Source organism: Triturus cristatus, chromosome 7 (assembly GCF_964204655.1).
Source record: "Triturus cristatus chromosome 7, aTriCri1.1, whole genome shotgun sequence".
In the NCBI taxonomy this organism is placed as follows: domain Eukaryota; kingdom Metazoa; phylum Chordata; class Amphibia; order Caudata; family Salamandridae; genus Triturus; species Triturus cristatus.
Window position 1 is genome coordinate 1,260,134,131 of NC_140590.1, and position 144,179 is coordinate 1,260,278,309.

At 45.8% G+C, this 144,179-nt stretch overlaps 1 protein-coding gene across 1 annotated transcript; it reads right to left on the reverse strand.

The window, feature by feature from the left end:
• Positions 1–1,051: 1,051 nt before the first annotated feature.
• Positions 1,052–60,288, reverse strand: LOC146811774 (gap junction beta-2 protein-like). The gene is made up of 3 exons (XM_085618760.1): positions 59,960–60,288; positions 8,042–8,124; positions 1,052–4,696 (listed from the first exon to the last, which is right to left on the reverse strand). The coding sequence occupies exon 3, from the start codon at positions 4,686–4,688 to the stop codon at positions 3,957–3,959; it is 732 nt and encodes a 243-aa protein (XP_085474886.1). The 5' UTR covers positions 4,689–4,696; positions 8,042–8,124; positions 59,960–60,288; the 3' UTR covers positions 1,052–3,956.
• Positions 60,289–144,179: the final 83,891 nt, after the last annotated feature.

The following is a 144,179-nucleotide window of genomic DNA, read 5'->3' on the forward strand; positions in this document are numbered from 1 at the left end:
TATTAATTCATAATAAATTACGTTACACAATTAACACTATAAACTCTCAAAAAAATAAATATTAATAACTAAAAAAATAATCATTCATTTTATATCATTAAATGACTTCTCACCCTAGTCTCCTATAAACCCACAACTCACTACGGAACTAATAAACGCAAAATTCTATTAAAATAAAATTAATAACTACTAAAAATGTAAAACTTATATTAAAAAATATAAACAATTCTTATACAAAAATAATGCATCACATACATTTAAAATATATACTAAAATACATAACACAAATTTGACTATATTTTTGCACAAGATATTAATCAATTCTGGGTTTTTATAATCGATATTGCTTACCTTAAATTGATATTTTTTACCACGATTTTCTTGCTGTCGATATTTTTCACTCACAATATTTAGGACTCTATATTTCTGTAAGTCGACATTGAAAACTTAATATTTTGTGTGCACACCCTGAATAAGATACCCCATGGATTTATGTCTCGCAAGAAGCTGAAAAAATCCAACTTAAATAATGTTTATGTTAATTGCCCTATGACGTTGTGGTCCCTTGCCATCCTAGTGTTGAGAAACTTTAAGGCTGGTTTGAACGCATTAGAAAATAGCTTTAACATGTCATATAACATATAATAAAGAATATATTAATTAATTGAGCCTTAAAAAACATACATGATTTTTGACTATATTAAAATTAAGATTAATGGGAGGGGAGTGGGGAGCCAAGTGGCCTTTGTTTGGAAAGGCTTGTGTTTTGCGCATACATACTCACTTAATCACAATCTGACGATGTATCAGACTTGCCCGACTAAAATATAGTACCCTTAGGAGCGCAGCCCAGACAGTACCTCTGAGACATAACTAAAGCCAGTGGTCTTGATGGATGTTGCACAATGCGTTCACTGGGTCTAGGTTGGAGCCATGAGAGCTGTGGGAGAAGTGCGGATAGAGTTTTTGACTCTATGCTAAACTATGTAATAGGTCATAAAATGCTAAGATACAGAAAAGTTTTAAACTTTTTTTAATTGTTTTTCAAATTTGATTGAGTTAGGTTCCGAACGAAGGCAAAAAGGAAGTGTGATCCATAACCTGGCAGCGGCCACTGAGAAGGCTTTGTCACCCATCTTAGCTGTTTTGGTTCTCGGAGTGTTGACCAGATATTGTTGACGGGATCACAAATTTCGGAATGGAGCATTCAATTTAAATTTAAGGGACAAATTTCGGGCCAGGCCAAATATAGGGTGCAATGGACTAGAACTGCAACTTTACAAATAATTTTGTCATTAATTGGTAGCCAGTGTAGCTGGGGGAAAAGTGGCGACATATGGGCTCCCTTGTTTCTTTTGACATCAGCTGTGCTGCAGAATTTTGAACAACTTGTAGTTGTGCCAGAGTTTTCGATGAAGATAAATAGATGGCATTACCAGAATCCAGCTTCGATTGTAACATTGCAGTTATAAATGGAGAATTGAGACTGTCCTCTAGGAAATAAAGCAGACCTTCTAAAAATGTTAGTTCTCAAAAACAAGTTTTGACAATATTTGCCACTTGACTTTTCACTGAAAGATCTGAATCGATGATGATCCCTAAATTTCTTAGAGGGCGCAGAGCTTCATTTGTTACTTCCGGTTTAACCGCCTTCTAGCAAGACTAGAGAGACCACTCCGGACCAGCCTTGACGAGATGACCCTTTTAGACTTCAGTGGTCAAGCTCTGTTTTTCACTAAACACATGAACACAGTTAAAATCTAGTGTCCCAGGAGGTCTACCCAGGCATGTGCTTTGCAGGAAGTCAGTCCAGCATTTAAAAACACTTGAAAGGTGGCACGAGAGAGTCTCCTGGAAGACCCCCTATTAGAAGCCTGTGCACCTTATATAGAAGAGGTTTGGCACCATGCTCTATGGAGCCCTACAAATTGCATTGGTAATCTGCATGCATAACAAAGCATAACATAGCATAACAATCTAGCATATCAAAATATAGCACAATTTAACAAAGGATAACATAACCTACATACTGATATGCACCAGAATGAAGAAAACAAAATAGCGTTATAGGGGACTTTCATCCAACGTCCGCCTACCAAATGACTACATGTAACAAGGGTTGCTTACTTTGACCTTTTCAGATTTGTTACAGCACTTTGCATGCTGCTACGTGCAGCTCGACTTTTTTCCTAGCATACCCCAGCACAGGAAGCATTGCTGGATACAAATCCAGAATGGACTGATAATACACAAACCTTATAATATGGATCCTGTTGCCAGCTATACAGATTCATAGTCTGTAATTCTTACATTACTCTGCATCGTGACTTAGTCGTAGATATAGGAGCAGTAATTACTGGTCATATATTGTTGCTTGAAACCAATGTGGATTGCTTATAACCTACAATGTACAGAATTTGCCCAATTATCTTGCACGAGTAGGCTTGTTGTTTGCATCTTTATTAGCTGGTATTTATTAACATGTTGCAGTGTGAAGTTGAGTCATCTACGAAATAAATATACAATGGCCTGTAATTGTGTTCAATTGCAATGGAATGTCACTTCCTGTGATGTCATCAGGTGCAAAGGGTAAGTGATGCCACTTCACATCCTTGAAGAACTTATGAAATTGACCGTTTCTTTATTTTTTTTAATGTTCCAACATATTACCATATGTTCTGATAAGCATGCGTTTGCGTCTGAGCCCCAGTGACACTCGATGAAAACTGGATGTGTGCCCTCTGTTTTAAGATAGCGCTTAACTGATGCTTCAAGGCACTCCTAATGTCTATGAGATTCACTGGGGATCAAATATTTCCCTCAAGGGGCAGCAGAGATTATAACTCGTGTCCTGTGGTTTACGATCTGGTAACTTCCAACTAGGCCGCATCACCTTCGACATTTCCTATCCAGAAACCACCTGTGATATCTTCTCCCCTTAATCCTACTGCCCATGAAGATCGAACTGCCTCTCAGCAGATTGTAATTGTGATTATAGAGAGCTTACTACCCCCGATGAGGCGTTGAACTGCTTTTTGTTAATTTAAGATAAACAACTCCCTCCGAAAACGTGGATGTATAACTTGTATAGGATTTGTTAATTAAAATAAATGAAGGAAGATCGAGGAGTTACACCCCCAGCCAAAATGAGATAAAGGGACGGAAAATGTACATGCTATATACAGCGCATAATACTGGTCTGTAGTAGAACTCTGGTCTTGTAGAGTGACTGAGAGCGGCCCAGCCACTCGGCCACATCCTCAATGATACCTAGTAAAGCAGGACTCTGTTCAAAGCAGTCCTGCTCCGTTCGTCTCCTCGTGTAATTCCTTTTTTTCCCGTCCATCCATCCCCTCTCTCTTCTCACTCCCTGATCCTTTTCTCTCTGTTTTACTCCCCTCTTCTTTTCTTTCTTCTTCTCTTGAAACCTCCCAGTGCTAGGCAATTAACCCCAGTGTGCTGGGAAAAGTGACAGGGGCACCAGGAAGGGCTTGGGCTGAGCTCCAATTACCTCCAGCCCACCAAGGAAATGCCCGGTGGCATTAAAGGCCTGTCCGGCTCTTACTGGGCATTGCGAGCATCCTCAACTTCTCCCAAGACTCTCCTGATGCCAATGTTTCTCACTTGCACCTTTCAGTGATTCATTCAGATAAAGCCTTTCTAGTCCAAATTCTTTGCACCATTTTGAAGCTTAGGTTGCTGTGTCTGGAGCAGAAAGAACTGAGGAAGTGAGTGTGAGGCACCAGGTCAAACATGGAGGCGATATCACAAAAACACCCTTCCATCACTGTGGTGTTTGACCATTGAAGCTATGTACATTGGCCAGTCAGCGTTGGCAAACATTGCATGTGATCTGTGTGATAGGGTTAAAAGAACAATAGTCCTGGATAGTGTGCTTGTGGCTCTTTGTAGGCAAAGGCGCACTGCCCCACTTTGTGCACAGGTATCCCCATGGCTTAGATAGGGCTCCCATGCTGGTTGCGACCAAATAGCATGTAATGGCAAGTGGTGTACAATGCAAAGATGATGGAGGTGCAGATGATGGCCCCAGAGATGGTACAGAGCATAATAATGGACATATGCTTCTCCACAGCAGCGCGCACCAGGCAGTTGTAGGGACCTGGGCACAGCCCTGTACTGCAGGTGATTGGTGAGCCATCCACCTTGGGCAGGTGCCAGACGACAAGGATATAAAGGAAAGCCATCTCAAGGACCAGGCGCATGGTGATGCAGGTGAGGTAAAGGCCCAGCAACTTCTTTTGCCGATGGAAGTCGATCATCATGTCCTGCTGGGCCAGATCGTGGCCCTTGACACCGGTGAGGCCATTGGTCCCCGAAGTCACACTCAGTGCCCCTTTCTTCAGCTTGGCCTTGATGAGGTTGTAGCGGAGCTGCGAGGCGAAGAGCTCCATCAGAAGCACGGAAATGACAAACAGAATGTATGTGAAGTTCCAAAGCGAGACTATGGGCGTGTCAAAGTGATCATTGAAGCAGGCCTTGCGGCAGAACTCACTGGCGTTGACATCACATTGGAAGTCAATATCACTTTTGCTCCAGGGCATCTCAGCGATGTAGAGGGCGATCAGGCGGACAGCCATGAAGCCGAACCACAGAGTCCGTCCATGGTAGTCGGTGGTTGCCTCGATGGCCCCGCGCAAAATGGGGATGAGGCCTGTGACCATGGCCATCTTGGAGGCTGTGAGGATGAGAAATCAAATTCAAGAGGTCAGAGAGTAAGAAAACAAAGTACATCAGTCACCCTAATGCCTCTCATCCCCGCACCTAACTAACCACCAGAGTAGTCGCCATTAGGAACACCTAACCAGCACCACATTCTCTCACCATCCACCCAACTACTCTGGCTTCCATAAGGTTGATTACGATGGCGGACGAACTGGAGTCCGTCCTCCATCGTGGTGGTGACCGGGACCTTCCGCAATACATGCGGCGGTTCTGCACACCAAATCAGGATGCGACCGCCACCATGGCAGTCGCATCTTGCATTTTAACATTGCGGCGGGTGCTGCTGACAACAGCACCCGCCGTGATGTTAAAAGTGCATGTTGTGCCTTTCAATGCACTACGTGACAGGCACCACACGGTGCCTGCCACTTAGTGCACTGAAATGTAGGGGGGTACCATGGGTACCCCAGTGCACATACACCTCCCTACAACACATTGGGGGCCCGCAAAGGGCCCCGAAAAGAACCTCCACCAGCATTTTCATGACTGTTTCGCCGTCATGGAAAGGCTGGATCAAGCCTGCATCATAATATGGTGGACGTTGCCTGCTAGGCACCGCCACGATTTTATGCATGCAGACCGCTCCGTCAGGCAATAGGTTGATTGCCTGTGGTGGTTCGGTGGCAGATGGTCTTTGCGTCTGCCACTGTCAGAGTATGGATCCGCCCGCCATCATAATCTGGCGGGTGGACAATCCACGTTTGATGGCAGATGGATCGCCACCGCACCGCTGGCGGTGGTGGTCCTTCCGGCATCATAATGACCCCCTGAGTCAGCTCCCACCCAGTCCATCCCCAGCACCCATCCACGTTAGTCATCAAAAATTAAACAAATTGTCACATCCAATCCCCATTTTCCCTTCCTTACCCTAATCTAAACAAACATCTCTTCGCGCTCCGTACTAGCTTGACCTAACCTGGGATCCTCCTGTTGACATGAATTGCCTTCCAACTAGACAGAAGGAGAACTGCACACACTATACTTGTATTGTCATTTATGATCGTATCACATGGAAAAGACAAATAGAGCAGCATCCCTTGTGGCTAGAAAACAACAGTGGCCTCTTCCCCTCTCCTCATCCTTCCCACCCACTAGGATCTCAATCTCATGCCACAGCTGGCCAGTGGGACTCACTCAGCATCGGCGTGTGCTCCCTGGACGGCCGAAGCCTTAGCCTTATTATAGAAAATATTTTCTATGTGTGACCATATATTTGGTTATTTTGAAATAAAATATTTGTACCCTTAAGTGTTGAGCACTTGGCCCTTTGATGGTGGTGGTGTTTTATTCTGGTGATATGTTTATATGCTTGTTTGCATGAGTCATGGTGTTCTAAGTTACTCAAAGGGTACTTTTTTGACTGAGGTCTATTTGGTGCCCTCCTCCTTTGTTGTTGAAGGGGCCCCTCTCATTTATTTGAGATATTTAAAATATGTGCATTGGCTTGCACAGACATGAAACTGGACCGAAGAAAATCTAATGTGCCCTCCATATCCATCCTCTTAAAATATGTCAAACAGCACAGGGTTTTAAGATGTTGCCAAAAGGCTCATAAGCAGCCCAGAATCTATGGATTTTAGATTTGAGGTCATTCTTGGCCCTTGTGCTGACAAGCTATTAGTCAGTTTTTCTCACTTTTACAGTTAAGTTAAACAGATCAATTTTCTTTTTTATACCAATCTCCCAGGCAAGTGTTGTATCTTGCACAGCCATAATAAAAAAAATTGCAAACCCCACATTCCAAGACAACTGTCCATCAATAGTTTTATCAAAACTTTATTGCCGATACCCTCTATTGAATACAGAGTTAGAAGGTGCATCTAGCAGAAATGTCAACAGAAACAACGGCACATGCACAAAGCATGATCGAGAATCCCTTTATCGGTGAAGGCTGATAACGACATGTCCTGACTCCCACACCACAAGGAAACCTTGATGGGTGTGTGATCGCTAGCTGTGATTTCTTGACTGAGGTCCTCAATGAAATTGAGGATCCCTATTTCTGGCTCTGTTTACCAGCATAAGCAAAGTAACATGTACCTTCCCCATGCAGCAAGCTTCCTGGTGCCATCAGGATCTTCTTTAGGACAATACATAAAAGCGGGAAAAAGTGGTGAGTGTTGTCCTCTAGTTTTGGGGGTAAATAAGAAGTGAAATGGCTCAGAAATCCAGAAATAGATCTAGTTTCAGACATGGCATCCTGTTCAGGTTCACTTCCTAGGATGTTTCTTCCATTGCTTAATAGGTTGAATCCACCTTGTTTTAGGTTTTAAATTGGGAGCATGGCATTCCAGCACAATCTTGTGGAGCAATCATCGTGGTCCACCCCCAGGACCAAAACCATATCTACAAAAAATAAAAATGTTTTTGTTCTACTCATGCATGTAAATAAGGTTGTCAGACCTCTGAACTCTCAGCTGTTTGGCTGGAAGTCCATGTTGGACAATCACTGGCAAAGTCAATAGTTCTGGCTTTATTGTGCCAACACATGTATGCACAGGTATTCACAAATGCTGGTCATGTGTGTATTGCATGCACAAAGGCAGTTTATCATACTAAAGCCTGTCCTACGGGCTTTTCCAATGCTGAGGGAAAACTAATTAAAATGGTTTGTTTTTAGTATAGAATGAATATTGATGATAAAGAATTGAATGTGACATTGTGATGAATCAGTGTACTTGTCAGATGTAAACTGTTCTCTCATGCATTCCAATTGAAGCACCCCCTTGAAGACAGATAATATACCACCATATATCCCATAGCATGAGGTGAGAGCAATACTTCTCTATTTGGACTCAACATCCACTCAAAGTATATATCATAGAATTGGTAACTTTCGGGCCTGTAACACAAGTAAATTTACACATGAGTAAATAAACATGTCTAAATGTACTCCTACATCTCGTAGTAAATTTACCACTTTTGGCTATTCCATTTCCAAGTGTAAATTTACTACAAAGTGTAGCCATACATGTCTCCAGCCCCTGAACCAGGGGTTGGAGCCATAGTTAATAGTGTAAACTTAGTACGAGTAACTTTTCACACATAGGGAGAGTTCTCCACCACCAGGGCAGAGATCGCCCTATGGTAAAGGATAGGGAACATTTAAAAAGTATCATAAACTGTTTTTTTAAAGTATTTTTTTTAATGTTAAATATTATTGTAAATGTACCATTTTATAGTACCACTGTACCTGATACCTAAAAACATTTTAATAAAAACTACATGAGATTTGCATCTGTCAGGAAACCCCTAGGCTATACATTAAAATGAATTGTACACATCATAAAAGACCCACCTTTTTTAAATGTCCAGTTCCCACAGCAGTAAAGACCTCACAGGAGTGATGCAGCACTCAATCAATCAGTCACTTTATTCGATCTAAAAAGAACATAGTTCATGAAAGTACAGTACAATATTAGTCATCAATTTCCAAAAGTGTGAGTGCATAGTACAAAGTTAATAACAGGGTTGCAAAAACATCAATCATGGGTCTGCCAAGCGCTCCTATTACCCTAATATAAGTTTTCTGTTAAATTAACATTTGTTCTTTAATTATTTCTTTCAATCAAAAGATTTCATGAATGATATACCTAAGCACCATTGATACAACATTAAAAAGAATAGTCATTATATGGTATATTATCTATCTTATATATAGGATTATATAATTAAAATACTAAGAACATACAAACATAATAAAAAGACATAAAAAGGGAATGTGAATGTGTCAGGCTGCCATCGCCGTAGCAAACATAGATTCCATTACTTTCTTCCAACGGTTGACATCTCCTAATCATTATTGAGAGGCAAACGTAGGACACTAGGCAATATCTTACAAAATGGGCAGGCAACATTTGCAAAAAAATATAATGGTGGGCAAATTGCCTAAATTTATGCCTACGCATGAAGGGAAGAATTCATCTTTTACGATGGGCCACATAAACTTTACAGAAAAAGATAATATGCAGGTTTGTTTGAGGTGTAAACTGGTGTGTGTGACGTGCCACACTAATGTAGATCAAAAATAAGTCAAGCAGTTGTCTCACGATGGTATCTATTGAACATCCATGTAAACGATCCCAAGTTACTCAAACCTACTTTTGCATTCAGGAGAAACAGGAACTCGAAGAGTCTGTTTGTCAGAGCGAAACCGAAGATAAAGGATCTATTTGGTCAGAAATCCATCATTGGCACACATCCAGTCAAATGCAATCACAGATGTGGCTCGTGCCAGGCCTGTGATAATGCCCTAGTGACTAGCCAAATAAACACTGGCAATAAAAATATTGATTTAAGAACCATGACTAATTGTAGGACCACCAACTCAGTATACTGTGTATTATGCCCTTGTGGACATCCCTATGTGGAAGAAACAGGGAGAGAAATCAGATTCTGCATTGGTGAACATACGTCGAAAATTCGCAATCGGAAAGCCACTGCCCCCCTTGTCCAACATTGGCTGGATGATGGCCACACTGAGAAGGAACTCAGGCGAACAATACAGGAAAAAATAGTACCACGGAGTGGCAGGGTGACACTAAGTACCGTAAGAGAAGGGACATTTTCTGGATTTGGCTGCTGGATCCACAATAAAAGGGTCTCAATGAAATGACACCATCGGAAAATGACCTATAGATATCTAGCTGTATCTGCTGTTAGGGTCATGCCAGATTCACAATTTAGTATGTCATCCATGCATGTCTAGGTTCAGGTTGCTTTTTTTCCTGAAGCCCCTGTCTCCTTCTCTCCGTGCCTCCGGTAGATACCTATATACATTACTGGGACATTTTCTTACCTGACGTCTGGCACTTCACTCATATTAGAGCCACCTCTGTCTATAGCCTGAGGGGAACTCCTATACTTTACCTGCCCTTTTTTGATATTTATACCTTCGAGAGTCCTTTATTTGGTCTAATCTTTCCTGCTGTGTGGATGGACACGTTGTCCCCTATTGCACCATCTATAGGATCTTGATATGTCTGAGTGCTCTTTGAGCACTTCCTGAATTATTCCTTTGGCTACTCTCGCCATTCTTCGTAATGTGAGATGAGTTGTGAATAACCGCTTTCTTGGACCTTCCTTACCTCCATTTCTTTCTTAAAATTGGGATTAAGGAATACTTTTTTCAGCTCTACATGCACTCTTTATTATCCGCACATTACAGAGATCTTGGCAAATAAACTAGGATACTCTCCTGGAAAAATCACTTATTATTTTATTTATGTGTTCATAATTCTCTATATCTTGAATTTATCTAGTGTCTTTGTCACGAATGAGGGTTCACTATTTGGATAACAAACCACTGTGAATCCTTTTGAAAACACTGGGTTCTGTATCAATATTTGGGGATTTTTTCTCAGGAGTGGTGTGACCATGGATATCCTTCTTTTGTGACACACCTTTATTTATATTCCTCTAAAATCTACTATGTGGTGCACTGAGCATGCTCCCTTATTTTGTATTCATTTACAATGGATCTCCCTGGCACTGGATCGAGTAATTCTGATTGAACATATATTACTATGTTTTTAGGATTATTCGAGGAAACAATATGTTGTGCCTTCGTCTCCTGTCCCCTAACCCCTCTAATGTAAACTGAAGTAAATTAACGTGCCCTGAGAAAGGTTTTGGTCTAAAATCCGCCCCTACCGAAACACGCTTCGGCACTGGACTATGGTGCAACAGGAATATTCAAACTCTCTGCGTGATCAAGCATGAAGAAATCATCTCATCGGTGTTCAAATAAACGTACATAACATTGCAACTATATTAAGTGTCAATTGTTTAGATAAAGTATATATAATGCTTAAGATTCTGCCCTATGAATTGATTAAAGGAATTTCTTCTGTACAGATCCAGCATCGCTAGAAGTGATAACTTGTTATTATTCCTGTTGTTTATATATCTAAGTTGGTCTACGTTTGACTTTTTGTCTGTCAGTTTACATGAGCAGAGTTGTGGAATGAGTGAGATTTGTGGTTGAGGTGTGAGTGACTGGTTATGAGTGTTCAGAGGTGAGAGAGAGAAAATAAAGGGGAAAAAAGAAGAAATGTAATATGTGTATTGGCATATATATTGTGGTATAATTTATTTATGAAATACTTTTGATACAACACTTAAATGAGTATTTAATAAAGTGAAATAGGACACATAGTGTTGTGTGGTGTATTATTTGAATTCTCGATCCATGCCCAATGTCTAAAACCCTTTATGTTTAAGCGAAATATTTCCGCTCTATAAAATTGAGGGCAGGTGGCAATTCTCCACACTCTTTAGGGTGGTTCTTCTGGTTTCATGACATTCTCGGGCCTCCTGCCTACATCCAGATCGGGAACCCTTTTTTTCATAAGTAACCTTATGCGCGTAGTCAAGGCTTAAACAATCCCTTATAATACTTTGAGTCAAGTTAACAGTTTCCCTTCTCCACAGTGAGTACCATAATAGGATCAGGCTATCGAACCATATCTGATATATATGGCACATCCAGCTCAGTATAACAAAATTTGAGCAGTTTATAGGAAGGGCAACAAGTGTCTTCAAAAAGCTATTCTCAGTGCTTTGAAGGGCATCTACGTCACCATTCCCCACACACCTGGCCCATATGTAGCTACAGAGATAGATTCTGCCATGTAGATCTTTTTGATTACCTCCAATGGCTTAGACTCCAGCTTTTTAATAAAGGAAAATATGGCCATAATACTTTTTTCCAGTAAGAGACTTCTGTTAGCTACCACATTTGACCAAGTGTACATTCTATAAAACAGAACCTCTAAATAGTAGAAGGTTTCTGTCACTTCAACTTTAAGTACCGCTATGTGGAAGAGTGGAAGTTTCTTTGGTCGTTGCCCTGTCACCAAGATGAAAGATTTTGTTTCATTGACTTGAAGTTCTAGTTTTTCATAAATTTCACATACTCCTCTATGAGTTTCTGCAGTGCCACGCAAGTCCGGCCTATTAACACTGCGTCATCTACATAGAGGAGTATAGGGATACAAACCAGGTTCACCATGGGGACATCTGAGGTAGAGTCTAACAAGGCTGCTTCCCCACCATTTGAATAAATTGAGAACAGGAAGGGTGCAAGAACGCATCCCTGCCTGATTCCCCTACTAATGTGAATTTGCGTTGTACATTCCCACTGGTTTCCATACCGAACACAGGCTGAGGATTGGGAGTACAGATGTGGTGTGAATAGTATTATTGCCTCATCTATACCCATCTCCTCCATAACTCTCCAGAGGTAGGAATGGGAGACGCAGTCAAAGGCTGCTGATAAATCCAAGAACGCCACATAGACCTTTCCTTTTTTGACTGCGGTATATTTAGCTATAATCATACTCCGATTTAAGCATTGATCCAATGTCCCTTTCTTAAAGCCGTACTGTGCTGGTATTAGAATATTTTTCTCTGTGGCCCAAACTTCTAATCTATTCAGAAGTAATTGACCCAATTAATTTGGCTGTACCATCCAATAAAGATATGGGTTTATAATGTTTTGGCAATGATTTTTCTCCATTTTGTAAATGGGGACTATAATTGTCTTTTTCCAGGATTCTGGCGGCCTCACCTTCACTATAGCATAGCATAAAAACATTAGTTAATAATGGTCTGAGGGACTGTTTAGTAACATAGAAAGAGGGGAATAATCTGGTATTGCGCTGCGATTCATAAGCGTTCTGGTGGGGGGGAAAAAGTCTGCTGAAGTACATTTTCTGATGGAGTGCTGTGTATAATAGAGGGAAAACGTGGTAAAGGAACTTATATAAACTAGGTAGCGATAAAATTAGAATTGAACTGATGTAATAGCCCACATGTTGTAACGCTGTGTTTTTAAACATTTGCAGTGAAATCCCTGATGAAGGGCAGATAAATTGCCCGAAATGCATTGGATTAAGGATGTTAAAATGTACTTGTCGTGTTGCAGGAAGAAAAGGCCTGTACGGGCAAACTCCAACATTTGAAAAATTGAGAATACATTGAACTGTCACACATGTGTTTGTCACCTCAGAACTACATCGTCTAAAGGATTGGATTTTGGCAATAAAGGAAAAAGTAAATAAAAAAATGAAGTAACCTTTTTTAAGGCATTCAGCTGTGCGTCCGAAAAGGAGCGCCAAAACATGATGCTCCACTCTTGTGTGAATTGTCATGGAAGTGGTTGCAGGGCAAAAACCACTATTACCTCGCTGCACGCAAAAGGATTAAAACTCGATGAAACTCTAACCTTCTGTATTAACTTGGTGTGCATTTCGCCACTCATGTATGTATTTGTTTATATTTGCCTGCCGGCCTTGTTGCACCCAGAGATGGACTTAAGAAAATTCAGAATAACCGCATGTGAGACAGCAATGATATCCGTTTTTTAAGATCAGCATGGTTTTAAAATTAACACTTACGCTTGTAAATTGTGCCTGCAGTTAACATCATGATAATAAGCATTGGTTGACTTTTGTTATGTTGACACAGAAAGTGCCAAGGGTCCTATTTCACGTGGTTTAACATCCGAGGGAGGGCGGGGTAATAGATATGTTAATTATCATTGGCAGCGTGTTTTATCGCATCAGAGAAGTATTTAGGGGGATTCTGGGAAAAGTAGTTTGTAAATAAGGTCAGTCAAATGATTGAGGATTAAGGGGGTGGAAAGTAGGTCCACGTAATATAAAGAACGAGACGTTGTGAAGAGGGGGTTTACCTACTGGCAGAAAGAAAGAAGAGAAAGCGCTGCGAAGATTTGTATATGTAAGTACGAGGAAGTTTTGACTGAGGGACTGTTTAGTAACATAGAAAGAGGGGAATAATCTGGTATTGCGCTGCGATTCATAAGCGTTCTGGTGGGCGGGAAAAAGTTTGCTGAAGTACATTTTCTGATGGAGTGCTGTGTATAATAGAGGGGAAACGTGGTATAGGAACTTATATAAACTAGGCAGCGATAAAATTAGAATGGAACTGATGTAATAGGCCACATGTTGTAACGCTGTTTTTTTTAAACATTTGCAGTGAAATCCCTGATGAAGGGCAGAAAAATTGCCCGAAATGCATTGGATTAAGGATGTTAAAATGTACTCGTCATGTTGCAGGAAGAAAAGGCCTGTACGGGCAAACTGCAACATTTGAAAAATTGAGAATACATTGAACTGTCACACATGTGATTGTCACCTCAGAACTACTTTGTCTAAAGGATTGGATTTTGGCAATCAAGGAAAAAGTAAATGAAAAAATTAAGTAACCTTTTTTAAGGCATTCAGCTGTGCGTCTGAAAAGGAGCGCCAAGACATGACGCTCCACTCTTGTTTGAATTGTCATGGAAGTGGTTGCAGGTCAAAAACCACTATTTCCGGGCTGCATGCAAAAGGATTAAAACTCGATGAAACTCTAACCTTCTGTATTAACTTGGTGTGCATTTCGTCATTCATGTATGTAGGAAGTCCAAGAACGCCACATAGACCTTTCATTTTTTGACTGCGGTATATTTAGCTATAATCATGCTCCGATTTAAGCATTGATCCAATGTCCCTTTCTTAAAGACGTACTGTGCTGGTATTAGAATATTTTCCTCTGTGGCCCACCCTTCTTATCTATTCAGAAGTAATTGACCCATTAATTTGTCTGTACCATCCAATAAAGATATGGGTTTATAATGTTTTGCAATGATTTGTCTCCATTTTGTAAATGGGGACTATAATTGTCTTTTTCAAGGATTCTGGCGGCCCCACCTTCACTATAGCATTAAAAACAGTTAATAATGGTACCCAGAGGTCGGAATTTTCAAAGAAAAAAACCTATAGGGCTCCATCAGGGCCAGGGGCCTTTGCGGTGCTACAGTGCATCAGCTCATATCTGAACTCTGCCATGTTAAATGTTATAATAGGTTTAAGGTCTAACATTACGTCATTCGGGGGGATTCCCTACCCTCGTGTGGGAGCCCAAATATTTTGGAAAAATGTGCCACCCAGGTATCTTTGTCCACATGGATGTCTAGGTTAGGGTCTGTGCTGTCTTTCAAAAATGGGGCATTGATTACGGCCCAAAAGTTGATTGAGTTAATTGTGATCGCTGGCTAATGGAGGTTTTCCCAGGCCTCCTCCTTTAGACTTTTAAGTCTAGCCTTCCAAGCATCTTCATATAAGTGTCTGGAGAGCCTAACGTGGTCCTTATCTCTTGTGTTTGACCTAAGGACTGTGTGTAGGTTAGTTAAAGTCTTAGTACAGGCTGCATCAAACCAGCGAGCTACTGAGGAGCTATGGGAAGACACTGTCTGTGTTAGGTTGCATCTTACATCACTTAAAATAGATTCAAAAGCTATCACTGCTGAGGTCTATATATGGGTCACGGCAAACCATTACCTCCTTCTGTCTGTTGGCCACAATCAAAGGGACAAATTCCTCCTTATTGATCTTGCCTCATTTAAGGACTATTCCATTCTTCCTCAGTATATGGGATTTTGGTTCTCTCTTCAGCAAAGGTTTGTGTCTTCCTTCCCATTTCAATAGGCAGGATATGGCTGCATGATCACTAAATACTGAGACGTATGTTTTGATCTTAGTAAAAAGGGCTTTTTTGGGGTGCAGGTACAACTATAAAATCAATGTGAGAGCCTTGGGAACTGGTATGAGATGTTTTCTCTCAAAGGCCTGTGTGTGTGTCAACTGGGTTAATAATTTCTAAGTTCCTTATTGTAAGGAGTCTGTTAAGGGAATTACCATATGTATCATCATAACTAGGGTACTTGTTCCTGTCTAGAAAAAATGAAAAGAGAATGGTTGGAAATAGAAAAATGTGAGGGGGATCTTCCTTATTAGGAAGTGATGCCCTCACACACCCATGTGGGTGTCATGCTTCATCATCGGGCTTTTTGCTCCTCGCGGGGCTAGCGCTGCAATGCCCCACGGGCCCCACGAGTGGTCTCTATAGAGGAGATTTTTTATAAAAAAGTTGTGATGGTGTGTGCAGGTGTATGGAGCTGACAGGTGACTGTATTTGTGATACTCTGTTGATATAATTTGGGGCGCTCAGTCGCGCCCGGAGGCTGAGATGAGGGTGGTTCATTATCCTGTGCCAATTCCTGTGTACACCCCAGTGCTATATTCCCTCCCCCTTGATTTCTGGCCCTCACATAATGAGTATGGCTAAGACTCCTTCAATATTTGTGAATCTATCAAGGACAGGTTGTAACAGTGATGCAAGGGCCTGCTCCATTCTTAAGCACAGGGCCTCATTACCGGGCAAATTGCCAAGTGTTATTCCGGTCCTTTTTTATGTGTTTGCCCTAGCCTTCATGTTTGTGGCTTTACTGGCTCTCCCTCCCCCTCTTTTATTCTTGACCGTTGGTTCCATAGGGGAGCTGCTTTCCCCTCCACGAGAAATTAAAGGGGTATTACATTGGCTTTTAACGTTGGAGCATTGGTGTAAGGGGTGGTTATCTCACGTAGGCATTGGAGCATTGTTCGCAATGTCTGTTATTTGGGGGCAGCCTCACCTCTCCTGTAGAGAGCTGATGTTCTGTGAGTTTGATCTCTTTGGATAAGATGTCCACTGCCCTGGTAAGGAAGGAGTCCAAGGTGTTGATGATCTCGCCCCTTGGTTCTCTGGCTTTGGCCTTCCGTTTACCCATTGGCTTAGATGAAATGGTCCAGATACTAGGGTCCGGAGAAACGAAGTTAGAGAAGGGGTTCATCCCGGCTTCTTCCGGGCTTTGACGGGCATGGATAGCTCACCCTTGGCCTGGGCTTTGCCTGGGCCTGTCCCAGCACGTGTCCCAATCCACGAGTCAATGATGCGTTTATGTGCACCTATGACATTTTCGCGGTGATGGGAGTAGTGGTTCCCCCAGCAGTGCGGCAGTAGTGCAGTCCAAGCAGGCACAGCTTCTCCCTTTGGTCTCAGACAAAGTGGCTGCAGCTGCCATGGGTCAGCATCGCACTTATGTGCACGTATGTTGTCATAGGGGGTGATGGGGGTTGTGGTTTCCCCCATCAGTGTTGCAGTAGTACAGTCCAAGCAGGCACAGCTTCTTCCCTTTGGTGTCAATACAAAGCGGCCGACGAGGATTGGCGTCGCAATTGTGTGCACGTATGGTGTCGTGGGGGGGTGGAGATTGTGGTTTCCTCCAGCTGTGTGGCGGTAGTGCAGTCCAAGCAGGCACAGCTCCTCCACTCTGTTGTCAGACAAAGCAACAGCAGCACTCTATCATTGACTATGGATCTCAAGGGAGTATTGTGGCACCAACAAATCCATAAGAAAAATCAAAGCAGCGATATGATTGACTGCTCAGGGAATTGTCCTTAGAAAATAAGCCCAGTACCTTTAGAAAAAGGCTCAAATGAAATTCCTTGCACTATGAGCACATTGGTGTTTTAGGGAGGTAGTTTGGTGTAGACACAATCAGAATACATTATGGCCTTAAAGAGAAGTGCAAGGCAGGAGACACTGATAACACCATGCTCCAGCTTTAGTTCAGGTGCCGCATCACAGGATGCTGATATTATTATGATCGCTTTGAAATCTGCAACAGCACAACCTCCCAGTCTGAAAGAGGCAGTGGTGTGAAGGTTTTCCAGACTTCCAACTGGCCCAAAAAAAGGGGACAAGAAGTTAGAGGCACCTTGTGCAAGCATGTGCTCCATCATGGTAAAGCTGGCCGATACTCCATGGGAATGAGTGGAATGTGGAAGCACTTACGGGTAGAAAGGAATCAAGCAGCAAAAGGAGATCAGACTGTGCCAGAGGAAGTGCTGAGTCAACAGTAAGAGGAGGATGAGGACAAAATACAGAATTTTGCTACATATTGCGGCATTGCCTAAAAGTTGTGGCCTCTGGAGGAACAAATACATGTTTTTTTCCCAAGGCCATGGGAGATCATCTAAAGTAAAGAGCACACGCACAAACATTTGTGGAAAAAAACAAATGAAATAAATAAAGCTATGTAGAAAAAAATTAAAACCTTCAACTGTATATGGCTGTACACCATGGGCAGTGGGTTCCCCACCCGAAGAAGGAGTTACATATGCTATATTTAGAATGCGATAAAATCCCGGAAATTCAATTAAAAAAAACACAACAGTTAAAGAGAAATTACAGTTAGGTATGGAAATAAGACTTTAAGTTATTTACATAAAGATAAACAAATTGAACTTCACTCAAAACACCAAAAGACAAAGTGACATTATAGTTAAGTGATAAACTCAAAAAACCCTGAAATTCACCAGTTATAGTATGTTGAGCTGACTATAACTTGCACCTCGTGCACTGCTCATGACCTCACATTTTACATCACTAATGACATGTTAAATGAAATCATTGATTATATGACCGATGACATCTCGAATTACATTATTGACGACTTCACTAATGACATCACTGATGACATCATCCTTAACACATCTCTTCTTGTTTCCCAGTAAATCTTTATATCATTATAAAAAACAAGCATTTACAATGCAATGGTCTCGGCATTGTTAAAGTTAGAGCTATTGGCATTGCTCATGACATTATTTTTGTTTATGTTTTTGTTTTTAAAACATTTAAAGAAACGGCATTGTCTTTTACAATGTCAATAGCTTAATCACTCTCAAATGCAAGACCTATTGCATTTGCAGCCACACACAGAGCCACACACACAAAGCCACCTACACACACAGAGCCACCCACAAAGAGCAACCCACACACAAATAGAGCCACCCACAGAGCCACCTACACACACAGAGTTACCCACACACAGACAGAGCCACCACACATAGAGCCACCTACAAAAAAAGCCACCCACACTGAGCCACACACACAGAGCCACACACACAGAGCCACCCACACACACATAGAGCCTCCCACACACACAGAGCCTCCCACACACACACAGAGCCTCCCACACACACAGAGCCACCCACACACACACAGAGCCACCCACACACACACTTCAATGAAAGACGGCTACGATTTCTAATACAGCATTATTTAAATAATTATTATTGGCTCCGTTACGGAGCTCTCAACACAAACTAAATTGTTGCTGCTAAAGATCAGGAATTTAGTTGCTGACTCACCTGGGCATCCTCCAAAATAAATTGATGCCGGGACCCCGAGGGTCTCATTTAACCCGGACAGGAGCGTAGGGTGGGGGGAAGAGCCCAGGAGAAGGGAGGGGCCGAGAGTATGCAGCAGCGCTGTGGCGAGAGAGGGCGAGGGAACAAATCACCCAAGCGGCAGGCCGCAGATTCTCCCTCAAGATGTCAGGGTAACTCTTACATAGTGCAGCTCATATATGAGCGGTAAGAGCGGCTATGCGGCGCGAGACACATGTGCAGTAGCTTTACTTCACATGAGCGATTATATGGTAAACTCAGTTTGTATTGGCGCATTGTAAGGAGCACGGCATGGTCCTGCTGCGGCAGTCTGCTTTCTACTTCTGGAATTTTGACTGACACGTGTGCAGTATTTTTACGATTGTATATCATTGTTTTGTATTATGATCAAGTACGTTACAAACCGATCTGAGCAAAGAGAGAGCAGTTCCCACTGTTACTGATGATGTGGATGAAATAAATTGGCCTTTGATGATTCTGTTCTTGTGAGGTATGTGCGGCGCTCACAGGTCCACATCTCCTGTATTGTGATAAGCTCCAATGTGCATTGGTTTGTGCCGCAGTGAGTGATAATAGAGCAATGCAATGACGAAGTTCCAGCCACAATGAGAATGCATGTTAGCGAGTGCTGGGTGATCTATGTGCTCAGGTTTCCGAATGCACTCGTTCACATGCTGCGTTTACACCCGAGCAGTTGAAGAGGCATGCTACTGTGTGTTCAGTGGCTCCTGCGGAAACACACCGGACAATAGTGGCTGATGGATACATCGGCCTGTCACTCCACATATGCACGTTACGAGCAGTCACTCTACGCTGATCTGTGTCGCATTCTGCGAGGGGGAGCAGTGGACACTGGCGTGGTTGATTCAGTAAGTCCGAAATGGTAGGATTCTGTTTGAAAGTGCGTAGTTTGGTACATGCCTGCGTTCTGTCGAATCAGTGTCACGTTGTGCACGGGGGATAGGGGGCTGCGCGCAGCTGTGTTACTATTGAGGCTTGCATAAAGAAGATGGGGCCACTGGGAGATACTTTTGGGGGGAGGGGGGGCAGAGACTGTGTGCGTGTGCATTTGTTGCACAGGTTAGGGATGCTGCAGTAAACACGTGTACAATATCGCTCCGTGGTGTTGCGGTTTTGCAGTAATAAAGAAGGACACTTTAGAATAACGTGGCTGTTGTGAACTTGAGACATGGCTGCAGGGTTTGGTTTTTCCACTCTTGTGCCATGCTCGTTTTCATTGTTGTCATGAGAGGGGTGTGCAGATGTGTTATCATCGGCTCCTACTGTCTGATGCATATGTACTGTAGGATTAGCATCCCATGTATGCATTGAACTCTAGGCAGCTTGGGGACAAAAACGCCATCTGTTAATAAAAACAGTTGATTGTTGAACGCTGCATTTCTTGGAAGCCAGTGGCATTAAGAGTAGCCACGAGAGAGACTGTTGAAATGTATAAGGCCTAAGATGCCTGCGCATGCGTGGCTTCTGCTCGACCAAGTCGGCCCTCATTTACGAACACATCTCCAATCTGTAGCTTTTATAGTATGTTTTTCTGTATTTATTTAGTGCTAAATGTTCACAGTCAGAGCATAATACAGCAGGGTCGAAATTTTGGAGTTCCCCGTAGACGAGTAACCTAGATGGCTGACCGAGAAACTTTGTTTGAATTTATTTTTTTTAACCAAGAGAGAAGTTCAGTTCTGGGGAAATCACGACCGCTTTGTACCTCAAATTGTAAGCTGTGTAATTATGTAACGGGGATATGGTAAAAGTTAAAACGGGCCATTGGCAGAATTTCAGAAGGGCAGCGGCTCCGTAGAGCACCCCTCTTTTTCCGAGGTCAAGCAGAAATGCCTCGGAGAAACGCAGCGTCATTTTCAGATTCGGGGGCGTGTTTTTCTTTCTCTCCTCTTCCCATTGGCTGGAATGTTTACATTCCAGAGGAGAGAAAGAAACTAAAAAACACGCCCCTGAATCCGAAAAAGACAGAGCTTAAATAGACAGACGCCCCTCTCCTCCAATGGCTGGCCTCCGTTTAGGAAGCCAGCCAATGGAGAAGAGGGCGGGTTCAAGCCCCACTACTGAAAAACGTTAAATCTCGGCAAGCGAGACTGCGCAAGCGCAGCCTTCGCTAGCTGAGACCTAATAAAGATAGTAGTAAAGGGCTATGTATAGAATGGATTTACTGTGTGTATAGAATGGAAAGGCCCTGGAAGCAACTTCACATCTGTATAGTAAGAGTTATATGTTGCATGGTTAGACTGCAACTAAAGTTACAGGTGCTTTCCTTACTCCAAGCTAAACTAGCACTCTTGATTTGAGATGTAAAGCCACGTTTTAAAGCAGTTTTGTGGATTGAACACAAAGCCATTTTCCAAACATCTGAATATCCAGAACTTCTGTTCAGTAATAATTATTCACCTGTGAATGTTTGGGCACATTCCTATGATAAATACATATCATATACTGAAATAGATCAATTGTAAGTAAACTGGCGATTTATAAGCTTTGAACAATTATAAATTGAATTTTCCTGATGATATTGCATTTTGTTAATTAGTGTATAAAGTTAGGTTGAGCCAATTAGAGATACTGTAACTCAAGAGTGCGGCTGTATCTACACATTTATGGGTGTCAATTTTTCAGTTTTTCTCTGTAATGTTTGCCCTGTGTGTTACCAAACTTTGAAGTGCTGGCCATATGGCCAGGCTGAAAGGGCCTTATCCTTAGCAAATACATACATGCCAACCTCTTCATTCAAAATCGCAAATCATGTGAGGTTTTTAACAGTATAATCCCATTAATGCAATAAAAAACAAATATAATTTTTTAGGGAGTTTACGGTATGAGAAGTGGTTGACCCCATTGTATGGCGTCATTTTGTTTCTTACGTGACTGAATACCAGTAAACACAGAGAGACATTCGCCAAACGTGGTTTAATTCAAAGGCATACCAAGTTTGTGTTATGTTGTCAAATGTTATGTTCATTATTACTTGATTGGTCTTAGACAATAATTACTTACATTCCAAAAAGCTTATGCACTTCGTCACAATAACTGGATGATGTCTTCAGTGGCATCATCAATGATTTCATTTTAGATGTCATCAGTGATGCCATCAGTGATGTCATTTAACTTGTCAGAACTGATGTAACGTGAGGTTATAAGGGTGCATGACAGGGGCACAATTTATAGTTAGTTACTCACTAAATTATGACAGAAACATGTCAGTGGTTTTCCGGTTTTAAAATGTTAGATTTTTTTCAACTTCAACACCCAACTATATTGCTACTTTAACCCTAGTTATTTCCTTGAATGTCAGTTTTTTTAATGTAAGCTAAAGTCTTATTACCATACCTAACTATAACATGATTTAAATTGTGTTTTTTAATGAATTTATGAAGTTTTTTTTCTCAGAAACAAAATTAAGCATACACCCAACCCCCTCAGCCAACCTGCGGCCAACACCCGTCCGATGAGCACAGTCTTCGACCATGTTCAGCAAAGGGTTGGTCGCAGGGCCTGGACTACTGCCAGGTCCTGCACTCAACTACCTGAGCACCTAACCCCTCCAATGTGCACAGCTTTTTCCACAGTGAGGGGTTGGCCGGCAGGACCTTCACCCAACTCCCCATTGGCGTGCAATCCTCTGTTGCGCAGCAATGGTTTTGTTTTGCACCTAACCAATTGAAAGCTGCAAACCCCCACTGCACACAGTCTATGGCCTTCCAAATGGCAGGGTCGGATTGGTAACACGGGCACTCGGGCAATGCCTGAGGGGACGATTTCCAGTTCCAGCTGTGGGCTGATTTTTTGAACAGTCTGGGGGGGCAATTTGGGTGGTTTCTGCGTTGTTTGGATACCGCCAGCGGCCCAGTGGGTGCCCGAGTAGCCTTTCTGGAGGCTGATGGCTGTCCATTACCGCCCTTTAATCAACAGGCAGAGGTGTCACTCCCTTTCTCTCTCTGGGCTGGCCCATTAATGTATGCATAGCGAGCAGGGGGCCTGAACAGAAGTGGCCTCACTTGTTTTCAGGTGTGTCTTACCAGTGTAAACTAATCCGTGCATTTTTCTTTAACCCCCCCCCCCCTTTTTATATAAAATTTCTCCGAAGCAGTGTTTTGCTGAAAGGCAATATGCAAATGTAGGCCACTTTTTTTTTAGCTTACCTGGGCCGATTTCTAATCTCAATCCAACCCTGCCAAATTGTGGTAGTCCTCAGGGTCTGATCTATGACTAGATCCTTGAACTTTTTTCTTAATGTTTTTTTTGGTATTGTGGTACTGGTACTGTGGTACCACAGGCATAGCCTTGCTGGGTACCACGGCACCAGGTGCTGGTACCATGGTACCCTCAACCTAAAATATATTTTATTAATGTTTTTGACTTAAGGGAGGGGGCCTTTGAGTCTCACCGCCCCCCACAGGGTGTGTCCACTCTGCCCTCCTTATGTGACTTGTTAAAAAAACTTTCAGGACTCAGGGGTCAGAGTCTTGTAATGACAGCCACGACATTTTCTTCAGTGGTGGATTGTTAGCATGGTTCATGTCAATGATGTTTCTGTACAACTATTCCTATTCTGTGTAATGAAGTTAGCAGCCTAGTAGTTGGGAGGGCAGAGCGAGTGGGGTTAAGGGGAAGAGGAGGAGTCGACACAGGATGAGGGCAGTTAGAGTAGGGACAGTGCGGAGGTTGGAGGCAGAGAATAAAGCTGCCGTCATAATTATAAGAGGTGTCCGTGATTACTTGCAGCGCGATGCTACAACTGGCGACGAGGGTGGGATAACCAAACCTCACCGCTCAGAACCCCACGAGACACCGAAGCGCCGAAGCGCGACTCACGCCAGAAGCGTGTGCTTTGGGTGAGACTGGCGAGCACCGAAGTCGGGAGCCCACCCCGACCCTGCCTCGCACCCGAGAGCGAAGGAGAAGTGCCCCAGCGTGGAGGACGCCGTCCCTGAAGGCCTGCTGGCGCGCGCCGACGAGTGCCTTGAAGTCCGGGCTTGAGTGCCCGTCGATGTTGGAAGGTCTCACGCCTGATGCGTGAGTCTTGGCACGCTGTCGCGAGAAGAAACGCGGGAATCTGCAGAATAAGGCGGGAGCCCACCCCAACCTCACCTGATAGTAGCCGCCGTTGGGGAGATGCAGGTCCTGATGTGTGCTGCCTCTGAAGCTGCCCGCCGGTGAGTCCAGAGTGAAAGAGGACCGAGTGAGCCATGAGAGCAAGCCTCGTGTGCATGCAGTGACAGCGGCCATCTTGGAGTCAGGCACTTTTCAAGACAGACCCCTTGATTGTTGTAGAGCGGCCATTTTGAAGTCAGGCATACAGTAACAGACACAAGCACTGACAAGAGCAAAGAAACAAGCATTGGCAAGAGCAAATAAACAAGCATTGGCGGAAAAATAAGTAAATAAACAAGCATTGACAAGAGCAAGTAAACAAGCATTGGTGAATGGAAATAAACAAGCATTAACAAAAGCAAAGAATAAAACACTGGCGAGAAGAAGTAAACAAGCATTGTCGAGTGTGAATAAACAAGCAGCAGTGAGAAGACATAAAGAAACAGGCACCAACAAAAGGGTGAACAGGACACAACGACACCATGGTGACCCCCAACGCCTCGCCACAGCGGAAGCCCCTTGTCGCGGGAGGATCACACCTGCGAGCTCTGGAACCTCTGACCGTGACCACGGGAGGGAGTATGGGCCCCAAGTGGCAAGAATGGTTGGAAGACTTCGAAGACTATATCGAGGGATCCAAAGTGACGGAAGACAAAGAAAAGTTAATTGCTCTCCGCAACCTAGCAGGCCAGGAAATAAGCAAAATCATCAAGGATTTTTCGCCTGCAGATACTGGAACATATGACAAGGTGCGTGAGGCACTGAACAAAAAGTTTCTCCATAAAAGAAACGTGGACTATGAGCGCTACGCTTTTCACCAAGCGCGTCAAGGAAAAGAGGAAGCAATGAGCGCATTCATCACCCGGTTACGACGGCTGTCGAGACACTGTGAGTTTGAAACCTTCTCGCCTGATGCTGCCATCAAATCGCAAATCATAGACGGCTGTCACTCAGAAACACTCAGGAGACGGCTACTGAGGAAACCCCACGAATTGGAAGAGATCGAAGAAATGACTCGTATATACGACCAAGCGGAAGAACACGCCGCCACCATCGAAACAGGACACAACTGCCGTCAGGAGCAAGCACACCGTGTTCAAGAACAACCTCGTAGCAGAAGGAAGTATTCGCGGGAGAATAAATGGAGACAGAGACCGTCGTCTCACCAACGACGCCCGGAGTACAGGAGAAGAGAAACAGGGCGAAGGGACCGAAAGCCAGAAAGGACTAACCGAAGTTATCGGTGTGGTTATGACTATCCTCATATAGACACCTGTCCGGCCATGGGTCAGCGATGCAGGAAATGTGGGCGATCCAACCACTTCGAAGCCATGTGCGGGGACTATCACAAAGAAAGGCAAAGTGAAACAACGAGATCGTCCCGCTCTGACACAAGGAAACATCACATACGAGCTGTTCAAGGAGAGCCCAGGCGGTCCCCAGGCTCATCACATTCCAGCCGGGAATCACACAGGTCACGATGGGAACGCAGATCCCCATCTCGGGACTCGAGATCATCGTCCTCCAAAGACTCGACCTACACTGTGGGATACTTGAACATGATTGCGGACCCTGATCAACTGAAAAAGTATCCATGCCTAGACATTAGAGTAGGGAATCACGACACCAAATTTGTAATGGACAGCGGAGCCTCGCTGAATTATATTCCAGTCACGGAACTTGAGAAAATGGTCCCGAAACCCCCACTAACTTTCGCACCGGTCCGCGTCTTCACGTGGATGTCCTAAAAACCACTCCCCTGCCTGGGTAAATTCCACACAACACACACCCATGACAACATCACCATACAGGCGGTCATACATGTCATCAAAGGGCCTGAAGCCGACTGCCTACTTAGCCTCCCCACGGCTGAGCGTCTTCGTCTGGTGGAAATCTTATTCAAAGTCAATGATAATCAGAACTGTGTCAGCAAGTTTCCCAAATTATTTCAAGGCTTAGGCAAGCTGAAAGGTTGTCAAATTCGGCTGCACATTAACGAACGGATCAAACCCGTTGCCCAGCACCCACGACGTGTTCCATTTCATCTTCAAAGTGCCGTCGAGGACGAACTTCAGGAACTCCTATCCGCAGACATCATTGAGCGCACGGATGGCCCGACCCCTTGGGTGTCGCCGGTGGTCATCGTACCTAAAAAAGGGACTCCCAACAAGGTGAGACTGTGCGTTGACATGCGCCTACCCAACACCGCAATTGAAAGGGAGCGACACCCTGGACCGCATCTAAGCGATATGATTGCTGCACTGAATAGTGCAAGGGTCTTCTCGAAGCTAGACCTGAACAAAGGTTATCACCAGCTAGAATTAGATGCCAGATCTCGCTACATCACCACCTTTGCAACTCACCTAGGACTTTTTAGGTACAAGCGGCTGAGCTTTGGTGTCTCGTCGGCCGCGGAAATCTTTCAGGAGGCAATCCGTCAAATCATTCAACACATCCCCAACACCTTGAACTATAGCGACGACATCCTGGTCTATGGGTCTGATGTTCGTGAGCACGACATCGCTCTTGATCGCGTTTGCCATGCCCTGTTGGATGCGAATTTGACGCTGAACAAGGAGAAATGTGAGATTGACCAGGCCACTTTGAAATTCTTTGGCCACATTTTCTTGGACGAGGGCATGAAACCAGACCCGGACAAGATCGCGACCCTGAATAACACCAAGATCCCGCAGGATGTAAATGACTTGAGGTCCTTCTTAGGGATGGCCAGCTACTGTGCACGCTACATCCGTGACTATGCGACCATCAGTCACCCCCTTCGGATTCTCACCAAGCTTGGTCAACCGTTTGACTGGACCCCTGAGTGTGAACGGGCGTTCAAAGACATCAAGCGCGCCATAGAGTCGGCCGACAGCCTCTCATACTTCAACCCTCAACGGAAGACTGAGATCACCGTCGACGCTAGCCCCGTTGGATTGGGGGCCATCTTGGCTCAATATGAGAATGACTCTGATCAGAGGCGGATCGTTGCCTATGCCAGCCGCAGCCTGTCTGACCCTGAGAAGAAGTACTCGCAGCCTGAGAAGGAAAGTCTTGCTGTAGTCTGGGCATGCGAACACTTCCATGTCTTCGTATATGGCAAGCACTTTACCCTGATCACTGATCACCAGGCGTTGGTCACTATCTATGGCAACCCGACATCCAAGATGCCTCCGAGAATCGAGAGATGGGGTCTCAGAATTCAGTACACGTTTACTATTGTTCATAAACCGGGGAAGGCGGAGAACCCGGCTGACTACATGTCCCGCCACCCTCAGCCGTCTTCAGACTCCAAACCATCGATCGCTGAGGAGTATATCCACTTCGTGGCTGACCAAGCATTGCCACCTGCCATTCCCATGGACGTCATTCGGGAGGTCACCGCTCAAGACACTATCTTGCAAATGGTACTCCACCGGATCCAAACTAATAGATGGCGATATAACCCGCAAGAAGAAGACACAGACCCTACAATCCGGAAAGAGATACAAGCATTCCGGCACGTCTGCGATGAACTGTCGGTCCCCACTGATGGATTCATTAATCCTAAGAGGTCAACGACTTGTCATCCCCAGTCAACTACGGCAGGGAGTTATCAATCTGGCCCATGAAGGCCACAGAGGAGTAGTATCTACGAAGCAAGCTCTACGGGAACGCGTCTGGTTCCCCTTTCTGGACCAAATTGTGGAGTCTACACTGAAGGAGTGCCACCTCTGTCAGTTGACCAGCAAAAGCAACCCACCGGCACCACTACAAATGACCACCCTACCCAGTGGAGTGTGGCAAGAAATTGCCATGGACTTTTATGGACCGCTGCAGTCTGGAAAATATGTGGTTGCCATAATTGACGAATATTCACGATTTCCCATCGCACAAATAATATCGTCTACAAGCGCCTCCTGCACTATCAAGGTGCTGGATGAGGTATTTGCAACATGGGGTGTCCCCAAAGAAGTCAAAACGGACAATGGGCCTCCATTCAATGGACACGAATTCAGTGCCTTTGCGAAACACATGGACTTCAAGCACAGAAAAGTTACACCACTCTGGCCACAAGCAAATGGCACCATCGAAAGATTTATGGCTATGATCAAAAAGACATTTCAGCACGCCACTGCTGAGAAGAAAGAACTGCAGGCAGCTCTGAATGAAGTTCTCAGAGCTTACAGGACAACTCCCCACTCAACCACCGGACAATGCCCTGCAACCCTCATGCTAGGGCGGCCAATGAGAAATCGCATCCCGACATGGGAAGGTGCCTTGCAAGCGGTATCGCCAAACCACATTCACCAGGAAATGGCTGTGACTGACAGGCATAACAAGGACAGAATGAAATCGTATGCTGATGCCAAAAGGAGAGCGAGGTCTCCATCCTTGCATGAAGGGGATCATGTCTTCATCAAACAGGAGCAGCAGAGAAAGACTGATTCCCGATTCCGGGACGAGCCACTGTTAGTGACCCAACAGAAGGGCACCATGTTGACAGCGGAATCTGAACACGCAGAATCACCAGGAACATCTCCCACTTCAAGAGGTGTCCGCGAGACATACAGGGACCTGGGATGAGCCCTACTGGCACTCCCGCACTTGAAGAGCCTGACCTTGGTGCCACAGAAGGAAGAGGTCAGCAGAGTGAGCTCAGGCCGAATGTGTCCACCGGGAACATGTCATTGCGGCCACGTCGTGATATCCAGCCACCAAAGAGACTCATTGAAGAGATGGACTGAAGCACTGTTGTTTGTTTATTAAGAAGAGGGGAGATGTAATGAAGTTAGCAGCCTAGTAGTTGGGGGAGCGGAGCGAGTGGGGTTTGAGGGGAAGAGGAGGAGTCGACACAGGATGAGGGCAGTTAGAGTAGGGACAGTGCGGAGTTTGGAGGCAGAGAATAAAGCTACCGTCATAATCATAAGAGGTGTCCGTGATTACTTGCAGCGCGATGCTACATTCTGTACGCCAATAAATTTAAGATGTGTAAGCTAAGCTAATTTTTTTGCAAAAGTGTTGTATTTCTTTATTTTTATAATTAGAAAATAAAAAAAGTATGGTTAAAAAAAACATTTTCTTCAGTGTTGTGGCGGGCAAATCAGATAATGTTCTTTGTACTACTGCCCTCGTACATCTACATGCTGTGTTGTATTGGAGAAGTGTGGCTCAAAGTGGAGAAGTGTGGCTCAATGATTAGAGCGGCAGACCCTGATGCAGAGATCTAGCCCTGGACCAGGGTTCAATTCCCCGCCTCGGCGGGTCTTGGGCTCAAAAATTCCACGGACCTGATAATTCTCGCCTCGGTGCCATTCCAATCATGGAGTCCCACTCTGCAACTCTGGGCAATAGCTTGCTTAATCTCCACAACGTCCCCCACAACGCTAAGGATGCCTGGCCTCCACCTTGGGGGTGCCCAGGAGTGGACGCCTCACAGGGAAAGCCAGGATGGGTTCCACAGCGGTATTCGTACAAGCGCCTTGAGACCCTTGCGGGTGAGTAGTGCGCTATACAAGTATCAATTTTATTCCCTTTCACAAGTGGTAACTGAATTCCATCAAGGTCGAATTGAATATGCACTGACTCCTATAAAAGCAATGAAAATATTCTAAATGCAATGGTAAATTAAATAACATATATAGTATATTTCACTTTTTTATTGCCCAAAATGCTTTCCTTCAAAATCACACCTACCAGCACCAGTTCTGTTGCTGCTCCCTCCCTCCTCCCTCATATTGCTTGTCCCCCGCAATCCCTTCACCCGTTGTGTTGCTGCTCTCTCCCTCCTCCCCTCCACCTCCCTCCTGTTGCTTGTACCCTGCCCTCCTCCTGATGTCCGTTGTGTTGCTGCCCCCTAGAGTTCCCCCTGCCCCCACCAACGCTCCCTCCCGTCCGCCACCAAAAAAGATTAAACAAAGCCAAATAGCTTGTGCGGATGCGAGTGCTATTTGGGTTTATTTAATGTTTTTTAGACATATTGCACAGCAGTGTATGATAGAGGCAGCTTTTGCAGCAAAATAGGCTTTTCCTCCCCTTGCAAATTGCCTAGAACAGCCCTTTCGGATGCAGATGTTGTCTATAACGGTGGAAAAGAGATCCTTTTTGTGCAGAGTCCTGACTTTTCAGGGGTCCTTTTACACATTAGGGAAATTTTGTCTCTTCCTGCAGAGAGGGAAGAATCTCAGGAGGAAGGTTTCATCAGCCTATACAACAAGAGGGAACAAGATTCCCTGCTTTTACAAGCCTTAATCAGGACAATGATGTTACATGAGTGGAAACATGTGGAATAACAGTTCTTCTCAAGATTTCTGTCAAAACAGTAAGGTTTTTCCAAAGAGGTTGCACACACTTTCAAGGTTGAGTCCCTTATGGCTTGTTTCTCTTTCCAGGGCACAGCTTCTCCTGCGGATCCCATAGATAAAGTGATGGAAGCAGCTATGAAGAGTTCTTATGTGGTGGCATACATTGGGATCAGGACTAGCATATACTCTAGTTATGTCATTTGATCACTGTTAAGAGTTTCAAACTTTAGGTGATCAGATTCAGCAAGGAAATCATTTCTCTGAGACAATCTATTATGGAGCAGCAAGTTTGATTCTTTGAGGGGCTTCTGCTGCTGCTTCGACTGAGATGGTTGTTGAAGGAAGTAGACACCTTTGGATGAGGTCATGGAAGGTGGACTCAACCAAAAAAAAGCCTTCTCATGGGTGTCCATTACTGTGATCCACACTATTTGGGCATCGATTAGAGATGATAAAAAAATCTCCAGACAACAGGAAGTTTGTAACACTGATTAAACCTCCAGCAGGGGGTAGAGGTTTTGGGTATAAAAGAGTGTTTTGTTTTGGAACATTTTCCAAATCTTTGGAACCCTTTTGAGGAAGGGGCCATGGTCGGGTGCCCAAATGCTATCAGGATAATTTAGACCTGTCTTAAATCTGAAACAAGTTAATCTTGACATTCCATAGCAGAGATTCAAAATGTTGAATCTGGATTTGATTCTTCCTTCTTTGAAAAGGGATGATTTTTTGGCATCCATAGAACTAAGGGGCATATTATCAAGAAACGACGTTAAAATTATCGCCGTTTTAGCGCCAGAAAACTGCCGCTAAAGCGGCGTTAATGGGCTTGATAATATGCCCTTGGGAATTCCCATAGAAGCCCATGTTCTGGTGTCAACATGGGCTTCTATTGGAATTTTCTGCGGCATATTATCAAGCCCATTATCGCCGCTTTAGCTGCAGTTTTCTACCCCTAAAGCAGCGATAATTTTAACGCCGTGCTTGATAATATGCCCCGTAATGACTCTTATGTGCACATCCCATTTACAGAGACCCACAAAGGTTTCTCCGATCTGTGTAGGGGTAAGACGTTACACATTTGAAGTCCTTGTGTTTGGTCTGGCATTAGCTCAGAATACTTTCCACAAGTTCTTAGCGCCTGTGGTTGGTACTGTGCATACGGCGGGTATGATGGTGTAAGGAAATGGCTCTTTTTGCATGATCACACCCAAAGTTTTGAACTGATGCCGCTGATTTTTTGACTCTGAGAATACACAGAGGCCTGCTAACAAGACCTCAGTGCCAGTGTGCTGACCCTATGTGTAATTGACGAATACTCTTTTGGTATGACTTTACTTACTTTTAAGTCCTTATTATATGGTACCAGATGTACCCAGGGCCTGTAAGTTAAAGTGTAAGACGAAGGCTGCACCACTTATTGTGGCACCTGGGATGTCAGGGGCTGCTCTTTTTGTGAGGTATACAGGTTGGCGTGGGGGACCGAGAGGGGACACCAGTTGCCAAGCCGGTTTTACAGCAGGTGTGTAGCCATAAGGTGGGGAAACGGCCTGAACAACGATTTTTCAACAACAGTGTCCTTAACAATGACGCATAATCAACGACCTGGAACTGAACCACGACCTCCTCAACAACTACTTTATTAAACAATGAGTGGCCTTAACTACGACTCTGACCTATAAACACTAAGAAAAATGTAATTAATGTAAAGATCACTTTGAAAACTATTTCTAATTAACAATCTTGGACAGACACATTTTTAATTTACCTTGTGAGGCCAATAGATGGCACTGTAGGATTGTTTTCTACTGATGTTTTAATGACGTGTTTTTTTAATCGCTTTAAATAGTGCATTTGATTTTAATTTTCAGTTTGAAGTGCTGCCAATTAAGTAAGCATTCTAGTTAAGAACACTTTCATATACCAGCTTCACAGTGTCATTCTGTATGATCTCTGGCATTTTGCACTTGTTTAGTCAGAGTGTATAACTCAGTAATCAGAAATAAAGTAAGTTAATGTGGCCTGCTGCATCACGTAGCTATTGGAATATATATTATAATTCTAGGAACAGACCACCCAGCACTTCCTCTTTCTTTATCTGATTCTAGCAGGTTCTTTTTCATCACTAGGATCGCCCTTTTCGCGGGTTTCCTTAATTTCTTTTCCTCCATTCTTCTCTCTTTTCTGCCATTATTTCTGCAGGTCTAGGAAAATATTTCCGTAATCAAACGTCAACACCAGCAACATTTTTCTTTAATTTAAGTCTGGAGATAAACGGTTAGTAGCATTGTAGAAATTGACATTAAAATCTGAGGTAAGCGTCTAGTGTAACTACCAGTATTGTTAAAAAAGAAAAACACTGTGAAGAGTGGCATTTTCAAAGATGTCAGGTTTTCATTTCCAAAAATTTTAAAGTATCGTTTACCTAAAGCAACCGTTCATAAATGGCATACTAAACAATAACAAGATTTCTCGCATTTAGATTCGGTTTTTATGTCAATAGAATGTTTTTGTGGTTCAGTAAGTCGTGGTTCAATACTTAGTGGTTAGGATTTGGTCGTTGTTTCGTCTTTGTGGTTTAGGCACGCGTGATTCCAGAGGTAGTTGTTTAATCATGAAAACCCATAAGGTGGCCTCACATCTAGGGTGTGATGCGAAGTTCCACTCACCGAAAGAGAGGTCCTGCCATCTTGAGAGTGGGTAGAATAGTTTACTCTGAGATAGCTAGATGCCACACATTGCAGAAAGTCATCATCAGGAAGGGAGGTCATAGTATCTCATTGGCTAGTAACCGCTGTATCCCTGAAGGCACTTCCTGGGCATAAATATGGCACCCATCGTAGCCAGCCTTCACAGATCACATCTGCACTGCAGAAAGTCCAAAGAAGGACTGCCCTGCTGTTCCCTCAACCTGGAAAAGGATTTTCACCAACTACTGGACTGCACATGTTAATCCTTTAGCCTGCAAAGAGAAAACGGTGGTGCCAGGCTCATGGAAAAGTCGCTTTTGAGTGAATTCCAAGAGTCAGTTGGATGGCATCCTGCTACAGCACCAGGGCCATAAAAGCTGAAGAAGCTTGTTTTGGCCAGTCAGTAGCCAGAACCAACTGATCACCACTAGCCACCAACATGCAGCCCGGATGACGAAGTCCAGACTCTCAAAAGTTGCACCCAAGTCTGCCGGATGTGGGAAAGCCGTTGGAGTGCAGATGGGTCATCCAAGACAGGCACTATCGTTCACCAATGGGAACTTCTGGTTTCGCTGTGACCAGAGACAGGTAGCACAGTGGCAACGGGTATTTTGTTGGACCAAAGAGGAATTCAAAGGACATCGACCCCAGTGGCCAAAGTTGCCCCACCTGGACTGTAGACCGAGGAGTCTGCTCAGAAACACCTCCATCAACTGAACTGTATCCTCAGCATCTTCCAGCATCTTTAGCATCCTGTGTCCCTTATTTCGTTAACGTCTATGGTGGTTCACCCATAGAGACTTGAACTGGAGTTGAAACTGCTCTGGTGCCAAGGTGACTGCCCTACTACTCCTCATTGGCCCCACTGATGTTCCTCCTTTAGCCCAAGGCATGCCGGAATAGCCGAACACAACTCTTTAAAAGTTTTACAAAGTTTCCAAACTTCATGTTACCAATGCTTGCTCACATTGTAAGTGAAAAGCTGTGTATTATGAGTTAATAAGAAATGTATAGCTCTGGAATACTCCCATGGCTTCTGTTCATTTGGGTGTCTAAAAGTTCATAATAATAAGATCTATTTTTATAAACTGGTGTCAGATTTCTTTCGTGTTCTGTGACTTTCTAACTTCATTGTTTTGATACTTCCAAATATTTCACATTTCTTCCTTTGTTTAACCCCTTCAGTGCCCATGACGAGATGGTCTCGTCATGGAGCGCGGTTGCGCTGTGCCCATGACAAGACTATCTCGTCATGAACCCCGCCCGCTAATGCAACGCCCGGCACAGGGCGGGGAAAGGGCGGGGCACTGAAGAGGTTAAGCCTGACTGCTCGAAGCAACAGCTACCCAGGGTTGAGCTAAGGTTTAACAAATGAACATGACTGGACCCATGTCAGTAAGGTGCCTGTTGTCCTCAGTTAGGTTGCAAAACCACATCATATAATACACCACTTTCTTCACACAAGGCTTTCCCTTTTCAGATGATTGGCTGATTGATTCTTATTATTTTTCTATGCTAAGGAAGACTTCTGGAATACCCTCCAGATTCTATTCAAATATGAATTCCCAGCGAACATAGAGAAATCAAAGCCAGTTCCATAGAAGACAATCCAGTTCATTGGGATACTATTAGAGACAGAGAAACCTAAGAGTACTTCCCAGCCACAGGAAGGAGAAACTGAATAGTAATTTTGTGTCTCTCTTATTGGAGGCTCAAGCATCAGCCAGAGAATAGCTAGTGGTCCAAAGAGACATGAATTTAACAGGTTGCATCTGATGGTTCAGAGCTTGTAAGGGTAAAGCTTCAAGATTTAAGTTGTTCAAAAAAAGTAGCCTAAGATTTCAGCAATCTACTATCCTAAAGGCTTATGCTAGACATAGGAGATCGTTCTCAAAATGGTGTGCCTCTAAGTCCTCATCTTCTAGTTATTGTGACCCTATGAAAATTCTAGAGTTTATTTTGGATGGGTTTGCTTCGGGTTTGGCTGTTTCAACAGTACGGTGTCAGTGGAAGGCTGTAAAAGCCTTAAGGAAATCAAATGTTGAGAGTGTTACAGGGAAACTCTTTTTGGTTTTCTATCATTGGACATATACAGTTGTATTACTTCTTATTCACTTTACTCAGATTTATACTTCTCCTACAGAGACATTGGTCCTCTAATGGACCTTTCTTCTTCATAGTGAGGGGTGAGAAATCAGGGTATCAACTGTTAACCACACAATGAGGACCATTAATTTGTAGCCAACTCACAAATTAGACATCAGTTTCAAGTACACTACTCTCAGAACCATGCTATAGAAACAGAGTATTGCAATTGGAATACCCAACATTCTAAAGAAGTTCAACCTAACAAGAACTATACAAACCAGGGGCTCTGCCGTGGCTACACAGAACAAGAGCAAAATAACCTGATGTTCTGAAAATAATCTATAACTTTCCTTATCATGCTTTAGAAATCAGATAGCTGTAAGCACAGTTTCTGCAGAAAAGAACATTAAAACACAATAAAAGACTCAGACAATTTTATATAATTTGGTTATTGTATTAAAGATCCAAAATCAACGCACATACGTATTATTTAAGTAACTCCGTCATGAGTCTTACAGCTCGCAGTAAATAACAAAATATTCAGTTAAATTAACTCTATTTCTAAATAAATGAATCCATAAAGAGGATGGTTAAGGTTAGAATTTCTTCCACCAGCAAAGGCAGGAGGATAGTTCAGAAGAGTTCTCTTAGCATAGGAAAAGGGGTCAAGTTAGAGTCCACCAAGGAAAAGTCCTTGGCATGGGCAAGGGGAATGGGGCAATAATCAGGAACATTCAGGTCTAGTTTCTCACCAGTCAGCTCCAAATCTTCCAGCAAGTGTGTTCATCAGCAAAGGAAAAAAGAAATAAAGGGACAAGTAAAGATAGTCTGCTAGGCAGCTGGCAATGGAGGAAAGAGAAATGAAGGGCCAAAAGTGTAAGACGGCTCCCTCCTCCTGGGAAAGTCACTTTTTTATGCCCCAAATCATCTATTTATGGCATCAGTTGTCACCATAAACAAAAATGATACTCCAACATATTTTCCTATGTTGCTCATGAGAAACAACTGTCCATTCCGTCCTCACAAGTTAGTTGACAAAGAGCTTATTTACTTTGTTCGACTCCATGGATTAAGTGGAGAGGTCAAATGCCCACCAATTCACACACAATGAAGTAGTGGGAACAGATCATGTATGAAAATAATTGTAGCGTTGTCAGTGATTATTACACAAAAACTTTCAACTCTAATTATGGCCTACTACCAACATTTTAAAATACCTCAGCGGAAACTATTCCTAAAAATCATTCAAATAAAATTGTTTTAAGAAATGTAAGACCCTAATAATGCCTAGCACTTATACTGAAAGCTTCAGTCATATATCACATTGCATACATCTTTTGCACCACTCTTCATTTTGTTATAGTGCACTACAAAAAAGGCAATCAGGATACCAGGGCGTTATTAGTATAGCAGGCGGACCGCCACTGCCTGTTTGGCTGTGGCGATCCGCCCGCCAAAAGTCACCACCCGCATGACTTTTCCCCCCCGGCACATTACGATGGCGGGGGGACCCCGGCGGACGAGAAGACCGTCCGCCTGTTTTCCGCCGGTAGGCAATCCGCCCGATTGCCTACCGGGCGGAAAAACACAGCAATATGGTGACGGTGCTTTGCAGGCACTGCCATCCATATTACTATGATGGCGGAGAAGTGCTTTTCCATGGCGGAGCCTCTGCCATGGAAAGGCATGCAGTTTTTTCTTTGTGGTCCCGCTGCGGGCCCCCAGGGTGTTGGGGGGGTGCACATGAGGGGTACCTATGGTACCCCCCTGCATTTGCATGCACAAGGTGGCAGGCACCGTACAGTGACTGCCACGTTGTGCATGCAAATGCGCGACATGCATATATTGCATTGTGACGGGTGCTGCTTCCAGAACCGCCCGCCACAATGCAAGGTATGCGGGATGCCACCGCCATGGTGGCGGTGGCATCCTAATTGCCGTTGCGGGACCGCCGCACCACTGGCGGCCGGTCCCAGCACCGCTAGGGTGGCGGCCAGACATAAGTCCGCCCGCCATCCTAATTGGCCCCCAAGTTTCATCATAAATTATTTTTTAAAACCTTTGTTAAAATATAAGGTAATCAGTTAATAAACATGTTAAATTCATTATTTTATTAATCCTGCTATTACTACATATCCAAGCACACGTTTATGGTTCCAGTATTTCAACTTTATCAGTTTTCAGTGTTGTTTTTCTAGACATGTGCAAAGTGCACATTAGATTGTTGTTGTAATAACCAGTTTTTGTGTTGTGTTAAGAATAATCAGCTTTTACGCTGTGGACAGCTGTGAAAGGCTTCAGGCTACCAGATTTTGAGAGATTAGATCCCTTGCTTTCAGGTTGTTGAAAATGTATTTTCTTAAATATCCATTCAGTCATTGTACTGTACTTACTTGGATACTTCCACTGCTTTTAAGAGCATTATAGCTAGCTCCGTTTGAGTTATTATAGTCAGTGGAGCTCAAGAATCTTTCCTCTAAAAGTTGTTTTTCTCGTATAAATTTGCTCAGGTCGATGAAGTGGAGAGTTGGAAGCACTGCTTTTTTTTTTATCCTTTTCCTCCTTTTTATGTAGACAGGGTGGTTTTGAGACTGAAGCCTTCTTTTGTTCCTTAAGTACCAACACGTTTTCATATGTCTCAGGATTCGATTCTGGTTTATGCTCCAAATCCATCCTTACATTCTCTAGATCCCATAGAGCTTTGTCTGTATAGGTTCCTAGAACAGCAGCCTTTAGGAAGGTGCAGTTGTTGTTTGTTACTTTTGGCTTGTCTGGTCTTGAGTCTTTAGCCACTCTGAGTAGATGGTTGAAACAAACGATCATTTTGGCATATGAGAATTCTGAAATGACATTGTCAGGCCCTGCTCAAGGAAGATCATCTTGAGGCATGGCGGCTTCATGGGCCATGTTAAAAGTGATTTCCTAAAAGACATTCGCATGGCAGGCACATCGGTTTCTTCCCACACATTATGACATATTATCATATGCAGGTGGGATGGGGTATGTCAGCTGTATCGGGGGAAAAGGTGCTGGAATCAATTTCTCACAATGTTTAAATATATGTTCATTAGGCAGAAATACATTTGGTGTGTTTCGCATTATATAGTAGTAGTTGTCTTTTTTTCTGTTTGCCTCACTATTTGCTTGGGTACTATCTCACCCATTAAGGGCTAGGGTGAGGGTGGTGAACGAGGCGGTGATGCCCCTGTTACTTACTGGTAATCTTCATTACTCTGAGTTCAGGTCATCCTCATCACAATCCTGATTTGCCCTCCACCCTCTTTTTTGGGGAGAGGCAATCAGAATTATTTTTTTGTGTTTTACAAGAAGTAGTAATAGCAACTTTCTCTGTTTATGCTAGTAACAAGAAGAGGAATTCGGCAATCTTGAGCGTAGGTTTTTTAATTTTGCGCTTGGTACAACTATTTCGGGCATGGAGCAGATCATCTCACCCAGCAAGGACTGTAACAAGGAAAACCTGAACTCAGAGTAATGAAGATAACCAGCAAGTAACCGAGGCAGGTGTAAGCACACCCGAGTGAAGACAGCAGATACGGTGCACATGGTGGACTGGTGAGAGAGCTGGCGGTAAGGGGTAATGCCACGAACCCTCTTAACAGAGGCAGTGGTGAAGAAAAGCATGCTTGAATTGTCTAAGGGATTCAATAAACAGGGAACATCAGAAAACCCCAGGAATGCTTACTGGGCTGCATCCACTGTAATTATCAGGTTGGCCCAATTGGGGCTACAACTGTATTTAGCCTGATTGGAAATGCAACTGCCTGTGACCCAGTCAGGACTGCATGTGGTGTTATCATCGCTTTTGCCCCAAACAACGCTGCAGTTGCCTTTGGCCCTCTCATGGTCACGCCTGCTGTGATTGTCACATCTGCTCAATCGTGGCTGCACCTGTATGTCAGTCCAGGCTGGACAAGTATTATCCCCGCTATTTGTTGATGCCACAGCGGCCAGGATCACATCTGAGCCAGGGCCAGTGCACCACAAGACTAGGCCCAGGAGGCAGGCATGCGGATCAAGACACAGCAAGAATCTGGTCTACCCAGTGACCTAAGACTGCCTTCACTCACTGCAGGCTCCTGGTATGGAAGTGTAGAGGGTCTGCCAGACCCACACAAAAGGAGCAAGATAAAACTTTGCTTACATGATTAGAGGCTAAGTCTGAGAGAAACTGTGAACTGAGTGTGCATGTATCGTGTGGGGTAAATTTAGAGCCTTATTCATGTTTTTACCTGATCACAAGAGGGGGCCAATGAGAAAGAGTTCATCCTGGTGGGATTAACACAGCATCTCTGTAGATGTAGCGCCACAAGGGAAAGAGGAAGGCTTATACCCAGGATCACTGCTTTGTAAAGTAATTTGAATTGTGTAGTATTTAGTGCTGCTGTGTGAATAAAAGACAAGCACTGGGCTGGATTGAAGTATTGCATCTGTTGGTTTAATTTTTGCCTGCAGAGTTTGGGCACTACACAATACCTCCCTGAGAACCTGTAACTGCCCACCCTCACTACCCTGAGAGTGAAGTGTGGAAAGGGCTGTACTAGGCTCAGTTTGCACAGCCACAGTAGGAAGGTCCCAGGACACCAGTGGCAACATACCTTAACCAAAGAGATTGAAGCCCAGTAGCCCCTGACTGCTATGCACTTCCCTAAGCAGGATCAGCCAACCTGTCAAAAGGCCATGTTTTTATTCTCCTCATTCGCTAGGAACTCAGCCGGTCCTAGTGCTTCTCATGCGTGTGCTACATGACCAGGTCACTCCATGTTATCACTGATGCTGATTCCAGCTCTGGGTTTTGTAATAAACTGGCTCTATATATACTACACCAAAATAAGGTATAGTGTGTATGGAGTCCAAGTGTCCCCAGAGGTAGGCAGAGGTTAAAGTTAGATAGCACCTTACTCTCTAATAGTGGTAGGTTGGTCGAGCAGTAAGGCAGTATCAAAGGACAGTGTTAAGCATTTGATGTACACACCCAGTCAGCAAATTAATTCACCCATTCAAGAACTGAACTCTGGGCCAATTGTGTTTGTATAAACATATACTGTTGTTTATTTTTAGAAACAAGCAAGTCTGGTACAGGTAAGCATTAAATACTTTTCAGTAAAACGTTACTGCATATAGAACAGTTTGAAAATGCAATAGGAATTGTACTTTGTTTGATTTACAGGGGAGCAGTAGTATGCAACACTTAGCAAATACAGTACATTGGAATGAATAGGATTTTTCAGTAAATTACAGGTAAGTTACTTTTTACGTTACTTTTCTAACTCAGTGCTGGATACCTAGATTCAGCACTGGGACATTTCCTGGAACCAGGTAAGAAATTAAGTTTTGGTTATTCGTGTGATTTTTAAAGAATATTTTCAGATTTCAAAACTCCACACTTAAAAACTTTTTGGAGCAGTACATTGAAATGAATAGGCTTTTACAGTAAATTGCAGGTAAGTTACTTTTCCCGTTACTTTTCTAACTCAGTGCTGGATACCTAGATTCAGCACTGGGACATATCCTGCAAACAGGTGAGTAAACACGTTTTGGTTATTTGTGGGATTTTGAAAGAATATTTTTAGGTTTAGAAACTCAACACTTAGAAACTTTTTTGAGAAAAAAGTGTCAATGTTATCCTATGGAAGGAAAACAGGTTAATGGTTCACAGGTAAGTACACGACTGTGAGAGTTAAGGTTCTAGGGTTAGACTCAGGGGTCCCCCAGGGTCAGTGATGCACTGTTGTTGCACCCTCAGCGGCACTAGGGCGGCCGGGTGCAGAGTGCTGTTTTGACGTCGGGTGCCCTGTTGTTTTCTATGGAGAACCTCCGGTTTGAAAAACCACTGCAGGCAGGGAGACAAAGGACTTCTGGGTGCGATCACCACTTGGAGAGGTAAGTTGGGAAGTTAAGGGTTCGCTAGACACCGTCGGTTTGGGCACACACGGCCGTGGGGCGTCGGGTGCAGGGGTGCCTTTTGGGGTCTGATCTTCTTACCAGCACCTGGTCGCAGTTAGGGGGGCTTCTGGATTTAGGCTGCAGGCGCCGGCTGGAGGCTTGAGGCAGGTCAGGGGTCACCAGATCCCGGGTCAGGATCGCTGGGGTGACCTCCTCGTGGGGTTTTTCCACCCGAGCTCGGGCCAGGTTTGGCAGGTGCAGAGTAGGCTGGATTCGCGGTATCTGGCTGGCACCAGAAGCTGCAGTTTAAACACGTCCGGTGTTCACGGGAGAAACAGTCTGGGAAGTGACGGCAGGCAGGTCCTCCGGGGTTTGTGAGGTTGCTGGCTGCTGGACACGCCGGAATTTCGCAGGAGCAGGTTCGAGGGGAGACAGACCTGTAGGGCTGAGGCCAAGTCTGTGGGTGTCATCCTCTTGTTAGCTCTGCACGGCTCTTCGTCCTTCTTCTTCTTTTCTTCTTGTAGGTAGGCTGGATCTGAGGAAGGAAGGTTCAGGGTGCCCATAAACACTAAATTTAGGGGTGTTACAGGTAGGTAAGGGCAGGGACCAATGGGTCCCTTCCCTGGGGTGGGTACACCCCCTATTCTACCGATCTCCAGTGGGAGGGGGCAGGAGCCTGTCTCTGGTTGGCTGGGTCCCCCCATCCTCAAGATGGCGGTGACTCAAGGTTGTGCTCCACCTCGCCTCCCCCATCTGAGGGGTGGAGTTGGCAGAGGTGGGCACATCTCTCTTCCTCACTTGTTTTTCCCGCCGGTTCTCACACCCAAAGTGGGGGGTAGAACCAGTGGGGACCAGTTGTTGAAAGCAGCAAATGGTCTGGAGAGGCTCACAAAGGCGGCATGCCTTTGAAGCTTCTCCTTCGTGAACCCTGCCCATCCTGGGGGAAAAGGCTTGGCACCTCCTCCCAGGATGTGCATTGTTTCAGGCCCCCAAGAGCAGCAGCTCTTGACCCAGGGGTCCAGAAACATGTCTGGTGGTGGCAGCCTCGGCAGCCACTCAGTCAGGTCACTAGAAGTTGGTCAAGTTTCAGGGGGCATCTCTAAGATGCCCTCTCTTGTGTATTTTACATTAAATCCCACACTGGCATCAGTGTGGGTTTAATGTGCTGAGAAGTTTGATACCAAACTTCCCAGTCTTCAGTGTAGCCATTATGGTGTTGTGGAGTTCGTAATGACAAACTCCCAGCATCAAATACTCTTAATGGCAGCACTGCACTTACAGTGCTGAGGAATGGACTTGGGCACTGTAGGGGTACAGGGCTCATGCTCCTGTACCCTCATCACTGGCATAGGGAACCCAGCTAGAGGGGTGACTGATGTATGACAGGATAGTGGTTTGTGGGCATGGCACACAGGGATGTGTGCCATGTCGAATCTTCACTTTGTCCTGCACCAAGGAACTCAGTCTGCAAAGGCAGTGTGTGAGTGTCAGGGTACAGGGCCTCTGAGGGTGGCACAATAAGTGCTGCAGCCCTTAGAGGCCTCCTATGGTCACAGTGCCCTGGGTACCTGTGGTACCATTTACCAGGGGCTGACATGTGGCCAGAGATGCCAATTGGGTTTTAGGTTTCAATGCAGTTTTAAGGAAGGAACATAGGCCCTGGGTACCTGATTATCAGGAGCCCAGGGCACACTGAGTCAAAGAACATCAGCAATTCAGCAAAAAATTGGGGGCATACCATGCAAGAAAGAGGGCACTTTCTCACAGTTTTTAGCTGACAAATCATAGAAATTGGGTGTACTATTCAAATTAGTTCATTGGAAGCATACCAAGAAACATACACTCAGCATGCCTTAGGTTGTCACATGAACATCCTGAGGTGACCTGATCCTCCAGAGCCGAGCATATATGTGTTCTTTAATCACTGATTGTGTCGTAGCTTCAGGATTTCATAGGCTCTACTTCACCAATGTGGGGGCAGTGGTGGACAATTATCCATTCACTTTAGGCAAAAGCAGTTGTCTGAAACATGGCATTTAGGCCTTCATTACGATTGACCCAGCTGGAGATGCGATAATTAACGCACCTTTTAAAATACAATAACCTGTGTATCGGAATGTAAAAGATATGATAATTATCGTATAAAACAAGTTGAGCCCTTTCAAATGTGACACAAAATGAGGATTGTGGTGCTATCGACACCAAAATCCACAAATACTGGTTTTTACCAGGCATTTTCTTCTAGTCTGCCGAAACTCACCTTCGGAAAATTGCAGGAAAGCTGTAATCATCGAGTACATATGTTTGGGCAGGAATAGAAAAAAAACATGCCACTCATAACTAGGGCCTTAGCAGGTACTTGCATCCAAAAACAGTTTTTTAACATTTTCACAACCCTACTTTTTCAACCAAAATGTCTCTGCACATTGTTTTTCTGCACGCTTTCCTGGACCCTTGTGATCGTCAGCAGACCGACATCACAATGGATAATTTGTGCTTGGCTGTATGCTCAGATTTGCAGAGTGTTTTCAAATTTTCAACTTTACAGAAAATGGTAGTTAAAACATAACTAACAAAACCACTGAAATTGAAAGCTGTATTTATCTCAAGTAACTTTAGCGCATGTTCTAAAGTAATTTTAATTCGAGTAGCCAACATATACAGTGTTGTCATCAATGATGTTTTAACTGACTTTTTCACTTCATTATTACATCCTTTTAACCTTAGTTTTTTTCAGCGAATTTCTAATGTTTTTATTGCAAAGTAAAATATTATTATAATTCCTAACTATATGTATAATTTAGCATTTGTTTGTTTTTCAGTGAATTTGGCTATATTTTTTTAACATAGAGTAAGATGTTCATTGCCGTGTGAAGTATGGTTTGGGCACAGGACCTGGTCTACGGCTGGACCCTACACCCAACCCCTCACCCGTAGGTGCCCAACTCCCTTTATATTTTTTTGGGGTGGTTCTGTGGATCCACGGATCCACCGCAATGCTTTTTCCTCTGGGTATTCGGATGTGTCACGTTGGGCATTGCAGTTGATCTGTGGATCCATGGAAAAAGAGTTTTAGGGCCCCCCCCCTTTTTCTCAGCCCCTGCATGATGGATGCATAAGACTTTTTTGGGGACATTTTTGTGAAGATTCGTTTAAACTGCGCCAAAGTTATATTATAAGTAAAAATGCTTCGCTATGGAAACACAGTCTTAACTATAACTGCATAGTGACTGTTACAGGGTAATTCATATACATATATGTATATTACCTACTGGCAGTCGCCAGTAGGTAGTTATAGTTAGGACCTATTTTCCATAGGAAATCTGCAACATTCTATTTGGAATACCGTTGGCGCCGATTGACGAATCTTCACGAAATGTTCCAAACTTTTGTCCAGCTCCGGTCCGCTCCTATCCTGAAAATTTCACGGTGATTCGTCAAGCAGGGGCAGAGAAAAAAGGGGGGTCCCAAACATGTTTTCCCCGTGCATTTTCCCGTAGGACCTGTTGACGCAGCTACAGCCCGAACTGCTGAACGGAATTACACCAAATTTGGCAAAGAGGTAGTCCTCAGTTCAGACTCATGCCTTTTGCTTAAATGGTGTATATCCGTTCAGTAGATCCTGAGAAAATCAGAGTTAAAAAGATAGATTTATCTGGGCGGAGCCTAACCACACATCTCATCGTGAGATCTGATTGGCTGTCAGTACTTCATCCAAGAAGTGTTGGCAGCCATCTTGGGACCAATATACATGATAGCACCTCATTAAAAAGCATTGCAGTTAATAGAAGGTTTTAAGACTTTAGTTACATTATAAATCATTTGTTGATGGTACGATACTCATTTTAGGAATTGTGGCGTGTTCTAAGATGATTTTACCATGTGAAAAAGCCTTCTGCTGTGATATCATGAATCATGTTTGAGAGAAAACAATTTTCTCACGCTTTTCCCACAGAGGTTTGGAAGGTGATCTATAAGCTAAACTGACAGCATATTTTCTGTAAATTCACATTATCTTTCTCAGTCATGTGAGTATGAAGTCTGACATTCTCAGTAAAACATGTACATCCAACAAGGGCAGAGACTGTCAGTTGATTCTTTTGTGTTCTACTGCAGCTTCCCAGAGTGTTCTAAAGAACTAGAGCGCTAACAGTCCTACTTATGACGAACGTAGTGCACACCTGAAGACATCTTGATTGGAATAAAGTGGTAACTCTAAAAACATTTAATTAAAAAAGGAACAAAATGAGGGGGTTCATTTTGCCATAGAAAGTATGATTAGTGCTGCAGAAATAAAAATTAGGGCACATTTTGAGTGACTTCTCAAATCCTCTTCTATTTCATTAAAAAATTCTGACATGCAGACTGAAACATGCACTTTCAATACCAGCAGCAGACTTCCCTGGTGAGCAGTAGCTTTACTACAGTGATCTAATGAGCAACTAGAGTGCTAACATTCTGAATTTATGGCAAATGTGTGACACATCTGAATGCCTTCTTGATGAAATCAAAGTAAAAAACTGAAAGTATTTCCTACTGAGGAGACTGTAGTAAATGAGGAAATTAGGAAACTTCATAACAAATAAGTCTCCCAAAATGGCCACCAGAGACAAAAGAGCCCAAATGTAGCCCAAATATCACCCAGATGTAGCCCAAGTATAGCCCAATGACAGAATGTCCCATGGTGTTCTTAAGAACAACTAGAGCGCTTACTGTCTTACTTATGACAGAAGTATGGCACACCTGAAGCCATCTTGATTGGAATAAACTGGTAACACTTAAAACATTTAATTTTAAAAGGAACACAATGAGGGGGTTCATTTTGCCATAGAAATTATGATTAGTGCTGAAGAAAGAAACATTAGGGCACATTTTCAGTGACTTCTCAAATCCTCTTCTATTTCATAAAAAAATTCTGATATGCAGACTGAAACATGCACTTTTAATACCAGCAGCAGAATTCCGTGGTGAGAAGTAGCTTTACTACAGTGATCTAATGAGCAACTAGAGTGCTAACATTCAGAATTTGTGGCAAATGTGTGACATATCTGAATGCCTTCTTGATGGAATCAAAGTAAAAAACTGAAAGCATTTCCTACTGAGGAGACTGCAGTAAATGAGGAAATTAGGAAACTTCATAACAAATAAATCTCCCAAGATGGCAACCAGAGACAAAAGAGCCCAAATGCAGCACAAATATCACCCAGATGTAGCCCACATGTAGCCCAATGACAGAAGTGTGCAAAACACTTATTTTTTGTGTATTTGCAGTTTTATATCGTGCAGACTTGTCAGGTATAGGAGTGCTTTACATGAGCATTGGTTACATCACACAAGATCAAATTCATTTTGGTTGTAGACATGGGGAGATTAAGTGATTTGACCAGAAACACAGAATGTTGAGCTGAAGAAGAAACTCCAACCTGGTTCCCCAGTTGCAAAGTCTGCAGCTCTGGAAGTAACACCACATCCTCTACACTAAGTGCAATATTTAATCAAGTGGTCAACTGGATAAAAAAACATAAAGATTACAAATAATTTAAAATGTCTTTGTCGCTATTTGAAAACTCGGAAAATATGTCCTCATTTTAGTTTTTTAAAGCACTAACCATAATTTTGATGCAAATAAGACCCTCTCATATATGTAATTTCTAAAGGAAATGCTCTAGGTATTACAGTTTTGATTACATCAAGATGACGTCAGGCGTTCCACACTTCTGTAATAAATATAGAATGTTAGCAATCTAGTTGTTCATTGGGATGCTGTTGAGAGGCAGAGGCCAGGGGCACGGACTCTGAAAATTGAAGGCAGATAGAAGAGTGCAGAGGCAACAATTTGACCACACTGGGCAGGCAGGAAGGGCAGTGGCAGCACAACAGACTATGGAGGGTAGTGGAAAGTGGGGCAGGGGCAACAAACCAACAATACAGGACTGGCAAGAGAGGCTGTGGCAATATAATAGACGATTGTGGGCAGAAGGAAGAGGCAGTGGTAGCACAACCATACATGCCAACAGACCCGTTTCAGCCAGGAAACGTCCAATGTTTTTAAGCTCAAATGGGCTTTATTTGATCTGTCTCCTTTCTACAATCTCCTCTTTTTCTATGTAACTCAAAGGGGAAAATCAATACCCCAGTTTTTTTTCAAAATCTCCCTCTTACCAAGTTCAAAATGTTCGCAAGTATAGTACATTGGATCATGGTAGGCAGGAGGACTTGGGGTAGGGACATGGACTCGGAGAACAGAGGACAGGAGGGACATGGAGAGGTGCACCAAACTGACCCTACAGGGCGGGCATCAGGATTTGCAGCAGCACAATACACCACACAGGGCATGCGGGGCGGGAGTGCAGCACAACAATCCATAGAAAGCAATAGGGAGGGGACAGGACCATGCACATGGACAACAGAGAACAGAGGGGAAAGAGACAATGGTAGCTAGCTGACCATAATGGACAGACAGGAGAGAAAGCTGCAGCATAACAGACCATAAAGGGCAGGAGGGACGGATCAGGGGCATTACAATGGAACAGATAAGCCAGGAGGGAGGGAATAGGGGTCTGCACATGGAAACAGAGGGCTGGGGCAAGAGGGCAGGGCAGGAGCAGCAAGATGACCATGGAGGTCAGGCAGGATGGGCACTAGAAACAAGACACACCATGGAGAGTAACAGTGAGACTATGATGGCATACACACAGACCATGGAGGGAAGGTGGGAGGGGGTGAGGGGCAGCTAGCTGACCACACAGGGAAGGTGGGAGGGGCCATGGCAGCACCATGCATGGCAAGCGGGAGGGTTAGTGGCAGCACAATGGCTATGATGGGCAAGAAGGAGGGTGCAGGGGCATGCATAAAGGACCATGGAGGATAGAAGGGAGGGTCAGGACCTAGGCACAGACAAGAGAGTTCGGGGGAAGGGGCCTCACAACAGACCGCGCAGGGCAGGCAGGAGGAGCAGTTGCAGCACAACAGACCAAGGAGGGCAGAAGGGTGTGGCAGTAAAATGGACCATGGAGGACAGGAGGAAGGGGATAGGGGCATGGCATGTGGACAGGCAGGGTGGCGGTGGCAGGGACAGGCTACAGTCATCTGACAATGCTATGCAGGTGGGAGAGGAGTGGCAGTTCAACAGAACACTCAGAGTAGATAGGAGTGGCAGGTCCATGGAACATGGTGGGCAAAAAGGATGGAGCAGGGGCATGCACAAAGACATCGGAGGGCAGTGGGAAGGAGAATAGGGGCAGCAAGCTAAGCACAGAGGCTAAGCAGGAGGTCAATGATGGGTCATAGAATTGGGCAATGGAGGGCAGGAGGAGTGGACTGGTACATCATGCTAAATGGAGGGCAGTGGCAGCACATCAGACCATGCATGGCAGGAGGGAGGAGGCTTGTCCATGGATTCCGACAACAGAGGATAGGGAGGAGGTGGATGGGGCAGCAAGCTAACTGTTCAGAGAAGGTGGGTATTAGGAACTTTATTGTTTTTAAAATGTGTGTCTGTGCGAACTACTTAAAATATGAACAAGTATGCAGCATAATCTCACTTTTATTCACGAAGAAGAGGACGTTTGTGACTGTGACTCACTTGGCAGAAACACCCCCTGACCCTCCACCCCCCATCGCAAAATGTAATGCCCGTGAAAAGGGTAGGTGGACGCAGTGTTATATAGAACATAGTCCTGAGAGCACGATTGAAAATGAAAATGAGATATAGTATATGGTATAAACTATGCACCAAAAAGTGTGATATAAGATGAACTGGGGCGTGAAATATAATATGCAATACATAGTGCGCAATGACAGATTCATTGGAGCGCGCGAGATAGCACAGGCACTAGCGTGTGCTATGCGATATGCGCCTTGGAGTGTAATATGCACAGGGCAGTGTTGTGTAACCTGACTAGTCTCTAAAGTTGTAATATAAAATATGTGCTGGGGAATGTAACGTTGCATATGCACTGTGACAAAGCTATGGATCCCAGATTGTAATATGTATGGCATAGCACTGTGTGTTATAATATAGGCATCGAGGAAGGCACGTTAGATGGGGCAATATAACCCGTGCGAAGGCAAGTGTGGCATGACATATTCACGGGGTGGTGTTACAGTGCACATGGGCTAGAGAGTGTCATAGCATATGCACTAGCTTGTGGAATACAACACAGAGGTGTGTGGCACTCGGCGGGCACTGGTGGGTGTAACACAGCATTGGGCTCAGCCAGGAGCCCGCTGTGACTCTCAAGTGAGGTTCCTCTCCTTTCCAGAGAGTAAAAATAAAAAGTATTACACATCCGGCGGTGGATGTGTGTTTTATTCACCGTGAGGGAGGGTTTCTTGCATAGTTTGGTCGAATTTTTGTAGAATCCCCTTTGAATGGCTTGGTGTGCGTGTGTATTAAATGTGCCTGTCAATAGCTACCCATGTTTGTATAAATAAACAACAAGGGTGTCTACTTGGAGAGTACCCACCGGCGAGGGCACCGGGATTAGGCACGGTAGTGCGTCAGACACGTCAGAGCTCCAATAGAGGTGTAAATACATTCCACATGGATTCATTGTATACATAGTCGCCTTTTAATGAATATCACGCAAATCGTCATGGTGATAGGTACATACAGTTTGTTCAGCATGTCCTAGGTGTTTCTATGAATATATATTTTTTTAAATAAATAAAAAACAAAGGCCGGCCCCGGGGGATGGGGTCCCCGGGGCCATAAGCGGCCTGAGGAGGGGGGCAACGCAGCCCCCCTCCTAAAGAATAAAAAAAAAAAGGCCATGACCCGGGGGTTGGGGTCCCCGGGGCCGATTAAGGCCTTGGGAGGGGGGCCACGCAGCCCCCTTCCAAATTTATGTTTTTCAACAAAAAATAAATGGTTGCAGGCCCTGGGGGATGGGGTCCCCAGGGCCAATAAATTAGAAAAAGAAGGGGGACCACACAGCCCTCCTTCTTAAAAAAATTAAATAAATAAAAGACCGGCATCGCGCCGGAGGCCACGCCCCCTCCTTGCAGCACTCTGCAAATGCGCCCCCTGGCCAGTTGTAAGTTGGGGAATTAATTCCCCTTCAATACTGAGGGTCCCTGAGGGCCAACTAGCCCAACAGGTATCTCCAGTATGCGCCAGGGAGCTGAGTTGCAGACAGGTGTTCTGAGGCCATGCCCCTTTTTACACCTCTATGCAATGCAGCTCTGTGGCGCTTACTGGAGGTACCTAGTGGGCTAGTTTGACCCTAGGGACCCTTAAGATTCAAGGGGACTTAATCACTCAACTTAGAACGGCCACAGGGCGCGTTTACACAGTGGTGAAGGGAGGGGACGGGCCTGAGGTGACGTGTGCAAACACGCCCTGTGGCGCGTTTTAAGTTGGGGAAATAATTCCCTTTCAATCCTGAGGGACCCTGGGGGCCAACTAGCCCACCAGGTGCTTCCAGTAAGCGCCACTGAGCTGCGTTGCAGAGAGGTGGCCCAGGCCATGCCACTTTTTACACCTCTCCGCAACGCAGCTCTGTGGCACTTACTGGAGGTACCTAGTGGGCTAGTTGGACCCTAGGGACCTTCAGGATTCAAATGAACTTAATCTCCCAACTAAAAACGGCCACAGGGCGTGTTTACACAGTGGTGAAGGGAGGGAATGGGGCCTGAGGTGACGTGTGCATACACGCCCTGTGGTGCGTTTTAAGAGGTAGTTTTAATCCCCTGCCCTATTATATACTAGGGGCTTACAGAGGAGGTCATGCTAATCAGAGGGGGACCCCAACGCATAGTGTTCCCTAGTGTATGTAGGTGTTTTCACTGTATTCTGAGTGTCTTTTAACATAGTTCTGGCTATAGGACTGGTTAGTCAGACTCAGTTACCACCAGTATCCGTCTGAAAAAGTTGAGGGTACATGATGATTTTGCAACAAGGCTTCTTTCTGCTCTTCTGTTTGTTCTTTCTGCACATTATCCTTCTTCCTGCACTTTTCTTCGTCTTTGAGGACTTCTGTTGCTTCTTTCTGCATATCTTTTTTTCTTTCTGTGCGTTTTTTCTTCTTTCATCACATGTCCTATCTCTGTAGGCATAGTTAGAAAGTAGCATTTAAAAACCCTTTGAAATTCACTGAAAAAACCATAGGTTTCAGGCACGTTATAGTTAGGAATTAGCATTTAAAAACCCTTAGAAATTCACTGAAGAAACCATAGGTTTCAGGGGTGTTATAGTTAGCTGGACTTTTCACTCGTACAAAACCATTGAAATTCCCCCGTTATAGTTAGTTCAGCTAACTATAACTCGCGCGCCCACAATGCACTGCTGATGACATCACATATTACATCACTCATGACATGGTCAGTGACATCACTCATGACATCACTGATGACATCATCCAGTGAATGTGTGTTTTTCTGAAAATTACATATGTTTTATATATGTATATCTCAAGGTCGAGGAAGAATAAATGGGTATATAAGTGTCTAAATGGATGATTGTTTTTGAAAAATTGATTGTATAATTGACTGATTAAGTGTATCTTAGTGAATACATGGCTTAGTGAGTAATGTTTAAATATGTAAATATCTGTATCAGTCTCTCACTTTGTGTATAAGTGGCTGCATGGGTTGGTGAGTTAGATCCAATACCTTGGAGGAAAGAGCAAGCTGAAACAGCTGATGCCAGCATTACTTCCGCCACTTGAAGAAACGGGGCCTCTTGTACGCCACTGGCTGGCACGTGAAAGTCCATACACAAACACCCCTCTGATTAGAGAAGGTAAGAGGCCACTTCGGGGAACATGGAAACCTTTATTAAAACAAAGCAGCATGGGCATATATATATATACACACACTTTATTTATCTGCTAAGATTATTTTAATTTTTAGAAAATAATATAATCTTAGCAGATAAACAGTCGCAGTTCCCAACAGTAGCCCCAAGATGAGGCGCCACGGACCGACAATGGGCGGTAAACCTCAGGCTAAGAATTGCTGGTATAAGTAGAATGAAATTCAGTTTGACTTCATGTGACTATTTAGCGTTACTTGGCCAATCAACTTTATTGAAAATGTTACAGAATTCTAAGCTGAATTAAAATATTTTTTATTTGTACATTTTGGTTATTCCATGACTGTTTTATTTCTTACGATGCATGATAGTGGGCACCAGCCTCTCCGTGCTGATTTTTTAAGACAGAAGATGCTGGAGGGCGTCTCAATGAACTATATTCAAATTCCTGATCCAAATGTATGACTATTAAGTTAGAAAGTGATCCCTGTAACAGATGCTTTAAACCAGTGAGCTATTCCATCAATGTATATTTCTCTCTTGCTGATTTCATCCTACTCACTTTGGGGACCTTTCATTTTCGAATTGTAAAGCACGTCTTTTTCTACTTAGGTCCTGATTACACATTTATGTGTTATTTATTAAACCTGATAAATAATGATAGCATGGGCTACGTTATTTATGGAGTGCAATAAATATCACAAAATACGAGTTATTGGGGAATAACATTTCTATTTATAAAGTTTTGTATAGCGCGAACATTACCCAAGCGGGTATCAGAGCGCTTAACAATTAGGGTAGGAAGGATACACTAGTTGGGAAAGAACATTCGTTACATATATGTGCATGGTGCAAATATGACCCAAGCAGGTATCAGAGCGCTTCACATTTAGGGTAGGACGGATACAGTAGTAGGAAAGAACCATTGTTACATATATGTGCATAACATGCTAACGCTGGGATTCCCAGGTGTAAAACCATGTAGTAGTCAATCAGGGCATCAGAAATGAGGGCAGTAAGTAAGCAGTGGAGCCAAGGGATTTTAGGCCTGAAACTTGTTCATTAGGGTTTTTTTCACTTCCTTTTTGAAGGAAGCGGTGAATGAGATTCTACGCACTTTCGGTGGAAGAGAGTTTCAAATCTTTGGGGCAATGCCTGAGAACACTCTGTGACTTTTTCTCTTTTTATGGAAACTTTGTGGTTACAGGAGCAGTGAATTTGCACTTCATGACGGTCTGCAACCCCCTGATAATTCTAGTTTTTGAGCTATATAAATGGGGGTCTTAAACTGTAGGGCTTTGTGAGTCATGCAGGCAATCCTTTGACTGGATTCTTGCTTCGTATGGCAGCCAGTTTAGGGATTTTAGGGCTGGCGATATGTTATTCTTTCTTTTTGTACCGGTAATCAATCTGGCTTCAGCATTAATGGATGCCCTTAGTGGGGAGAAGGTTTGTTTGAGAAGACTACAGAGCGTGGAGCTACCGTAGTCTAGCCTTGGCAGTACAAGAGCTTGGAACGCCAGCTTAAAGTCTTCTTGTGGAAGGAATGGTTTCATGCAGATTTTGGTGATTAATGCACCAAAATCTGCATGAATCAGATTTTTTTCATGAAATGGTCTGGTGACTTAGTGGACTGATGCGTCCATTGTAGGGACCTGTGTTCAACCTCGTGGTCACAGGTTCTAATCCCGGCGGGTCCACTCAGCCTTTCATCCTCTTGAGGTTCATAAAATGAAAACCATTGAGTTGGGTAATAATAAACATGTTATTCAGTGCCAGAATATCTGTGGGTGATTGTGTCCTTTATAAATTCACATTTTATGTTATGTATGTTTTCCCCTGGTAAATATTGACAGGTTTAACCTGCCGAAATGTTTGTATTTTGAGTTATTTAATGTATCCAAAAAGTATCCGATGCGTTAAAAACCTTCAAACTCGTAATTCCAACCGATGCATAAGCCTGAGTTTACGCATGGGTTGGAATATTACGAGCAACTCATAATAATGCCCTATTTCTTTTATCGACTGTTAATGCAGGTAACAAAAATTGCAAGAAGGGGCGACAGCTCAGAGTTGTGATTGCAAAAGATACTATTTTGACTGAGACGCCCCCATTTGTGAAATGGGATCTTCCCAGTGCAAAATGTGTAAAATTGTGTGTGGTCCACTATGGCTGGTACTACCGATGGTCCCAGCCAGCACTGCAACATACTTACAACAATCACACAATACATGTGTGGTCAGTTCAAGCTTTCGATATGGCCTGGATCTGATCATTTTATTGTTTTTAAGTATATTGAACACTTTGTTGATAACATCTAATTTTAAAAAATTGCGCCATGTGGCGGACTCTCATTATTAAGGGATGATGTGTTCTAATAAGTGCTGGTGCCAAGTACTGGCCAACACCGGCACAAATGAACCTCTGGATCTTTCTCCATCTTAGAATGGACGTCCTCTCCTTGTCTCTCATACTGTCTATCCAGGTGTCCTTCATGTGTTAGAAGCAAACCTAGAGAGGAGTTGTGTTTGTTCCACTGCAGACAAGAGCACAAAGGGAGCAGGATGTGAGATGTCTAGCAGACCACGTTATAGAGGTCTTCTCTCCAGAGTCCAGAGTTTGCAGGAAATTCAGCAGTGCTGAGTTTCATTCCTAGAAATTGATGTGGCAGCTCAGCCAACCATTCGGCCCTGCCCCCTTGTCAACACTTCTCAGGAGAGGCAGGCGCCCAGACACCTATTTATTTTATTTATTTATTTGAAAAGTTTTATAAAGCGCAAACAAGACCCACAGGGGTATCAGAGCGCTGTACAAAGTTGGCGCAAGTGAGTGTACAAACATAATGAGGTAAGTGACGTTACAACTTATGGGAAATCATTCAAGTTAAAGAGTAGTGGGTTATAAAAAGTGCCATAGAACACGCAGTGTAAAACATCATACAATCGAAAGAACCAAGAAGTGCCCAATGACTCAGGGAATTTTAACAGAAAAGAAAAAACAAGAGCGAGATCATTAGTTAATGCAGCTAAGGAGCCATTGAGGACTAGATCAAAGAGGGGTAAAAATATACGATAAGTCATCAGTGTAATACTACAAGATTTAGGCTACTAACAAACACAGAAGCATGATCACAGGAATCAGGAGTTAACGGAGTTAACCTAGATGGTGTGATGGCGGGTCCTGGTGACATCACTAGTTGCCAGACTAATTATTACAGACAACTAATGATTTCATCAGAAGTCACTGGAGTCAAGAAAATGATTGTAAGCAGTTTAGGTGATTCCAGTTTTCATGCATTATATATGGGATAAGGTACCTTCTGCTGTACATTTTAAGGATATTTGAAATCCCAACTCTTGGTCCTTTCTGTCACCCAGGCCTACTAAGATATTGGTGAGCAAGGGATTCAAAACGTACCAGAGGAGTTACAGTAATGTTGCTTTTGTTTTTACTGGGGGGTGTGAGAGAGGGGAGAGAGAGGTGGACATCTGTAGACCTCTCAAGGAACCTTTTATCAAACTGGTGTTCTTTTGCTCTAGTCGTGTCACAAAATCTGGTAAAACCATCAAAGAAACTAAAATACTCGGGTGATCCCATGTCTCTATCCATCCATGGCCAAATAACAGAGATGGCCTTACTCCTCTCTTGCTTAATTTTATTATGCCTCGCTCCAGAATGGTACCACACCTAGTACTGGCAGAAATAAAGCAAATTACAGGTGTAATTGAAAAGATATTTTCGAGAGTTGTTATGTCACTGGCTATTTATAGAGCGCATTCTCCAATTACTGGTCCTGTAGGTTTGTAGAAAGTACCTGTGGATGCCCTGTTTGGCTCACCAGACGAGAAGTACTGCCCACAGTTGCACTTCTGTGCCATTGCTTCTAGTGTTTTATTGCAGAGAAGCTTGAAGTAGTGCTGCCTGTGCTGTACCTGTCCTGTGTGATGCAAGCTTGCACTGCTATATGTGCTACCAATTCTCTGTGTCTTCCTTAAGCTTGAGAATAGTTGACCCGAATTGCCAACTATATTGCTTTGGTGCCTTATTCCACCTTTTCTGTTTGCCAAAAACAAATTATAGATGAAACTGAAAAGATGCCAAATAGTGGGAACTATTGTGTGAAATGAACTGGCGTAAGTGATAATAGCCAATTATGACATATCAGAGGTAAGTTGGCTATATCTACTCCAGCTTTACGAGCCACGATTTAATAAAACTCACCTCTATATAATATTAAACGTAACCAAATGCTCTCTCAACAGGCGACTTTACTCCAATCAACAAGAATCCGAGAACCATTAAAAGATTCTTAGATTCCGAAAGTGTTTTGGGTCTATTTGAATGGTAGAAATGCGATATACAATGCGCATAACTTAGCATATCTGTGCAACAAACTACTGATGCCTGGCTGGAAACAAATTGCCCCGGCCTGGCAATAGACAACTGATCACCTAGCGCAACCAAAAACCGGAAAGTCACGCTGATCTGGGGACTGGTTGTATGACAAAAACATGCGTGCCTCTACAACATGGCCGCAACAATGAATTTGTCTTAGTCACGCTTTCCTTTACCACGCATACCTTAACATCAAATTTCATTGTAAAGGCATGTTTTCTACTAGGTTACTTTTATAAACCAAGTCAACATCTCCTATTAGGCAGAAACAAGGGGCCTGTAAGCCATCAGTGCCTGATTTTAATAACCCCACTTCCATGCGTAACCTCGATGTTTTTATAGTCTCCACTTCTAGCCGCTTTAATAGTTTAGCAGGGGTGGACTGACTCGCTAATGCCATCCAGTTTGTTTCCCCTAGTGCCAGTGCAATGGGGAGTGGCAACAGGGGGGATAATCTCGGGGGCCCTGGGAGGGGGCAGCAGACCGCCACTATCCACTGTGACCATAGATCAAGGCATGATCCTAATTATTGGTGCCAGACTAGGTACAAAGCTGTTATTAGTCAAGGGCCAGTTGAACCAGGGGCCCTGGTATTTATCCTCCCCCAGTTATGCCAAAGTATGGCCCTGGACCCCTAAGGGCAGGCCAGCAAATCCACGATGAAAAATTCAGTCAAATGCTAGCCAAGATCTGGTATTGCTAATAGCAAGCTGTCCAGAACTGCTAGGGATAGCACCATCCTTCCCTTGCTATCTGAAGCAATAGAGAGTAGGTGTCTATCTGTGTTCAGGAAATGGTGGGGATCCTGTTACCAGCCATATAGCTCCCAAACTAAATTAGTATCATGGAACATTGCAGGGCTATTTTCCAAACTAATTTGCCCACAATGGTGCCAATTTATTGACAATCACAACCTCTGTCTTTTCCAAGAGTCTTAGGGGCAAATTAGGATGGCGGGCAGACTTTTGTCCACCCGCCACCCTAGCGGTGCTGGGACCGGCCGCCAGTGATGCGGCGGTCCCGCACCTTCAATTAGGATGCCACCTCCACCGTGGTGGCGGCATCCTCTATACCCAGCATTGTGGCGGGCGGTGCTCACAGCACCGCCCGCCACAATGCTGGGAATGCACTGTGTCTGCCACCTTGTCAATGACAATGTAGGGGGTACCATAGGTACCCCCATGTGCACCCCCCACTCCCCCAATACCCTGGGTGCCCGCAACGGGCCCACAACAGCAAAATCTGCATGCCTTTCGATGCCGCCACAGAAAGGCTGCTTCCCGCACCCATGCTAATATGGATGGCGGTGTCTACCCGACACCGCCATCATATCTAGCCCCTTTTCCGCCCGGTCGACTGGTCGACCGGCGAAAAACCGGCAAATGGTCTTTCTGTCCGCCGGGGTCACCAAGCCATACTAATATGGTGGGGGAAAATGGGTGGCGGGCGGAGGGAAATGTAGGGTGGATAGCCACCGCCATGCGGGCGGTGGCGATCCGCCCTACATCATAATCAGCTCCTATGTCTCTGAAGCCTCTATTTCGCTCAGGCTTTGTCAACTTTAGTCAGGAATTTGTAACAACCTGGAAGAGTAGGCCCTTAGGGAGAGGGGTTCACGACCTGGGCTTGCAGCACCCTACCATGCATGGTCAAGGAGATTAATACGGGCTTTCCTAACAGACTGTGCATCAGTGTGACCTTCTCACATAACGAGGTCTAGGGTCAAGTAACTTACCTTGGATTAGGTATGTAAAAATGACCCCGATAATGATTGGGAATAAGAGACTATAGGTCACCCCTGGGAGGCTTGTGTCACCTCTAAACTATCCATGAAGTCCAACTATTGGCAAACAAAATGGAAATCCTGCAGGGGCAGTGTAATATGGGTTCCCTAACAGACGCGTTCCTCATGTTGAAGCACAGTTTCGGGGAAGAACAGCTCCTGGACGGGATTGAACCCGTAGTTCCCAGTAAGTTCTTCCTGCAGTTTCGGTATGGGACTCTGCCGCTCTGTTCCTTCACTGCTAAGTGGGCAGGCGATCCCAGGGCAGTAGATTGGCAGTGCCCTTCCTGTAGAGAGAGTATAGACAAGCACGAGCACGCTTTATGCTTCTGCCCAACCTATAAGAGCGTCAGGAAGAAATGACAATGACCGCTGTGCTGAAACTTGGGAGTTAGGGAACACAAAGAAACACTGAGGATTCTGAAATCAGATACAGGACAATGCACATTAGGGAACAAAGAAACACTGAGGATTCTGAAATCAGATACAGGACAGTGCACATTAGGGAACAAAGAAACACTGAGGATTCTGAAATCAGATACAGGACAATGCACATTAGGGAACAAAGAAGCACTGAGGATTCTGAAATCAGATACAGGACAATGCACATTAGGGAACAAAGAAGCACTGAGGATTCTGAAATCAGATACAGGACAATGCACATTAGGGAACAAAGAAACACTGAGGATTCTGAAATCAGATACAGGACAGTGCACATTAGGGAACAAAGAAACACTGAGGATTCTGAAATCAGATACAGGACAATGCACATTAGGGAACAAAGAAGCACTGAGGATTCTGAAATCAGATACAGGACAATGCACATTAGGGAACAAAGAAACACTGAGGATTCTGAAATCAGATACAGGACAATGCACATTAGGGAACAAAGAAGCACTGAGGATTCTGAAATCACAGGACAATGCACATTAGGGAACAAAGAAACACTGAGGATTCTGAAATCAGATACAGGACAATGCACATTAGGGAACAAAGAAACACTGAGGATTCTGACATCAGATACAGGACAATGCAGTCTTTGCAGTTTCTCGGTTTCTGATGTCGTTGTGGAGCGTTAGACAGAAGCTGAGTGCCCCGCTAGTAAAATAAGGCATTTATGTTTTGATAATATTTCATCATATGCCTTATTACTGCTATTGATCACAACACTTTATTGAGCGTGGATATATTTTAAGACCCTTTCCGGCCTCTCATGAGTTTTGCGCAGATTTTATAGCTGTTTTAGCTAAATAGAATTTTCTATGGCTGCATTTTATGGTTTTTATTTTCCATATAATTATTATTGTTCAACTCTTATTTTTATGCACGGTTGGGATGTTTTATATGCACTTGTATGGCAAACTGTCCAAATAAAGATATGTGATGATAAGTTTATCCTGATAAATCTCATTTTACTTACACAGTAACCAACACAAGCTACTAGTAAGTTAGACATGTAACTAGTACAGATGTGTACTGGTCAAATACAAGAAACAGCCATACACAACCGATGGCTTGAAATCCCTTAAATACATGAAAGCACCGCAGGGGCACACCAAGGAGAGAAGGTGCTATACACACTTAATAACATATATATTTTTTTGGTGTTCATATTGGCTTTTTTATACCCCTTCCGAGTCCGAGTACAAACCACACCAGACTTTTTTGACCCCAGGGTGCCGGATGCATCAATTTTAGGTCCTAATAAGATGAAAAACCAAGGGGATCGGTATTTATCAAGTCTGATGATTGGTATCAGGAGTTTCCCTGCCAAATGGGGAGTAAGATAGGGATTTTGGTGCTTCCCACAGCAAAAAAACACATCTACCGGCCATTTTTCCTAGGTATTAACTTCGCATTTCCCCTAGTACATTTCTACACGTTTATCATACAGGCGGTTTTGTGACTATCCATGAATTTAAGACAAGACCGGCCACTCATAATGCAGGCCTTATTGCTACTTATTTGGAGAAGTTACGAATTCCACGAGTGAGCAAGGAGTCCCACAAAAGTAAGTCACACCAAACTGTTTGTGAGTCAGGCCCACTGATTCTGCCCCCCTCCCACCCCCCCCCCCCACCCCCCACCTAAACATCCATCGCACCACAGACCTACTCACCTACATCCGGTGCCTCGGCAGGCCAGATCCAAAAATTGGCCCAAGACTGTCCCTGTGAGCTGCTGAGCAGCTGGACTGGCAGGCTTGGGAGCGAGGGTGGACGGAGCTGAAATGTAGGGCTTTGATGGAGCGTAGGCACTCAAGGCTTGGGCTGATGGACTGACGAGGGAGGCTGGAAGGGAGAGTCAGGCACTACTCCCGAGAATGAATCCTCCTGCGACACGCGTGACGCCGGTAGAGAGCCCTGAGCAGCCTGGGCAGTGCTGAGGTGAAGAGGAAGCCGTCCTACCTTCGTTCAGTCGGGCAGAGAGTATGCCAGTGCTCTGTGTGTAGAGCAGCCCTGCCCTCCGCCTCATTCGCTCTCAGCCCCGAGGTGTCATTTCTAGACTGGAAAGTCCTGTTCGACCAGATCGAGGCGTGGAGGCGATGCATACCTGTCCCAGAAATGACACTAGGCTCCAGCCTGCCTCCCGCTCCCGCAGGAGGCCAAGCCTTCGAGGAAACCCGGCAGCCGCGCCCAGCCCCTGTACTAGCCCAGACCTGTTGGTATAACGCACACACCCTGCATTCTGGGAATAGTAGTCCCATATTTCTTATGCGTGGGCTTCAAAGATACTATGTTATAACACAGTGTTTTGTTATTTCGCCTTCATTCCACGTCTGCTAGATTCTGTTTACATAATATGTCACACAATCCTATTATCTAACGTTTACGTCATGTCAAACTATTAATATGTTAACTTAGATTAACTCGCTCCTTTATGACATTGTGAGTGTTGTGCTTTTTAAGTTAACAATGTGCAATACGTTAGCAGGTAACGTCACTGCTGCATGTTTTGTTATTTTAGATTAACATGATAAGTTATGTGGGTTGACATCACAGTCGTCGTTATGTTATATGAAGTGATTATTTTAGGTTATGCTGTGTTATGGTGACTGGCGTGTTGTTTTATGTCAGGTAATAGTATATATTGCATCACTGGGTTGATAGTATCCTAGTATGATGCCTGGTATTGTCAGGGTCTATTATTATGAAAGTCTTGCCAGGTACCAAACACAGCTCTCCAGTGGTGCAGTCTTTAAGGGCTGCCCTGATCTGTAACTCTTTCATGGATAGGGATGTAACTGCGACTTGACATAGCCGGTGGCTCGGGACAAGAGCTCCCTTCCTGCCGTATTTCAAACTCTTGCCCTTTCTGTTGGGCCAGGTGCCAGATACATTTCTGTGGTGGTGAGTTGATGCAGTGTTTTTAGGTCTCGCCTGACCCAGCGCATGCGCTGCTCTGGCGAGACTAATAGAGAGGGTTCCAAAAAGTGCTACCAGGCCAGCCTAGAGCTACAGTGCATGTGCACGGACGCGGGCGCCGCGCTTTACCGCAATTACTTTCACTTTCGCGGCCGCTTTGGTGTTTGATCGTGATCGGGATCACTTTCACTTTCGCGGCCGCACGGCCGCTTGGCATAGCCAATAGGTCTCGCTTTTGGGACCTTATAAGTCTGTAGTTATGCACTTATAAGGTCCCAAAGGCGAGACCTATTGGCTATGCCAATGCTTGTTTCTTTTACCACCATACAATAACAACAGGATCCAGAAGGTGGTATCGTGTGAAAGGAATGTTTATGCACATTTGTTGTATGGCACCTAATTGTAGTGGTTTTCTGTTGATTTTTTATTTTTTGAGCGTTGCTGTGTTTTGTGTGGCATTGTAGCAATGTTGTTTTATTATGTTATTTATGTAACTGTGGCGCATTCTGGCTGCTTTGTTCTGATGAGCTCGGTTAAGTTTTATTTATGTTATGTAACTTTGTATAAGTTGATATATGTTCTGCTGTTTGCTTGGGAAATGTCAAAAAATGCTTCTGTATTTCCCGCTAATAAGAGCATATGTCCTGAAAATGCCTGTGACAAGCAACCAATCACTGTCCATGGTGGTAAAATAGCGCCGCTCCAGCTCGTCAAATACTTAAGACACACGTCAGCCCAGGACTGTGACAGCGGCTGCCTTAATTTAGCGCCTCGCTGCCCAATTAACGAACTTTTTTTTTTCTATGCCTGGGTTTTTGGCCACCTGTCCGTCTCCCTTACTCCAACCACCATTACCCAAAGGAACCCCTGCGACGAGGAGGGGGCGGGCCCTTGTTATATGTATTAGGAGGTCACTCCCAACAGATGCGTGAGATTTCCGCATCCTGCTGTCACCTCGGTGAGATGTTCGCACGTCACCAAGAAGAAAAGTGGCGGCCAGAAGCATCAGGAGAGCCCTCACGTCCTCTCCGGAAGGAGGGGATTATTTAGGCAAGCCACGCATGATCTGCCAAATGCAAATGAACAGCAAACATGTTTTAAAAGGATGAAATCATGAAAACGACAGATGTGTTTAACGACGTCTTCGCTTAAACGTTACCCCCCAAATACACTGACTATTCAAAGGGTAAAAAACGCAAGGATTTATTTGAACGGCTTGGAATGCCTTTAAAACACATGCTCACTTGAATCACACCATTACACAAATATCTACTTTTTAATGAAAATATTGTCACTCCCACATGAAATCGTCTAGAATCTAGTGGATTTATTCAGTTTTAAACTTGCTTGTCAGGCCTCAGTTATCCACAGGCTAGGGCTGGCAATCAGTGACATAGCCAGCGTCATGGGCCCTAGTAAACTAGTAAAAAAGCCCCCCCCCCCAAAAAAAGAAATTGTCGGCCGTTGTCTGAACTGTGAAAAACAGCAATAATCAGTGTTCAGTGGGCTCTGGTGCCGCTGCACCCGCCGCACCAATAAGAGGTGCTGGTAATCTTCAAGGGGGGGGGGGGGGAGGGGGCGCTAGAGACATTAGCAAAGATGTATGAGTCTGAATGGGATCGCCTTCTTCCTCCCTTATAGCCTCACCCCAAGTTTCGACCAGACCTGTCGACTTTGTAATTGGGGAACCAGGTCTGAGTCTCGGCGTCGGCTCACCATCCTGCGATTCTGAGCCAATCACTGGATTTTAGCTTTGTTTTTTTTCCGTGCAAGAGTTTGAAAATATTTCTGTAGATTTTCACACCATTTTTCGAAGATTTGGACTTCCTCAAGTTGACCGGCTGAGCCTCTGGTCTCCGACCGCTGGTCCGTCTTTGTCTTTGCTGCCACCCTGTGTGTCTGTCTGCCCCTTAGTGTGGGTGAGATGTCGGAAAGACTTCGGATGTTTTATTAGAGTTCTTTCACTTCTCACCCACTGGGGTACTAATGCCGAGGGGCCAAACCAGAGGTCCCTATTCCGCCAGATCAGTTCAATGTTTCGCAGGGGAAGCATATCAGAACAAAATGCTTTCCCTTCCGGGCTATCTCGTGCCACTTTTTTGAGGTGTGTGGGCGGCGGGCGGCGCTGCGCATTCTTCCATTGAAGCGGAGCGATACACCGCAGCTGGCTAGTGTGGCCTATCGTCACATAAAAATGATGTTCATGATGGCGGTGGGTGAGAAAGATGATGATGCAAGAGATCACAGCCAGCCATTAAAAAAATTGAAGACTCAGTCGGTGGCGAGATCTATGGCAGTCGGCGCCCTGCGCCCTCTCGCATGGGCGACGTGGAGAAGAGGGGGGCGACGCACTCTCCTCTAGCTTCGAGTACGAGGGGCACCTGGCCCTCCCAGTTCTCTTCCAGGGAACCCCCACTTTCTTCCGTTCAGGCCTCTTTTCTGGACTGCGCAAGATGGGGGCCTTTTCTTCCTGGCTGCCCCTCCTGTTGGGCATCAAAGACAGTCGGGGTCGACTCCATCGAGCCACCGGCGGGCTGGAGAGGATCTTGGTGGGGATGTGAACTGGCGCGCGGCACCGGAAGCAGATGTTGGGTCCAAAGACCTCTTCCGCCGAGGCCGCCTGCAGCAGGTAAAGGCAGGGCAAGCAGAGCCAGTGTCCGCACAGGAGCTTGTGTCCGTCCTCGGGGCTGCCCTCCAGGGTCAGCCAGCAGGTGAGGCAGCGGGTGTCCTGGTGTTCGCCGTCTGACTCCAGGGCCGGGGTGCCCAGACCGCCCTGCAACAAGAGAAGAACGGCAGCGTTAGAAGTGGCAAATAGGGTCTTTAGCAGTGCAAGTCACCTGGCATCCTGCGGCATCCCTCCTTCGGAACCCTCCATCCACCCCATACTAATATCTATTCGCCATGCAATTAATTTAATTAATTAATTACAGATTAAACCATCAAAGGCAAAACTGATGGCGTCATATATGAAAGCACAAACAGCATCATCAAAAACATCACTTATGAGGTCATATACATTTTCCACTTACATCAGCATCACAAGCGACAGGATGTTTGATGTCATCCATTACATTATCAGTATCATTTACTCATTGTAGCACATACGGGAATCTATTGAACAGAGGGGATTCCTGAATATATGTACACAGGCTACCTTACATTTGTTTTTTACTCACTTCTTCTGTACGCATTTTGCGTACCACCATCATTATCAATTATGTGTATTTCAGATAAAGAAATACCTTTACAAACGCATCATAATGATACACAGTCAAGTTAAAGCTTAATATAAAAGGCAGATCTCAATTCGATTCTTAATACAAATCCAAAACCAGCTATAATATGTTATATATAGCAAGATAAAATTACTAAAATCAATTCATCGATTCACCATCCAAATTTTGTGGGGCTACAGCAAAAAATCTTCCTTCTCATTGTCCACATAGAAGTAAAAAATGTGGCCACACTGCAGGCGATTACTCCATCTGTACTGGTTCTTTGAATTGTAAATGCTGACTAATCTCTAACACGCCACAGATGGGTAATATCCATTTCCTACCAGGGGCAGCATATGCATTACAAAAGAAAAGCAAACGTGCTACTGATTCAATCTCTGTTTTGCCTGCAGGAGGACATTTACCATTGCCACAGAGGTTCTCGCCCCATCTTATACAAAAGCTCTTAGGGCCACATGCATCAACGAGAAAAATGGTCGCAAACGGGCAGATTAGCAGAATCTGCCAGTTTGCTACCAGTATTTTTGCATTTGGGATGCACCATCCCAAATGCAAAAATCGCAATTTAAGGAATCTCTAAATAGCGATTCCTTAAATTGCGTTTGCATTTAAGGAATCCCAAATTGAGATTCCTTAAATGCAATGCATTAAAGTAAAAAAATGTGCGATTTCGCTAATAGGGGGAGCAAATTACCATGAAGTTGAACTTCATGGTAATTTGCAAAAACTTTGAAAAATGCACTTTTGGCCATTTTTCAAAGTTTCATGTTGCGCACACACATGCCCTTAGAGCATGTGTGTGTGCAACATATGTGCACAGATCAATTTCAGGGGTGCAATAGGGTGTTATTTTGACACCCTTGCACCCTTGAAATTGCATGAGCAATTTGCGAGTACCTACTGGTACTCGCAATTTGCTCATGCAATCTCCAATTCATTCCTATGGGTCTGGAGGCCCTTAGGAATGAATGGGACGGCATCCCTTAATTGCGACTCGCAATTTGCGAGTCGCAATTAAGGAATTTGTAGGAATCGCTATTTTTATAGCGATTCCTACATGAATAGGCTTTTGCAATTCCTTAATTGCGATTCCTTAAAAATGGCAATTAAGGAATCGCAAAAGTCTTTGTTGATGCATGTGCCAGTTAGTCGGTAAAGTCTCATATCTGAATTTGACATGCAGTTGCTTAGCCATTGGGCACACTAGGTTGTCAAGGAAAGGCTAAAGTAAAAGTATACATTTCTGGTCTAGAAACTTAGTTGATAAATTCCAGGTTTACCTTTTTGTGACTCTTCCTTCAGTGAAAAAAGCCAGAATTTTCCCTTCAAAGCTGTTTTGGTGGGCCACTGCTTATCTGTCGGAGTTTCCCACAGGGAAGTTAAGCCTAAGTGGTTAAAGATGGCTTCTAGATATATCCTAACCATGAGATTTCGAAATGGTTATTTGATTATATTAATGCATTAAGAGATGTCCTATAAGAGCCAAGCTCATGTGTACGCCACGCTCTTCGCCAATACAGAAGAGATCTTAACTATGCAATCTGGGCGATTGATAGTGCTAAAAATCAATATGCAAAGAAAAATGGGAGCACTCTGTCAAATTTACTGACCATTTTAAAATGTTGTTTTCCACCACAGTTCAACTAGTATCCTGTACAAATCCCCATAGCTCCGCCCCATATAAGGCTGTGCCTGAGGTTTTGTATTATATTGTAAGGACGGTGAGATTGTTCTTTATCTTTCAGTTTTTATGATTGACATAGACTGATATTACAGCTATAATGAACTTTTATTAATTTGGGACATGTTATTTCTCAGCCTTGCACTGAGATATTACAAATATGTGACACGCTCAATCATTTCATTACTAGCTTTTATGGAGACCTTGTCCTGTTTATATAGGTTGAACGGCATATATTTTGTTTATAGTGAGTGAACATCATAACTGATTGGCCAAAGCTTGTAATCCCAGAAGAGTTTTTGAGATTACAAGCGTGTCATCTGCAAATAGCAGGGTTGGCACTTGAGAGCACCTATTTTTGACAAATCGCTGTGAGGGACATCTAGCTATTTCTCTACTTTGAGAAAAGGGTTGGGCCAAGACGCATCCCTGCTGGACCCCCTTTTGTCAATTGCAATATAACTGGTCATTTCACACTTGCCTCCCTCCCTCACCTTAGCGTAATTGGTATTACTCAGCTCTATTAATATTGAAAACATGTTTTCTGGGGTGCCCATACTTTCCAACACATGTGAAAGTCTGTTGCATGGGATCAAGTCGAAAGCTGACCGGTTATCAACAAATGCCAAGTAAAGGTGGGGCTTTTCCAGAAGTCACAGGGTTCATTGATTCGCATATGTCTGGAGGCACATTCATCATATGCACATTAAGACTCGCCTCCCCCAAAACCTACCATTTCTCCCACAGATGGCCCTCACATGCTTTACACAGGCGCTGCACCTCACATCGACACCTATCCATGTATGTCCCAGCGATCCCCTTACTGGGCTTCCAGACGCAAATGGGCCATCTTTCCAGTGGCTGTCTGCGGGGGTGGGAGGAGGCTGGCCATAATACTGTGGGTGACCTCTATTAGGAATCTTCAAAGTATTGATCAAAGAGCAAGTACTCCCCGAAGGCCAGTTCTTCTCAACGCTTCTCTTAGAAGGACGATTGATAATACCTGGGCAGCACAGGGGGTGGAGCCAGTCATGCATCAACTACTACAAACGTTGCATTTCATGAGCTCCAGCCACAGCCTCATTACTTGGTTCTCTAAGGCCCTCCTCCCTCACACACATGTTCCTTCAGTCCTTATGGGAGATATGGGAGACAGAATTCGGCAGACCTCTCCATGACAAGGAGTGGGAATAGCCGTAGCTTACCCAAGATGAGTGTCTTGCAATTCCAGGGTGAATCTTATCCAATTTTATATCCTCCACAAGGCCTACCTGTCCCCAAAATGAATAACTAGCATCTTCCCAGGTGCTCCTAATATTTGCACCAGATGCAACGCTCCTGGGGCCGAGCTAAAGCACATCTTGTGGGATTGCCCCAGCTAAGTTCGTATTGGACAATAATCTTGACTAAGTTGTAATACAATACAAGGATTCCCGATATTTCCTCATTTGAGGTGGGAGCACTTGGAAGATATGCCAGGCTACTCAAGCGTAAAGGTGCAGCTCGATTCCTATGTCTTGCCCTGATCTTAGCTACAAAAACTATTGCAATGAGCTAAAAGTCAACACTCCTTCTGAGCCTGGATCACTTGCAGAAGATGCTCACCTCTTGGGCGAAAGCTGAGGCAACTGACCTACACCGCGGGGACGCCAGGGGGTGCACAGTCGTCCATTGCCTTTAGGGTAGGAAGAGAAGCTCTCCAAACTGATTGACCCGCCCCCAGATTCCTCCACAGACACTGAGTCCACTGGCCCATCAACAATGTCATATATTGTGAACACCTTTCAGCTAGTGGCTCACCCAGTCACACTTGGGGTTGCTTCATGCCCAACATCCGAAGAAAATGTGGATCCACCAGCTCAAGGTCTCAATACTCCCTTCTCTCCCTACCCACTCACTGCCCCCCCACCATTCCCCACCCGCACACAGTTGGCTCGTCTCCTAATAGCCCACTAATCTTAGACTAAGAGCTTGCACATAGGCATATGATTTACAATGTTTTTATGGCAAATGTACATCCTTGTTAATCACTATGCTTGTATAACTGTGTATAAAATCTCAATAAAAAAAAAATGTTTAAAAAAAGTGGTCCTTTCCCAATGAACAGCTTTAAAATATATTTTACAGAATACAAATATCTGATCAGTAGTACTGGTTTTGTATTAGTATTCTAATCACTCTAAACGTTTCCCCAATATCTGACCGCAGAAAAGCTTCTGCAAACTGTTGATAAGACTAATGCAAACACAGTAGGATGATGGACAGATGCTTGCCCCTAGTCACAGATCTGAGTTTAATCTATCATTGTTCTTCTGCTCACTTCGCCACCCCAGTTTGGACCCAGCCATATGCAAATCAGTCTGGACTCTGTTCCTCATGGGAACAGTCCAGCCTGAACTGCCAAGCCAGGTCTTCCCTGGACCGGAAAGAAGCATCCTGGGACCGGTTTCGGAGTTTCACCCCTCATCAGTCAGGCTATCTTGAATCCAGTGGCGAAGTGAGCAAGGGACCCATGTCTGGGCATACCCTGGCCACTTAGGGCAAACATAACGAACAAAGGGAGATGATGGACAGAGCGCTGAAACTTATCAGACACTCACCCCCAGTCACAGATCTGGGTTTAATCCATTATCATTCTTCTGCTTACTAAGCCACCCCAGTTTAGACCCAGCCATATGCAAATCAGTCTTGACCCTGTTCCTAATGGGAATAGTCCGGCCCGAACTGCAAGGCCAGGTCCTGCGTGGACCGTAAACAAGCATCCGGGGACCAGTTTCGGGCCTTCACCCCTCATCAGCCAGGCTAGCTTGAATCCAGGGGCAAAGTGAGCAAGGGACTCGTGTGAAGACTAATACGCCTATAATTAAGTGGGTCGTCACGGGTACATATGTTACTTACATAGACTGCTAACTGTGAAGTACAGGTGTATGTTGTTGTATGTACAATGTTATTGATAATGTCATTAGAAATGTTATATATCATTAACGACATGACTTGTGAAGTCATTAAGGACCAGATGTGCAAAGGCCTTTTGCATTTCTTAACGGGCCGAATCGCAATTTTGGCCATTAAGAAATGTAAAACAGCCTTTTCCTATGTACAAAGGCCTTTAGGGAATTGCAAAATAACCCAGTTTAAATCGCAGTTTGCGATTCACGAAATTCGAAATCGCAAATTGTGATTTCCTATTTGTAATTTCTTAGACCATGTACAAAGCATTTCCTAAATGCAAAATGAGCATTTACGAAATGCAATTACAATTGGCTCAAAGTCTATATTAACCATGTACAATAAAAAATAAAAAAAACAAGATGCTTTTTCTAAAGTGCAACAGAGCATGCACATGCCTTAAGGGCATATTTGTGCTCTTCATGTGTACCACTATTTTTGGGGTGAATTACAGGGGGACCTATGCCCACAGCCGTCCTTGGTTTAGCATTTCCAAAGCTACAATTTCCAAATAGGAAATCCCTATTTTGCAAATGCAAAATCCCCCATAGGTACGAATGGCATGGGATTTCCTAATTACGATTTCATAAGAGCGATTCCTACTCTCTAATCACTATTAGGAAATCAGTAATTTCATAATATCATTTTGCATTTCCTAAATAGCGATTTCTATGACGTTGCTATTTAGGAGATACAAAGTTGCATTTTTGTACATCTGGCCCAAAATGTCATCAGTGGTATCATTTGTGATGCCATCTATGATCTGTGTGTAAGGGCATGAGCGAGGCAAGGCACTGTATAGGTTTATGGTTTTCGAAGATTTTATATTTTAATGTTAACATCGCTTCATTTTTTTCCATTTTTTTTCTTCATTTTTTTTTATTACATATACCCAGAATTTCATATCACAATACATTATATAAATAGAAAATGTCATCTTATACAGAAAATCGCAATCACATTAAACATATTCACATGAAACACTCTATACTAAAATTTGTAATACTAGATGCTTTGAATTAATACATTTACTATATAGGTGAGTGAAATAGATAGTAGTGGTTATAAAAATAACTGGTTCCTATGTGATTGAGGAAGTACACCAGGGTCGTTGATGTAACAGTTTTGATTAACCCAAATTTGATAAATTAATTATATATATTAAAATATATATATTATGAGAAATGCCGGTGACATGTGTTTATATAAACCACGGCCACAACTTACAGCTTTATACCATTGCTGCTATTATTATCTTAGCTACAGAGAGCTTTTCTCCACCTACAAGTATAAAGCGCAATCTCTTGGTTATGAACTCCCATGAGCCGAGCTAACCACATCGAGAAGGTGAGAGGCTCTGAATCTTTCCATCTTGCGGCAATTAATAATCTTAGAACTGCTGTGCACATGAATACAAAGTAGTTCTCATCTGTGTTCAGACCAGCACAGCTATCTTAACCGGTTAGCATAAGTGTGGGAGATAAATTAATACTCTTTCCTGATAGCTCCTCACAGAAGTTAGTCACCTGCTTTTTTATGGGCAGCAATCTATCACAGTCGGAACACATGTGAACCAGGGTTGCTGGTCCTTGACCGCACCTTGGGCATCTATCATCGTCCCCCATACCCCAACTAAATAGTTTGGCTGGGGTATAATAGAGGTTAAATAACGTCTTGTAGTGCTGAGCTTTAAGACTTGTTGATCGGAGTATTTTACCTGCTATTGACAGGGACATATACACTTCTACATCCGGATTATGCAATCTCACTGCCCATCCCGTTTCGGTTTCCTCAAGATCATCCCGAATACTTTTGAGCAAGAGGCTATAGATATTTCTGATTCTATTACCACTCCCAGCTATTAGCTCTATTAGTGGAATTCCCCCCCCCCCCCCCCCCGGAGTCCCCTTGATCCTTTACCAATAAAATACTCGCGGATTTGAACATATTTAAAATACTGCCCGGTCAAAATTCTATACTTCTGCTGTAAAGCATTAAACATACGTAGCTGACCATCTTCGAACAGCTCACCTACCATTGTTAAGCCTAATAGTCCCCATTGCCTACCCATCACGTCAATAAAAAAGTGTGAAAGATCTTGTGCATGCCACAGTGAAGTATAGTAATTTATTTTTGTAATTGTCAGAGCTTTCTGGACCTTCTTCCATACTTCCCAGGCACTATACATAACCTTTGAACTAAGCTTCTTGTAATAGCTAGTTTAGTCTGACGCATGAGCACCCCATTGACGCTCTTTCCAATTATAAGTTAAAATATGGTCGGGATCTTATCCTCCTCCATATCTTGACTCAGAGAGGAGCTGAATAAGATTGGCATCTGATAAAGTAGACATGCCCATTGATATAATCGAATATTAGGAATTGTTAGCCCCCCCCTGTGGCTGCGGAAGTGACATGTATTTTAATGAATGTCTAATTTTCCTATATTGCCATATAAACCTTGAAGAGATCCCTTCCAATGTTTTTAGGGTTTCTATATCCATCATAAATGGGATAGAGCGAAAGAGGTATAGAATTTTCGGCCTCATCGCCATTTTGAGAACATTTCCTCTTCCTACTACTGATAGATGTAGTCTATAAATTCTTCTCAGATCCGCAGAGATGGTCTTAATCATTGGTTCGTAATTGATTTTGTTTACTGTATTAATTTCTGAGCTGATTCTTACACCCAGATATATGGCGTTCTGTACACGCCTTGGATCATTAAAATCTATGTTGTTAGTGCAAACAATGAGAGTCTTATCTACATTTAGGGAATATCCTGAAACCTGCCCGAATTCATTTGCGATAACCGTTGCCTCTCTAATTGCATTAGCAGGGTCCGTTGTTAAAATGGCGACGTCATCTGCATATGCCAACATCTTTGTTTCATATCCCCTGGAGGTCACAGGTTTGATTATCTGACTGCTTATAAGTTTTTTAATCAGGGGGTTTATATATAGGGCAAACAATAGAGGGGAGCAGGGGCATCCCTGTCTCGTACCCCTTGTAATAATGATATTAGCTGATATCTCCCCCATTATATGAAGACGAGCCCTAGGGTTAACATACATTGCCCTTATCACCCTGACAATTCTAGACCCAAAGCCTTTCATCTCCAGCAGCCTCCGTAAAAACCCCCAAGCCACCCAATCAAATGCCTTTTCTGCGTTGAGGAGGATCATGGCCATCCGACCCCTCATAGCAGCTTGTAGATCAGATAATGTTAACACCCGTCTGATGTGGTCGGTCGTTCCCCTGCCGGGAATAAAGCCATGTTGCCAGGGTGAAACCAGATGGCCAATGATCCTCCCCAGCCTATTAGCCAATATTATAGAATATAGTTTAGTATCTGAATTAATCAGAGATATGGGTCTATATGTCGACGGGTTATCGGGTGGGTTACCTTTTTAATGAAAAACAACGATATCTGTCTCCCTCCAGGATTCGGGAACCTGTCCGCTATGTTGTATCCCTAGAAATAAATCTAAAAGTAATGGGGCTGTAACCGTCTGAGTCTGCTTTTAAAACTCTAGAGGAAGGGGGGGCAGAGCTTGCTCGCGACCAAGATGACCGCTTGAGCCGAAAGCTCAGAGAAACCGTCTAACTATCCTTCAGCCATCCTGCAACTGCGCTGAGCTAGCGCAAGACACCTGCGATTTTTGCGCTCTGTAGACCAGCTGGACTGTTTTGCGGTGCTCTCAGCAACTCTAACACGCTCTGAGCCGAAGTTGGAGTGACAAACGTGGGCCGGCCTACTGGGCCACTGACGCCGGGCTCGTGTATGAGCCGGGGGCGGTGCTAGCCTGGACCTGTCGCGGTCTGAGAACGGGCAGCTCCCGGGCGGTGCTGCCGTCTGTGTGCGTGGTGCTCCCCCGGCCTGCAGCTCGATGGCGGGCTTCTGCTATGGGCGCCCCGCCTTCAGAGGCTATATTGCGAGACGCAGCGAGATCCTGAAAGGCAGTCTAGTCACCTGTGCCGGAGCGAGATACACTGCGAGAGGAGACCCGAGGAGCAAGGCCTGCGGAGATTGCCGGGCGCCGCTACCTACATGAGTGCAGACTGGTAGATATCCGGAGATTGACGCCAGCGGTGAGTCCCGCTTCCCTGCATTCCGGGCAGCTTGATCTGGGTCAGGCTCGACCGCCTCCACCGCGCAGCTGCCCTTTTAGGCCTGCGAATCGCCTGGTGAAGTTACGCCTGCGGTTGGAGCCGGACTGTCCCTACGCCTGTGGTGCCATTGGGTGTGCTACTGTGGAGGCCGCTGTTGACTGCAGGGTGCTGGGAAGCCACTGGGACATTAAATGCGAGGCCAGAAACTCCCCTATACGCCGGACACTGTGGTGCCCTTGCGGGATCCCGATCTGTGCCTTTGGGGGGCACTCTCGTGCTACAGGTCACTCTAGGAGGGAGCCAGACTGGTCATTTGAGGAGTTGATCCTCTCTCCGAAGATCGCTATGGAATAGATCTGAAGGCCTTCATAGAGTCCCCCTGGAGGACGGAGTGGCGACACGGGAAATTAGCTGCTGACCGGAGTGCTCTCCACCAGTGTCACCTACTGCTGCAGTTGACAGACTACCGGTCCTGCATTGTGGGCAGTGCACAGGAGGACAGACCAAGGGCACTGTGTTACATGCGGTAAAAAGGAGCTCTACCTGCGGGGGGCGGGCGTGCAGTGGTCCTGACAGTGAAAGTCCCTGGCTACTGCGAAGCCTGGTCTTTGCCTGGCTGCGCTGAGGCCAACTTACGTGATGATACAGAACTGCGAGTGCGTTTGTGCTTTTGGAGGCCAAGATGGGCAGGGTGGACAAAGCACAACCGAAACTGTTGTTTAATCAGACGAGGTCTAAATCCAGTGATGCGTCCTCCGAAGACGGCGCCAGAGAGCGGGATCAGCCGGACGCTGACTCTAGGCACGACATCCGCGGTCTGCTGCTGACTATGGAAAAGAATCTGCAGGGGGGTATCACGTCTCATGGCTCCAAGATGGACGCACTGTCCTATAGGATGGACTGTATGGCGGAAAGGCTGGACAAGCACGCAGAGCGACTCGAAATGTCAGAGCGCAAGCTTACGGAGACAGAGGAGGCGCAGTCTGCCTTAGACACTGAACATAGGCAGCTGGGCAGGGTTCTGAAGCTCTTGCAGGACAAAACAGAAGATTTGGATGCGCGCTCACAACGCTGTAACCTGCGCATCACAGGCATCCCGGAAAGCACTCAAACGGGTAACATGGAACTCTACATCGAACGGTTGCTAAAAACTCTGCTTGGTGAGTCTTCCTTCTCTGGCGTGTTCGTGGTGGAGAGGGCGCACTGTTCCCTGGGGCCGAGGCCTCCTCCGGGTGTGATTCATTGGCCGATCATTGCCAAGTAACTCAACTACGAGACAGGGACGTTGCGCTGAAGCTGGCCCGTGAGAAACAACCACTGCGTCATGAGGGGAACACAATATCTCTGTTCCCAGACTTCGCAGCGAGGGTCCAGGAGGCTCGACGGCTGTTCACCACGCTTAAGAGGCAGCTTCGCGATCTGGGGGTGGACTACGCCATGCTCTACCCAGCGAGACTTCGTGTCAACAGGCAAGGCCGATCCCACATCTTTACGGACCCAAAGGCCCTACAGTCGTCTATGAAAGGATGGTCAAAGGAGAAGAGACATAGCCCGGAGAAGCAATTGTCAGATGAGGCAACAGGTGGCACGTTGGAGGAACAGGACTGATGTCTAGTTGATATCCATGTGTGATAAGTATACTTTGGTGTGTGGGATGGAGGAAGAAGGGGGCAGTGATGGGGAACGTGGGACTGTGAATTTTGTTTCCTCGGTCTCGCCCATAGTGGACCACGAAGACTGTTCTCAGGCCCCGGCCTTCTCTGTGAAACAATTATATTAATCAGGGCCTGTGTTGGAGGCGTTATGTTTGTTGAGTGGTGCGATGATGACCCTCGGCCCGAGAGCTTGATCTACTAAGGTGGGAGGGGTTTGTACAGCACAGCTCGGTTGGCCTGGGTGACCTCAGGAATTTGGTATCTCTTGATCTGATGTCTTATGTGCTGATCCGCTCACTGGGAATTACTTTTGGTACCTGAGGGGAGTGACACACTGCAGTTGCATACTATCCACCTGACGGTGTTCGGAGTGTGGCCTATATAGGCTGAACACTTCTGTCTGTCTGCTGAGCAACATCCACCCATGCGTGAATCACACTGGGGAATGTTCTTTCTGTTTCTGGGGTGAGGGTGGGTAGGTCTTATTGGTTAGTGGGGTTGAGCCGTGGCCAAGTTGGGGTTGGTCTGACGTGGGTGGGGGGAGCAAGGGGTTCGAGCAGCGAATTGATGTTTCTTCCGATTGCTGTTTTATATCAACATGTTCAAGATGAGGTGTTATTGTCCTTAGGCCATGTTGGGTTCGGCCTGCAGTGGGTAGGGGGGGAATGTATTGAGACTGACATATGCAATGTTTTCTGTTGTGATTACTCCTGGTGTGCAGTACCGTGGAAGCGTAGACCTGATACGACAAGTACCCTACCGCAAGTATACTCAGCCCCCTCATGACGGATAGGACTGACCAACGCAAAGATAACGGCCCAGATACGCTGGCAGTGATCACGTGGAATGTCCGTGGCCTGAACGACTTTAGGAAAGCCCGGAAGGTGCTGAGTTATTTACACATACATAATGTTGATATTGCCCAACTGCAGAAGACACACCTACCACTCGACAGCCCGGTCTTGCTCACAAAGGGGCTCCTGGGTAACGTACACACAGCTGGCTTCACCACGCATGCTAGAGGCGTACTGACGTGTGTTAACCCCAAGACGGCAATCCGACTGTCACCTCTGGCGACAGATAGTGAGGGGCAGTATGTGCTCTCTAAATGCAGCGGTAAAGGATTAGACATGGTCATCTTAAATGTTTACGGCCCTAATTATGATAATCCAGATTTTTATTGTCGGCTAACCGAACTTTCCATTTCTCTCCCGACGGCTCAGTTTATGTGGGGTGGAGACTTCAATTTTGTTAGACACGCTGCTTTGGATAGGTCGGACGGTCCAGACAGGCGAGTGTCTGCTTCGGCTAGTGTCATAGAATCTTCGTTGATTCGGTTGGACATGTGTGTCGTATGGTGCACTAGACATATGGGAAAAGGTGGGTACACAAATTATTCCGCGTATCATAATGTCCATACCAGAATTGACTATTGGTTTGCTTCCGGGCAACTATTGCCGCGCATACAGTCTTGCTCAATCTTGCCACACACCTATTCCGATCACTCTTCCCTTTTGCTGGTTCTTGCCACTCCTAAACCACGTGTGCCCCCCTTCATGTGGCGCTTCCCGCCCTACTCCCTAATGGACGCTACCTTTAAGGAAGAGATGACTACAGCAATCGAGACGTTCTTCAAGGTAAATGTGGGGTCTGTAGATTCTTTCCAAACAGTATGGGAAGCCTATAAAGTGTATATTCGAGGGGTTGCTATTTCTAAACATGCGGGGGTCCTTAAATCGATTTGTACCAGGCTGTCTGATCTGGAGCGTAAGATCAAAAGGTTGGAAACCTCATTGTTGGCCGGTCCGGATGCCGTGCTTCGATTAGAACTGGTGCGGACTTTGCAGGAATACAACGATGAGGCAGATGCGGAAATTAAGCATCTCGGGAAATATGCCACCGCTCGCACTTACGGCGAGGGGGAACGGCCGGGGGCGGTACTTGCGCGGCTCCAACGACAGAGCAGGGAAGCCTCTGCGATCCCGGAACTCAAATCACCAGCCGGGGATACTTTTCTGACGGACGCCCAAGTGGCGGAGCAATTCCGGCAATACTATTCAGATTTGTATTCCTCCAGGGGTTGCAGCCCAGACGAACAAATCCTAGAATATTTAACGCATGTCAAGCTTCCGTGGCTGACAAATTGGCACCGGGAGTTTCTGATGCGACCGATTGAATGGGACGAAATATTGCTGGCGCTCTCTGGTATGAGGGCGGGCAGTGCACTGGGAGGGGACGGTCTCACGGTTGCCTTTTATAAGGCGTTCATTGATCTGCTATTACCGCACCTACTCTCGCTGTACGAGGACATGTACACCTCAGGGGCGATGCCCCCTACAATGAGGGAGGCGGTCATTGTTGCTATCCTTAAGCCAGGTAAACCGCCAGACGAATGCGCCTCTTACCGTCGCCTGTCCTTGTTGAACGTGGACACTAAAATCTTTGCGAAATTGCTTGCTAATCGCCTGTTGCCCCTTGTCACAACCTTGGTAGCCCCGGATCAAGCCGGAATTTGACATATAAGGTCTTCGCGGCCTTACAACTTACTAGATCGGAAGTTCCTGCCATAGCAGTATTTTGAGACATGGAGAAGGCATTTGACTCCGTCGAGTGGCCCTTCTTGCGGCAAGTTCTGGCTCGTATGGGGGTAGGTGAGGTGTTCCTACAACTTATCGCCGTATTGTATCACTCTCCCACAGCGCGTATCAAAATAGGCACCCTGGTCCCACTACCTATAAGGATACACAGAGGCACGAGACAGGGCTGCCCCTTGTCTCCTATCCTCTACGCCCTGGTTGCTGAGCCCTTGGCGTGCGCTCTTCGGGAATACCACAGCCACAGAGGTATCACAGAGATATACGCTTCCCGAACTATCACCCGATCGTCTCCACTTATGCGGACGACACACTGCTTTATGTCCGTGATCCGGAAACCAATCTCTCACCGGTCTTGAGGGAGATAGTTCTCTTTGGCTCCTTGTCCGGTCTACGGGTTAACTGGCATAAATCCGTCATGTTCCCCCTAACTCCTACCACAAGGCTGAATATCCCCTGCAGCGAACTACTGAGGCGGTGTGATATCTGGGGATCAAACTGCACACAGATTCTGAGGTGGTCCTCAAAGAAAATTACGGGGTTGTAATTTCTAAATTGGAAGAGGACGTTGCGTGCTGGATTAGCCTTCCCTTGTCGTTGTTGGGCAGAGTGGCCCTTATGAAAATGATTGTATTGCCGTGCTTCCTTTTCTTCTTTACGAATATTCCCATGGTATTACCCCGTGCGGTCTTCCAACGTCTCCAAACCCTAATGATCCATTTGGCCTGGGCTGGAAAACAACCGCAGGTAGCCTGGCAAATATTGATGCTGCCATATTTGATGGGAGGTCTAGGAGCACCAGATTTGGACTTATATTACCGAGCCGCCCAAAGTTCCCATGCATATCACTGGATACATGGCCCGACCAACATCTCCCATGTACGGATTGAGGTGATTGTCGCAGACCCTAGACTTCTCCCGGCCTTGCTATTCACGGCACCTGACAGGCGCACGGGCATATTGCAGTCCCTTAACTCAGTCGCACATGCCTGGCAATATTTGCTGTCTCTGCAGGCGGGGAATCTATTGTACTCCCCGGTTGCCCGTCTTGAGCTGTGCCACTGGCTGGTGCCATGTAGAGATAGGGGTGTTATAGCTGCGTTACAGACTCTTGGTGTCCAGGTTGTGGGGGATCTCTTCATTGATGGGATAGCACGCACATGGACTGACATGTTGGGCGATGAGCCCCTCCCCCACACTCCTGGCTCAATTTCAATTTCACAGGCTTAGACATGCTCTAAAGGACTTGTTGGGCGATGATATGGCAGAACCCCCTGAGGTGCTGGCCCTAACAGTTGTCATTAAAGCACAATCACCTGCTAGGATGGTCTCCAGGATATATAATATCTCTATGACAGCCAGGGGAAGTAAGTACACGAAATCTAGGTTGGCCTGGCAACATGACTTACAGATTGACCTTACTGATGACAAGTGGTCCTACTGCTGCATGAGCACAAAACGGGTCTCATTGAATGGCCGGCACAGGTTGGTCCATTTAAGATTCCTTAATAGGGTGTGCTATACCCCGGTACGATTACACCGATATGGACTGCGAGATGTGCCCCAATGCGAAAGGTGCGGTGAACAGGTAGCTGACTTCTTCCACTTAGCTTGGACGTGCCCAGGGATTGCCCGTTTCTGGGGTCTGGTTTTCACAGAAATCAACCGTATCACGGAGATGGCGCTTGTTCCTGACCCATTACAGGCACTGAGTGGGTATTCTAAACCTCTTCCCAAGGCAGTCCGACGCTTGATTGATATGCCGTTATTATTCGCTAAAAGATGTGTGGCGGTATGTTGGCTTCGGGTCCTACGCCTACGAAAGCTCAGTGGACTAAAGACATGACTTTCTGCTGTACCCAGACATAAAACTATAGTGAGTTGCTTCCACCTCGTAATCGCCTGAAGAAATTCTGGGCCCTATATAAGAGTAGGGTGGCGAACCCGGTTGATCCTGACAAGGACGCTGACGCTGAGGGGTAACGGTCTACATCCCCTGATAAATTGAGCCCATCGTGGTAATCGGCCCGTAGTGTCACATCTCCACTACACTTTGGGCTTTACACTTTGTTATCAGGGGGTGGAGGATGCTAAATTGTGAATTGACGCGTATTTTGGGTATTACAAATGATTGATGGGATCCTCCTTGTATGCAGACACGGTTCGGCACTGCTTCTTTCTGATTATCACAGGAATGTCGTCGATATGCATGGTATGTCAATGTCGCTGGTTGGTTATGCATAAAATTAATAAAAACATTTATTAAAAAAAAAAAACTCTAGAGGAATTCTGTCTGGCCTGGCTGTCTTCCCTGATGGTAGCTCCTGTAACCCTGCTAATACCTCCTCTAGCGTGAAATCACGATCCAGCTCCTCCTTGGTCTGACTGTCGAGTAGAGGCCCTATCTCAGTTTCTGTGAAACTTGGTATATCTTCTTGGGCAATCCCGCCCTCTTCCTTAAAAAGCAACTGATAATATTCCTGAAATATCCTGATAACATCCACAGTCTCTGTATAGTTCTGACCCTCCTTTCTAATAACCGCTATATGGTTTTTAACATTCTCTTTCCTAATGCCAACAGTTTTCCTACTTGTTCCCCAGTCTCATAAAATTTACCCAGTTGTGACTGATATATTTCTGCTGAATTCTGGGTAAGCCGACTGTTAATTTCCGTTTTGAGGGAAACCATCAATAGTTGTGTGCCTGTAGCTTCTTGTCCCTGAGCTAACAAGGCTATATGATCTTCCTCTGCCCTTGCAAGCTCATCTAATATTCGTTCATTTTCTAGACGCCTCTCCTTTTTTTCCCGTGCAACATAGCTGATTGTCTCCCCCCTTAGGGCGGCTTTAAAAGTGTCCCATACCGTATTGCGGCAAGCGCTATATCTGTTAATGTCAAAGAATTCTTGAGCCCAAGCCCTAACATATTCTATATATTTCTTATTTATCAGGAGTTTCTTATCGAATGTCCATTTGTTGTATGTCTTTTCGGGAGTTTCTACCTGTATGTCAAGAATTAACGGATTATGGTCTGAGATTACTTTCTGTATCTTTCTAACCCCAGTCTTATTAATAAGTGCTTTAGGTACAAAGAAATAATCTGGTCTTGTGTATTTTTTATGAGGAAAAGAGTAATAAGTAAATCCTGGATCATTAGTTCTTTTGTTCCCCATACATCCACCAGGCCATGACTATCAATCAGGGAAGATAATGCTCTATGCACTCTGGGCTTCCGCCCAACATATTTTATACTGCTATCTATTTTGATAGAGATATTGAGGTCACCACATATAATTAAAGGACTCGACCAGGGAGCTAATTCTATCTCAAGGTGATCTAAAATCTCAGGGTCATCTTGGTTGGAACCATAAATTGCACAGATAGTGACCCCGACATCTAGCTCAGCCACTGCCCAACGCCCCAATGCATCAGAGACCTGTTGTTTCGCTTCCCCTGTACTATTTTTTACAAAAATCGCGACCCCCGAATAGTTGATGTCTGGGATGTGCAAGCCACCATAATATAACCTCTTATATACATCATATTCCTTTTTTCCCAAGGAACATGGGTTTCTTGTATACATAAGATGTCTATGTTATTTGTTCTAACAAACTCGGCCAACACTATTCTTTTATTCCGATCTTTCAATCCTCCAATGTTCATCGTACATATAATTATTCTACCCATCCTTTCCTGAATATCTTGCACCTTCCATATCTAACTGCATCGTCTTCTTTTAACTTGCTCTTTTCTAAACATGTTCTTGCTTCGTGTACCCTATATTCCAATCTGGGCATATGGAGTTTATTTGTACATCTGGCCCAAAATGTCATCAGTGGTATCCTTTGTGATGTCATCCATGATCTGTGTGTAAGGGCATGAGCGAGGCAAGGCACTGGATAGGTTTATGGTTTTTGAAGATTTTATATTTTAATGTTAACATCACTTCAAGTGAAGTTTTTAGTGAATTTTATAGGTCTTCTGTAGGTAGATAAGATCGAAATATGCATCACTATAGTAAACATTTATGCATATATATATGTGTGTGTGTATATGTATGTATACATATATATATATGTGTGTGTGTGTGTGTGTATATATATATATATACACATACATATGCACTTGTTACTTTGTAATAATATCTCTATGCACTTTAATTTGTATATCCCAAATTCGCAGTTTTCTCATTGTTGTTGATTTAACTTCCGAGAGTCCAATAATGAAGTAATAGGGACTCTTTTGTTGACTTTAGCCATTGCATTTATTATGATTGATTTACATCCTTAGAAATGTTTTTGAATTCTTGTTTGTTCATACGTAATGTTCGCACATACACTTTCTGACATTTGAAGGCACTTAATGTACTTTACAAGTACTATGTGAAAAAAACGAAAAAAACAGAGAAATCAAAAAATTGACAAAAAAAACCATAAATGTATAGTATGACAAAAACTTTATTGTACTTCACACATGATATGGTAAAATGGTTGACAAAATTTGCCACCATTTGTACATAGGGATTAGCAGTCTAGTTGCTAAATAGCAGTAAAAAGTGATGGGGGATCAAGCAATTAGCAATTTAAGAGACGTTCTAGACTGAGGGACTCTATGGTCCAGTAGCAGGCTGGGGAGCGGAAATGCATAGACTTTCCTTTTTAGGTCTCTCCTTGGCAGCGCATGCGCTGCTTGCGCTGTCTCAGCGAGCCATAAAGTAATCTCTATGTGTTGGCAAGCGGCCAGTAGTTTCTCCTGCCGCTTGCCATTTGCAGAATGTTGGTATAGCTTTTGCTAGCTTGGTTTTGACTGGCTGTTGATGTCAAACTGACTTCCGTGTAGTCCAGAAGCAGCGGTCACCAACTACAGTTTTCGTGCGCACTTGTTGCACTTTTTCTTTGTCTCGCGCATCTCTACCTGATATAAACATGGCAGCGGCACATGAGCAAGGAGCCAGCATGCACGAGGGGCGGGTAGTGCATGCTGCTTGTTTATTTTTATTCCCCCCCCACGCCCCCTTCCTCCAGTGAGCATGCCGGCCGCGGCTGTGTGCTTTCTTCATGTGCGCCACCCCCCAATGCAGTATCCCGCTATAATGCGTGGCGCATTCTGCTTGTTATGCGCGCGCATCCCGGCCGCCAAACGCAGTCCCGGACTCACCCTACCCCGCCCCCACTGCTCCCTTGTTTACCGAGCGCCATGTTTATTTTAAGAATAGTGCGCATTAACATGCGCGCACATCCCGGCCGCCGAACACAGTCCCGGACTCACCCCTCCCCGCTCCCACTGCTTCCTTGTTTACCTGTTGCACATAGCGAGAGACGGAACCCAACAAGTTTGCACATTTACAGGCAGCGTCAAAATTGCTGTTTAAGAGACAGTGCCCCTGTGAAAGAGCCACCTGAGAAAGAGGACAGTGAGAGAGCAGGGAAGGTTGTCACCTGGGATGGGACACGAATGCAGGAGCCGTCTCTGGAGAGCTCTCGGTACTTACAATGACTTCACACAGCTCTGATAGGGAGTTCCTTCATAGGAGCCCGGCGGCACAGCTCTGCACAGCCTGGTGGCACAGCTCGGCACAGGCTGGTGGTACAGCTCTGCACAGCTCTGATAGGGTGTCTGTTTACAGGAGCCGGCGGCACAGCTCTCTCTGCACAGCTCTGCACAGCTCTGATGGGGAGTTCCTTCGCAGGAGCCGGCAGCACAGCCCGGCAGCACAGCTCTCTCTGCCCAGCTCCGCACAGCTCTGCGCGGGTGACAGGCGAGGAGAGGGCTGGCACGGGTGAAGATCAGAGAGCGTTGCTTCACCGGTCAGTGGCTGTCTCTGCTCTGCACAGGTGACATCCGTGGAAGGCGTTAAGAGAGAGACGGCTCCGTGAATCATTTACCCCGAGGCAACAAGAAGCGGGTCCCAGGCTCAGCTTTCAGCCAGTGGCAATGCAGGCCGCATAGCTGGGATGACTTTCTTCTCATGTCTGACAGGTATGGTGGGGACGGCAGAGCACTGTGAGAGAGTGTGTGTGTGTGTGTCTGTGTGTGGGGGGGCATCGGATGTCTAGAGAAGGTATCAGGCCATAAGGGCAGTTTGTGCTTCTCTCAAAGTCATGGAAAGTTTATTGCTGACAAGAAAACCTGTTTACATTCCATTCATTGTTAGTTCTTTCACTGCACCCTAAAGGCTACCTTTCACCTTCAGAGAGTAGTGGTGTCACTGTAGTGTGACACTCTACATTGCACTCCCTGACCTGGTTGCATGTTGATTACACTCATCCATGCACAGGTGCCCAGGGACAGAGCTCCTCTGCCTTCTCCGGCCAGGGCAGTGGGAGGATGTGCCCCCCTGCTGCAGGGACTTCACCCCCCCCATAATGAGAGATCTACGCGTGCCAGGCGGAGCTCTCTGGGAGACCCCGGCCACAACAGCTCCTCTGAAGGCCCTGAGGCTTTGCTCTGCTGGGAAAAGTACAACGCATCCTTACAGCAACAGTATTTCAAAAACAAACTAAACAAGCATTTACAATGCAATGGTCTCGGCATTGTTAAAGTTAGAGCTATTGGCATTGCTCATGACATTATTTTCGTTTATGTTTTTGTTTTTAAAACCTTGCCTGGGATACTGTGTTATGGAGTGGAATTATGTGGAATGGTATTTTGTGTTGTGTAGTGGTATGGTGGAGTTTAACTACGTAGTGTGTTGTTGAATTTGATAGGATTATGTGGTATTCTGTGGCGTGGATTGGATGTATGTGGTGTGTTGTGTATATGTGTTGTTGAGTTGAATTATGAGGTGTGTTGTCGAATTGTGTGGTGTAGAATGGTAGTGTGTAGAATGGAATGGTGTTGCGTGGAACTGTGTGGCGCTGAATGAAATCATGCTGATAGGAGTTATGTGGCATAATGGCTCGGTTGGAAGGAATGCAAGAGTGAGGCGACAGAGAGAAGGAAAAGCTGGTAAGGATGAGAGTGCATAACATGGGAAAAAGACAGAATGAAGAGGAGAGAAGAAAAAGGAAGCAGGAAAAGTGGATAGAGCGGCAAGTGAGAGAAAGGCTAGAGGATGGAAGAGCGAGGAGGGCAGAAAAGGGAATGAAAGGAGGAAAAGGGACAGCAAGAGGAGTGCGAGAAAGGAGAAGGAAGAGAAAGAAAGGAGAAGAGTGGTAAGAGTAGAGGAGGAGGGAGGCAGACTCAGAACGGGGAGAGCTGAACCGGCTGCAGTCAGTGCAGTCGATGCTGGTCCGCACATGAGCCTCACTGAACTCTTGATGTAATCCCTACATGTTCATGTTAAGCTAGAGCTTTTGAACTGTGGTGTTCAATCCGGGGCTTTCGGATTTTCTTCCACCGGGTGGTATGCAAGGGTGCAGCTCCGGTGGCCTTTGTCTCAGTTACCTGAAGCTGCACTCTCCGAAGGAGCGCTCCTTCACCCTGTACCAAGCTATGTATGTATAAGTAAGATCCTTAAACAAACATGTAACGTAGTGGGAGAGGTAGCGGACAGGTGCAACAAGCAATGCAGCGAGGATATGGGAGGTGCGACCATAATGATGAAAAATAAAGCGCGGCGGCTGGGAACAAAGTAGTGTACGTGTGATATCCAGCCGGCATCCTTCATTTACACAGTCCGAATAGCACTGTAAAACTCACATTTGTTGCAAAAACTGTAGCCCGGGTAAACGCCAAGCCACCAAGGACTGCTCTGTGACCCAGAAAAAAATATGACAGTCGGCTCTGATGTGAGAGCATGCACTGTAAAAATGTGAGGTGTCAAAAGCATTGCTGTTCTTGAATGAATGGTTGCACAATATTACCACACTCCTAATCCCTGCTCTGGATTCGTGCTATTTTATTTGGCACAAAACATAGCCATTTACTATATACACACTTTCCGTGATAAAACAATGCTAGGAAAATTATTGGGGTAAGGGGCACGGTCACTTTTTGGAATGTTATAGCGTGCACAGATATGGAAATGGCACATGGTTGTGAATTGACGTATATAAACTCCTAGTGTCACAATATTGTGTTTGCTGAAGGTAATGCCCACACCAGTCTTTTCAGGCGTGTGATGTACAAACCACACTATCACCGGCTTGTGAACGATCAGAAATCAAAGCTCAGTTTCCACTGTGCACAGCAGAGTCTAATAACACTGTGGTGCTTGCCATTTTAAACATGGCATGAGCAACAGAGGACGCAGGCAGTATGCAGACAATATTAAGGAAACTCGTCTTTCTCAATGAGGATTTCCCCAAAAACGATACTCAGTCTAAATGAACATCGAAATCAGCTAGCCGGAGTTGGCTTCAGTTGCGGAAAGGAGAGCGGCGCGGGCTGAAGCTCTGTAGCTGGCTGAGTGCAGACGTGAAAGCCTCCTCTACGTTTATAAATGACACATTTTTAAGGACTATTTGGTGTTTCTGTACAGCCTTGTAACGTTTACATGCACTGTCATCGCATTTTGGGCATCCAGCAACAATGTTGCTGGGGAGTGCATTTTTATAGCCTCATCCACACCGTTTGTTAAAATTGCTTTTGTGCGCCCAGATCCGCCGCTGCTGCGCATCTTCCACCTCATCCACAGTAGAAGCCACGGATCTGACCCAAAGCACAAGGTACTCTGCCCACCCACCCAGAAAGGCATGCACGTTTGGCTCACCTCGGCCACCCCTCTGCTCAGCTCTCGCCCGCATTCCTGCTCCGGGGCAGGAGGCGGGAGACCCCCTGTTCGGCTCCGGCCCAAGCTCATGGTGGATGCGGGAGCATGCTGGTCCGCGCACCGGGGTGGAGGCTAAAGCCTGCGGGAGAACACAGCCCAATTCCTTCTCCTCCGCGCACCGCTCACACACTCCTCTGGAATCGGTTCACATGCCGCTGCGGGCGGAGACACAAGCTTTCAGCATCTGCAGTGCCCGTGCGCGCTCCCAGCCCTGCCCTGGCTGCCACTCTCAGCACAGCAGCCCGACGGCCATGATGGTTTGGGGGCACATACTGACAGGGCGACACCAGTAGCCATGATGGGAAAGGTATCGATAGCAGGCTTCGTTATAAGGGCGGAAGTAGCCATGAGGCGTTGGGCAGATGTGAATACTTCAATAACTAAGGAGTACAGCGTCTTCCGATAATAATAAAAAATAAAAGCGTCGTGAACCGATGAGGTTTAGTTCATTCCGGTCATAAACTTTTGAGCGATAATTCTACTCTACAAGTTTTCATTTGAAAGGTGTATCGTTTAGCAAATGGGGTTTGCACAAATGCTAAGAGTCAACTTTTAAGTTTGAGAGGGGCGCAGGCAGTGGGTAGTTGGTTTAATGCTAATAATGGGCAGGTCAGGAATGGATAGGAAACTACGGACCTGGAGCCCACCGTTTTGTGTGTCTGTGGCAAACGGTGATACTGTGTGTGGGGATGGGTAAAAGGGAGAAATAGTAGCTAGAGTATATCGTCCTACTGTGTATGCAGTGCTTTCACACATAATGCCCCAAATAATTTCAAGAGAAACAAGCACACCACTGCCTTTCTCCGAGGTGAAGCAGAAATGCCTCGGAGAAAGGCAGCGGCGTTTTCGGATTCAGGGGCGTGTTTTCGGATTCGGGGGCGTGTTTAAACATGCCCAGAGAAAGAATCGAAAAAAACACGCCCCCGAATCGCAAAAAGATGGGGCTTGTTTGGAGCGACAAACCTCTTCTCCAATGGCTGACCAGCATTTAAGAGGCCAGCCAATGGAGAAGAGGAAAGAAGAGGGGCGGGTTCAAGCCCCTCTTCTCCAAGTCATTAAGGGGCATATGTATCAAACGAATTTTTAATCGCAAACGCTTCGATTCGCAAAATAACAGCGTTTGCGATTAAAAAATCGGTAATCGGGATGTATGAGGCAAATCCCATCGCAAAATTAAGGAATTGCTAATTTTGCGATTTCTTAATTTTGCGTAAGCATTTAAGAAATCGCAAATTGCGATTTCTTAAATGATATGTAAAAAGCACCCAAGTTGTGCGAATTATCCTTAAGAAATTGCAAATTACCACCAACTTCCAGTTGGTGGTAATTTGCGATTTCCTTTCAAAAAGCACTTTTTTGAATTTTACAAAGTGCCACGTGGCGCTCATACATGCCCTTAGGGCATGTATGTGCGCCATATGCAAACACATGCTAATTTCAGGGGTGCATCAGGGTGTCATCATGACACCCTTGCACCTTTGAAATTATTCTCAAATTGCGATTAGCAAATTGCGATTCGCTATTTGAGAATTACTTCCCATTCATTCCTATGGGTCTCCTGGCCCATAGAAATGAATGGGCAGGTATTCCTTAATTGCGATTTCGCAATTTGCTAATCGCAATTAAGGAATTTTAAGAAATCGCAAAAAGTTTGCAATTTTTTAAATACATCCCGTTTTGCAATTCTCAAATAGCGATTCTTTAAAAATCGCTATTTGAGAATCGCAAATGGTGATGTTGATACATATGCCCCTAAATCTCGCGAGCGAGACTGTGCAAGCGCAGCCTTCGCTAGCCGAGACCTAAAAAGCAGTAGTTTTCTCCCAAACTGTAAAGTCTTTTATTTGTGCTTTTGTTTGGGACTGCCAGGGTTTCCCTGGTAATCCCACACAAAAAAAGCATTGGCAATGCAAGAGGTCTCGCATTTGCGAGAGTTTGAGCTATTAGCGTTGCATTATTACTTGCTACACCAATAGCTCAAACCTTCCGTAATGCACCCCAAACAAAACACAGGGTAAAAGATATTACCATTTACAAATGGCTGAACAGAATTACTCCATATTTGGCAGAGAACTAGAACTTTACTCAGAAACGCATGTTTTTGTGATTTGATGTAAAGAAGGGAGAGACGTTTTTGAGAAATTAAGTTTAGATAAATAGCAGTACCCATATGCCAGACCCTGCAGCCAACCCCGTCACACACAGCCAAAGGTCGTGCACAGTGGGGTTTGGCTACCCATGGGGGTTTGGAGTTCGGGCCTGGCCGTAGCAGTAAAGGATGGTCACTTGTGGGGAATTGGGCACTGCTATGGGGACTTCTTTTACTCCCACTGTTGCTAACCTGATGATGGGTTAGTGGGAGGAAAAGGTAGGTTGTCAGCGCCCTGAAACAGTTTAATACATGTTAACACGTGGCTAAGGTTTTTTGGGAATCTATTAGTAACCTGGAAGGGGAGTAGCAGAGAGTCCAAGAGGTCTGCAGCGCTTGCTAATAACAACACCTTAAACCTGCAATTCTCCAGCGACATTAACAAAGAGGGAATTGAATTTTTAGACATCAATGATATTATGAAGGAGACCAGGCTAACTAAAAATCTGACTAGGAAAGCTGCTGCCAGTAATACACTGTTACATGCATACAGCATCCATCTTAACTCCCTGACACAAAGTATTTTATATGAGGAATTATTTAGAGCCCGTCGTAATTATAGTTCAGAAGAGGCATTTAAAGTTGAATGTAAGGACATGGTGATGTAAGGAAACACTGGACACAGCCCTTATACGAGTATGCAAAATACAAAGGAAAGATGTACTGATTCCTAGGAATTTGAAACAGGAGGGTGAGAGTAATCATTACATACAACCACAAAGCTCATGGAGTGAGAAAAATTCTTGAGAAACACTTGCAGATCTTGACTACAGAACAAATCTTAATTGATATTGTGTTGAACTACCATCAAATTACTTTTAGAACAGGGAGGACACTGGAAGACAGACTAAGTAAGAATTTTATAATGAACAAACCCAATGGTGATAAGCTTCAGAGTAAACTGGGATTTTTCACCAGTAAAGGATGCAAAGCCTGCAGAAATAATTCGAATGTCAACAGTTACTGCTCACCAGTACAAAATCAAAACAAGATTATTAGTAAACACCTTCTATGCAATTCATACTTTGTGATATGCATTTTGGTTTGTCCTCGTGATGAATTGTAAGTAGGGAGCACTATACCTCAGGTCACAAAACATATTCTTGGGCACCTTAGGTCCATTAATAACAGAGGCCAAAATTGCCCAGTTGCCAGTCACTTTGCTGAACGTCATGGTACAAAAGCAATCTTCTCAAATTTGTTGCTACTGACAGGATACCTCTAACCAAAACTGGAGGGAATAAAGTTTTGACCTTAATGCACCTAGAATCAAGATATATATTGTAGAACTAGAAACAAATGGTTTGGATAAAGATAAGTAATTAAATGTGCATGTGGTGTAGGAAGGATTACACATGTTAAATTGATCTGCTATGTATTCATTTTGAATCCCTGAGAGATGTTTTTGTTGTTTTGTTCTTAGATTTTAAAGATTTTTATTTATATTGTTGCTATATTTTGACAAAGGGCTGCATAGAGTACAGCGGACTTGTGGGGCATAAATCTACTTAATTAATAATTACTGAATTCAGGGAGCTTGGCTTGATGCCCAAGAAGATGGCGGCATCCGAGTGACTCTCCTCAGATCGGCGCGGAATGGAATCTGCATTTTGGTATCCTGTTCATTCTAAATTAGGCTGTTTTGCTTGGAAACACCTCACAGACACCAGAGGTAAATATCCTTCTTGCTTTTTGCTGTTCATACTTCACGGAGCAAGCATTTTTTTGAAAACTGGTTCACCTCAGAGCGGCGGTCGCCATTTTGTGAATCGGTGGATCTTTATCATATGGAGTGGCAGCCCGGAGACACTGCACTAATTTTTCTATATTTATAAAAGTACTTTCTTTGCTCTACATTTTTATTTTAGTGTTCCTCTAGCCCTCCTGGCTGTCCTATTAATTACAGATTGAACTTTGAAAATGCTCTTCAATGCAAGGCAATTAATTTACCAGAATGCTCTTTTAGAAGTAAGTGAGCTGGATTTTGGCAATTGTTCTTTGCATTATTTTTCGGTACATTTTTTTCCTTGAGGCACATTTTGATTCTTTCTGCCTAGTGTAAGGAATTTCGGTTCAATTCATCTCATAATTATTTCCCTGCATTATAAGTATCTTTTGCTTAATATTATAGTCGTGCCTGGATATATCTTTTCAGTTCTTCCAGTTTTTTGGCATTGAACAGATATTCATATGAGCTCATGTTCTCATGCATGTGTATGCAATATTTACCTTTACATAAGAATTAACCTTTGGCATAAATATTGACTTTGGTTGTTTTTCAAATATTTGCTCTGTCTATGGGAAGATTGAAAAATGAACTCTTCTGTGTCGTGCTCAACGCATACATTTATTAAAAAATGTGACTATTTTTTCAGGTTTTCAAACATGGAGGACTCTCTGGCTTCTCTACCTAAGGGAAACTCCTCCCCGATCTCTGTTATGGCTACTTCTCCAATTGCTTCTGGGAAAGCCTCCACTAAGCGCTTGAAGAAAGATCCGCCCTCTCCTACATAATCTTCGCCGCCTGTATCAATTTATTTATTGCTGGAGGAGATACAAGCTCCATGCCCTTATATGGAGGTAACCAATGCCAAATTGCAACATCTTACCAACAGATGGTCTAAGATGGACGAAAGACTGTGGAGCCAAGTATTTATTCCTTTGGAATGACTGATATCAAAGTAAATGCCCTTCAGTCTCAAGTTTCCTCACTTCAGAAACAGGTTCAAGACCTCAAAAACAGGAATAGAAGAAATAATCTTCTCATATATGGATTACCTGAAGGCATGGAGGGCTCTGAGCCGCTTACATTTTAAAAATCCTTTCTTCCTAAATTATTGAGCATTTCAGAAGGAACTTCCCTTAATATCCAGCGTGCTCTTAGGTTAGGTTGTTAATCTGCTTTTGCTTATAATTCAAGGTGGCCAAGAGGAGTTAGCTTGTAATTCTTGGAATATACTGATCTACTTAAAGTTCTTTCAGAGGTTAAACCTGCAAAGCGCATTTCATGGTCAGGTAACTCTTTGTACTTTTCTCAAGACTATGCCAAGAGCACGGCTGATAGACGCAGATAATTCCTAAATATGAGACCAGACCTTTGCTCTCGTGGTGCCCGCTATGGTCTCTTTCATCCTTGCCTATTTAAAGTTACTTATAAAAATAAGACAATTATATATGGGGATCCTGTCAGATGAAGAGTTTCATCAACTCCTGCAAGATAGAAAACATGGATACTTCCGGAGTATCTTCATCCATTGGAAGTTATAGATCCTCCTTTTTGATTTTGAGTATTTGACTGAGTTTTACATATTACTATGTTGATAATTAGTCATGTGTTGTTTTGGTCTTTTGAGAATTAAGATTGTAGTTATTCCATACTAACTGTTTTTGCTCCTTAATAGGTGTGCTCTTGTATGTGCCTGTCCTTGTCTTATGTGCTGCAGTCATCCTTCGCTGCCTTTCTGCGGAATTTGGATATTTCATCTGTTCCATGGGGTCTCCACAGTCGTTTTTGGAATTCTTCAGTTATGTTTTGATCTTTCTTTGTTGTCTCAGTATTGTTCTTCCTCCTATCTTTCTAGGTCTTTTCTCTCTCTTTATCTCTTCCTATACTTTGTTTCTTATCACATTTTCTTATCTTCTTACCCTTTTCTACTTGTTATTTCTTCCTTGCTATGTTGTCACATCTTTATGATTAAATTGAGTGCTATATGGTTGTAACTTTTTTTTATAAAGTTTGTCTGGTTTCCTCGGTTTCTTTTTTCTTTAATTGTTTTTATGTCTTTGAAAATTGTTTCTTGGAATGTCACAGGTTTAAACTCCCCCATTAAGAGACAGTTTGTTTTATCGCATTTATCAATGCTTGGGCTGATATAGCTCTGATTCAGGAATCGCACCTTAAGGAAAATTAATATTTAAAATTAAAGAGGAGATGGGTAGGTGAAGTTTTCTTATCGCCAGGAGTTGGTCAAAGAAGTGGAGTTATAACCATTTGTCATACATCACTTTGTGCTAGGTTTCTTTCCCAAGAATCGGATGATAAAGGTTGATGGTTATTACCCAAGCTATAAGTCAGAAAGGTTCCAGAGTCTTTGTTTAATATTTCCACCCCAACCACTGGTGATTCTTCTTTTTGGTCTCATCTCACTCAGAAACATATACAATATAACGAGGAGAATTTTATTCTAGTGGGTGATTGTAATCAGATTATTGATCCTTTTCTTGACCGTAACTCTTTGGTCTCTTTCATACTAAAGAAAGATCTCAAACATTTTGTTGAAACTATTAAACAGCGTAAGTTAATAGGCGCTTTGGGACTTTGCAACCCTACTGTGAGCGAATTCACTTATCTTTCCCCCGTACATCAGACTCAATCATGAATTGATTACTTTTTTATATCACATAATATTTCCCAATCCTTACAGTCTGCAGTTATAGGTTCCATCCTAATATCTGATCATGCTCCTGTTTCAATTCAACTAGATATTCTTAGCAAGCTTAATTTGCCTAAGCATTGGCTTTTCAACAATTCACTTCTTTTGGACCCTGCATTTACCTCATGTTTTTACTTCTTTATTTAATTAATATTTTTATTTCAACCAAGTGGACAACTTAACTTTTTATGCCATTTGGAAGGCATTTCAAGCAGCTGCACATGATTTTATTATTGGTTGTGTTTCTAATAAACTGAATAAATTACGCAAGCATGCTATGGAACTTTTAGCAAAGATAAAGAGACTGGAACATTCCTATTATTCTTCTAAATCAAAGGAATGTTTTTCTGAGTTCATTAACACCAAGCTTCAATTTAATAAGGAGTCTATGGATAATGATTCATTGTATAAGCTTCTGTTAGATGACTACGTACCCTTCTCCCCACATGCCCCATAGCATCCACTATTTATTCTCATTTACTTCTCTCCTTTACTGATAGCGAACAAGCATTTGCATTGCAATAGGTCTCACATTTTTTATAGTTAGAGCTGCTGGCGTTGAAAATAACAATGTTTTATACTATAGTTACTTTCGTTTTTTTATTTGCAGTGGAGTTATTATATTTGCATAGCACTATTGCCAATGGTATAAAAAACTAATGTAAAAAACATTGTCATTTTCAACGCCAACAGCTCTAACTTTACCAAATGCGAGATCTATTGCATTGGAAATGCAATCAGTCTAGCATTTGCTGGAGTTGGGGTTATTAGCATTGTAAACAACAATGTTTTTTTACCTAACCATGTTACAAGGTGCAGTACCATATGTGGCCAAAAGAGGCCCCATGGGACGTCTTTTGGCCACATATGCTACTGCACCCTTCAGAAGATATGGTAAGTCCACTCTACCCATAATACATTGAATGCAAGACATTACCACGAGTACATTCAAATAGCTATGTCCATATATATAATTAGAAGCTTTGAATTGTGACAAAAGAATGATTATATTAATTCCAGATTAGGTTGTACTCTGTGTGGAGGTGATGAAGGGAAATTTATAGAAGATCTCATTTAAACTTAAGATGTGCTAGGGAGTAAAGTAACCACTGCCAGCCTTGCTTAGGACCAAGCGTGTGTCCTGCCTGAAGCACTTTTAGAAAATTGTGCTCTGAGGCTGTAATTAAAACCTAGAGAGTAGCAACACATGTGTAATAAAAGAGCCATTTTTGTAGTCTGACACCCTATGATGACCTTCATCTTCCACCATTTTAACTGATTTTTGTGTGTTATGTTATCCTAGCCTTAATGTAGGATGGCCCTACATATGCCTGCTTCTCTTTTACTCTGTAATCTTGTTGTCTTTTAGTGGGAGCTGTTATGGAGTAGAATAGTCTTGCGAAGAATAGAAGGTGTGGGATGTCAAAGTACAGTGTTGTGGACAGTGGTGCAAACATGTGCTCGGTGTGGTATACTGTGGGATAAAGTAAATAGTGTTGTTTAGGTTATGTGAATTATGACTTTGAACTACTGCCTTTGACATGGCCTCATGTCATTCTGATTTCTGACTTTACCTTGCTTTATGGCAGTGCTTGCTATTGGCTTTGACATGGTTTCATGTCATCCTTGCTTTTCAATCCCATCTTGCTTTAGGCCTTTCTGTGTGCATGGCCTAACTAACTCCATTTTTATGACTGAAGCTACATTCCGTGCTTGCACGTAGTTGCAAAGTGGGGAGGGCATGTTTCTCAGCTCCTCACTTGTTTTTCACACTTTACAGACTGGAGAAAACCGGATTTTATCAGAGGAATGTGCGTACTCTGCCTCGAAGCCATAGCAGAAGCCTGGCCAGCGGATGCTGTGACCTTGGTGCAGACTGATACAGGGTCTCATGAAAAAAAGGGGCGAGGCTTGCTAGAAGCTTCGCTATGTTTTAACTTGTATTTAAGCAAAACACTTGCTGAGCTCGGTGGAAGTTCACGCCGTGGAGCTGACGTGTTGTCACGGAAGAGTGAGGGCTGTTGTCACCTCTGAGCTTTCACCCGGTTCAAGCAATGGACTCCCCTTGAGCGAAGTGGGGTGAAATGATGAAGCAGTAGGTTAGGTGTCTCAGCTACTAACTGTCTCTTGATTCTTTACTGATTCTTTCCTTTCCTTCTTATTTTCTGATTCTTATATCCATACATATATATTTCAACATAATTATTTGCTTTGATTGTGTATTTCAATCGGTTATTTGATATGTGAGAGTCTGCCATGATCAATATATATTCGGCCTGCCCGTGATTGAAGTATTGTGTTCATAAATGTATATATTCTATATGTATGAATTCGTCTTTTCCTTGTCGTAGGAGGTGATGAGTGTGTCATTCCTGGCAAGTGAGGTGCAAAGTATTTCTCGCTCTAGAGAAGTGTTGTGTATGTTACCTTGGTCTAGAGAAGATTCATGTGAATTTGTTTTAGTGCCTTGCCTTTGGGGAAGTGTTGAAAGTTTGCCCACCTTAGGAAGTGCTGTGTATATGTTATATCCCATAAGTGTGGATCTGATATTCTCACCCTGGAGAAGTGACGGTACATACCTTGGTCCAGGGGAGATCTGAGACTACCTTTCATTACAACATGTAACAGGGGTTGTCCTCATGGGAGGTTACAGGAAGAGACGAGGAGGTACTATTGAGGGACTACTAAGCCTATTACCAATGAAAAGCCACCATTTACAAAGTACAGGGACAGGAGCCAATTAAAAAAATGGGCAGAAAGTGGGCGGAGCTTTATGTCCATATCCTAAATACAAATGCCAAAACAACAGTTGATGGACTCACTATGCCACTGGAGTCAAGCTATCCTGGCTGAAGAGGGGTGAAACCCCGAAACCGGTCCTAGGATGCTTGATTCCGGTCCAGGGAAGATATGGCTTGGCAGTTCGGGCTGGACTGTTCCCATGAGGCACAGGGTCAAGACTGATTTGCATATGGCCATGTCTGAACTGGGGTGGCGTGGTGAGCAAAATAACGATGGATTAAACCCAGATCTGTGACTGGGGGTGAATGTTTTGCCAATGTGCAACATTCCGTCCATCATCTTGTGTGTTTTGCTGTTCTCCCTATGTGGGAAGGGTATGCCCAGACGTGGGTCCCGTGCTCACTATGCCACTGGAGTCAAGCTATCCCGGCTGAAGAGGGGTGAAACCCCGAAACCGGTCCTAGGATGCTTGATTCCGGTCCAGGGAAGACATGGCTTGGCAGTTCGGGCTGGACTGTTCCCATGAGGCACAGGGTCAAGACTGATTTGCATATGGCCATGTCTGAACTGGGGTGGCGTGGTGAGCAAAATAACGATGGATTAAACCCAGATCTATGACTGGGGGTGAATGTTTTGCCAATGTGCAACATTCCGTCCATCATCTTGTTTGTTTTGCTGATTGCCTTATGTGGGAAGGGTATGCCCAGACGTGGGTCCCGTGCTCACTATGCCACTGGAGTCAAGCTATCCTGGCTGAAGAGGGGTGAAACCCCGAAACCGGTCCTAGGATGCTTGATTCCGGTCCAGGGAAGACATGGCTTGGCAGTTCGGGCTGGACTGTTCCCATGAGGCACAGGGTCAAGACTGATTTGCAAATATCCATGTCTGAACTGGGGTGGCGTACTGAGCAAAATAATGATGGATTAAACCCAGATCTGTGACTGGGGTGAATGTTTTGCCAATGTGCAACATTCCGTCCATCATCTTGTGTGTTTTGCTGTTCGCCCTATGTGGGAAGGGTATGCCCAGACGTGGGTCCCGTGCTCACTACGCCACTGGAGTCAAGCTATCCTGGCTGAAGAGGGGTGAAACCCCGAAGCCGGTCCTAGGATGCTTGATTCCGGTCCAGGGAAGACATGGCTTGGCAGTTCGGGCTGGACTGTTCCCATGAGGCACAGGGTCAAGACTGATTTGCATATGGCCATGTCTGAACTGGGGTGGCGTGGTGAGCAAAATAACGATGGATTAAACCCAGATCTGTGACTGGGGGTGAATGTTTTGCCAATATGCAACATTCCGTCCATCATCTTGTGTGTTTTGCATATCCTAAATACTGCATGTCTCGAAGAGACAGCTCAAGCGCTGCCTAGGCGAGACCTAAAAAATTAATGTAGAACTAGCTTGGGAACAGAACTTAGGGTTGGGATGGTCTCTTTTGCTATGGAACAGAATATGGACCAAAAGTAGTGAATCCTCTAGAGAGGCAAATGTCACACCAACACTCTTTTTAGGTCGAGCCTAGCACAGCGCGCAAGCGCTGCTTAGGAGATGACCACTTGGAATCTGTCTGTACTTTCTCGAAAACTCATGCATGTACTGCACTGTTTCCAATGAGCACTCGTGCATGTACGGCATCCACCTTGCGGGAGCGAGCAGCGGTGCCATCTGTTTCCAATTATCACGCCCGCGCTTCTTTACATTTGCCTGTCTCGCGGTCGCGTTAATTGGAAACAGATGGCGGTCGCGCGTTTCTTTTAACTTTGATGCTTTTTCTTAGAAATCGGTCCCAATGAGACAACTGCTCTCACAGTATTTTAGGCGCCATCAGTGAAACAGCCTTAAATAAAAGTATTTTCTGCCTTCATGTTGCAATTCCAAAATCCCCGACGAGGAAAGAAAGAGCCTTATTGCAAAAAGGTGTTTTAATACCAACCTGCTTTCCCATCATCTTGGCTGCAGGTGTCCGCCATGCCCGCGTCACCGGTGTCCTTTACCTCGCACCTCTCCAGACGCCCTTTCTGCGGTAACCTTGCATGTCCAGACAGTGCTTCTGCTAAGACAGCATGTTCATTGCTTGCCAGCTTACTCACTGCATACAGCCAGGAAGCTTCACTGAGACATCAAATTCCCAGTTCAGCCAACAGTAAAAGATAGAAACTCGAGAGACTCGGCAACTCTGGGCATTAAGCTTGCCTCATCTCTACAACAGCCCCCCACAGACGCCGGGGATGCCTGGTTTCACCTTGGAGATACCCAGAAAGGGACCATCTCACAGGGATAGCCAGGACGGGTTCCCCAGCGGTCCATAGCGCCGGGACACTTCCGAGTAGCTGTGCACTGAATAAATTAAAATAACATAACATAACATAACATCTGCTTCAGTTTTTGATCTGGTTCTTTGACTGCTTTATTGTAGGTTGTGCCACCTCTCAAAACAGGCCCAGCGCTGACATCAGATCGGTGCAGTGTTGACCTGAGGGGCAAAATTGTCATGATGAACGGTCTCTCCGGTGTACCGTAGCTGCATGTGCGCCATTAGTATTTCTGTGGTGAATTTGCACACTCCTGTTGCAGCTGGCCTTGTTTTTTAGGGGGTCGTGCAAGGAAGGTTTATTACAGTGGAATTGTCACTTTAGTAATTTTACAAAGTGGCCGTACCTTTACAAAAAAAGTGCAACTTCGAGTTGGAATAGTGGCTACTCAGTTGATTTTGAAGTAGTATCAGTGCTTAATTTGTGGGGGGAGGGAGGGGAGTAGGGGGAAGTGTGACGGGGCTTAAGGTTATTTTTAGGCGCTCGGGGCTGGCGAATGCCTGGGTTGTTGAAGAACAAGGCAGCCTTCTACCTGTGCTCACATTGCATTGGCATAGCCAATAGGTCTCACTTTTGGGACCTTATAAGTATTTAGTTATGTAGCACAATATCCTTGGTGCAACAACATCAACTGTTGCATGGCTAAACACTTATAAGGTCCCAAAGGCGAGACCTATTGGCTATGCCAATGCTTGTTTATTTATAACAGACTTCTCACATCTCCTATGGTCCTATACAAAACACATACTGATCTTGCTGACAATTGCTGGACCTGCTCCTCAGAACATGCTGATTTAAAGCACTTATTTTTCACTTGTCCTTCTGTTCATGATTTCTGGGAATGGAGTTGGACTCGGATTAACTTAATTTTTCACTACACAGTTCCTATTTCCATTGCTAACATCTTTTTGGGAAATCTATCTGGTCGTTGGATCACATGCTCATCTAATGTGCGAATTCTAGGCGTACTAATAGCCGTCACATTTCAGCAGATGACCCAAAATTGGAAAGATTTAACTAAACTACTCTTTCAAGCTTGATGATATGCAGTTTGTCATAATCACAAATTAGATACAGCATATGTTTACCCTATGTCTCTAACTGTAAAACGTTTAGTTTTATGGTCTCCTGTTACAAAGTATCTTGATGACAATGCAACCGCTCTTTTACACGCTCTCTTATCCAACAAGAAGTCTTTCAACCTCCTTGACTTTCCCTTTATTGATAATATAAGTGATTGAATATGACCGCCCCTCTATCACAAGGATGATGTCATCAGTGATGTCATGAGTGATGCCACTGACCATGTCATGAGTGATGTAATATGTGACGTCATGAGCAGTGGATTGCGGGCGCGCGAGTTATAGTTATCTGAACTAACTATAACGGGGGAATTTCAATGGTTTTTTACGAGTGAAATGTCCAGCTAACTATAACATGTGTGAAACCTATGGTTTTTTAAGTGAATATATATATATATATATATATATATATATATATATATATATATATATATATATATATATATATATATATATGAAAAATGGGCACGGAGCAGCCCATCCTTTTTTAGAGAGGCCCACTGCTGGAAAGCTTGCATTTATTCTTAGCACCAAAGCGCACAGAAGCTTCCGTCTCCTTACGCATTTCAGCGAACACAGTCGCCTTGCTCACAGGTGGAAGCAATGAAAATTGCAAAGTGCAAACGTGCGTTTTAAAAGTCAATGTGTCACATGACCAGTCTTTTTAAACTTCATTTCCCATAATGCAGGTAAGTTCATTTTAAAATACAATTAAGGAAATCCTTGTCTTGATTTACCTGCACGATGCTGGTGTGGAAACATACAGATGCAACTGGTCTTGTAATTTGTATTTTGTGCAAAGTGCTCTATTTTTTAAACATGCTCAGAAAAATGTCCATCTCCAGCACGATCGGAAAGGAAGTCATCCTTTCTGAATCCCTTCCATGTACTCTCTGGATTCGCTCAGTAGCACATCCTTTAATAAGTCCTGAGAGGGCAAGTGGGTCATGCTCCTCAATCAACATTCCCAAACATCCTCCGAGTACCGGAGCCTCCAACCCTTCAGGGCGGCCTCTTTGAAAAATGGGCACGGAGCAGCCCATCATATATATATATATAAAACTTCTGTGACGTATTCAGCACTGATTTCGCCGCTCTCCATGCAGTGGGTGCCACAGTTCGCGAGGACGGACTCGCGAAATTATTTCAGATACGGTCCAAGGACGATGCTGGACCCTCACGGGCATTCAAATTAAGCTTTATTAATAATAATTGCAACCACTTCTGACAAAAGCGTTTCGGCCACCTGGCCTTCGTCAATATCAAAGAATTAGGGAATTTATGAGTTATCATGGACTCGGACCTTTCTGTGAATTCTCAAGTTAGCTAAGTTAGTAATTCCACATTGTATACTATGTGGAGCTTATGGTGAATCATAGGCTTCCCATAGAAAAGTCAGACAATTTCCTCCTTCATAATGTCATGACTAGCATGATCATGCTAATAGCCTGTACCAAGAACGCGCGTCGGCTGCTGCTGTTCTGCGTTGTTGCTTGATCATTAAAAAATCTGCAACCGGACCTGATTGGAGAGTTTCTTGTCATACGACTGTGATTAAGGACATTTGAAAAACTGACTATTGTTTGCAGTGCATTGGTTTTTACTTAAACTTTGGATTATAGTTACTCTTTTTGGGTGTGCTAAGGTGTATTGTGAATATAGCCTGTACCAAGAAGTCTGGGTTTCAGATATCAAATGTCTTAAATGAATTCCGAAAGAATTAAAGATGTTTATAGGTTTGTATTTTTATGCATCATCAACAGTGTGAAGTATGTATTTACAAACATAATTTCATATATATAGACTGATATAATGTGATTGTATTTGAAACAAATATTCTTTTGTGTGTAGAAATGTGTTTTCCTGGTCTATGTAAAGTAAGCCACATTTTTGTGCAAGAAGCAATCTTGTTTGGTAGTGGATCTTCTCTATGAGGTCTTCGCCGAGGCTGATCTTTCGGGCTACTTGGGTATATTGTCCAATAGGGCACTGATTTCGGTCCTCCCCAAACCAGGAAAATATCCTCTCCTTAGTGGAAGTTATCACCCCATATTCCTGCTCAATGGGGGTGTCAAGATATTGGTAGGCATTCTAGCAACCTTCCTTAACTGAGTCCTTCCCTCTCTTAGTCACCATTTGCAAGTGGGGTTTGTCCCAAGGTGCTCATCACGCAATCATCTCAGCACACTAGCTCATGCAATCTCGCTAGCAGTGGACCTTCTGAATGAGGCCTTGACACTGTCGTTGGATGCAGAAAAGGCCTTAAAAGGGATAGAATGGGACTATTTGTTAGCCACGCTCCATAAATGTGGCCTTGGTGAGGACTTCATCTCCAGTGCAAGATGGCTCTATGATTGGAATGGAACCTTTTGCAGCATCCATGCGCTAATCAGATCGGATAATGGATATTCCAAAACCCAGAGGTCCCTTGAAATTGTATCTATATTTTTTAAAATGTCATAGGGAATTGGGGTTGCATTTTATAGGGGATTTTATTTGTGCACGTCCAGCCCTTTTTTGGCTGGCGATTTGGAAAAACCCCGCCGCCATTCTGACTAAGGATATCATCGAGGATTGTCTACGCTGCGACAGGGGCTCGGCCATCCCCTGGTTATCAGGGGTGTCTAGCGTATTTCGCAGCGTGAACCTTGAAGATACCTTCCTAAAACCAACTACCACTGTGCTCCCCACTAAATGTGAACTTAAAAAAGCACTTTATATGTCATTTGATGCTGAAAGGGTAGTAAGGGAGTCTTTGAAACCTAGTGTCTGTGGATACCTAGCCCGTAATCTCAAATTTTTTCCGACACCCAGTTATTTAACCCTCCCGCTGAGCCATTGGGAGCGTGGCCTTATATTTCGCCTTAGGGCAGGCACTATTAAATATGCACTTAGCTTTCCTTTATGGAATTTTAACGACCAATGTGTTGAGCCATGCCCTTGTGACTCCCAGAGCAGGCAAACAATTTTCCATTTCTTATTTTTTTGTAAATTTTACATGAAGTACATTAAATGGTTTTTAACTCCATATTTTAAAAAACTAAAACCACTTAGCCTGGAACTTGCATTTTCAATGATTTTGTCCCTGGATGACGATGAACTTGTCTTTTGCGTGAGCTCTTTCCTAAAAACTGTGGTTCGTGCCCGGTTAACAATGTCCTAAAGTAATATGGTTTACTCCTCATGTGCAAAACAGTATTTTAGTGTCTAATTGCATGATTTTATAAATGTTTTGTCTTTTTTCTGTACTTTTATGGATTGTAATGATCCGAATAAAGTTTTCATTGATTGATTGATTGATTGATTGATTGTATCTATATATAAATTAGATTTTACTTACCTTGTCAGCCTTACCCTCCTCCATCCAATGCTGTGATTGGCTGGCCGCAGCTTGAGAGGAAAGTTGTGGCTGCCGTTTTGTTCATCGGGACTCAGTTCCCAGCAGAGAAAATAAAGTTAAAAAGTGAAAAGGGTCAGGGTAGAGGTACCCTGACCCCATTGGACTAATGGAGGGGTCTGTGAGGGACCCCTCAAGGGCAGGAAATTGTCCCCAAAACTTTTTCTTTTATCACACGAGGATCCGCGGATCCTTCCCGATTCGGGTGGATCCACAGATCCTGACCCCATTTTTTTTTAAATCATACACTCACTGCCAGATTCACACACTCATTTATTCACCAACACAACCACTCACACACTCATGTAGCCACTCACACACCCATCCACTCACAGACCCTCAAAACTGCTCACATCCCACTCACAGACCCACACAGCTTTCAAACACCCACCACACACACCAACTTGCACACCCGCACTACCACTCACATGCCCACCCACACACCCCCTCACACCCAGGTTGCAAACATATTATAGTTAGGAAATAGCATTAAAAGAATATAGAAATTCACTGGAAAAAATAGTGACAGTGATGAAAATAAAATTTAAAAAGCCTTAGAAATTCACTGCATAAATACAAATGTTTCAGGGACGTTATAGTTAGGTTCAGATGTTACACACACAAAGCCATAGACATTTAGCAGCTATAGTTATCTCAACTAACTATAACTCATGCCCTAAGGTAACTATATCTCACGCCCCCATGCACTGCTAATTACCTCACATATTACATCACTCATGACATCTTCCATGACATCATTGATAATATGACAGTCCTGGATCATAACACCCGCATACTAACATTTTGTACGAAGACATCACCAATTTGACAGACAATGGAGCCAACACCTTTGCATACTCTTAGGATAGAGCAAAAAGGATATACGCACTAAACAATGAAGTAGAAACCTCAGGGCCCAGTACCGGCAACGTTCAGAGCAACATTAAACAACTGTTATATTTGACCAAAAAGAGAAATCAGCCAATGGCTACATGCAAGCACCATCATTAAGTATCACAGCACACAACGTATTCCTAGGGGTTTAAGAATTGCACTTAAACCTTCACCCTGTAAAAATAACTCCAAACTGATTGGAAGATGGTACGCCATCCTAAACAAGTGTTCACTTGATTTGATTCTACTTATCGTCGAAGAACTTTCCAAAGTGATTGAAGATCTCAATGTTGAGATTAACCGACTCAAACAAGAATTGGCCTCCAAAATGGATGTGGATGATTGGTCAAAAACCCTCAGTGACATCAATGACCAACTGGAGAAACACACCCATGGACTAATCGCATGAACTGCCAAGCGAGGAGGGATTCGTGGACATCTCGCACCGCCGACACCGGAATTTAACATTCCCCTGATGAAGGGCCCCCAGAAGCCCGAAATGCATCTGGATCACCAAATTTGAGTATAAACTGGTGTTCCAGTTTCATTTTTCTTTCCAAAGTTTATCACCCAACGTGGATTATAGACTACATGTATACGGAATAAATTCAATCTATGAAAACAGAATAATCTGCTTTAAACCTTTTGAATGTGAATTAACGGACATCACGCTGTGCATTGAGGGGACATCCCCCCATGGGGTGGTGCTGATTTCAATCATTGATAATATCACTGCAACATTTGCAGTGAAATTATTGATGAGAGAACACTGCATGGCGGGCACGAGTTATAGTTACCTTAGGGCACGAGTTATAGTTACTTGAGATAGCTATAACTGCTGAATTTCTATGATTTTTTGTGTGAAAAATGTGCACCTAACTATAACATCCCTGTAACCGTTGTTTTTTTCTGTGAATATATATATATATATATATTAACAAAAATTGGTATCTGATCAGACAGGATCCAGTAATTGGCAATACGGTCCCAAAACGGCCCTCCATAACGTACAGGAGGAACGTTTCAATGAAAGACACTTTGGTGGACAATGACCCTTGTGGTCCTCCAGTTAAGGGATCTTGGCTAACCCAAAGATTGGGGTTTCACAAATGTAACATTTGTAAAGCCTGCCAGTTTGGGGTGTCAACCACTAGCTATTCGAGCCCCTTTGGTGGACCGGGCAGACAAATCAACAAGCATTTACAATGCAATGGTCTCGGCATTGGTAAAGTTAGAGCTATTGGCATTGCTCATGACAATGCCGTTTCTTTAAATGTTTTAAAAACAAAAACATAAACAGAAATAATGTCATGAGCAATGCCAATAGCTCTAACTTTACCAATGCCGAGACCATTGCATTGTAAATGCTTGTTTTGGGGGGGGGGTCACTTCGCGGAGTCGTGAACTCCGCCCAGGCCAAGCACTAATGAGGCCACTTTAGTTCCGGTGTCCTGGCCTTTTTCTGTCCCAATCCGCCCCTGTGTGCCACTGATGCCACCCCACCGAAGGAAAGGATCAGACGAGGCTTGAAAGCAAGGGCAGGGTGGTCCAACCAGGGCTGTCGCTAGGCATGGGCAGTGTGGGCAGCTGTCCAGGGCCTCGCACTCAGCCCACCAGCATGGGGCCCCGAGCCGATTGTGTGTCCTGTTGTTTCACTGCTGTCCCAACTAAAAGAAAGGTGTCTCCTTGCAATTAGGGCCCATGGGAGGGGGCCCCCTCCCCGGGCCCCTCAGGGATGGTGTCTGGAGGCCTAAGGGAGGGAGACGCTTCCTCTTGTCCCAAGTGCAAGGAGACAATTCAGAGACACTGGGGGACACCCATTGTCTAGCATTTTAGCGCCCCCATTCTCAACTTTTAGCCCACAAGCAATTCTCACACCTATTGGGCTGAAGGAGTGAGAATTATGTGTGGGCTGAAAGTGAAAACTGTGGGGGCGCTAAAATGCTGGACAATGGGCGTCCACCAGTGTCTCTGAATTGTCTCCTTGCAAGGGGTCACTTATGTAAATTAGAGGGGCCTCGCACATTCCCTTTTGCACAGGGCCCCACAAATACTAGAACCGGCCCTGGATCCAACTATCCACACAGCGAGACAAATACCCTGGTCCACGCGGTGAGCGGGTCTGAGGCACAGACGGCCACCATGGAACCCGCGGCCCAGCTCTCCAGGACGGCCGTGAAGCACCCTGGGTTCTGGAGTGAGGTTGCAGAAGGAGAGACTGGGCTTCTACTCTGTCCCCATGTGGTGCCCCAATTTATCCCCTTGACCTGAACACTCCCTTCTGCCTGTGGAGGAATGAAGGAAACAGCCATTATTGATTGATTTTATTTAGACAGGTTCTACTCTCACGCAGATAGGCTCGGTTTAGCTGTATGTCGGCGACATTCAGGAAGGGCAGTCAAGAGAAAGAGGCCCGATGCCTAATGGTAGAGAGACTACCCGGGCCGCTGCTCGACCCTGCCGCTGGATAACTAACAAGGGCGCCTCCTTTGTCCACGCCATCTTACCTCCCAGTCCTCGTCCTCTCTCTCCCCCAAAACCTCCTAGGTTTGCTTTACCCAGCACACAAACCAGCACACACAGATTCAGAGCTCGGCATTAATTCCCAAATACGATCAGCGCACGGTGCTTATGTTCACAACATTGCATGTGCGTCATGCGGAGGGTGGAGCGTGGGTAATACTAGCCTGGCAGAGGGCACCTCCCGCCCCGAACCTCCCAGGTAGGCTACGAGCTCCGGCTGCGGAGGGTGGCGCACAGCGCGGCGGCTGAAGCTGCCCCCTACTGGTGGCCTGTAGAGCCCAACGTCCACTTTAGAGTTCTGTGTCTGACAAGAAGCTGTTCGCCCGCTCAACCTACCACCCCCTGCGCCCCCTACCCCCGCGCCTGGCTGGACGATGAATCTTTTTTGTAATTTTATATAACGCGAACTCGACCCAAAGGTATCAGCGCGCTTTGCATGAGCACCATTGGCGTTACAGACGGACACATTCATTTGTGTTAGGCACGGGGAGTTCAAGTGATTTTTTATTAACTATAAATTCCGTGGCTCCGCGGACCAGTCACTGTTGATCATCCCCTTCTTTGGATGGAGGATATCCCGGACAGGCTGGTCGATTTGCGGGCTTACGCCGCACCTGTGGTGCAAACTTCCACTCACCCTACGCCGCGTCACTCGACTCCTTTCTAAAAGGCCATAAAAACAATATTATGTCACTCCATTCAGCTCTGCGAGTTTGGGTTCCCGCGCTAGAAGCAGTTTACGCCGTGGTGTTGCGCACTAAAAAACATATAATACACACAGACTGGCAAAACACTGGCACCCAGTGGTCAGTCTGAATATGGCACTGACTGACAGTTGGGTACAGAATAGCTCAAGTGTGCATCTGTGGGAGTGTGACTGATGGTGTCTGGAGCAATCTGCGAGATGGGAAGTAGGGATGGAAGTCTGAGCTCAGACAAACGAATAGAAGTACAGGCAGGGCTTTAAGTGGGCCGGGTCTTAGTGCTCAGCACCGGCAATTCTTAAAAGCAGGTGCCGAAACGGGTCTCCACGGGCTCTCCATTTTTACCCTCACGCTTGGGGTGAAAAAAAAACTTAACTCTGCAGCCGTGCCACCCTTCATTGTTTTTGAGGTAACTTTAAAGAGACTCGTTATAGTTCTTGCAGTCTCATCATTTCAGAGCGGAAGTCTTGTCAATGTTATATGCAACAAAGCCATAGTTACTTTTGTATCTTATGCAGCTTGCAGCCACTGGCAAAGCCAATAGTCTAGGCTTGCTGTAGGTAATCTTACCTATTGTTCTTACAAGTTAAGGCACCTGATGCCCAGATCGTTGTACACCCAGCGAGTTTCAAGGTATAATAACAGTAGGATAGCTGGTGGTTAATGCACTTGCTGGAAAAATCCGTCTCCAGTCTAATTACAGGCAGGACACACCATAAACTAGCGCAGAGGGTTAATGTGCCTGCTGCAAAGCACGGTGTCTAAAGCGCAAGTCACAGATTTGTCATTTCTATAGGCAGCTGTGTGGGTTACTGCTTCTGCTGCAGTGAACCTTGTGGTTCGTGCTGATCACGGTACAATCCTTGCCGTACAGCTCCCGAGGGTCCGGTATATTGAACGGGGGCAATGTCAGCAGAGTCCGCCGAGGACGGCCCGGATCTCCTATCCGGCTCAACAGCAGCTGCCAGATCCGAGTGGATCTGCCACATGGATGCAGGCCTCTCCGATCAGTAGTTCCAGGATCCTCTAAGCCCTTCTGTTAGCGGGTTCACTATGCCAACGTCCTTAGGACAGCCGGTCAAACCACTCCATTTACTCGAGAACAGGGTACGGAGGTGTGAGGGTTGAAGGAGGTGTGCCCACTCGCGTGCATAGATAACACCTCAGCTATGCACATTCAGGCACGGTGAGTAGGTCTGTCCGCGGGGCAGGGTAGGTAGAGAGGCCAGCCACGGGTATTCAGCACGATGCTTATTCCTGACACTATCTGGACTGTCAAACTGTGATGATGCCGTGAGGGGTTTAAAGAGACGTCGCTCTGCCATTCCAAAACACAGAAAACAAACACGGGTTTAGAGTTTTTTTGATACAAGAAAATAATCATAATCTATTTTTGGCTTTGCAATGGTGTAACTGGCGAGCAAAAGAAAACATTCCAAAGGAAAAGAGGGAGAGCTAAAGGAGCCCGGCAGGAGCGGAACCTGGCTCTCCCTCAGAGCTGATCTGGGGTTGGTGTGGGCAACTGCGAGCTGTAGATATCCGCGGATGCAGGCCACCGCTGAAGAGGACGACCCAACATAGACCCGACATGGCGAGGGTGGCGAAGGGGCCTAGATTCCCTGTGGGTTTTCGTAAGTCGCGATCTTTGTTGACGGAGGGGGAGAGGACAAGCACACGACCAAGGCAGCGTCCTTTTCGGATCGGGGGGCGTGTTTTGCTGTTGTCTCCTCCCTGAGACTTTTCGCAAAAAACACGCCCCCCGATCCGAAAAGGATGGGGCAGGATTGGAGTGACGGGACCTCTTCTCCAATGGCTGGCCAGCATTTACGAGGCCAGCCAATGGAGAACAGGGCAGAAGAGGGGCGGGTTCAAGCCCCTCTTCTCCCAAGTCATTAAATCTCCGGACTTCCGGTCTGCCGACCGGATGGTCCCGAGACCTAAAAAGGCCTTAAACTGTAAAACAGATCATGTGGTGTATGTGCTGGAGTGCTCGTGCAAACTGAGATACATTGGGAGTACAATCCTACGAGGACACAAGCGGGTACTCCAGCACATACGTGCCATCAAAACAATGATCAGGCTTACCCAGTGGCTCATGATCAGGCTTACCCAGCGGCTCGCCACTTCCATGAACGGCATGAGAACAACCCAAAGGACCTCAAATACTTCCTTTTAGATTCTGTCACGAAAAACAAAAGAGGAGGTGATAGGGAAAAGACCCTCCGTACATTAGAGATGCACTATATCCAAAACTTGATACAAAGCATCCTAATGGATTAAATAGCTCAGAAGAATTACATGCCAGTTTACAAAGATAATGGCCTTCAGATTTACAATGGGAACCCTGTTAGCAAATCCTACAAGTAACACTTGACCAAATAAAACAAATTAAATCAAATTAAATCAGATAATTTGGAATATTCAAGATGATCTCATCCTTACAAAACATAGGTAGTAAATCCGCACTGAGTAAGTTTACTTTACATGCTAAACAATCTCCCCATTGCTTTTCAATCACCATCTTCTTATTTATTAGGCACGATTCACTTTTTCTAGTAAGCACAACATTTTGCACTTTGTTAATTGACAACCAGTCATTTTTCATCTGTGACCATAAAGGACAAGACCTAGACTTAGATGAACATTTGAGCCCAGGAACTGGTGAGATATTTAGAAGAAGCACAAAATCAATGCAACCGCCACAGATTAATAAACAATTGGGCATTTAGACAAGGTTAATAAATGATCAACAGGAATTTCATATATACAGGAAATGCAATTGAACTAGCAATACTGCAGCAATAATGGTAATGGATTTATCCAATTATTCCTAGATTTTATGTATTTATTTATTTATATGTTTTTATACATTTAAATAATGAAATTTTGATTAACCATCACTAATGCTTTTACTGTGGCTACGGTTTTGTGTATATATTGCTTTCATGTGTATTTATTTATTTATTTATTTATTTGCATAATTGCACATTGAATAATTGATTCAATTTTGAACAAAATCCCGAAGGGAAATCTATACCTATAGGTCTAACGAGCATAGGAACCCACCCTAGTCCGGTCACCATTTTGATGATTGTTTTGCCAACACTGGGCACTTTAAAGTTGTAATCATGTGGTTTACATACACAAAAAAAAGGTAAAGGAAAAGGAGAGGGGGAAAAAAGTGTAACCTTTAAAATGAAAGGCCAATGGTTGATGCACGTCATGTGATCAAGTCCCCAGGGAGGGATGAAACGCGTAATGGCTGCCGTTTGTTTGTGAGAGAAGAACCAAATAAACCAAGCGGTATTTTAAGAATCTTGTGGTCCATGCTCTTTTCATCCGACTGCCAGCGAGAAGGTACGGCTGTGAAAGAGCGCTTCGTGATATATATATATATATATATATATATATATATATATATATATGTGTGTGAATCCGTAAGCTTGCTGCGATTGCCACTCCACACCGTCACAGCATAAACGGACACGGACCAAAGTTAAGTGCTGATTATTTTATTTCGTGCCTTTCTGCCGCCATAACGTTTCGGCTCCTCCGAGCCTTGATCACATATATATATCACAAAACTAATCCAGCACCGCCACTAACAGCCAACAGGCGGAAAGAACGCTGGCAGGGACCTCTTCGATGTGCTCACGCTGGTAGAGATAGACAGGAATCCGGAATAGGTGCAGGCATTAATTTATTTAGTAAAGGCAGATATAAGTCCATTACAATCGTCGGACATAGTGTCCACAATATATATATATTCCAGTGTTCAACCTCCTAATCCTTTTTGAAGGAATCGAAGTGCACTCACGGGAGCCGTTACAATATCTTTGTTGCCGACACATCACAAGCACTGAACAGACGTGTTTCAGCGTGATCGCCTTTCTCAATGTCATTTGAAATGTCATCAGTGATGTCACTGACCATGTCATGAGTGATGTAATATGTGAGGTCCTAAGCAGTGCATTGCAGGGGAGTAAGTTATAGTCAGCTCAGGTAACTATAACTGCTGAATGTCTATTGTTTTGTAGAAGTGAAATCCGAGTCTAACTGTAACATCCCTGTAACCTTTGTTTTTTCAGTAAATATATATAAATCACCCTAGTACTAGGCTCCTTCTGGTTGGGCAGTGTTATTACCGAGAGAGTGCTGGATCGTGCAGATGAGCCTTCCTGTTATACTTATAGTAACAACACCATCAAATGCGATTAAAATTGTTTATTTGTTCTAAAAATTTGAAGACTAAACTTTTCCACACCTTAAGTTTGGGGAAAATGACGTTCATGTCAGAAAGAATGGAAATTAATAGTTGGGTGAAATTCCCAAATATCTTCCTCATTCACATTTTGCAATTCTGTAGGCAAAACTGAAGAAAGTGCAATGTGTAGAAGTCCCTGTCTGTGAATAGTCAAAGGAGCCAAAGGTTCATTAGAGAAGATGAAGGGGAAACACTAGCAGTGTAGCGATCAAAACATTTAACCCAAGGTTATAATTTATGTGTATACATCCTCTGAAACCTAAACATAAAGAACAGTCTCCTAAATACTACTTATTATAGCCTTGGGCAAGATAAAGATATTAAACCCCAAAGGAGTAAGACCAGCAGCTGCCTTCATCCTTGGAAGGGTGACCTTGCAAATGGTAATAGCAGGCTGTTTCTTCTCCACCCATCCCTGTTTCTTTCCTCCTCCCACCTGCCCCACTTGTGTTCCTTGCCCACCCACCTCACCCAGCGTTCCTTTCCCACGTGTCCCATCCATGTTCCTTTCCTCCTCCCCCCACCTCTCCAAGTGTTGTTTCCCCCTCCCGCCTACCCCCATCTTTTTCTCCCCCCACAACAGACTGAAGGAAAAAAAGTTCACTATGAAACAGTGAGCGCTACCCACTTCATAGAGCTTTTTTTTACCATCCCGTTCTCCATCCTCACCCGCCCTCCCACTGTCTGCCTGCCCCCTCTCCACACCCACCCGATTGCCAAAGCCAATAGCTCTTCCATAGGCAAAACCTATTGGCTTTTCCAATGTGTGTTATAGCAGGTGCACAAAGAAAAGTCTACGAAAAATTAATTGCCAGTCAGAGCAGTTGGTAGCCTCATCTCCTCCTATATAAGTTCTACAGTACATTACAATGGCATATGACTTGATTAATGCCGGGTAATACAATCAAGCTACAACCCCTTCCAAGCTATTTACTGGCAAGAAAGGTGGCATCACCCTGCGTCAATACGTTTTTTTTATCTACCTTTTTTTTCTTAAGTGGACGTTGGATCTCGAACTGTGAAGCAGCAACAGGTCCAGCCCTCTATTTTTAGCTCTCGCCTGGGTCAGGCGAGACTTATAGAGAGGGCTCCAAAAAGTGCTATCAGGCCAGCCTAGAGCTACAGTGCATGTGCGCGGGCGCGCGCGCTTTACCGTGATTACTTTCACTTTCGCGGTCGCACGGCCACTTTGATGTTTGATCGTGACCTTATAAGTATTTAGTTATGCAACTGTTGCATAGCTAAACTTATAAGGTCCCAAAGGCGAGACCTATTGGCTATGCCAATGCTTGTTGATTTTTGGGACGGAGGACTGCATTTTGACTGCGGATGAATAGACGCAGTAAGATGCAAACTTAATTGTGGGTTATCGAATGCAAAACGATATTTGTTAGTTTATTATTGCAAACTAATCAATGAAAGACACTTTTGAAATCTTGGGCAAATGTAACTTACTTCAGCCAGTTTCATTTTCCCTGAGTTTAAACGCAAAAAAACATTAGGAAAATGTCCATGGCTAGTGCTACCAGAGAACAGGAAATGACATAGCCATGATGTGATGCTATCGATCTGAATACATGAAGCTGCTGACCATGTATATGTTTGAATCCACAGGTAAAGAAAGGTAGAAGTTCCTTAGGCTCATCCGGTTCCGCTCTCCATTGCAACAATTCTAAGGCATTGGAACAGGGAGTCCAGCACAGATGGGGCACGGTATAGAGATGAAAGAGGCACCAACATTACTGTTCATACAATCTGTATAGCAGGGCTTTAAGTGGGCCGGGTCCTGCCGGGTCGGTGCGGCAGTTCAAACATGCAATTGCTGAGACGGGTCTCTATCGAGCTCTCCATTTTTGCCCTCACCATCAGGGTGAACCAAAAAAGCTTAACTCTGCAGCAGTGCCACCATCACTGTGTTTGATGTAGCTTCAAAGAGACTCGTTGTAGTTCTTTACAGTCTCATCATTTCAGAACTAAAGCATTTTCAATAATATATATACACAACGAAGCCATAGCTTCGTTGTGTATATATATAGCCATATATATAGCCAGAGCTTACCTTATGCAACTAACAACCATTGACAAAGCCAATAGTCCTGGCTTGTTGTAGGTGTAATGTTAGTGAATGTATCTGGGTGCATTGACAGAGCAGAAAAATACCAGTCGGGCGGCACACTGTGCCATTGCTAAGCACAGATTTTTTGCAGAACTGTTGACACCCTTAAATAATTCAGCCACGTGCCTTTGAGAGACCCACCCTTTCTTACAGCCCTGTGTATACGACCCACCTTTATTGAGAAGAGTCCCCTCCTTCCGGTAGAATAAGAAGACTGATTATGCACCGAAGCCTCTGCAACCTCTTATTGCCCCAAATGGGAACTCCGTAAGCTACGGAAGTGTATGGGATAGCGCCAAAAGCGCATTTGGAACCGCTATCCAATCTGGGAGCTGGTACCAAAAATGATATCTGCGATATTACTGGATGCTCCGGTTTAAATATCGTCTGGGTGACACCAAAGAGGAATGCGGATTGCATAGAGACACTCAAGGTTATTGAGGCTATATGACCTTACCTCAGTGGGAATCCAGTGGGAGTGATCGAGGTGAAACAAGCCAGTAGCTCCGTGTTTGCCGCTGACCGCGGACCCCGCAGGGGGCCACTCGGCGGTCGGCGCCTTAGTGGCCCCGGGGCCCCGGTCACCCCTCCCCACTTTCTCCTTTGGGGGGAGGGCAGGGACTCAGATTGGTGCCCCCCCCCCCTTTCCGTGTCAGGGCCGGAAGTGACGCGGAATACGCGTCACTTCCGGGCCCAGGTGTGAGGGGGAGGCTATTTAGCCTTCCCCCACCCTCACTGGCGACCTCTTTGTCGCCCACCTACGGTTCTTGGGAAACTTCCTGCAGTAGGGCATTTAGCAACAGATAAGGTACCAGCGTGTGAGTATCAGATAGCTGCTTTCCAGCAGCACCGTGCCCTGGGAGCACACGCGTTGCCCTAACTCTGTGGCCCTCCCACAAGGGAGCCGGGTAGCAAAACAAGTGAATAGGCTCCTTAGGCGGGCCTCTGGCCTTCAGCTGGGTGTAATCACCATCAATTGGAGAGAGGCCCAGGTAAAAATGGGCTTTCCGTAATGCTTGGAGGACCATTGCGGTTGGTGGCACTCCCCACCGGAATCACTGGTCGCGTACGGCAGCTGCAGGAGACTGGTGCTGCTGTCCCAATATCTGGGGTGTCAGCGGGGCAAACACAAGGGGACATTATGACAGCGCGCAACGCTTAAGCCAAACAGATTCCCGAAGCTGGTATGCCTAAGGGATCATCACTGAGGGATCCGTAGGGGCATAATTCCTATAAGGTATAAGGGATGGTGGGCAGGGGCAAGAGTCGCCCCTTGCCCATGGTCACGCGCTGGCAGTGAGGTGCACTCCCGTGCCCCAGGTTAACTATCTGAGGGGACTGTACAAATGTTAAGTAACCCTTCTCGTCATAATAGTCAAAGCGGGCAGGCCCAGGATTGTGAATAGGTGTAACCTTCCCGCTGGGGGGCGAATAGTGATCGCACATCTTCACAGGCCCCTCTATTTCAACAGACCCTATCCGATTGGGATAGCGTCTAGGGATTGAGGACATAGATGGGGCCATCTACAATCCAGGAGCTATAGCTCACTGGTATGTCTTGGGCCTGTGGTTATAAGGGATCTCACAGGGTTTGAGTCCCGCGAGCACTGTCAAACTGTCATGAGGTGGCAGAATGTCAAACCCTCCTGTCTGCAGGGATGGTTCCCTTCCAGCTAGTTGCAGGAAGCCCTAGATAGGAGAGGTGCAGGTAAGACTATAGCGGGTTGGTGGGGGGCCCTGGCTGCGACGGTTAGCCGCCTCCAGGGCTGTGGCGGAGTTACAGGGCGATCTGGAAGCAGGCCGGTACAAAGGGTACCTCTGCGCGGCACCACGTGGTGCCTGAGCCAAAACGAGGAGCCTCCAGAGAGGTCCCGGAAGCCGGTCGGCGCCCCGCTAGGCCTGCGGGCGGTTGTGGGCCTGAACAACCGGGGGCTTGCTATGCGACGCTCCGCCCCGAGAGGGGGGGTGTGAGTAGAATTTACAACGGCACGTGATCGAAAAAAAGAATCACTTGGGGGGCAGCACTTGGGGGTCGTCCCCTTGCTGCCCGGCTCATCAGGCGGGCAGGTGAAGTAGATGGCCGCCTGCCCTTGGATCGCCCGTAAGATAACCCACCTATTACATATCCTGGAACTATGTAATATACCTGCAGCATTTGTTACCCACTTACAACTGTTTCTTGTGTCTTCATTGGGTAACCTAATTTGGGGGAGGGGGGTGAGCGGGGTGCCCCTGGGGTTACTATGCCGCTGACCGCGGACCCCGCAGGGGGCCACTCGGCGGTCGGCGCCTTAGTGGCCCCGGGGCCCCGGTCACCCCTCCCCACTTTCTCCTTTGGGGGGAGGGCAGGGACTCAGATTGGTGCCCCCCCACCCCCTTTCCGTGTCAGGGCCGGAAGTGACGCGGAATACGCGTCACTTCCGGGCCCAGGTGTGAGGGGGAGGCTATTTAGCCTTCCCCCACCCTCACTGGCGACCTCTTTGTCGCCCACCTCGCCTTTTTACCCTCCCTACCGCTTACCCGGCGTAGGTGTGGTGGGGTGGGGTTCTTTGCTGAACGTTTTAATGTTTTCCTTTTCGTTGCAGGCGGAGTTACAGGGCGATCTGGAAGCAGGCCGGTACAAAGGGTACCTCTGCGCGGCACCACGTGGTGCCTGAGCCAAAACGAGGAGCCTCCAGAGAGGTCCCGGAAGCCGGTCGGCGCCCCGCTAGGCCTGCGGGCGGTTGTGGGCCTGAACAACCGGGGGCTTGCTATGCGACGCTCCGCCCCGAGAGGGGGGGTGTGAGTAGAATTTACAACGGCACGTGATCGAAAAAAAGAATCACTTGGGGGGCAGCACTTGGGGGTCGTCCCCTTGCTGCCCGGCTCATCAGGCGGGCAGGTGAAGTAGATGGCCGCCTGCCCTTGGATCGCCCGTAAGATAACCCACCTATTACATATCCTGGAACTATGTAATAAACCTGCAGCATTTGTTACCCACTTACAACTGTTTCTTGTGTCTTCATTGGGTAACCTAATTTGGGGGAGGGGGGTGAGCGGGGTGCCCCTGGGGGTACTATGGCAGATGTCTGGATGTGTTACTAGTTGTATGTAAGATACACTTTCACAGAGATATCTCGGCGGGGTAATGCCACACCCGCAGAGGATGTGGTCTGGCGACTACTCTGGTGCTGGAAACCAAGGTTCGAGCCTAAGGGTCGCGTCCGCATCCTGTGATTCTGGGCAAATCACGTAATCTCCCCGTGCCTGAATGTGTCCTAGTGTAACGTAACCGGTGCTCACGTAAAGCGCTCCAATACCTTCGGGTAGTTCGCGCTATATAAATCTGCATTTAAAAACAACAACAAACAAGCATTTGACAATGCAATAGGTCTCGCATTTACTAGAGTTTGAGCAATTGGCATTGTAAATGGCAATGCGTTTTAATATATCTATGTATGTAATCACTATGGCTACAGAAATAAACATAGACATTGTTTTAGGAAATAACGGACTAAGGTTTAAACGTGTCAGGCATACGCAATTAATAAGCGTCATACATTAAAGCGCTTAAGCTAAACATTAATGCTCAGCATAGTATAACGCCTAAGTGGCATTTTACGAATCCTGCTACTGCACCCAAACAGGTTACAGTAATAGCCGACCTACCAAAACGACGTAAACTTTATGTTTCTGTACTATGACTAGTGGCTATATACAACAATGCTATACTTTAGGACTAATTTAGCGCTATAGAAAATGGCCCAAAAAGCAAATACATTTTTAAACCATAAAATGCTACAAAGGTAACATAAATTTCCCCCCTACAACTACGGTACAAACTGTGAGCCCTATCGGCACCTCTTCCAAGAACCTGCCTGGACCCGGCCAACTTAAGGTCCAAACTAAAGTGTAGTAATAATAGCAGTTTAGCATATATAAAGCATAGGCAAATATTTTTCTCCCTAAAGTAACCACTGCTTAAAGTTTGCCCTTCTGTATCATTTTTATTTTCAAAAGCTTACTCGCCCGCTTGGAGCAGATTCAGTCTCCAACAGCCACTTAGTAAAACAAGCAAACCTGTTTTTAGAACACTCATGTTCCAAATTACCGGACCTCTTGTTAACATGCATCTCCCTCTCGTCTATCTAATAAGACACTTGTACATAATGTGGACGGCACTGATACTTACACAAATTATTAATCCAATGCCAGGCAAATTACAAAATACAGAAGGCCTCTCAGTGGCTCTGCATCGCTGCAGCTCATATGACAGCCGAGTCAAGTAAAATAGTCACCTATTATAATAGTAAAAAAAATGCACAGCCCCATTAGACCCCGTTGCAGTACCTGCTTGGACCCGGCCCACTTAAAGCAGTAAGTAAAGTGTAATGCTAACAACAATTAAACATATAGAAAGCAAACGCAAATTAGAGTAGCTGTTTCCACATAAATAATTAACTGCCAAATAAAGCGTTACTGTATTAATAATAAAAACGGGCTAGTCATTACGGGCAAATTTCTAGCATAAGACAAACGTTTCCGCCTTTGAAGTTTGCAGAAAGCTGGTTCTAGTCACAGCGCTACACGTAAGCTCAAAATCAGTGTTTAGCATATCGTACCGCACAAGTGACATTTTGCTGCTACTGTTAGTACCGAACATCTAACTAAACTAAAATTACATCTACAAAAAGCCATAACTATTGCCTTTATAAACGTTTATGAGCACACATATATGTGGTAAAAATACATTGGCCTAAAAGTAAATTAATAGTTACAGTGCTTTGTGTATATGCTAAATGTCGCTGGGCAAAAGACAAACAAAATACCAAACTAAAACAATGTGTAGTGTACCTCAAGTTAACTTACAAATTATTTCCTAGGCGTAGAAAAGCCTATAGTGTTCCGTCTGAAAACGTGGTTTTGGGGGGCCAAAAGCAGACCGAAAGTCTGCGATAGTGTGATGTTTTCGATTGAAAATCGACACTTTAGAAAGGAAACAAGGGCAGGCTAATGAAGCGCTAACAAGCAGAGAATGGCAGATTAAAATCTACTCGCAGGCAGCATCTGTAGGATGCAAAACAAGCTGGTAAAGTTGTGTTCACACCAAAGCACGCCGGAAACAATCTAAACAATAGGTCTCGCTTTTGGGACCTTATAAGTATTTAGTTATGCAACTGTTGCATGGCTAAACACTTATAAGGTCCCAAAAGCGAGACCTATTGGCTATGCCAATGCTTGTTGTATAAGGTTCAGTGGCTGCACGTGGCTATAAGTCAGTGGTCTCATGCTTAAGCCTAGAGAGTTGCCTGCTATGGGGGACCTTAAGGCTCAACTAGGGGGACTCGTCAATGACCCCAGGCATTGTAAGTGCGCACCGTGTTACAGAGCTCCTTCAATGTTCAATGCGCCGGCATACCATATATTACACTCGAAAGGGTCATCTGCAGTGCAGTGGCATGACTGACTCGGGCATGCCATCGCTGCCGCTCCACGGGACGATCAGATGAATGACAACAAATTACATTTTCATTTACGACCAAATGCCCTCGAACCCTGCGCGTGCGGGCTCCAGATTACACACGCCTTTTTAATGGGGGGGGGGGGGGGGGGAATCGCTCAGGAGGTGTTTACACGAACAGAAGTAATCAAGGGAAGTGCTCCCTATCTCCCCACATCTCATTTTAATTACCCCACAGATCTGTCTGTGCATGAGTGTGATTGACACGTGCATGCTCGCTCCCTAATAGGTATTATATGGAGAGTGAAGACGCGCAGCATCCCGAGTTCAGAAAACGATTTTAGTACTATCGGCTTTTTGCATTAAATAAGGCCAATCAGCTATTGAATATATCAGTTCGGGGGTGGTTTAACGGCGGTATTGTGTATTTTCCCACTGGGGAAAGGTATATTACCAAGAAATTGCTGAACTTCTTCCGCTTCACCATCAAGGCTACTCCAGTGCTTGAGATGGAAACATGAAACTGAGATGGAAACGACGGAACACCGGTACTCGCCCTCTCAAAATAACAAGTTTAAAGTAAACAAGCGCGCACTGAAGCTGACGGAGTGGGAGGGGGAGTGGGGGCGGGCACGCAGGCTGCCAAATGGTGCGATGAATCACGGCTAAAGTGAAAGCAAACAAGTGGTTGCAGGACTCCAAATGGTGCGCGCGCCCGGACGGGTCACATGCACTGTAGTTGGAGGCCTGCAAAGCCACTGTTTGCACTTCCAAAACGCGCTTACTATAAGTCTCGCCAGAGCCAGCGCTAAAGCGCTGGTCAGGCGAGACCTAAAAAGACAGCCTTATAACCATGTCATAGGTTCGACTCCCAGGAGGGCTGACTCGGCCTTTCATCTTCCTTGCGGCTGATAAAATGTTCTTTCGATTGTGTTCTGGGGGAGGGGTGAAGATTATAAAGCTATCAGAGAGGTCCAGAGTTAATCAGAAATTACAATGAGCATTGTTCTTACTCTCAGCAAAGAGCATGCCGGGGTCTGCTGGAAAGGGCACACTTTACAACCCACCCTTGTGGGGGGGGGGGGGGGGGGGGAGAGGGTTTTGATGGAATGTGACCCCTTAGCTGTCCAGACTCCAGGGAGACCGTCCCTGTCAGCGAGGAATGTGCCCGGCCTCTGAGGAGCAGAGGGGCTGCCACTGACCCCTCTCCGTGGGCAGTGACTGTTCCTAAACGATCGGTGCGGGGGCCATAAATCAGCCACCCCCCCCCCCCCCAACCCCCCTCTGGACTCCCACGCATCCAGCGGCGCATTGTCGAGAATGCCTATGAAGACTTTTACTGGTGTAGGAAGAACGGTAAAGGGGAGACACCGGACGGTAAATGCTGCGCTGTGGAGAGGCGAAAAATGAGGGGAGGGGTGAAGAGAGAAACAGCAGGAAAACAATACATAATGTCATAAAAACATGACAACAAGGCCTGGAGTCCAGCTCTCACCCGAGCGTAAGCCAGAAAGATATTAACTGTGTTAATCCGATTTTATACACATTTTGGCCGACTTTTGGTGAAGACAATACTCTGGAACACTGGGCAGTGTCGTCTTGAGGATTTGGGGGGGTTCCAGACAAGACCTATTTTTGAGGCAACTTGTTCGTAGCAACTTTGAGTTTTGACACACATTTTCTGCTAGTTGAAACCTGCATGATGGCAAACTTTCAGAAACGAGGTACACACAAAACAATGGAAGATATACATGTTTTTACAAGGCAAATCACTTAATCTCCCCGAGCCTGAATGTGTAATGTAAATACGGTGCTCATGTAAAGCGCTCCAATACCTTCGGGTCGAGTTCGCGCTATATAAATACGCAACAACAACAAAAAAAAGATGATACTGGGCAAAGAGAGAGAGAGGTATGCAGAAAGAAGGAACGATGCTAGAGAGATAGAAATAGAGAGAGTTGCGACAGAAAGTTCACTTTCCTCGGTGCCCCTTAGCCCATGTTCACTTTGCCCAAGCGTCTCTGGCACAGGGTGGCGCGGAATGTGTGAGACTTCCCATTATTATGAGTTCGCTGTACCCTTGACAGCCCCACAAGCCGCCTGTAAGAGGCTGTCGGCCTCCTCCTGTCCGAGGACCCCCAACATGGAGCAGAGGCAGGGTTCCTTAAGCCCCAAGGCCACAGAGTTACCCCTGGGGGAAAAAGCGTGCGCTCTTCACACAAGGACCAGGCGACAGAGAAGAGGTGTGAAACAGCTGGAGAAAATTCGAGGTGTTTTCGTCTCTAGGACCCTCCATTGGAGAAGAGACTGTTATCTATCGGGATACCTTAACTCACAGGTCCAGATAGCAGAGCTAACTCTAATGTTACCCGGATCATAATGGCTGCAAACGGAGAGCTAGCTATTGCAAAGCCACTAGAATTACAAGATGGGAGAACCACATAATTCAGCAGGGTTGACTAAATCATAAATTATGCGACAAACCCGGCAAATTAGGTGGCGTACTGCGGCACATTTTATGCCGCATTACTTCATTATGTTGTCAGGTGTACACATGGTAGCATTGTGTGGGAAAAGATGTTGCCTCCTTCCCACCAGTATATCACCAGATAGGTAACTAAAAGGGGACCAGCCAAGCTTTGCAGAGTCTTTCACTGTCTGACAACACGGGCTGCTATACATTAATTAACTTTTCATCTGTTTTAGCTAGAAACATTTTTTGAGTTAAAATGTGCAATTATGCAGCAGAGGATAGGTTATTGGCAAATCCATAATTATATTGGAAAATGGCGCAGTGTTCTATAATTGCAGTGGCCTTGCTCTTAGGTTATGCGTGTCAGAAGCCCAGCAGTGCTCACTCGGAGCATCTCTAGTCAGTGTTTCCCAAGTTGTTTGGTGGGTTGTGAAAGCCCAAGGAATGATTAAAGATGCCTGCACATTCTCGGTAGGGGGGGGGGGGGGGATTGCACGTGGTTTCCAAGCTGTTGCGGGAAGGTGCCATATTTGTGAATTGCTATGTCCTTGGCTATTTGTGGATATCATATTGCACTGATGTACCGCACAACTTTTCAATAAAGTTTGTTTTTGAAAAGAAAAAAAAAAGATGCCTGTACATTCTGTATTTTTCCACCTCAGTGACTGAGGTCAAATGTCAGGCTATGTCTTCTGACAAATTGCTGCTTATTTTTTTTTAACATGAGGACTAGTGTTTACAAACGCCTCTCAATTGGCAGTCAGAGTAAGAAATGTAAAGTGAATTATGCCACAATCATGCTGGAGAACAAGACTGTGGAAGGAAAGGCTGTAATTTTTCAGAGCACACAACAAAATGTAACTATCTGTAAATTAATTCACATATTCAGCAGTTCCGAAAGCAAAAGTGAAGCACATTTTTTTTGTAACTCTGAAGTGTGATGGAAACAACTATTTTAACAGGATCAAAAACAAATGCAGAGCATTTTTCTTGGTGATGGGCACATGATATTCAGTGAAACCTGATTTCCTCACATTAGCCTTTGTGTGCAGTATAGTTTTATCAGTCAAACTGCATGCATGTACACATGTAGTGACCACTTCAATAGAAAATGTGCTTTCTGAAAATGACAGTGGCTTCTACACCATGCTTTTGTTACATCACCCTCCTCATGTCCACTAACGCTAGGTGGATATCGACAGTTTGTCATGCTAAAATGTGGGCCTTGGTTCTAACAAGTTGGAGAAACTCTGATCTAGCTGCAAATATCTGACCAACCTAGACTGCGCGGCCACCCTTCAGGAAAAGACAACAGAGCTTTCACTTTGTTACACTAGTTGTACAGACGAAGAAGGCAGAACTGTCCCACTCTACAGACTGAGACAGCAGAACTATCTCTCAGTTATATGGATCACACAGGCACAGATGGTAGAGCTGTCCCTCAGATTACACCGACTTTACAGGCTGTGGTATAGCACTGCCCCCCCCCCCCCAAGTTCTATAGATATTGCAGGTTCAGAGAGCAAAGCTACCCTCAGGATATACATATTTTACAGGCCCTTTGTGTAGGATTAGCAAATAAGAGAGAATGTGCATTAACCCGCATCTGTCTGAACGCAATCTCGCTGCTGTTGTGCTGTGCACCCCTTGCCCCTTGAGGCAAAGCGTGTCTGGGCAGAAGGCAGTGGGCTGAGTGGGCCGACTGAGGCCCGCGCGGAATCCGTGGCTCGCGGGCCCAGGCTGAGGTGTGGGAAGCTGTGTGAGGAGGCTCGCGGGCCCAGTCTGAGGTGTGGGAAGCTGTCTGAGGGGCAGGACGTGGTTGGAGGGGAGAGACGAAGATGCCATCGCAGTGAGACCGATGGGGAACACTCAGCGTCGAGGGGGCAGGTGAAGTACGGGATTGGCGCTAATGAAGTGTGTTGGGAAACACTCGGGTCAGGGTGGGCAGACCGGGGACCCTGGAGGCTGAGGCCCCGGGGGGTTCGGTTCATTCATGAATAGAGCAGAAGGCTGTGAGGGTCACCTGCGAAGGGATGCTCTGGTCAAAAGAGCCATAGCGGAAACTCTGAGGAGACAGGTAGGGGGTGTGACGGTGCTGCCTGGGGGGGCAGTGGGGTTCTGATGATGGAGAACGGGCTTGGAGAGGACAGGCTGGGCGTCCGGCGGGGCAGGGTTCTAAAAGGACAGGGCGATCGGCCTAGTGAGGCAACGAGGGTCTTACTGGAGAGTTGGCGGGGTCTGGTCGGGCAGATGGTGGGTCTGATGGTGCAGGACGAGGTCAGAGAAGACAGACAGGTCTACGGGCACGAGTCCGGGAGAAGGGCTTGTTGGGACAGGTTGGTTTATAGAAGACAGGGAGAGGGGTATGAGGGCAGAGTGGGGATGATCCAGGATGATATCATGGGATAGAGTGGGTCCCTAGTCGGGCAGAATGAGATACGATCATACGAGACGGCAGAGTGAAGTGAGACTGGACAGAGGTGGGGGTTGAAGGAACAGAATGAGCTCAGAATGGGCAGACAGGGTTGAGGGGCAGTGCGGGAGTCTGCAGGGTAGGGTGGGACTGCGCTTCCAGAGGGCAGGCCCTCTCACCTCTCTTTGATGAGACATCTCCGTTGTCCGATTCTTAAGCCCGGATCCGATGCTGAATGACGCCTCCCCCACAACTGGGAATCTCAGAACCCCAAGACCCCGTTTTTGGGGAGCCCGGCCAGCGCCTTCCCTTCTCTCCGCCCTGCTCAGTCCGAACGTCCGGCTACAGATGCGGCCGCGGCAGAATTGAACACCCCTCCGACACTTTCCCCAACATCCGCTACGGGGCTCTGAGTTGATTAGGGTTGGCCCAGCAACCCCCCCCCCCCCCCCCCCCCTTCGAGGGCAGGGGCATTAGCACACCAAAGCTAATGAGGCTTGTGGGGGGCAGGATTTCACCGCACACAGACAGGTTTGCAGCTGGAAGCGGCGGTATCTGATAGGGAGAGTTTGTCTCGGAGGAAGGAGAAAGGATGGGGGAGAGTTATCCGATAGACTGGGGCCAGTTTAGTGCAAATTTGCAGGCCGCAGGGCCTAAGGAAAAGCGAGATTCCTGTGGGGGACGTTTACATACTGCCCACAATAAACAAAGCAGTGTCAGGAGGATGCCGGGCCTGACTGTGTCACATAAGAGGCTTATATACAACGGGAGCCCCGCTACCCCGCAGAGAGCGCGGCAGGGAAGAGGGCCTCTATGGACCCCAAGTGTGTATTTGTTTTACAACTTTTTGTATTTCAAGTTTTGATAATGTCTTTCTACGCTTCTTTAGATGCTCAAGCAAGCCGCATTTGCATTAGAAATCTTCATCGTGCTTCTTCACAGCTGGAGGGCAACATGAATGTATGTTGTGGCGTAACAACCAGAGCTGCCGGATTTGGAATTGGCAAGCCTGGTTAGAGTCTCGGCGTCGACTCAACATCCTATGATTCTGGGCAAATCACTTCATCTCCCCGTGCCTACCCAAAATGAATGTGTCATGTGACGAGTGCTCATTTATTGCCCTCCAATACCTTCGGGTCGAGTTGGCGCTATTTAAAACTACAAAAAAACAAACCAAAACAAAAAAATCCTGTGTGCTCCATCTACACAACGGACAGAGACAGTATTTTTTTTGGGGGGGGGGGGTATTTTTTCAACATCCTATGTTTGCTAATATTATAAGACGCCCCTGTCTGTGATTTAACATAAACTGTGGGTTCCGTTGCTTGTCTGCTGACAATGCCTCTGCATGGAATGTACCATGTGCCCCAGAACAGGTATTTATATGTCCTAACCATCTATTCAATACACAGTGCCCTATTCCAAGTAATCACTCCCAATACCAGGGCTCTCCAGCGTTTTAGAGAGCTACCTGTGATCAATAAAAAAACACCTGAGTAATTATCTAATATATGGCTTAGATAATGGTACAGAAAGTTCAAGAAACTTAAACGTTGAGCACTCAGTACCGCTGCAGTGAGCACACAGCATTAACGCCCGAGAGCTGTAGCAATAGGTTTACCTGCGAGGTGAGTGTCTGGCTGGGATTTGTAGTTTCTTGGTCTTGCTGTACATGGCATGACATTGTTCTCATTATGAGAGCAAAGGCCAGAAAGACTCCCAGTATCTGGCTAAAGACCCTAAAGTCCAAATATTGATGTCCTGAAACTGGCCTTGTTTAGTGCCAATATCGGCCACACTCACCAGCCCTCCCGCAGCAACATACAGGTAGCATAAATAAGCAGACAAGACAACTTTTTTGGTGGAGAAAATTGCTGCAGGTTTATTAGCATACCAAATATGCCAACATGGTGGGTTATCTTACAGGCGATCCAAAGGCACGCCGCCCCTCGCGGCCTACCACCTGATGGGCCAACTCGCATCGTGGTCTTAGCCAATCGGTGCTTAGCGGTTGTGGTGAGGGGATAGCCCCTCCCACTTCCGGTGAACCATTGGTCCACCATATAACTCACCCCCCCCCCCACCCCCCCCTACGAGGGGCAGAGCGTTCAAGCGACCCCTGGCTGTACAGGTTTCCAATCGCCCGTAGGACAGATGGGGCACCGTCGCACCCCAGGGTCCACCGCACAGACTTCCTGGGGATAGTCGGGCTCAGCACCCTTTGTGCTCCTGAAGAGGGTACCCCTGAGTACCTTTCCGCCTCTGGATCACCATGTAACTCCGCCTGCAACACAAATAAAAAGATTAGAACATCCTTCCCTCCTCACCCTGATTACGCTGGGTAAGCGATAGGGAGGGAATCGGCGTCAGGGCGAGGGGACAAAGAGGCCGCCAGGGGGAGGAATTTATACCTCTCCCCGAACCCCACCCCGTCCGGAAGTGACAAGCGGGACCCCAAAGGGGTCTCTGGACAAGACACTAGGCTGCCCAGTGTGCCATCTTGTGGCACTAAAGGGGCTGCCCTCTTATGAGGGTCCCCTGCGGTGACTTTGTCGGTCAGCCCGCATAGTGCCAATATCGGCCACACTCACCAGCCCTCCCACAGCAGCATACAGGTAGCATAAATAAGCAGACAAGACAACTTTTTTGGTGGAGAAAATTGCTGCAGGTTTATTAGCATACCAAATATGCCAACATGGTGGGTTATCTTACAGGCGATCCAAAGGCAAGCCGCCCCTCGCGGCCTACCACCTGATGAGCCAACTTGCATCGTGGTCTTAGCCAATCGGTGCGAACCATTGGTCCACCATATAACTCACGCCCCCCCCTACGAGGGGCAGAGCATTCAAGCGACCCCCGGTTGTACAGGTTTCCAACCGCCCGTAGGACAGATGGGGCGCCGTCGCACCCCAGGGTCCACCGCACAGACTTCCTGGGGATATTCAGCCTCAGCACCCTTTGTGCTCCTGAAGAGGGTACCCCTGAGTTCCTTTCCGCCTCTGGATCGCCATGTAACTCCGCCACAGCCCTGGGTGTGGCGACCGTCGCAGCCAGGGCCCCCCACCAAGGCCGGCACTCCTACTTACATCCCGCTATTTCCAGGGCCTCCCCTAGGTCCAGGAGGAACAAGTCCATGCCTATTCTGGAGAGATGTACCCCATCGTCCTCGAAACACCCTGTGGATTTAGCATGAAGCAAACCATGTCTTATGAATCCAAACCCCATTTGATCGGTGAATTTACGCATCGCGCAATTGACTCTCCTGCGCGCAGCCTCCATTGCTTCCCCAGATCGGGCTCCCTGCCACAGGAGCCGTGGGGTGATCTCTGAACACCACAGTTCGCATGTCCCTAACTGATTGCTTAATTTGCAAATAGTGGCTTTCATTTTTTTGAAGCAATGTCCTTTTGCCCAGTGCCATCAGGTCGTTGCCCCCCAGGTGAATCACTAGCACGTTGGGGGGACTGGTAACTCCCCCCAGTCTCTGCTGAAGTTTGTCCAACAACCCATTCCATCGCATGCCTGGGTACCCCAGCCAAGTTATCTCGTGGTTTGAAAAGCCATGCCTCCACTTCCTGCTTGCAGCCCATTGTGCCAATCTGCTGACGCCAGAATGGCCAATCACCCAGACCTTTGTTCCTGGTAAATAAAGAAATGTGATGTTGCAAAACGTTTATTAACGACACAGCATGCCATAATGAAACATGACAATTACACTGACACCACACTGCCGCCAGGACCCGGAAAACCAGTTCCTGCGAGCAAACCAAATTCCTTGGCTCATGGCCATACACAATTGTAAACAAAATTAAACACCACACCACACCTTCGTCACACGCCATGCCATGGCTGTTGAAAGGCCCATACAGTTTTTGCGGGCTCATGAAAGTATGTATCGTTTGAAATAGTGGGATTGCCAACGCCCCACTTGTTTGATACCCTCTGCTGGCAAGCCTTCCTTAAATGCTGTAGTTGCTGCAGAAACGCTTGCTAGGGTCCTTGTTGCCAGACAGCGCCAGGAACGCATGCATAATGTTTTCCACCTGGTACTTTGTAAGGGGCGTGCTGTCTGTGTGTAGGAAAAGGTAACCGTCTGCTGCCGGGCGCAGGGCCAAATAGGCGGCAAACAGCCTGACTGGGCAATACCTGATATCCCCCAGACTGCGCAGCCAGAACACCTTTCCCTCCCCGCTCTGATCAGTCTTAGACCTTCTTAGCGTTACTTTGAGGGAATCCCCTGAGAGCACCACATCCTGCCAATTCAGTGCCACCCCAGACTTATCATTCTTTGCTCTGACCACCAACTCACTAATTCGAAGTGCCCCAAAGAAAGCCAGGTTGAACGTGGCAGCAAATAATGCCGCCTCAAACGCCGAGTGAGTGGCCTTGTGCATCCAATCTAGCATCCCCTGGAGTGTCTCAAAGTCTATGGGGGACCTATTGTCCGGTGCCTTTGGTTCGCTCCTGGCCCACCCTTTTAATACAGCTCTGATCACAAAGGATCTTGTTGGATCTGACTGCCCCTTTAGTCTAGCGTGGTGGCTGATTGCTGCAAGATGGCCCGATATCCACGAATGACTCTTCCCATTGTCTTTAGCCCACAATATGAAGGACTGTACTCTGGTTGCTAAAGATAGTTCGCCTTCATCCCATGGGCCCGTCACTGAACAAAATTTCTGCACACAGGACTGTGAGAAGTTGGCCTGGCATATGCTGGTCACTAGTTATAGTGGCCACCTTGCACCAGTCCATTTCGACTCTTATGGTAGATAGGTTTAAGACAACCTTTTAAAGAATGCTATCCTAGTGGTAGCTGTGGAGAGCAGCCTTCAGGCTAAGTCTCTGAGGAATGTAAAGCAGCTTGTTTTACCTTTTAATCTCTTGAATTACCAAATGAAAAGGACACTACACAGGTATATATATCAAATATATATGTATGTATTCTTAGATACCCTCTACTAATCTCTTTATGAGATTAGAACCCAGATACACATTCAAATGTCAACACTTCTCAATAAATTAAGCACAAATATGGCTGTAGCCCTAGGGGCGTACCAGACCATATACTAAGAAAATGGTTTAACAAACTCGACTTGCAAAATGAAAAGGCCTAGGGCCTTGGGAATCGCTGGGGCTTCCCTTCTGCAGTGTGAGCAGGTAAGTAATCAGCCCACGGGAGACGCGTGCAGTGTCTAAACACAGCCGCGGGTTTCCTATTGGTTTCAATGGCACAAGTTGCGGTTTGTAATTTAAAGTTTTAGGGCACTTCGAAGAAGTCAACAAGCAAGCCACTTACAGGGGAAGTATTTCGAGGGCCAACACACACTTGGGCACTGGAGTGCACGAGTTACTTCACCCAGGGAAGCCGGGTGCATAGGTGTCTTGGTGTCGGCTCGCGATGCTGTTTTCAATGGAGATCACTGAAGACTTGCTGCTTGGGACGACTGGAGAGGTGTCCGCTGGAATCCGAAGATGGATTGAAGTTGAAGAGAACCTGAAAATTGAGGGGACAGAGCTCAAAGTCACTTGCCAGTGACTGGTGGCCAGCAGGAGGGATGACCACTGATGTCGCGTCGCTTCAGGTCATCGATGGTGATTTGTCTCTTCACTCACGAGGTCCAGGAGAGATCGACGATGACCAGCAGCTGGATTCGGAGGGTCCCACAACGTCTGCAGCTGATGACTGTGTTGGCAACCGGATTGGAGCCAACAAGCCTTGGCAACTGCAAGTCTTGTGTGGAGAGACGATTGAAAATGATGCAGACCAGCAAGGTCTGATGGAATTACCCAGCAAGGGTAAGTGAGGGCAGGCCCGGAGCAACCAGGAGAGCCCTTGAAGTTGATGAGAAAGTCTTCGGGTGAGTCACTAGTCAATGGGCAAGCAACCGCAAAGACGCCTTTGCAGGAAAAGTTCCACAGGAGCCCACGGTCACTTGGGGCGGGGTAGGCCGCTGATTTTCAGAACCAGACCTGCTAGGGACTTGGACTACAGATGGTCCAAAGCACAAGTTCGTAGAACATTGTTTAGGGTTTTCACTCGAAATCAGTGCACAGTTCCCTGGTATTGCTGTTCCTCATCACTCGTGGGGTCCAGATGCCACAGCTTCGCTGGGGACTCAAAATGGCCGTCGAGAGGTCAGGAAATCTGCTTCAGGGGATGCAGGGACTTCGGACTCCGGCGGGAGCGGTGAAGTTTGCAACTGTTGATCAAAGTTACTGGTGCCTGCCAGTCAGGGGAGTCACTCCTTGACTCCAAGGGAGATTCTTCAGTCTTCCAGAGATAGTGGAATGTCGAAGGGCCAGGATTCTTCTTTGTAGAGCGTCGTCCAGGGTTAATCTGAATTGCATTGGCAATTCTTGGTATCTTATAGTGAAGATAGGGGAGGGACTAGCTCTATGACCACTCCTCTAGGAGGGTCAGGGTAGTGGGTGGTTACACCCACTTCCCTTTGTCCAGTTTCGCGCCAGAGCAGGGGCAGGTAGCCCCTGAACCGGTTTGAAGTCCTGCACTGGGGAAGCAGTAGGCTCCTCTGTGCATATGCCAGCTCAAAGGCCCTCTAAGAGTGCACCCACCCAGCTCCAATACACTAAATCCTGTCTGGGAGGTGGTGACACCTCCCTGTGACAGGATACCCTTTGTTGGGCTTCCTCCACTGCGAGTTTCGGTCAGCAGCAGGAGGGCAGCCCAGTGTCTGTGCTGGTGGCATCCATTTTGTGATGCCAGGGCTCTAGAAGATTTCTACCGTTTAGTACAGTGGGTACATGCCGTCCCCTCTAGAAGGGTGGGATCATACTCTCACACCAGTTACTGGTGTGGGGGTATGATTCCAAGTTGTTTGACACCAAACACAACATGTTTTGATGCAGTCATTCCAAGTTAGCATTTACCGCGAGGTTATAATGCACTTAAGAGTATATGGTTTAACCACATCCACAAACAGCAGCAGAGAATAGACTCTGCCAGCTGCAGAGGGGTCCTGCTCATGCAGAAGCACCCCCACACATAGTAAACCAAGCACCCTGCCCTCATAATTGTTAGGGCCTGCAAGAGGGGTGACTGATAGGTTTATATGTGTGTGTATGGTGAGATATAGGAACCTATACCTCGGTGAGGAGTGCTAACACTACCTCACACAGGCTGCAGTAGCAGGCCTGTGGTGTCAATTGTGAATGCTTCCCAGGGGTGGCATAATACATGCTGCAGCCCCTGGTAGGCCTGTGAAGTACCAATGCCCTAGGTACCTAAGGTACCATATACTAGGGGCTCATAAGGTACCACAGTATCCAAGCACTAGTGCATCTAATATGCACACCAATCATTTAAGGGAGTAAGCATATAGGCTGGGGTCTTGGATAGCAGGATCCCAGTCAGACTAGTCAAAAACCATTCAAACACCAGGAAAAAAGTGGGGGCAACCATATAGTCAGATTCCACCTTCCTACAAGGACTTGTATCTCTTGTTTGTCCCGGGAGCTAGGGATAGCAGACCCAGGCCCCTCATTCGCTTTTCCACTTCAACAGGAACCAAAGGTGCGCTGGGAAAGGGGTCCCCTCCTCTCTCGCTCTCGGCCACGCCTCCCGGAACCGGCGCCACTGAAAACGAGAGAGAGCATCAGCCGCTGTGTTCTGCACACCCTGAATGTGTCGTGCCCTGCATTCAACATTGTTGTAAAGACAAGCCCGCACCAACTCCCTCAAGAGGCACAGAACCAGGGGACAACTCGCTGACTGGGAATTGATGGCCTGCACTACCGCCAGATTGTTGGACCAAGAAAGGACCCTCTTGGCCGCCAGTATTGTAGGCCATAAATGGAAAGCCACCACAATCGGGAATAACTCTAACACTGTGATGTTGAATGAATAGGGCACTTATAAAGCGCATGGCTACCAGAGGCCTCCCAGCGCTAAGAAAAGACACACCTAAAACTGCGAATCTAACTGCTCAGAAGAACAGAAAAGTCTTGAGATGCTTGCGAAAGATAAGATGGTTGGGCTCAAGACGAATCACATCAGGCAACTGATTCCAACTTTTAGCAGCCATGACAGAAAAAAGACGGCCCCCGCAACGGGCTCGCTTGTATCTAGGTATCCTGGAGGGCCCATTGCAGGAAGCAACTGAACGCCTCAAAATATGCACATGACACAGCGCAACCCATGGGCATGCATTTGTCAAAAAAGTACCTGCCCTCTAGCTTGAAACCCAGCAGGTGATGGCTGCTCGGGTGGACTGGTAGCAACGCAAAAGCCGATTTGATGTCCACCTTTGCTAACAGGCCCCTCTGCCTGCCCTCCTGACTAGGTCCAATGCTACGTCCAGAGAACAATAAGACACAGAGCAGGTGCCCTCCTCCAGCCCATGGTTAACTGATGCCCCTTCTGGGTAAGAGAGGTGGTGAATCAGTCTAAACGCCCCTGGGTCCTTCTTGGGCCCCACCCCCAGGGAAGAGACCACAAAGTTGTCCAGCGGGGGTTGCAAGAATGGATCCGCCACCCTGCCCAAAGCCCTCTCCTTCTCTACCTTGGCCCTGACTACCTGTGGATGCTCTCTTGCAGAACTGAGGTTGTCGGCCTGTCTGCTGCCCAGGGGGCCCACGTAGGGGATCTTAAAGCCTTCATTAAACCCCAAAAGCAGCGTGCGGCTATCTGTTACGTTGTAGTACATTTTGAGAAGAGGCGTGATGTTGGCTATGCTGACAGGCGAAGGGTCTTTGGTGGAGAGCCCGTGTGTTGTCACACTGGCTGCGGTGGGAAGGCTCCCGAATCGGTCTAAGTCGTTCTCGGGGACTGGGTGGTGCGCATGGATGGGCGATAGGTGGGGGGGAGGGAGAGATCTGGATATCCGTGGTCTTTCAGCCTCAACTTTGTTGCCCGCCTTTGTCGGCTGGCTGCCTATCCTGCTTGGTGTGGCAAGAAACCGCTGGGTGGGGCCCGCCACATGTGTTACACGCATGCAGGAACTTGCACGTCTTACCCCAGGAGCATGATCCATTGTTAAAAAGGCGGCATGTACCCGGGGGGGGGGACCTCTTGAAACCTCCCCTCTGTTTGCCCCTTGCGCCTGCTTGAAATGACCCCCTGGAAGACGATTGTCCCCCCTGTGCATTTACCTGGGGGCCTACACTCTGCTGTGAACGGGAACCCATGTGGTCCATCCAAAGCTGGACTTCTTTTTGGTCCCAACCTATCTCCGGGCACTGAGACATCTTCCTCCTGAACTCCCTATCATAGTTCAACCATCCATTTCCACCTCACCTCATGGCCTCGTTATGTATGGTCCTGGAGTATTGCACCAACCCGGGACCCTGCTCCGGAAATTTCTCCATAGTCACAGAGGCTAGGATGGAGAAAGTCTCTAGCCAGTTAGCTATGTTCTTCTCTGGCCAAGGCTGGTATTTTACTTCTTTATCATCCTCCTTTGCCCCCATTTTCCTGGCGTCAAGCCCCTCTTGGCCCAGCATCCTCAGGGTAAAAATGTCAACTAAGTCCCTCCTCCAGATTCCCTCTTTGGCTGCCTGGGGCACTTGCCAGGCTTGTGCACAATGCCCAGACAGCAGCGGGGCAGTCGTGACTTGTTGGACGATGGCGGGCAAGGGAGCAGGCACGAGAGAAGACAATACAGCTGCGGCCCCCGTACTTGTATTCTCCGGCGGAGTAATCGGGCTGGCTGCTAGAGGGAGGACCGAGACGGGTGTAGGTGCTGTGGTAAGCCCCCCAGACGTAGGTGTAGGAGGAAAACCCACTGCCGGAGTTGCTCTAACCTGCCCCCCTGACTCACCCACACCTGCTGCCCATACACTTGATGCTGCTAATGAGGCTCCTTCCTTAGTCACCCCACTGGAGCACATATGCGCGGGGCTGGTGGACACAGACCCTGATTGAAGCTGAGACATGAAACTGTTCATAGTGTTCATGAGTTTGGCAAGCTCATCCCTAGTGGTGTAGTTACCTTGGGCTGCGGTACTGTCCAACGGGGTGAGAGCCCGGGGGCGTGGGACCACCCATCGCTGTAACAACCTCCTTGGGGGCCTGAACTGCTCTGCTTCTGTGTGGTGGCAGAGGATCTGCCGGGAAGTCCCTGGACGTGGGCTTGCGGACCCGCTTGGGCCTAGATGGGCCTGCCTCTGCACCGGGTTGCTGTTCTGTAGGGAGAGAATCGCCGACGATCCCAGAGTCCTCCTGTTCGGGGGCATTCATAATGCCATTGGCCTATGCCAGGCCTTTGATCTTGTATTCCAAAAGAGCACTCCTCTTGTACTCTACACTGTCGCACTGCGCAAAGTGGGAATCATTTCCCGCCAATATGTTTCAATAATCCAGGTACTCCAATGTAAACTCTTATTACCATAACCTTTTTGATGTCCAGTATTACATCCATTCACAATTTATCTTCATCACAACGGAGACAGCATGATTGAATCTGCAATCTTTATTGAACTCTTCCAATACCAACTGCTCGCCACTCCAGGCTTTTTACAATGCTACGTACAGATCAATCATGGTTGGAAGTTAACACTGTGTATAAATATCCAATGCATTTCGAGCCCAACTGGCTCTTTATCAGGGATTGCTAGAACAAATACAATAAACAGCTTAGCCACGGATTTCATTGTAAAAAATATTAAATATTAAAAGACCCAACACCAATTGTGAAAACACATAGCCACCCTTTGATCTTGGCCATCTCAAAGAAGTTCGCCCATTGTGCGTCCTGTGAAGTGCCCGGCACCTGGGATCTCTCCGGGAAAAGGGGGGGGGAGCCCTGGCTATCCATGCCGACCTTCGACTCCACAGGGGCCCCTGATCTGAGGAGAAAAATATTTGGGGTCAAAACATGATATTGCTTGGTTGTTTTGGGCGGACACCTCAAGCCCCCTGCTTCCTCAGACGCTCCTTGCCCCCCCCATTCCCTATACTTACTTATTGTGCGGTAGCGGGAGTGGGCCTTGGGCGTGACGCGCCCAAAAGGCTTGCTCAAAGTGTGCCCTGCGTGTGCTGATGAAGTGGGTGTGCTGGGGGGAGAAAAGAAAACGTTAGCCGGGACCCTGGTGCGCGAAAGTGACCCTAATCGCCCGCCTGCATTGGTCCAGGTGGTCCCCCAGTGGGTCCGGAGCTGTCTCTCCTGCTTCCACCCGCAGGTGAGAGCCCTGACCAATACCTGCTTCTAATTCCTGCTGTTCAACCCTTTTCGTCAGACCCCTTGCGACGTCGCCTCCTTAATGATGGTTCTGACCTGGAATAAAAAAGGATAGTTTTTACTGCGCCCGAGACGAGGCCTGCGTCCATGACCCCTCATGCCCTGTCACATCTTCGCTGAAGACCCTTGTGTCCCAGTACCTGCTGCGGGCTGTGGACCCGTCGTACCACCGCGCAGCAGTAACCCAATTGAATGACGCAGCACCTGCAAAGAAGACACGTTAATCATGCCCATCAATGTCTACATTTTAATGCTAGTGCATCCCACCCTTTGTTAATACTGTAGGGGGGGGCAGGCAAGCACACTTAGCCCTGCCCGAGCCTCCTGCGCTAGCCCCCTTCCATAATTGCCCTTGACCATGCACTTGAAATGCGTCCATATATAAATATTCATCTGTTCCTCAATTTCCCTAACATGCATAAATACGAAAATTAGTGGCAACCCCCCCGTGACTCAGCGCTGCCTGCCTTTAAAGCATATTTTGAAGCCCCATGAATAGGCCCTAAACTTGTTACAACAAGCATTTACAATGCAACGGTCTCGGCGTTGTTAAAGTTAGAGCTATTGGCATTTGTCATGACATTATTTTTGTTTTTAAAACATTTAAAGAAACGGCATTGTTATTTACAATGTCAATAGCTTAATCACTCTCAAATGCGAGACCTATTGCATTTGCACCCACACACAGCCACACACACAAATAGAGCCACCCACACACACAGAGCCACCCACAGAGTCTACTCACATAGAGCAACCCACACACAAATAGAGCCACCCACAGGGCCACCTACACACACACACACACGCAGCCCAACACGGGAGCCGAGAGCAGGGGGAGAGGACGCCCTGAACACCACCGCCTTTCTTCCTTACTGCAGACGTGGCAGCTGAGGTCACGCTCTCTGACTAAGGCTAAAAGCTTAGTGGAAGAGGAGGAGGTATTTGCCCAGTAGAGCAACAGAGAAATTCAGTTTTGTCTCCATTGAACGTGGGCACACACAGGGATGACTACATTTTTTGGTGCCTGGAGGGTAGGGCATGTTATATTCTGCCAGGCCTTACTTTTCAGGTATTAGTGCCCTGGGAGAGTTCATCTCAAACTTATAAAGTGGACACTGGAAACTACATAGCCCAGAAGGCAAATGGCTGAAAAGCTATAAGTGGCTGAAGGTGTCACACAAGGTGCAGGGATACCTGTTAACTGTGCCCTTACATGTGTGTCCAGTCCAGTGTACGGGAAAAAACGACATAGCTCTCTGGCAAGCGGTTGCCCAAGTCCATTAAGGTCATTTCAGAGAGTTTACAGTCATCGTCTTTCATGTGATAACCTAATGCATTCTGGGTGTTGTAATCTTATCATGCTTCCACTGAAATTAAACCAACACACCTGAAACAGGGAATTTTGACAGTCTTGTGCAGAGGTATCACGGCCATACTGAGCGTCTGACGGTCGTGAGCAGACACCACACTGTAACCCTGCGATGCAAAGGTGCACGGGCATCTGCGACGTGTGCACTTAACCACGCTGTACACTGGAAACTCCCTGGATCTTTGACGGTGCTGGGATATCAGCCAATCGGCGTTCGCGGCTGCCTTCTGTCAACAAATGCAGGAGACCGGGGCCAAGAAGATTAACCAAATATTATACAAATCACATGACGGAAACGGTGGCTTCCCCCTCAGACCTCTGAACTCCCAGTAGTCACTGCTGCAAGCAGCAGAAAACATATTTCATCAGTAGGCGCTATTTGTCGCACTATAGACCGGGGCACCTGTAATGAGGGTCTGAGAAGTGGCTCCGTGGTCACTTTATTGGTCAATGTCTGGATTAAAATGCTTTCTGCTGAAAAGCTAGTACAGGCACATTCATTGTGCAAAGGTCGCGGGGTCACAGTTCACTGAGGACATTACAAATCTTCTATCCACCGTCTAGTGAATGACCTGCGGCGGGATTATACAGACACTGTACACACAACCATATGTGTAAGAACTGAATGCAAAGATGCTAATTAATGGTGAAAAACAGAGTGCTAATATGACTTAGAAGGGCCACGAAGCGCTAGATCAATGACACACATGCAGTAGCTATTTACTCATCAATAGAGAACGCGCTTTGGGGAAATGCGCTAGATACATGACAACAATACAATGCAATCCTTAGCTCTACAGGGAGATGTCTGTAAGTCACACAGTGGGGATGTGGGAAGCCCTACACTCGCACTGCTCCGTACCGAGGGGCAGCCCCCCGCCCCCCGCCCCCCGAGCCAGTGTCCAACCCTGCAGGTCCGAGTCTAAATGCACCTCAATGTCAGGTTATATGCGGAATCTACACACATCAGCACCACAGTGATGTGAGGAGTCCTGTTGACTGCCCCAACCCCTCCAGAACATTGGAACCACAGAGCCTCAAAGAATGACCGAAGGCCACAGCAACCCCATACACGGTTCTAGACCTGACTTGGATCCAGCTGGACTCAAACAGATTGAAAAGCAGTACCCTCTCGATGCCCCGCGAGGTCCCCTTACTGCATTTTAATGGCCCATCGGGCCTCCCGTTCTAGGGGGAAGGTCCCGTGAGTCGGCCAGACTCTTTGGCCACCGTCAGCCTCAGCAGATGGGCGCAAGGTCCCACCGGTCAAGGTCCGGAAAGAGATCGCAGATGTGGCCCAGGACCCGGGGTTGGAGTCCGCTTGCAGGCAGGCCCCACGCCGGTTGTCCGGGTGTGTGCGCTCCAGGCCACAGGCCGCGGCTCCACCAGGCCCCCATGAGGCAACCTGCAGGTCGAGCACCCCGCAGGCAGCCCACGGCAAGCCACAGTCTAACCGTCAGGGGTCGCCACCACCACAGGAAACGGCGCGGATGACCCACTGCTGAGTGTGGCGCCCCCTCCTCACATTAGGCGTCCGCTAAGGCGGGCTCACCTGTTCTGGGCCTGTCGGCTGCTGTCAGAGCCCCAGGGCAGCGGACAATTCCAGAGACCACCACCGGCGAGCATGGGATCGGGGCCTCATCCACTCAGCGCCAGCAGGAAGCTCCAAGATCACCTCAGCAGTTGCTCGGCAGACCCTCCAGGCACATGTTAGTTCAGCACCATTATGCCAGAGCACGAACACGGGAGCCGAGAGCAGGGGAAGAGGACGCCATTAACACCGCCGCCTTTCTCCGAGGTGAAGCAGAAATGCCTCGGAGAAACGCAGCGGCGGTTTCAGATTCGGGGGCGTGGTTTTCTTTCTCTCCATTGGCTGGAATGTTTACATTCCAGAGTAGAGAAAGAATCGAAAAAACACGCACCCGAATCGCAAAAAGACGGGGCTTGTTTGGAGCGACAAAGCTCTTCTCCAATGGCTGGCCAGCATTTAAGAGGCCAGCCAATGGAGAAGGGGGAAAAAAAGGGACAGGTTAAAGCCCCACTCCTAAAACATTAAATCTCGCGAGCGAGACTGCGCAAGCGCAGCCTTCGCTAGCCGAGACCTAAAAAAGGCTACAGCATCCTGTTGTTCCCAGTTAGGCCTCCCATCCAAGTACTAACCAGGCCCGACCCTGCTTAGATTCCACAATGGACCGAGTTCATATGCATTCTGGGAGGTGCTGGCCACATGCGGAGGCTGATTGACACTTACCCACAAGCAACCTGCAAGCAAAGAGGACGCGGGAAACAAAGAAACATCCGAAAAGACAATTAAAGACCAAATGAAACTTCCATGCAAAGTCTTCTGGCCTCCCACTAAACACCTTCAAAGTGCAGTTATCACAATTCTACAACAAAGCAGCAATGCATGTGCGCATCTTCCTAAGCTGTTGCAACGTTCGAAAAACAGCTCCGCTTTTACTGAATAATGTTTACAGATCCATCGAGCCGGGTTAAAACACATGGCATGCTCGAGGGGTGGGGGACACGCGATTGCAACGCAGGAGGAGTGTTGGGCCAGCGCCCGGACGTCGCAGGCTCAATCCCTAATGGGGGAGCCTGACCCCCCCTGTGCCAGCCTAGTGGCGAGGGGGGGTGCGGGAGGAGCCATATTAATACTGGCCCCCCGCGGCCTGTACCGCCGGTGAAACGGGCCGACCACGTGCCCCCCCCACGGGTGTATCAGGCAGCCAAGATTCGGCCCCCAGAAAGGCTGCGGGCCGGTGCGGCGCCTCAGAGCGATGAAACCGTGCCTAACACAAAGTAGATTGGCATATCGGGCAAGCACGACAGGAGGGATCAGTCGGAGCCCCCCACCCAGCGGGACGCCCCCTGCCTGCGCAGCCAGCACGCGCCCGTGTATATGCCTGCAAGGCCCCCCCGTGCACGTTGTAGGCAGACTACCGGCCAGGTATTCGTGCTCGGCAAGCATCCTACCCCCGGGTTGGGTGCGGGGTGGCATGCACATGTGGACTGCAGGGGGGAACGGTCTGTCGGACGAAGGACCCCGATCGATCCCTCCCGACCACCGGGCATCCCGTCATATTGAGGGGGGGTGTTGTGAATGGGGGGGTTCCGCCATGCCATGGCATGGAGTGCACAGCAACCGGGTAAAATGTCTCACAACTGCTGTGACATTCTCACCCTCAATGGATGACCAAATAGAAGCGCGCTGCCCCTGCGAAGGGCCAACGTCGCTTGTGCAGCAAAACCCATTGAAATTCTCAAATTAAGGCCCGGATAGTCGTGTCTAAATGAAACCCCTAGGCACGGTGCCACCACCTTGCGAACCGGGCCTAAAGTCGCGTGCTCCAGTATGCCCCCCCACACACACCCTGAGAGAAGGAGAACCCCAGCGCACAGGACCGACAACTACTGAGCAGGAAATGACGACCAAAGAAAGTTGTGTCCCTTAAACCCCGTAGCCCCCTCGGGGGAGGCCTGATTAAATACCGTGCGAGCTCGCTGGGTGCTGCTGCTGCCCCCCCAGGCGGCCTCCAGGCCTGGCCGGGCCGCCCTGCCCCTGATGCACCCAGATGGATGCTCGGGCGGGGGGGGCCAAGAAATGCACTCACCGCGCTAATCTGCAGCAGCTTTCACGGACATGACAATCGGCGTCAGGGCAAGGGGACAAAGAGGCCGCCAGGGGGGCGGGGGAGGAATTTATACCTCTCCCCAAACCCCACCCCGACCGGAAGTGACGAGCGGGACCCCAAAGGGGTCTCTGGACAAGACACTAGGCTGCCCAGTGTGCCACCTTGTGGCACTAAAGGGGCCGCCCTCTTATGTGGGTCCCCTGCGGTGACTTTGTAGGTCAGCCCGCATTCATGGTGGTGGGAGCAGGAGCAGTATAAGGTTTATCGTAAAGGATGGTCCCAGAGAGGAAAGAAAGAGGAAAGAGTCTGAGAAGGAAGGGTCATAAGGAATGGAAGAAGAAAACACAGAAGCACATAAGGAAATGAAATAAGGAATCAATGGCAGAAGGAAAGGAAAGAAGAAATGAAGCAGAGAAGGAGTAAAGGAGAGAAGGAAGGAACAAATGTGAGATGGAGCAAAAGAAACAAGCATTGGCAAAGCAGATAGATTATACTTATGCAAAAGCTATTGACTATCCTTGTTGTACAGCAGAGTGAAGTGAGTAGAGTAGAGTGGCATGGAGTGAAGTTGTGTGGACTGGCATAGAGTGGAGAGGCATAGAGTGGTTTGGAGTGGTCTAGAGTGGTTGGGAATGGTATAGAGTGGAGTAGAGTTGAGTGGTCTAGAGTGGAGTGGTATACAGTGGAGAGTTGTAGAGTGGAGTGGCATAGAGTAGTTTGGAGTGGGTTAGAGCAGAGTTGAGTGGACTGGTGTAGAATAAAGTGGCGTAGAGTTGTGTAGAGTTCGGTGGAATAGTGTAAGGTTAAGTAGAGTAAAGTGGCTTAGAGTGAAGTGGGGTAGACTAGAGTGGTGTGTAGTGGTGTGTAGTGGTGTGTAGTGGAGTGGTGTGGAGTGGCGTAGAGTGGAGTGACATGTTGTTGAGTGGTGTGTGGTGGCATAGAATGGATAAGAGTAGAGCGGAGTGGAGTAGAGTGGCTTGGTCTTGTGTTGAGTAGAGTGACGTAAAGTAGAGAGGCATAGGGTAGAGTGGCCTGGAATGAAGTGGGGTAGAGTAGAATGGCATTGTGTGGAGTGGAGTTGGGTAGAGTTGTTTAGAGTGGCACTGTGGAGAATGGGGTAGAGTTGTGTAGAGTGGCGTACAGTGGAGTGGCGTAGAGTGCTGTGGCATAGAGTGCAACAGCATAGAGTAAAGTGGTGCAGAGTAGAGTACAGTAGCGTAGAGTACAGTAGCGTAGACTGCGGTGGTATAGAGTGCAGTGGTTTAGAGTAGAGTGGCGTAGAATGCAGTGGTGAAGGTTAGAGTGCAGTGGCATAGAGTAGAGTGGTGCTGAATACAGTACAGTGGTGTAGAGAGCAGTGTCATAGAGTAAAGTGTTGCAGAGTAGAGTAGAGTGGCGTAGAGTGCTGTGGTGCAGAGTAGAGTGAGTACCGTAGAGTTGTTGCTTGGACATAAATTTATCTTGAAAGTATTGAAAAGACAAGAGGCGTTTGTCAAAACAGGAACAAGTTGGTTTAATTAAACGTAGCAGCCAGGAGAGCATCAACAGAGTTGTGTCTGAAGACAGTCTCAATGTCCACAAGTTTTGGGCAATAATATATACAGTGCTTGAGGTACAATAAAACAATTACACGTTCTTGTAGAGCTTGTCGATCTGGGCCTAGCCATGAACCATAAATACAACCATCAGATAAGGGGGACACAGATGGCTCTTGACCTCGTGGAGAGCTAGGGTTGCCCAGTGTGCACATGTCCAGATGTCCGGCATGGGGAGTGCATGTTCACTGCCTGTAGTGTGCATGCTGTGTTCTGATTGGCTGAGTGTTCCTAACTACATGTAGCATCTGTCTTTGTGGTATTTTGGGAACGTGCATGTTTGGGCAAACATGTTTTATTGGGGCCATTTTTCTTGGACCTGTTCACTGTCTAACTGCCTATCTGTGGGATCGATCAGGGTTTTCCCTGTTTGCGTGTTTGTCTTTGGGCTCAGTGTAACCCCACCTGTGACCTATCAATCTGTAGGTTTGGGTTTGGGTCGGAGGGCCTGCCTGACCACAAATCTTGGACTCTGAGTTGATGGGGAGGTCATCTCTGGTGAATTTGACAGCAATGATAAAAGTTCATTATTATGTGTGCATGTTAGAAATGGGGGTCTCTAGTTGGCAATGGCTGGCCACTGTCCAAGTAGGGACCCTTCTTCCTAAGTCAGAGTAAGCAGACTACACCCTTTGATAACCCCTGCTCAACCCTGTGGTAACGTAGCACGAGCAGCTAGGCTTATCTCAGAGGCAGTGTGTGAAGCATTTATGACCAAACACAGTGAGGAACACTACAAAGGGACACCACACAAGTAAGTATAAAAAAATAAGTATCTTTATATATAGACTTAACACAAGACCAATAACAGTAAAAATCCACAATACTAGAAAATAGGGTTACTCTTGAAAGGCTGCAAAAATAGTTCAAGGTGTGCAAAGAGGAGTTCAGTTCAAGGCAGTGGTCTCTGTGACCCTTTTACTCACAAGATACCTGGATTCTGTAGCAAAGCAACCAAAATGTCGCTAAGGAGATGTAGCGATGATTTTCCTCACGCTAACCAGCGATGCGTTGAATCCTTGCCGCAAGGGAGGATGAAGCGCTGATTTGTGTGCAGGACAAAGCGGCAAACTTCTGCACGCTTAGCCGGCGATGCGATAAAATCCTTGCCGTGAAGGGAGGATTATGTGCCGAGCCTGTTGCGTGTGCGATCTTGTTGCGATGAAAGAAAATGGCGCTCCGCGAGGGAGCAACGATCTTGATGCGATGAAAATGGCGAACGCTCGGCGTCCGCGCTGCGATGTCGTGAAGCGATGAACTCGATGCGATGATGTTGGGTTAGCGAGTGCTTTGAGGCACGCAAACATGTGATGCGATAATCTTCGGGTTAGCGAGCATTTGGCAGCCCGCAAACAGGTGATGCGATAATCTTGAAGTCAGCGAGCCTTTGGCAGCCCGCAGAAAGGTGATGCGATGATCTCCGGTAGTGAGCACTCAGCGGCAGCACAGCGCGATGATTTTCCTTACGTTCTTCAGCTGCGGCAGCTCGCTAACGGGCGTTAGCGACGATTACAGCACTCTCTTCTCCACAGAACAACTAGAGGCCCAGGAACTCACAGGAGACTCACCTGCAGATAGAAATCCTCGCTGGGAGGAAACAGGAGGCTGGTGGTGGAGTCTGATGTGCCTGAGACTCCTGGGTGATTGCTGTAGCAAAAATAAAAGTTCCTTCAAAGTCCTTTTCCTCTTCTTCCAAGTCCAGTAGTAACTACTGCAGGCCAGGCCAAGAAACAGCACACAAGCACAAGGACAGTCCTCTCCTGCAGATTCCTTCAGTTACATAGACAGAGGCCCACCAGCAGCATTTGGTTTACCAGCCCTGGGCACAGACAGGCCACGCTACTAGGGACTAACAGATAAGCCAATCATAGCTATACCAACTCACATGTCATATTTAGAGCATATGCACTTTAGCACTGATCAGCAGTGGTAAAGTGCCCAGAGTCATAAAGCCAACAAAAACAAGTTAGGAAAAATCCAGGAGGAAGGCAAAAAGCTTAGGGATGACCCTGCAAAAAGGGCCATTTCCAACAGTGCATATAACATGGCGGTCATTTTACAGACATTCTCATTATTATGCATACACTTCTCATAGCGTACATCAGCATCATTTTTACTGGTGTTGACATTGCTATGCATGCATAGATTATGGTGTGCATAGACATTCCATTTACTGGTATTGACGTTTTTATGCGTGCATATATCTTTCCATACATTGCAGTCACCAGTATTAAAGTTCCCCCCTATAGTTGAATTTTCAACTTCATCATTTCTCTCATATGTTGTGACAGTCACATTGTTCGAGGCTGTGTGTGTCCTCTATCCTTTCCCTAGCTTTGTGCTTACTACCTAATTCGAGGACTGCGTTTTTGCAGCAGCTACCCCCCCCCCATTTGTGGGAAATCACACAACAGTGATTGATTAATAGAAGCAATATCGTGAACAATTTGGGAACCCATAATGGGAGCTAGGAAAAAATACTATGAAACCAGTCCAGCTCCGGGGCACCTCCTACCTTCTTCATGTCAGCTTATGGACGATGCAGTGCTTAATTGGCAAGAGCAAGAGTTCTATTTTCGAGATAATTTCCAGGAAAAAATGTACAATAAATGTACAATAGGAAGCACCAATCTTGGCATACATCCCACCTTCCATCGAGGTCATCAAGTACAACATATACCAATGTTGCATCACCATGAGGAAGATGGCTCTTCTTTCTTCCTTGATAGCGTTTAGGCCGAGCTCAGTGTCATTGATCATCTTCAGCATTTCCCACCTGGTTATCTGTAACCGGAAAATGTGTTTGCCTTCATTTGCAATTCGAAAAAGGGTATGGACCCTTCTGTGTTTACTTGAGTTTCAGAAAACATTCTAAATTCTTCCTATATGTCCTCGTATGTAGCCCAGCCAAAATATTCAGCAGTTCTTCTTCTTTGAGCCGGATGTAACATAGTTGTTTTCTTATATAGCAGATGTTGGGACAACTCAGACAGATCTTCTCCATAGATGACCAGGTTTGGGGTGTGTATGGTCACGAGCAGTAGCGGCCCGTGGAGGGAGTTCCATGGGGTGGTGAGGCGGGGCGGGGGAGGGGCAGGGTAGGGGGTAGTAAACTCCAGCTCACGGCCGACCAAAGCAATGTAGAGAAATAAATGAATAAAACGAATTTCATTGCGCGCGCTGAAACGCCAAATGCTTTCAGCACGCGCAATGAAATTTGTTTTATTTATTTATTTCTCTACATTACTCCGGTCGGCCGCGAGCTGGAGTTTACTATCCCCCACCCTGCTCCTGCCCCA

Excerpts from the sequence above, each read along its gene's own strand:
- LOC146811774 (XM_085618760.1), bottom strand. The coding sequence starts at position 4,688 with ATGGCCATGGTCACAGGCCTCATCCCCATTTTGCGCGGGGCCATCGAG.